At 34.7% G+C, this 144,179-nt stretch overlaps 13 protein-coding genes across 27 annotated transcripts; 7 read left to right on the top strand and 6 right to left on the bottom strand.

Annotated features, from left to right (window-relative positions):
- Positions 1-10,848: 10,848 nt before the first annotated feature.
- LOC105215709 (protein hunchback) lies at positions 10,849-19,594 on the bottom strand. Of its 2 annotated transcripts, none has more exons than XM_011189760.3 (2): positions 18,998-19,594; positions 10,849-13,555 (listed from the first exon to the last, which is right to left on the bottom strand). In XM_011189760.3, the coding sequence occupies exon 2, from the start codon at positions 13,498-13,500 to the stop codon at positions 11,038-11,040; it is 2,463 nt and encodes an 820-aa protein (XP_011188062.2). In that variant the 5' UTR covers positions 13,501-13,555; positions 18,998-19,594; the 3' UTR covers positions 10,849-11,037. The 2 variants fall into 2 exon arrangements, with proteins under 2 accessions (XP_011188062.2, XP_054091721.1); XM_054235746.1 differs by lacking the exon at positions 18,998-19,594 and adding an exon at positions 14,464-14,583.
- Positions 19,595-40,144: 20,550 nt separating this feature from the next.
- LOC105215708 (protocadherin Fat 1) lies at positions 40,145-51,542 on the top strand. Of its 4 annotated transcripts, none has more exons than XM_011189757.3 (5): positions 40,145-41,446; positions 44,130-44,431; positions 46,684-47,727; positions 49,205-49,922; positions 49,974-51,542. In XM_011189757.3, exons 1-5 carry the CDS (start codon positions 41,380-41,382, stop codon positions 50,237-50,239), a joined length of 2,397 nt encoding a protein of 798 aa, XP_011188059.1. In that variant the 5' UTR covers positions 40,145-41,379; the 3' UTR covers positions 50,240-51,542. The 4 variants fall into 4 exon arrangements, with proteins under 4 accessions (XP_011188059.1, XP_011188058.1, XP_011188061.1 ...); XM_011189756.3 differs by having other exon boundaries at positions 49,202-49,922; XM_011189759.3 differs by having other exon boundaries at positions 40,146-41,446; positions 49,986-51,542.
- Positions 51,543-51,622: 80 nt separating this feature from the next.
- Positions 51,623-53,688, bottom strand: LOC105215707 (alpha-1,2-mannosyltransferase ALG9). The gene is made up of 4 exons (XM_011189755.3): positions 53,527-53,688; positions 53,095-53,466; positions 52,552-53,029; positions 51,623-52,493 (listed from the first exon to the last, which is right to left on the bottom strand). The coding sequence occupies exons 1-4, from the start codon at positions 53,640-53,642 to the stop codon at positions 51,624-51,626; spliced, it is 1,836 nt and encodes a 611-aa protein (XP_011188057.2). The 5' UTR covers positions 53,643-53,688; the 3' UTR covers position 51,623.
- Positions 53,689-55,141: 1,453 nt separating this feature from the next.
- Positions 55,142-56,280, top strand: LOC105215706 (general transcription factor IIF subunit 2). Its single transcript, XM_011189754.3, has 2 exons — positions 55,142-55,831; positions 55,898-56,280. Exons 1-2 carry the CDS (start codon positions 55,307-55,309, stop codon positions 56,192-56,194), a joined length of 822 nt encoding a protein of 273 aa, XP_011188056.1. The 5' UTR covers positions 55,142-55,306; the 3' UTR covers positions 56,195-56,280.
- A 393-nt stretch (positions 56,281-56,673) lies between these two features.
- LOC105215705 (LIM domain-containing protein A) lies at positions 56,674-65,133 on the bottom strand. Of its 2 annotated transcripts, none has more exons than XM_011189752.3 (9): positions 64,974-65,133; positions 64,609-64,793; positions 64,353-64,528; positions 62,949-64,084; positions 62,533-62,840; positions 62,358-62,472; positions 61,784-62,289; positions 61,509-61,727; positions 56,674-57,808 (listed from the first exon to the last, which is right to left on the bottom strand). In XM_011189752.3, the coding sequence occupies exons 1-9, from the start codon at positions 64,984-64,986 to the stop codon at positions 57,443-57,445; spliced, it is 3,024 nt and encodes a 1,007-aa protein (XP_011188054.1). In that variant the 5' UTR covers positions 64,987-65,133; the 3' UTR covers positions 56,674-57,442. The 2 variants fall into 2 exon arrangements, with proteins under 2 accessions (XP_011188054.1, XP_011188053.1); XM_011189751.3 differs by having other exon boundaries at positions 56,675-57,808; positions 62,533-62,891.
- An 814-nt stretch (positions 65,134-65,947) lies between these two features.
- Positions 65,948-67,090, top strand: LOC105215704 (mediator of RNA polymerase II transcription subunit 7). Its single transcript, XM_029042582.2, has 2 exons — positions 65,948-66,418; positions 66,475-67,090. The coding sequence occupies exons 1-2, from the start codon at positions 66,095-66,097 to the stop codon at positions 66,796-66,798; spliced, it is 648 nt and encodes a 215-aa protein (XP_028898415.1). The 5' UTR covers positions 65,948-66,094; the 3' UTR covers positions 66,799-67,090.
- A 14,210-nt stretch (positions 67,091-81,300) lies between these two features.
- Positions 81,301-88,991, top strand: LOC105215703 (synaptic vesicle glycoprotein 2B). 3 transcript variants are annotated; one of them, XR_008471696.1, is made up of 11 exons: positions 81,301-81,691; positions 84,867-85,230; positions 85,292-85,473; positions 85,534-85,715; positions 85,778-85,998; positions 86,064-86,226; positions 86,309-86,426; positions 86,483-86,642; positions 86,704-86,831; positions 88,751-88,885; positions 88,951-88,991. XR_008471696.1 is itself a non-coding variant. In XM_054233058.1 (10 exons), the coding sequence occupies exons 1-10, from the start codon at positions 81,643-81,645 to the stop codon at positions 88,756-88,758; spliced, it is 1,575 nt and encodes a 524-aa protein (XP_054089033.1). In that variant the 5' UTR covers positions 81,301-81,642; the 3' UTR covers positions 88,759-88,991. The 3 variants fall into 3 exon arrangements, 2 of the variants coding, with proteins under 2 accessions (XP_054089033.1, XP_011188051.1); XM_054233058.1 differs by having other exon boundaries at positions 88,751-88,991; XM_011189749.3 differs by lacking the exons at positions 88,751-88,885; positions 88,951-88,991 and adding an exon at positions 87,010-87,449.
- A 1,782-nt stretch (positions 88,992-90,773) lies between these two features.
- LOC105215701 (tachykinin-like peptides receptor 86C) lies at positions 90,774-103,549 on the bottom strand. Of its 2 annotated transcripts, none has more exons than XM_011189748.3 (10): positions 103,044-103,549; positions 100,904-101,326; positions 97,127-97,272; positions 96,818-97,031; positions 95,550-95,684; positions 95,109-95,189; positions 94,963-95,049; positions 94,641-94,901; positions 94,466-94,581; positions 90,774-92,388 (listed from the first exon to the last, which is right to left on the bottom strand). In XM_011189748.3, exons 2-10 carry the CDS (start codon positions 101,083-101,085, stop codon positions 92,117-92,119), a joined length of 1,494 nt encoding a protein of 497 aa, XP_011188050.2. In that variant the 5' UTR covers positions 101,086-101,326; positions 103,044-103,549; the 3' UTR covers positions 90,774-92,116. The 2 variants fall into 2 exon arrangements, with proteins under 2 accessions (XP_011188050.2, XP_011188049.2); XM_011189747.3 differs by having other exon boundaries at positions 90,775-92,391; positions 103,044-103,538.
- A 5,739-nt stretch (positions 103,550-109,288) lies between these two features.
- Positions 109,289-110,907, top strand: LOC128924138 (uncharacterized). 2 transcript variants are annotated; one of them, XM_054235994.1, is made up of 4 exons: positions 109,289-109,912; positions 109,968-110,212; positions 110,415-110,586; positions 110,649-110,907. In XM_054235994.1, exons 2-4 carry the CDS (start codon positions 110,058-110,060, stop codon positions 110,721-110,723), a joined length of 402 nt encoding a protein of 133 aa, XP_054091969.1. In that variant the 5' UTR covers positions 109,289-109,912; positions 109,968-110,057; the 3' UTR covers positions 110,724-110,907. The 2 variants fall into 2 exon arrangements, with proteins under 2 accessions (XP_054091969.1, XP_054091968.1); XM_054235993.1 differs by having other exon boundaries at positions 109,289-110,212.
- Positions 110,908-111,463: 556 nt separating this feature from the next.
- LOC105215697 (peptide deformylase, mitochondrial) lies at positions 111,464-112,507 on the top strand. 2 transcript variants are annotated; one of them, XM_054226140.1, is made up of 2 exons: positions 111,464-111,981; positions 112,037-112,178. In XM_054226140.1, the coding sequence occupies exons 1-2, from the start codon at positions 111,574-111,576 to the stop codon at positions 112,037-112,039; spliced, it is 411 nt and encodes a 136-aa protein (XP_054082115.1). In that variant the 5' UTR covers positions 111,464-111,573; the 3' UTR covers positions 112,040-112,178. The 2 variants fall into 2 exon arrangements, with proteins under 2 accessions (XP_054082115.1, XP_011188045.1); XM_011189743.3 differs by having other exon boundaries at positions 111,467-111,981; positions 112,040-112,507.
- A 146-nt stretch (positions 112,508-112,653) lies between these two features.
- On the top strand, positions 112,654-125,037 carry LOC105215795 (cadherin-23). Of its 3 annotated transcripts, none has more exons than XM_054226137.1 (31): positions 112,654-113,224; positions 114,135-114,217; positions 114,283-114,374; positions 114,455-114,602; positions 114,710-114,788; positions 114,850-114,944; positions 115,005-115,184; positions 115,421-115,588; positions 115,735-115,928; positions 116,004-116,232; positions 116,334-116,503; positions 116,572-116,741; positions 117,134-117,247; positions 117,327-117,387; positions 117,454-117,610; positions 117,673-117,808; positions 118,041-118,232; positions 119,618-119,733; positions 119,870-119,966; positions 120,136-120,379; positions 120,553-120,680; positions 120,753-120,841; positions 122,192-122,318; positions 122,386-122,484; positions 122,547-122,734; positions 122,954-123,055; positions 123,109-123,423; positions 123,511-123,701; positions 123,756-124,139; positions 124,209-124,284; positions 124,354-125,037. In XM_054226137.1, the coding sequence occupies exons 1-31, from the start codon at positions 113,152-113,154 to the stop codon at positions 124,441-124,443; spliced, it is 4,587 nt and encodes a 1,528-aa protein (XP_054082112.1). In that variant the 5' UTR covers positions 112,654-113,151; the 3' UTR covers positions 124,444-125,037. The 3 variants fall into 3 exon arrangements, with proteins under 3 accessions (XP_054082112.1, XP_011188220.2, XP_054082113.1); XM_011189918.3 differs by having other exon boundaries at positions 122,374-122,484; XM_054226138.1 differs by lacking the exon at positions 119,618-119,733 and having other exon boundaries at positions 119,850-119,966; positions 122,374-122,484.
- Positions 124,804-139,301, bottom strand: LOC105215698 (C-1-tetrahydrofolate synthase, cytoplasmic). 3 transcript variants are annotated; one of them, XM_029042599.2, is made up of 10 exons: positions 139,087-139,262; positions 128,989-129,060; positions 128,710-128,920; positions 128,168-128,527; positions 127,763-127,874; positions 127,050-127,275; positions 126,804-126,977; positions 125,591-126,742; positions 125,239-125,524; positions 124,804-125,172 (listed from the first exon to the last, which is right to left on the bottom strand). In XM_029042599.2, exons 1-10 carry the CDS (start codon positions 139,155-139,157, stop codon positions 124,930-124,932), a joined length of 2,907 nt encoding a protein of 968 aa, XP_028898432.2. In that variant the 5' UTR covers positions 139,158-139,262; the 3' UTR covers positions 124,804-124,929. The 3 variants fall into 3 exon arrangements, with proteins under 3 accessions (XP_028898432.2, XP_011188046.2, XP_054082114.1); XM_011189744.3 differs by lacking the exon at positions 139,087-139,262 and adding an exon at positions 138,658-138,819; XM_054226139.1 differs by lacking the exons at positions 124,804-125,172; positions 125,239-125,524; positions 125,591-126,742; ... (4 more) ...; positions 128,710-128,920; positions 128,989-129,060 and adding an exon at positions 137,567-137,955 and having other exon boundaries at positions 139,087-139,301.
- On the bottom strand, positions 136,379-137,606 carry LOC105215700 (probable methyltransferase-like protein 15 homolog). The gene has a single exon (XM_011189746.3). The coding sequence runs from the start codon at positions 137,604-137,606 to the stop codon at positions 136,533-136,535; it is 1,074 nt and encodes a 357-aa protein (XP_011188048.2). The 3' UTR covers positions 136,379-136,532.
- Positions 139,302-144,179: the final 4,878 nt, after the last annotated feature.

The following is a 144,179-nucleotide window of genomic DNA, read 5'->3' as shown; positions in this document are numbered from 1 at the left end:
GCCATTCACTTGGGAGTGGCCAGAAACGATTCTTTTGCATATGACTCAAGCAGCTCACGACTTCCGGTTTTAGACCAAGTATCCCCTGGGTAGCTAACAGACATCCGTTTGGAGGCGAGCTAAAGTGAGAAGGCGAAGCCCGCTTCTGCGGTTGTGCGTAGGGCTTGGGACCCACCACATAAAAAAATCTCCCCAATGAAAACAAACACAGAGCCTCGGATGAGACACCGCCCTTTTGATGACGACCCTTGCAAACGTTTTAAGGATAAAGATTTAAGGGCATGCACCTGGAATGTCCGGACCCTTAATTGGGAAGGTGCCTCTGCCCAGCTGGTTGATGTCCTCATACAACTAAAGGCTGGCATCACCGCCGTCCAAGAAGTGCGATGGACGGGACAAGGACGGAATAAGGTGGGTCCTTGTGACATCTACTACAGCGGCCATATAAAGGAGCGCAAATTTGGTGTTGGATTTGTGGTGGGAGAGAGACTCCGTCGCCGAGTCCTGGTATTCACCCCGGTGGATGAACGTCTAGCCACAATCCGCATCAAAGCGAGGTTCTTCAACATATCGCTGATTTGCGCCCATGCCCCAACGGAAGAAAAGGACGATGTGACCAAAGACGCTTTATATGAGCGCCTAGAACGCACCTATGAGCGCTGCCCCCGCCACGATGTCAAAATCGTGCTTGGCGATTTTAACGCCAGGGTGGGTAAAGAAGGTGTCTTTGGCACAACAGTCGGAAAATTCAGCCTCCATGGCGAAACATCGCCAAACGGCCTGAGGCTGATCGACTTCGCTGGGGCCCGAAATATGGTTGTCTGTAGTACCAGATTCCAGCATAAAAAAATTCATCAAGCAACGTGGCTGTCCCCTGATCGAAACACGCGCAATCAAATCGATCACGTTGTGATAGACGGAAGACATGTCTCCAGTGTTTTAGACGTGCGTACGCTCCGAGGACCAAACATTGACTCGGACCATTATCTAGTAGCAGCAAAGATACGCCCTCGCCTCTGTGCAGCAAAGAACGGCCGTCAACAAACACAAGGAAGGTTCGACGTCGAAAAGCTGCAATCACAACCGACAGCCGAACGATTTTCTTCTCGACTTGCACTCCTGCTCTCTGAGAGCACTCATCAGCATCTCGATATAAGGGAGCTGTGGAACGACATCTCAAACTCATTGCATACCGCTGCAGCCGAAACAATTGGTCTCCGGCAACGCCAAAAAACCAGTTGGTATGATGAGAATTGTCGTTCCGCAGTGGAGAGAAAACAGACTGCCTACCTCGCAACGTTGCGATCGACCACAACACGTTCGGGGTGGGATAGATATCGAGAACTGAAGAGGGAAGCGAGACGCATTTGCAGACGTAAAAAGAAAGAGGCCGAAATGCGTGAGTATGAAAAGCTTGAAAAGCTGGCCGACATGGGTAATGCTCGAAAATTTTATGAAAAGATGAGGCGATTCACAGAAGGTTTCAAGACCGGAGCATTATCATGTAGGGACCGAGGAGGTAATCTGGTAACGGATGTCCAGAGCATACTGGGATTATGGAGGGAACACTTCTCCGACCTGCTCAATGGCAGTGAAAGTACAACACCAGGAGATGGCGAACCCGATTCCCCAATCGATGACGATGGAATAGATGTTCCATTACCCGACCATGAAGAAATTCGAATAGCAATTACCCGCTTGAAGAACAACAAAGCGGCGGGGGCCGATGGATTACCGGCCGAGCTATTCAAATACGGCGGCGAAGAACTGATAAGGTGCATGCATCAGCTTCTTTGTAGAATATGGTCGGAAGAAAGCATGCCTGACGATTGGAATCTTAGTGTGCTCTGCCCAATCCATAAGAAGGGAGACCCCACAATCTGCGCCAACTATCGTGGTATAAGTCTCCTCAATATCGCATATAAGGTTTTGTCGAGCGTATTGTGTGAAAGACTAAAGCCCACCGTCAACGAACTGATTGGACCTTATCAGTGTGGCTTTAGACCTGGAAAATCTACAATGGACCAGATATTCACCATGCGCCAAATCTTGGAAAAGACCCGAGAGAGAAGAATCGATACTCACCATCTTTTTATCGATTTTAAAGCTGCCTTCAATAGCTCGAAAAGGAGCTGCCTTTATGCCGCGATGTCTGAATTTGGTATCCCTGCAAAACTAATACGGCTATGTAAGCTGACGTTGAGCAACACCAAAAGCTCCGTCAGGATCGGGAAGGGCCTCTCCGAGCCGTTCGATACCAAACGAGGCTTCAGACAGGGTGACCCACTATCGTGCGACTTCTTCAATCTATTGCTGGAAAAAATAATACGAGCTGCAGAACTAAATAGGGACAATCAATAGACAATAGACAATAGAGACTAAATAGGTACAATCTTCTACAAGAGTATGCCGATGACATTGATATCATCGGTAGCAACAACCGCGCCGTTTGTTCTGCGTTTTCCAGACTAGATAAAGAAGCGAAGCGTATGGGTCTGGTGGTGAATGAGGACAAGACGAAATATCTCCTGTCATCAAACAAACAGTCAGCGCACTCGCGTCTTGGCTCCCACGTCACTGTTGACAGTCATAACTTTGAAGTTGTAGATAATTTCGTTTATCTGGGAACCAGCATTAACAACACCAACAATGTCAGCCAAATTCAACGCAGAATCACTCTTGCCAACAGGTGCTACTTTGGACTGAGTAGGCAATTGAAAAGTAAATTCCTCTCTCGACGAACCAATATCAAACTCTACAAGTCGCTCATTATTCCCGTCCTGATGTATGGCGCTGAAGCGTGGACGATGACAATATCCGATGAGACGACTCTTGGGGTTTTCGAGAGAAAGGTTTTGCGCAAGATTTATGGTCCTCTAAACATTGGCAACGGCGAATACCGCAGACGATGGAACGATGAGCTGTACGATTTATACGACGACATAGACATAGTTCAGCGAATAAAAAGACAGCGGCTACGCTGGCTAGGTCATGTTGTTCGGATGGAAGAAAACACTCCAGCTCTGAAAGTATTCGATGCAGTCCCCGCTGGAGGAAGCCGCGGAAGAGGACGACCTCCACTCCGGTGGAAAGACCAAGTGCAAAGTGACCTGGCTTTACTTGGTGTTTCCAGTTGGCGCCAAAAAGCAAAAAGGAGGAATGAGTGGCGCGCTCTGGTGGAATCGGCTATAATCGCTTAAAGCGGTTCCTACGCCAAATATATATATATATATACTCTGAGCTTAATTAAACCCATTCATACTTCTACTAGACTACTCAAACATTTGAATTATTTTATATTTTTATACTCTCGCAACAAAAGTTGCTAAGAGAGTATTATAGTTTTGTTCAGATAACGCTTGTTTGTAAGTCATAAAACTAAACGAGTTAGATATAGGGTTATGTATATCAAAATGATCAGGGTGACGAGACGAGTCAAAATCCGAATGTCTATCGGACCACTGCCACGCCCACGAAATCGCGAAAACCGAAAACACATAAAGTGTCATAAACGTCTGAAACACTATGGGCAAAACCCATATCTCAGGAACTACTCGACCGATTAGAATGAAATTCGGTATATAATATTTTCTTGACATCCTGATGACGTGGAAAATGGTTGAAATCGGCTCACAACCACGACAACTTCCCATGTAACTCAATTTTGAGCTCCATCTTATTCCTTCACTTTATAATACATACAAATATACATAAGGAAACAATAAAGATAGCGAAATAAAACTTTACACAAATACTGTATATGATCTGTGGCATCACTTGTGAAAAAATTGTCGAAATCGGATTATAACTTTTCAAAGCACCGAATATCGAATATGAAGAATTCAGTGCCCCATGGTAATTTTTCACCGAAAATTTCGGTAAAACTCTCAGTTATCTTAATTTAATTCATAGGAAATATTTTTCTTCTAATAGTGTGTCTCTGTACCAGAGAGCAGCTTCGGGTATGTTCGAGTGTGTTCAATCACACTAGCTTAAATTCGGTACGAGTGTGTCGTAACACTCTTCAAACACGTGTTCGATCGAGTTTAGAACCCGAAGCGAAAATAACGCAAACGAACAATCAAGACGGTCCTATCTTCGAGTGCAAGCAGCAAACTCGGATTTTATGTATATTATATTTTCGGGTGTGTCGTGCACGTGTTGATTGTGATCGACACACTCGAGTGGCACTCGAAGACCAAAAAATAATAGATAAACATACGTACACACATATGTATGTATGTTGGCGTCGGGATGACGCGTTCTGTCTTAGCTTTTTTGGTTGAATAATTTGAATATTAGACGTACATAGTACATATTATAAAAGAATAATTCAATTTAAGAATAGAATTCACTCAAAACTTATTTTATTTATTAATTCATAAATCATAAATAAAAAACATTTCATTGCACTTAAATATTTTAATTTTTTTTTAAATCACAAATTTCAGGTGTAGACCAGATAAGGTGTTTGTGCCATTGGAAATGTTCTCACAACCCGAATTTTCTATCGTTGTCATTATGAATTATAAAAAGTAAACAAAACAAACAAAACCAATAATCGTTGACAATCACTACGCAATAATAGCATGACTGCCAATTACATACATACATATTCTGAAATTTTGTGCACACTCGTGTGTGACTCGATCACATTCAATACGATCGGGTTAGAGTGCCAGCTCGTTCACAAACGAGTGTCAACTCGGCACTCTGTTAAAACAAGCATATATGCTTGTGTTTCGAGTGTCGCGAAAGGCTCGTTCGTTTTGAACATGTCTCCAAGCGATCAATACGTGTATTCATACCGAAAAGTTTGATCAAACAAAATCAGAGTGGACATTCGAGTGTGCACGAAAATGATATATCCGTTGCAGCTCTCTGCTCTGTACCAGAAATGGTTAAAATCGGGTCATAACTTCCCCTAGCTCTCATATACCTCATTATAGGATTTTCAAATTGGGTGAAATTGTGTGTTATCTTAATAAAAATATATCAATAAATTGAGAATATCGAGAGTATAAAATGTTCGGTTGCACCCGAGCTAAGCCTTTCCTTACTTGTTTTATGAATATATTTCTTAAGGATCTTACGAGTCTATATGTCATAAATACACATGCAGGTATGATATAAAAGTAACTTCTTCAAACTTGACTTTTTCAGGGAAATTGCCACAAATAAGTATAAGCAAATATATGCATTGAACAGTGAAAATTTGTAACTTATTTGAAATTGAAATAATTTAATTAATAACAGTTTTCTGTTAAATACATGCGAAATATATAATTATATAGATACTCATGGATCTCCTGCATTTTTCATGCATATAACCAAAAAATGTGTCTTGAGTCGCCATTGACCGCATAATAACGTTGTTAACGTTAACCATAAATTATAAAGCAGCTGAGACAAGCCGATGTTTTCTCCAACACAAAGTACCCAGATACCATAGAGACTGCGAAATTATAAATAGACCATAAATGCGCAAGTAACAAAACCAAAATTACACCTTTTCATATTATCCAACTACATTTTTGTCGATTTCTTTGTTATGCTTACGTTTCCGATATGTATGTGTTGTTGTTGCGACTATTGGATTTTTTTAAATGAATACAAAAAATTGGCTATTTTTATCTTACCTATTACGAGTGTGAACAATGAAAAGTAAGAAAATCCCTCAGAAACAATCCACAATCGGAGATAAACGAAGAAAACAAACCGAAACTGCAAAAGACGCAAATAAAAACTGTGTCCATCTCCGCAATCAACTTTTCTACGATTTTTCTTCCGCTGGCTCCCTGAGGTCGCAAGCTGGTGGTTGACTCCTTTGTTGTTATATTTGTTGTATGCATACAGTTAACATGCATATGTATGTGTGTGTGTGTGATTGTGTGCGAGAGTCTTATGGTCATAAGTATGTGCGTTGGCAGTGTGTCCCTATCATCTATTCGTATTTATTGCAGTTTCTTTTTGTTGTTTGGCAGTTTGTTAATGTAAAGTAGGGGTCAGGGAATTCGGTCATTCTGTTGAATGAAGGAGCACTTCAGGCGCACTTCAGCCACATGCCAACTGCCAGCTAGCTAAATGAGCCTATTGTACCGAGCCAATGACTGAGCAGATGGGTGATTGTGGAGTTAACAGATTTTTTTTCGTTTACTTGACATAACGGAACGTTTTACAAATTTACCTGTGGTGGTCAATGGTATGAGTATGGTTATTTTTAATAAAATATCACACAACCAAATGTATTTATATATATATATGTATATATATATTATATATATTTCTAGTTCGTGACTTCAATTAAATATGAATTAATTCATGCATTTGCCTGAACTTTTTTTAGCTGCATTTATACAAATCGTAAAGTAGCTAGAAACAATCAGCAAGAAAATAGATTTTCTGATTTTCCAAGCCAACTGATGTGGCGGACGCCAACTGTCAAAGCAAAAAGCGCGCCATCTAATGAATGGCGTGTCCGGGTGTGTGTGTATGTAGTGTCTCATGCACACGTAAGAGCATTAAGTATTCATTTCAAATATGAAAATAATATAAAGAAGCTTTAAAAACGGATTTGATAATAGTAATATGCAACATCATTTGCTAATTGTGCGTGATGAATCGGTCTTTTAGACAACTCAGTGAAGCGATTGTTCATTGCGAGAAGAATGTAGTTGAACACACATGCACATCCATAAGTTCAGTGAAATATACAAATTATGGGCAAACATGAAGACAATGAATTCGTCAATGCACATACATACATATGTACATATTTATATGTACTTTCTAAGAGCGCATGCGCAACCGCAAATCCATTGCCGTTTTTTCAAAGGTAAAGAATTCTACAAAATAAACATTTTCAATAAACAGAAATAGTAACACCCCGATATGCGCAAATGAATGAATGTCTTGACATCAGCACACAAACGATTTCATATTTCAGTGCCACACATACTCGTATCTATCATCTTTCGTTGGCAATACAATTAAAGTGACGCTAAAGAAAGCAGTTCCATCATAGGTGACATTTGTGCATAAAGAAAACTCCTATAGTTCTAAATATACATATATAAGTATTTATTTAAGGAGCATGGAGAACGTTCAATGAAATTGTAAAACAATAAGTTATGACGTGCATGACTCTGCAAATATCAACAGCACATTGCAGACAAGCACACATACATACATATGTATGTATTGCTGATTAAAAGCTACTATATTCGAATTTTAACTAAATTGATCAATAATATTAATTAGAAATTGTGCAGTTCAAAAAAAAGCAAAATTTGACCGAAGCTCTTATTCGCACTGCCCCCACACCATTAGGAAGGTATTCTGTATGTAGTAAAAAGGCTTACACTGTCACAAATTTGTGGCCTGAATAGGGTGCAAAATGACTATCTGACCTCAAGCACGAGCCTGAAATTTATCAGGAGGCTACTGGTACTAAATGTGTCTTTATGAACAGCGGAGGGCACATTAATCCTTAATCTTAACAATTTTATGTGTTTAGACCTTGATTAATTTTTGAATAATTGGCAACACAACTCAAATGTGTACAAGAATACGTAGCCAAGTTCTTAATTATACACCTGAATATTGTAAACATACGAAAGCTTCTTAACAACGAATTCTTAAGGGGTTAGGAGTAGTCAGGATAAAAATAAATAATTTTTTCATTTTCGTTTAGTGTTATATCTTAAAAATATTCTCTAAAAATTTGAAGTTTATCCGATAATTACTTTTCGAGTTATTCGAGAAATAACAAAGAGCCCCCGGGCACTCCAAAACGCTAGTGTGAAACTTTAAACTATGTTTTTTGTACTGGTGACAACTGTAACTCGAAAACCGATCGGAAGATTTTAATGAAATTTATATACCTTTTATAATACATAATAATCCTGGGCCTGATCGAAGCTTTTTTTATTTAAAAAATTTCGATTTTTTAAGACCAATTTTTTCACGAAAATTTTGAAAAAAATTTCCTCAGGCCTCCATTTTTTTAATTTAAAAAAACAAAAAAGCTTCGATTAGGTCCAGCATTATCTATTTAACATTTTCTATTTTAGATGAAAGATTGTCAACGCGAGGACCTTTTTTTTTGGAACTGGTCAACAGAAACAGCTACAACTTTGAAAATTATATTTTTTTTTCAAATTTTCATGACTTCAAGTCAAAACATTGTGTAATAATGCCATATTATTACTTTTGTAAAATAACATAATTTAATAGCAAAAGAAGTAAGGAAAGGTTAAGTTTGGGTGCAACCGAACATTTTACACTCTCGCAATTTATTGATGTAATTTTATTAAGATAACACACAATTCGACCCATATATTTGGTATAAAGTTCAATAGAATAACGAAAATCGTCATAAATAGTATATGGGGACTGAGGTAATTCCTGAAGCGATTTCACTCGTTTTCACAACCAAGATATAATATATCGAAAACTATACGCTCACTTAATTTTATATTACCCATAATTAGGTATATGGGATCTGGGGGAAGTTATGACCCGATTTCACCATTTTTGGTACAGAGACAAACTGTTATAAGAAAAAAATGCAGAAGGAATGAATGACATTAAAATATCTGAGAGATTTACCTATATTTTCGGTGAAAAATTACCCTTAGGTAATTCTTAGGCACTGAGTTCTTAATGTTCGATATCAGTGGCTTGAAAAGTCATGGCCCGATTTTGACAATTTTTCCTCAATTGATGTCACAGCTCAAATATAATATTTCTAATTTTTGTTCAAAATTGAGTTATATGGGAAGTAGGCGTGGTTGTGAACCGATTTCGCCCATATTTCACCCGTATCATGAGGGTGTCAAGAAAGTGTTAGATACCGAATTTCATTGAAATCGGTCGAGTAGTTCTTGAGATATGGTTTCTGACCCATAAGTGGGCGACGCCACTCCCATTTTCCATTTTGTAAAAAACTGCAGCTTCTTTCTGATATTTCTTCTGTAAAATTTAGTGTTTCTGACGTTTTTCGTTAGTGAGTTAACGCACTTTTAGTCATTTTCAACATAACCTTTGAATGGAAGGTGGTCGTGGTTATTATCCGATTTCTTTCATTTATGGACTGTATAAGGAAATGGCTAAAAGAAACGACTGCAGAAAGTTGGTTTATATAGCTTTATTGGTTTGCGAGTTATATAAAAAAACTATTTGGGGCGGGGCCACTTTTCAAAAAAAATTGCATGCAAATATGTCCTTAATGCGATCCTGTGTTCCAAATTTTATTTTCATAATTTTATTTATATCTTAGTTATGACACTGTATACGTTATCGGTTTTCGCTATTTTGTGGGCGTGGCAGTGAACCGATTTTGCCCATCTAAAGCAACCTCCTCAGGGTGCCAAGGAATAAGTGTTCCAAGTTTCATTGAAATATATTAATTTTTACTCAAGTTATCGCTTGCACGGACAGACGGACAGACAACCGGATTTCAACTCCACTCGTCATCCTGATCATTTATATATATATATATAACCGCTTATCTAACATTTTTAATTTTTGGTGACACAAACAACCGTTATGTGAACAAAACTATAATACTCTGTGCAACATATTGCGCGAGTATAAAACTGACTGAAAATTCTAATTTTTTCGTGTCTCTGACTACGCCTAATCCCTTAAATTTAAATTAAATTAAAGAAACGAAATAAAACAAAGAATTGAATTTGTAAAAAGAACTAACTCCTTTTTATTGAGACTCAATATTGTGTTTCACGACAACTGATTAATATGGTCCAAAATTTCTTCCTTCCTCTCAGCACATCAGTTTTGCACCAACATTTTAATATTTATTCACCCTTTATAACGCATTAATTATCTCTTAAATCTTCACTTGTTTGGGTTAAATATTAATTATTTATAATTCGTAATACCAAAAAAGAGTTCAGTTGTTCTGCATACAGTTGTTCTTACATACTTTAATATTAATTCAACTAAGTCGAGTTGTAACCGAAATAGTGGTATTAAATATTTCGAACTTTCTTCACGACTGATATATGTACGTACATTGAAGCACAAATTTACGATAATCATTCGTAAACTGTAATACTACTACGATAACCACTAAATTGTCAACGAATTACAGAATTTCAACGGATATAGAGTTAAGTTGTAAGATATTCATTATCAACAACTTCCATATTCCATACATAAATCGGAACATAAAATCATGAATAAACGTAAAAATATATAAACAAGTTAATTACGACTCGCTCAATTTTAGAAGTGTAGAAAAAGTGAGTGGTGAATTAAGACTATGTTCTGCTGAACTGATGTCCGACTGGTAACAGTAATGCCAGATATACATATCTGTAATCCAAAATTGGAAAATAAATAAATTCCAGCAAATGAAAACCATATACAGTTTCTCCAATATTATAAAATGGATATTGTTAAGTAAAACCAAAGTATTAATTTCAAGTAAATTAATGATTTTTATTAAGAAAAGTTTTTTATGCTTTTGTTACAAACATTTCTTGTTCATACAAACATGTATATATTTGTCTGTATCTTATGCCTAAATAATATACATAAAGTATATGCATAATTTTGAACTTAGATCATAATTAGAAAGCAAATAAAATAAAATTAGTTGAATTAAATAATTTCGATTGTTACACATAAATATATACATACAAATAAATACATATAATTAATTTTTGGACAACACACTATATTTGGTTTCGAGGACTAATTGAGGACATACATAAATACTTAGGAACGCAACCATTTTCTATGATTTACCGTATTTGTTTTGAATTGAATTTGAAAAATTATTTTATAATTTATTTTTATTTCTTAGACATTTAACACAATTGGTTTAAATAAATTATATTTGAGCAAACTACTACACGCTAAATTAGTTAAGTGGAATAGTTTCCTTATAATTACTTAATTCTTTACATTTTACTAACTGATATCTATAATTACAATATTATTTACAATTTTACGCCAGCGCTGCAAGTTCCATCCAACAAAGTATTTACTGAGGTGAACACAGGATCTGACTTATGAATGTGCGTTTCGCGCCATATGAACGAAGAGACCGACAGGACCGTCACACTTCTCGCCGCACATGTTGCATTTGAAAACATCGTCGCAGCTATGATAGCCCATGTGAATGGTATATAGCACAGTATCTTTGAAGAAAATATCACAATATTTGCACTCATACATAGTGCCCATACCAGCTGGTCCATTATTGGTTGCGGTTGAAGAAGTGCTGGAACTATTTGAGCTGTTTCCTGACGACGAGGCGGTCGAACTGGCGGCGATTTCTTTAACGATAGGCACCATGTTATCCACATTCGCTTCAGAATCTTTGGATATACCTTCCACTAAAGCAGTCGTTGGTGCGGATGGGATCGGCATTGGCGATAGGGTTGCAGATACAGTTTCATCGTTCTTTGTTTGATTGAATGTATTCTGTATTTGTTCTTCAGGTGATTGCTGTGTCGACTTTACTTGCAAAATGGCATCAAGCTTGAGCACTCGACCTTTCCGTCTCGCAGCACCATTAGTGCTAACGATCGGCGTTTCGTTAGATTCGTCTTGAAGTCTTAAATTAGCGGCGATTAAGGGAGTTTTTTGGTTATCCAGGTCTTCTTTAACAGGAGAACCTTGTGAGAGATCCATTGCTGAGTCTGTTGATCTGCGGTCAACTTCATCCTCTATATCGTCTTCTTCCTCTTCGTCTTGAGTCGAGTCGTACGTATCTTTATTGGAATGAGCATTTTGTAGTTGCTGCAGTGCTTTCTCTCGCCGAGTGGGTGACATTTGCGCTAGTACCGCGGCTTGCTGTTGGGCAGCTAACATTTGTAGGTTTAAGTTCCAGTAGGGAAAGAATGCCATATTGGGATTCTGTTGGAGCAATGTAGCAAGTGGCGGTAGTAGACTTGTCATTGATGCACTCGGATCTGCAATAGCGGACATGGCAGGGGATGTTGGGGTATTTTCGTTCGGCAGGTTCTGATTTTGCTGTTGAAGCGTTGTTTGCATGCGTTGCATATTCTGAGACAACTGCTGCGCTTGTTGTTGTTGCTGTTGAGACAAACCCTGTGAATGTGAAGACAGCTCTGATATTGAGCTCGGACTCTTTGCTGGTGACACAGGCATCTGATGGTGTTGCGTTGGTAACGAGAAAGATTGTAATGCAGTCGAAAGCTGCGCTGCGCTCAGTTTAAAATCTGTACTATTTTTTTGATTTTGTAGGGATTTTACTGTCAAGCGATCATTAGCGTTGCTACTGTTAGCATTGTTGTTTCGTTTGCTGGTCGTTGATGTGGACTTTGATTTAGGGCCACGCCGTGTGCCATACACATCAATAACTACCGATGGATTTGGGATACCCTCCTCATCCAGCACTAAACCTGGCTTGTGCTCATATTTGCGGAGATGTAATTTGAAAGAATGACAATATTTGGTAGCGTAATCGCAATCGGCGCAACGGTACTGATATACGGAAGAGTGCGACTTGCGATGCGAATTCAACATCGATTTGTTAACGCAGGTATACGAGCATTTATCGCATTGAAAGGGTTTCAGATTTTTGTGTTTGCGTATATGATATTCGAGGTGATGCTTCAACTCCGTCACAAAGGGGCATTTGGGACATTGCAGAATCTTCTCGGGTTTCATATGCGTACGCGCATGATCCCAAAATTGAATCTTTGTTACCCACACTGCACTGCATGTCTTGCACTTGTAGTTTTTCATTTTACCATGCGAATTGTAAAGTGGGAACCGAATGGATTCATCGTCCCCCGATTCGCCTGCATACTTCATATCATCACTAGAATTCGATTGCACATCCTGCTCCTTTTCGGAGCAAACAGCACTTTGCGCTTTTGGCGATTTCGGCGGCGTAATATCCATTGGTGGTGTATTGCGTGGTGTTAACGCGGTTTGTAGTTTCTCACTTGAGTCCATTGGCGTTGCCATATGGGGCTGATGCGGTAAAGGACTGGGGGTTTGTGGTTCCGTACGCATATTACTTTGCGGCAGATGATGATAATATTGGGATATGGAAGGTATAACCGCTGATGGTAATCCGGGCGGTGTGAGTGGATTGAAACCAAGTGGTAAATTCGAGGACGTAACTTGATTGTGTGCGGCTGCTTGCTGCGCTTGTTGGAAATGCTGTTGATAATGCTTCTGCTGCAACAACTGTTGCTGCAGACTGCCATCATATAAATGTTGCATTGTTTCTGTGTTGCTGGGCGACGGCGTCAGCGCTGACAGCGTGTCCATGTTGGATATTTGATGTGAATTTTGCGGATGTTGTTTTAAATAATTTTCCAAACGTGAAATGACATCCACACCGGATTCTGGCGACTTCAAATCTTCTTCCAATGATGGACTTGTAGTGCCTGGCTCTGTTTTAATATTTGCATTGGCAAACATATTGCTGTACCATGTGTTGTGCTGTTCGTAGTTGGCCGATGTAGCCTGTATGGTGTCCCAATTCTGCATATTGTCGCCAAAATATCACTGCGTGTATTCAATCTTACTGTATGAGATATGCAGCCTGTAATAGAGAACAGAAGAAAATGTTATTAGTAATCGGAAAGCAATGTAAGGCAATTGTATTAAGCAAAACTCCGCAAAGCAGCAGAAAATTAATAATTCAGCTTTGACACGCGTATTGCGCGTGCGCTGATTTTTCATTTTTATTCTTTTTATCATAATTTTTTTTCATTTCTCTTTTTTTCCATATTTGCCACCCTTAAATAAAGCCTGCAAGTAGAAAGCAATTTAAATCTTTTTGTTCTCTTTTGTTGAGGGCCAGGAGGGTGGAATACCGTCCTCAACGCCATTATGCCACTGATGTTTATGTAAGCCCTCGCGTCCCTTGCTGCCATATGTGGCGTCTGACAGAGACTTTGTCATCGTCAACAGCATCCAAGTTTTGCACCCATTCGCTTCGACTCGCATGGGAAGGAGTTCGCGCAAAAAGTGGGAAATGGTAATACAAAAAAGGCAATAAAAATCGAAATTTACTGCCATTTTTAGCACGCGTGCACAAGCGCAAGGGGAGGATTTTTTCCTAGTCAGCCACAATGGGGTGTAGTCGGGGGTTAATAGTATATGCTGCTTATGTTTGTAATCGTTTGCACCACTATATTTATGCACACACATACATGTATGTATGTATGTATGAGCCTACAAAGTAGTTAAATACATAAGCGCTTTATTTATGCTTGATGTGTTACAGCGTTGATTAAAACAATTGTTCAGGGGTTGCACTTATGTATGTTTGTATATTTATGATCTTTTATTTGACAGTAAAAAAACAGTTTTTTTATTTTTTTTTAGCGTATTCCCATTAGAGCTAACGATTTGGTTGGCTTTTTAAATGTGCTGCTTTGCGATTGGTGACTCAGGTTGTTGCGTTAAAAAATGGAGGCTTATTCGCTGATTTTGATATTTACGTACGTTTAAAATCTATGCGTTTTTCTCGCTGTTTTCTAATATACACTACGTTGTTTGCCTCTCCGGCGGCGATCTGCACTATGGTAAGAACTCATTAACACTGAATGTGAAAATCTTTCTCCGCCGCTTATATGCAAATAACTTAAAGCGTTGCATTCGGTGCAGTTGAGTGTAGGTAAAATGCAGAATATGCATACACGCGTTCCTAAATGAATAGGCATCCTTACACATCACATTCTAGTGCTCTATTTGCATCAGGAGTTCAATAGAAAATAATGCATTTTCGGTATTACAGGTAGCACTGAGGCAATTTCGGTAATGCGGGTTTTATTAAAGCATTCAAACTGTTAATCTGTCTAAGTCCGCCAAAAGATTTGCATGTGACCTTAGAAAACTCGAAAAATCGTAGAATATGCTTGCTCAAAGGTTAATGTTTCAGCGAACTAATGCACGACATACTAGTGTTTTGTAGGTAGATATAATTAACTTTTTGTCTGCAAATCTTTATAGTTCACTAACAATTATACGGGTTACACAAAATAGTACAATATCCTTAGTTTAGGTAGGAAACAGCGTGTAAAATGTACAGCTAAAGCCGTTAACTACATTGTTTTACGCAAAGTTGACTTTAAACGTTAAACAAAGCTGCAAGTTCAGAAGTTAGCAGAAGTCACTATTTCGCTATTCATCCAAACACACATATATGCATATCATTTGAATACATACATACATTCATACGTACATATGTATACATGTGCGTAACATTTGTGTAAACATAAACAGGCGAACATGACTTTTTGACAATGACAGTCATACCCACAATAGTGTGAGTCTATAGTGCGCACAATAGAAAGCTACCGATTTCATAACATTTTTTTTTTGGCGAGTGATCTAAATTACTTGATTCCTTTAACGCGATATGTGTACCATATGTACATATGTATATGAGTACTCTATTGTTTATGTCCCGAAATTATTTTAAATATTCAAAGTAAAAGCAATTGATGTTTACTGGTCAACTAGCCACTACTTTGTCTCAAACTGTATTATTACATACACACATATATTGTCTTTGTTATTTTAAATACTTGATTTTGGAAGCAAAGCTAAAACTAAATAATTAATTTTAATAATTTTGTACACCGCAGTTTGAAATATTCAAGTTTCGCCGTGTGTATACATATGAACAATAAAACATTGAATTGCGGAAATTTGCAATAAGCGAAACATAATTAATCGCTATTTACTACAGAACGGTAAAAATTTCGTACAAGTGTATCGCCATTTGTGTTGCCGACTGAATTTTGCCGACAAGAAAACTTAGACACCTCCAACAATTAGAGAATAATGAAATAATTGTCAAGTAATGCTTGCACTCCTTTATTGAAAAGTGTGCGTGTGATTGCTTTAAAAATCAAATAAAAATTATATTTAAATTTAAGCTTAATATTTGACTTCTGCAAAATACACCGAAGTAAATAAATAGGAATATTTGTACGCAAGTACAATATATTATGTAGACAAGCACATATTAGATATATTCGCTGTACAAATTAGTATACACCGACATATGCACGATTACACGTATGCATTGTACGTGCGCCCTCTTTCACAGCCCCAGTATTCGTCCGCTTCGCCGGTGCAACACACAAAAATTTGCATGCTTCGTCTTCGCATTTTTAAAGGCCAAGTGTAAAATTAATATTTGCACTTGCTGCTCTTGTAGCCTGCTGGTCGGTTAAGCTGCTGCGAATATGTTTATATTGAAACACATACATACTTAGCTGCATTTGCATGCACTTGCACTCACATGCATATATAAGTAATAAAATAGCGTATATGTGCATGTGTAAGAGAATAAAAACATGTGCCGCTAATTTTTAGACATTTCAGACGTTAGAGCAGGAACGGTTGCCAACAACTAAAAATGGGAAATGGAAAATTTTTATGGATGCATTTTTTGCAAGCTTTATTGCTTAGGAGCAACAACACTCTGCAACTGACGTCGGCGGCTGACAGCGATAATGATAGCCAAAGTTCTGTCGACGATGAAACCGAACAAAAAGCAGCACAAGAGACTTTGGATACGATTGCAGTTCTACTTTCCCCTCCACCATCAAATACCATTATCGCATGCGCAGAAAAATGCAATGTGAAAAATAAAACTAAAAAAACTGAAAAGGAAATTTTCATATATTTGCCTTTGTTGCAGTCGCCGTTTGTGTAAAATTTGGAAAGAGCAACTTGTTGTTTATACTAATCGGCAGCAACAAAGACAACAACATAAACGGCAGCGGCAACGACAACCCAATAGTAGCGGCATCACCGTTTATTTTTAAAAGGAACAAAAAATGGTCAAAAGGAAGACATATGCAGGCGGCGCAAATATGATGATTAAGCGAACGGGAGGCACTGGGCGGTAGGCAATGTGGCAGTTTATGAAAATCGGCGATATCGATTGTTTTTGGCTTCTATTTTAGTTTGTCTAAATTATATAAGTATGTATGTATGTGGATATAAAAAATTTAACAAAAATTATAATACGAACGGTTATAACGGAACGGTGTAGCGCAGGAGGAGGTAGCGTATAATAGATGCGCCCGACACAGGTTTGGATATTATGCCGATGTGCAGCGGGCGTTAGTTGAATGGGGAACGATAGGTTTTCGGTTCGGTTTTTAGCAAATGCGCAACAGTGAGTTGCAACGCAAAAAATATATTGAAATAAATTGTTGAAAATGTATGCACTGAGGCATGAAGAGGTCGCCATCGCACACTTCGAACCCCTCCCGACACAAAAAAGATGTATTTGTAGTAATTGTGCAGAATGCACCTATGTTTGTATGTAAGCACTTATTTATATAATGTATGTATATTTGGTGCTTTTAGCAAGATTAAAAAATTAAATTTTTCTTTCTTGTTTATAATGTGGCAAGCGCCGGTTTTGGGGAGACATTGAAAGGAAATGCCTAGTGAATTTTCTATAATTAAATTGTTTGCATAAAAATAAGCAATTTTCGTATTGTTTATTGACCGCTGCTCTAATCCAAAGTCCACTTATATTTTCAATAGTATGTATTCAAGTATTGCGAATTAACGCCTACGCCATTCATATATATGCATTTATATTTGTTACGAAAAATTGCACGTTTTGACTTTTGACTTCCGCCACTTTCCCAAAAGTTAAATCAAGGTTTACGCAACAAAACATGAAAACATAAATAATAAACAGTTCAACAGAAAACAATTTAAACTAGGTTGGATTACCGCCTACTTAAAAGCCTTTGCCTATGACTTTTGGAAGTCAAGGTCGAGACATTTAACTTTTCATTCGGTAGTTGCGCAGGTAAATAAAAACATAACAATGTTAGTACATGTATATATGTATGTATGTATGTTGGCATATATATCGGCAGTATACATGAAGCGAGGAGGAGGATGTGTAGAAAATATAAATGTACATAAAGAAGCATGTCTAGATAAATATTTAACATAATCAAGGTCAACTGATAATTTCTTATGATTTATAAAGTCATTATCACAACTTTATTAAAGTCTCGAGAACCCGTGAAACCCTTACATCTGACACACTCATAATTTGTGACACAATATCTTATTTTTTATATCAAGAAACAAAAAATGAATCACGATACATACATATATACATATGAAATACATATATATATTTATATATAATAGCTAAATGCACATTTGTCAACAAAATAAGAACCTACATACTATTAGCACACTACATGCATGCACTTGACATTCATTTAGCAAAATAGATTTTTTGTGAAATAGTATTTTTTGTCAAACTGCTTAAATAAAAAACCAAAAAAACAAAAACAAGCAAAAGTTGCTGAAAATTTAAAACTGACAAATTGAAAAGACAAACTATTAAAAACAACAAAGCATATGGTGCGTAGCGGAGAAGAACACAGAAATTAAATGTACATATATACTAAGTGCTGTTATACAAAAAAAGCCTTTGACGTTTATTTTGGCATATTTCAAATGAGAGAGGCAATGGAAAGGCTGTGATATTGTATGCGGCTTGATTATATCAACGATTGTTAAAACTGTTTAAAGACAACATGATTACAATTATCATCATAACAATATTTGTGGCCATCTTAATAACGATTACTCTGATTGTAATAATGAGCATTATGATATTTCTAATCACTGCATCAGTTTTCCGCTAATTTTGTCGTGTCAGTTGAATCAAAAATCGTGTGCTTAAATACTTTTTTCGCTACAAAGATCTTTACATTCATCGGCTTGCTATAAGCTATAAGCTTGTATATTCTTACTTAATATATAGCAATACATTTTCTGCTATATATGTATATATATATTGCAAAAATACCTAATAGTTATTATATGTAATCAATAATCAATATAACATTATAAAATACGCATTTGACGTACTTCGCCTTCGGTTAATATCGCCTTCGAAATATATCTTGACTGCATGTTACTACTAACTATACTTATGCCTATGATTAATTGGAGGATAATAAAAATGTATATTTACCTGTAAAACTCTACGGCTGGCGGTGGCTTCTATTTGTATACTCCCAGAAAGTGATACTTATGCATTCAACACTATTTTTATTTTTATAATTGTAAAAGTTTAGTTGAAATTAATATTTATTTTTTTTTCGGAGAACAGCGTGATGTGGGGCTTTTGCAACAACCAATTCACCCCGCATCAATACGATTTTTACACCACGTATGGCACGCGCCACTTTTTAGCCTCTATACAATATCTGTTTCGGAAATTACGCATGAGCACAAATTGAAAGCACGTTCTTATTTGTTGCAGTTTTCCAATAGTTCGAATAAATTTTTACGAAAACTATATTCATCAACAATTAATAACACGCACAGCATTAGTTTTCGTCACATACACTGAAAATATCATTGTTTTTTATTTTTTATTTAACATTGGTTTCAGCTTCAATTCGTATTTCGTCGCGTATTGGTAATTTGTATTAATAATAGTTTTGATTTTGTTATGTTTCTTGCGCTTATAAAATTTTAAACAATTTGAAAATTTGCGGACGACCCGAATCCTTATTGCATCGAGGCGCTGAGCACAACTAACTGATTAGGTGCTGCAAGTTGTAGACATGAAAATAATTTCAGAAATCTGTTTTGAAAAGTATGAATGCGTAAATTTCAAATGTATACTCACACATATGCAGACTCACAACACGACACTCGTCTGCACAGATGCTGCATTGGAACATTTGGGAGAGGATTTTCAGGTAGGTTTCTAGTTTGGCAACCCATTGCATGCCGAATGCATTTCCATTCTATATTGAGCACAGTGTAACAAGGAATAATAACACCGCATGAAAATGAGACGTGTCTTATTATTGTATGAGTTAAACGAAAGTAGATTAAATTAGCCCAAGATATATAAAAATAAGCTTCAAGCGCAAGAAAACCTTCAGTAAAGTGTACATGAACTCTTGATGAAAACTCGATTAAATACAAAGCAATATAAAATACTATATTAGTAAGATAACTCAATTTTTAATAAGCTTCACAAATATCTATATTATATTTGTTTTATTATTTAAATAAAATAGTTATTTAATATATAGTTTTAACAATAACTTTTCCAATCAATTTTTCCAAAGACGTATTATACCCACAACAACTAATACAATTTAATTTTATTTAAAACTATGTTTAGCCAAGGCAAGAACGTCATTAACTCTTTAATATTTTCTTAAAAAGAGGTTAAAAACAAGGGTATTTTTACAATTTTTTTTTAAATATATATGATCAAATATTTCTTTTAAACAATTCAACATATCAAAGATACATATTTACACAGTATTTTGCGTAATTTTCATTTAAAAATCACGAAAACTCAGCCCTTGGCACTTCATCGTCTATGACGGGTACAAAAAAAGGTCTTGTTGCCGTGGACATCATAACTCATTATTGGTTTATCTAAAAACAATAATTAGTTTATTTTTCATATTTTGGTAGTACATGGATAAATTTAGTTAATGAATGAAGGAAAAAGAAAATACTAAAATTATTGACAGAATTTTAACCAAAAAACTCACTTTCTTTTTGTCACATTTTCGACATATTTTGGCACTAAAAAATGTTTGTAATAATAAATAAAAAAATTCTTTGTTCATTATCTAGATAATGTGATTCCAAAGATGTGATCAAAATTTTAACAAAATCGCTTAATAACTTTTCGGGAAATCGTGTACACCGACTTCAAAAATTGAGTTTTTAGAAGAAGTTTTACATTCATCTCTTAGAATATACTCGAATTGATTAGGTTTTCAACCCCCCCCCATAAGGACTATTCCCTCATAACCAAGCGATATTTTTGTGTAATTCTATATTATTCAAAAATATAAAAAGTGAGGATTCTCTCCAATATTTGTTGGAAAAATGTCGGTTTAATCACGAAACTATTACACTGTACTCTCTTCTGCACTATATGAGTATATTAACTATCCCTATTCCTTTCTCAATTCCTATTCGTTGTACAGAAATCGTTTTTTTTTTTCCTGTTTACCACTAGTATTCGTGTGTCGTGTATCATTCGGCTCTCCTTTGCAGAAATACGTCCAGTTAGAAGTGTGTTCAGTATACTTTCGCTCTCTCGCACTTTCCCTCCCTCTTTTTTTACTCGCTCATATGTTTTGATTATTTACATCTTTATAGTTGTATATATGTATATGTACATATAAAATGACTATTTGCTTTTTATGCATATTATTTAGATAAGTGCAATTATTATCTATATGTCTCTGACAACATAAACATACATAAATGCTACCAAGTACCGATTCAATATTTTCTTTTGCATTTTTTTTTTTTTTCAAATATATGCATAATCGTACATATTTATATTGCAAATTTTACTTTATGAAACTTTTACTCTCCGATTAGACTGTTTCTTTGTGCTCTGATGAGTGAGCGAGTGATCCGATGAAAGAGTATTGATAAACTTAAATCCCATTTCATTTATGTTTTTTGTTATTGTGTGAGCGCTAAGCACGAAGGTTCCTACCTCGATTTACTCCTAAGTTCTAAATGTAAATTAAATTATGCTTAAAATATTTCATTTCAGCCCGGCACCTATAATACTTTTGTTTAACTGCATACGAATTATATTTCTATCAATGAAATTTAATTTTTCCTTGGAAAAAAAAAAACAAAATTGAGCGTACTTGCTATGGTAGGTCCGTTAATAGCGAAAGGGTTAAAACCAGTTTGGTTTAGTTCAACCGCGTTAGAAAATGGCATATAAAGCCACAAAGGAACCATTGAATAGAGAAAATGTTTACGGACAGACACCACTTAATGGCTTTTGGCAACAGTGCAGGGTCATCTTTTGTTTACCGACCTTTTTGCTGAACGCCGGAAAGGGTTAAAATGGAAAAACCTTAGCATGCTTTTTCGTAAGGGCATGTAAGACAAATGTCTTTGTTAAAAAATAGCAATGTAATTCAGAGAAACAGTTATCCAAGGATAGTTAAAAAACGATCTGCATATGATTATGGAGCACACCGAACAATATATAAGTGCTTAAGAGACATTTACATAAATACTCACCGACGCACAAACATACATAGAACTGAATGTGTTGCTAATATGCTAGCAATAAGCAAATAAACACCGTAAACCTCTAAAACCATTGTATGCCTACTTGTTGCCTTTAAAGTAAGAATAACTAGTAATGGTATATTCATTTAAAATATAGAGCGTGTCCTTTGAGGGTCTTCCAGTCATTTATGCGTATGTGTGTGTGCTATTGTCGCGCGTGTGTTGTCGCTTTATATCGCTAGTCGAGGAAGTAGCAAACAATATACCAAAGAATGCAGATTATATTGCATGACAATAATAGTCGGCTTATTTTGGCCCGCGAGTGCATATGAAAGTAAGTGCACTTATTTGCTAACTGCGCTTTCTGCAGGTACACATATACACAAATGCATGCATGAGAAGCATGGCTATCGCTTAAAGTCGCCATAAACATACCTGATGACAATATAGAGATTATAGTGTGAAATTCTGCGCAAAAACCATCCTTCGTTGTTAGAAACTGTTCTGGTTTAACTTCACTTTGCCAAGCCCGCCCAAAATATTTACAAGACATTTTCCCAATGCAATAATGTACTCTAATAATAGTTGCACGGCGGCGAGCGGCCAACAGTTGGTGGTTTGTTTGTGTGTCAATGGCTCACACATATTCATAACTATAACTAACTATATATGTATGTATGTGCATAATATGATATGGAAATTGTTTCGTCAGGCTCTTTTCTTATAGTTAGCATTATGTACATATGTATGTATGTATGTCCGGTGTTACCTGTCGCATTATGCTTATCCGCTTCGGTCAAATCTGCCAACATGTCGCCGCTTGACGCACGCCGAACGCTAAGCGAAACTTTCGATCTCGTAACAAACACACAAAACTCGACCTTCACGCTATCATTGCACACTCCGTGCCCCCGATCATTAAGGAGACAATGAAAAGTAGAGCAATGATCCGACGCGGAAATGCATTTCACTTGAACCTTTCGTCATTCTTCGTCATTCAATGTGGGAAAAACAATGCATTGAACGCTCTAGTTTCGAGTTTTTTCGTGCATTATTTTTGTTGCCATGACGCTGCCCTTAATCCCTTACAGTGTTTCCTGGAATGCCTTTCGACACGAAAAAGGATATTTTTATTTGTTTTCGCACTTTTAAAATACTAGCTTGGACTAAATTTTCTTGAACTAGGATTAGTTTTTACAATACTCCTTAGTTGTTTGGTATCCTTGCTTTAAATTAGTGCAACGCATTCTACTTTAGCCAAGTAAAAGACATTATTATACAAACATACATACATTCACGCACACATGAGATAGTTTGTTAGCGCTGATTTGGGTAAATATGTATGTATGTTTAAATGTATTTGTATATTTGTAGCATTTCTTTAGTTGAATGTGTATTCAAACATATCTTATTGAGGATTCTATTAAACTTAAAGATAAATAATTTTTAAACAGCTACAATTTTTCAATGTCTTGAAGTATTTTGCACAAAAATAAATATTTTTCTCCTCTTACGGTTCACAACTCAACTCCACTCTTTTTGAAGTTCTGATATACAGTATAACTAAAACTCAATCTGTCATCACTGTTTACAACTTTTTACTAACAGTTGTAATCAGATGCAAGGTATTCTTACAGTTGTTTATTTCCAAAATATGGAAATATGTTAAACTCTTTTAAATAGTTTTAATAAATTTTTAATCATTAAAAAAAATCCCAGCACCAGATCAGTAGTAAAAATAAAGCTGTGGGATGGTGGGAAATGTTGTGAATATTATATATTTTTGAATATTTGATCCATATTTGTACATCTTCTGTCATTGCAGATGTAATTGATTTCGCGCAAATAAGCGACAGACATCGTCGGATACATTTAATACTCTCGCAATATCCTATACCAAAGTAATGAATGAGGTGCGATTGAATTCCAGAACTACTATGTCAGTGAAATTACAACTTTTCTTCATAACAATATGTCCTTGTGCTAAAGGAATGCTGATAAAATTTCACAAAATTACGCATTGACCTAAGCACCAGTAAAAAGGGCGCAACATCGAGTGGTCAGATGGATCCAAACTTGTTCTGTTTGGTGGAAAAAGTCCTCGATGATATCTAAGAAGACTACACAAAACCGAATTTAATCCATACCATTGCATAAAGACAGTTAAACATGATGGGACAACCATAATGGACCTGATTATGTCATAATTATGAAGAAATTCATGATTCCCTGATAGATAACTGATAGATAATGAACCGAACCATACAAACAGCCATATGATTGTTTGAATGTTTCACTCAGTCTGTTGATCTCAATCCGGTTCCCACAAAAATTACGTAGATTTGGGAGACGGTAAAATCATTTTGGAGCCGTATCCCCACAAAGGTGCCAAAAATTGATGGAATCAATGGAACTGTGCTGCAGTTTTATGAATAATTTTTAATTTCTTCTTATTAATTTGTTTTTTTTCCTAAAACTGTTATATTTTTTTTAATTACATCGTTAAATTTGTTAATTGTTAAGTTTTGGATGAATTATCTGTGCTCTCCTATTATTTTGAGAAAGCCAATTCTGTTATACTTTCATTATAACTTTTTTTAAGAATTCACATAACTTATCATCTAACATTACATTAGTTTTTTCTTCAATATTTTGAGCTGTATATTCTAAATTTTTGTCCAGATAATGAGTGTAATCGCTCCATTGTTTATTTATCCCAGCCAATTTATTTTAGTGCACTTTATGTCAAATATTTAGCTCAATAGGTTAGTTACCTTAATCAAATAGCATACAAACGTATTGCCAAGCATAACTTAGTTGAATTTTAAAGGTAAATACATTCGGTCCAGTCAGCACCAATAAACACTATATATTGATATATTAATTTTCGAACTTTCCAGTCGACTTTTCTCATTCTGGATTAATTGCTATCAAATGACCTATACTATCCATCTGTTGACAATTTCGTCGAATAACGAATATTGAATTCAACATCTGAAATATTTTCTTGCCTTTGATACTTGCGAATTGCGAGAATATAAAAGAATGGGCTACACCGAAACGTAGTAATTTCTTTATGGTAGGTTTTGGTACTCTAGATTTTCGTAAGTAGTCTTAATAATAATTTGATTCGTTTTCGGAAGCTTCTTTAATTTTGCTAGTTGCTGGAGTCTCAGGATTTAAGAGACAATTGTTCTTTGAAACCTCCTAAAACTAAATTAATGATTTGAACATTAAAAAATCTGAAAATGCAGTGAATAAAAATGAAAATTAAATGAAATTTCTAAAAGTGAAAAAAAAGATGTGTCGATCCTATATTTTTGGGGCAATAAAAATTGAAAAAAAAATATATTCTTTTGTACTCGTTGGCAAAATATCTAAACGGTTAAATACATATTAGCTCAAAGCTGATTTAAAGTATTTGTAAAGTGAGTGAAGTATATTTACACTATATTGGCTAAATGCAAACATCATTATGCGTTTATTATTTGTACGCCTTCAGAAAGGAAACATAATGTTGGTACGTAAACCACAAACAAATAAAAAACAGACTGCATACAACATCTTTTTATACGCAAGCTAAACCTAAGAGCCGGAAAATCGCTTAAAATTATATCTCCAGAATACGTATGTGTATATAAGTACGTACATATGTATTGATATGAATGAAATTTAAATATGTTTATTTCAGAAGTCATAAATATGACCTCATGTTGAACCGCAGGCAAACATCAATTATATGCGTATAATTGTAAGAGTCTTATCTGTAAAATCAGCTTACTTCAATGGTTCAATTTCCACTCAAGCGTAAAAGCGTGTGCCAAAACGAGAGTGTGTATGTATGTACGACTGAAGAAAATATCGGCACAATTGCGAAGATATATTTGGGAGGTAATATATTTGTTATTTTTTATAAGATTTAAACGAGAATAAAGATATGCCACATAAATATATAATAAAGATATACCACATCTGCGGATTAATCTCTTGAAAAGAAAATGAGATTGTGGTTTAGTTCTATAAAAAAAAAAATGCACTGCATATTTGGTCATCTCTTAATTATATGCATGCATATGGGACAGTGAAGCGATTATAGAGCCTCTCCTGTTCAACTATCAACCTCACCTACATGTCGTCGCATACTGTCGATAATGAAAGAGGCTCCGATGACCGAGTATAGGCGGTATATCCTTAACAACCAATTCCCAAAAGAGTAAAGAGGCGATTCGCAGTCTGGAGAATATCAGGACTATCAGGGACTGTAGGAAAAACCAGTTTATAGGACGTTAACTTGTCATGAAAGCAAAACACAAATCTAGGGCTCAGGCCAAAACTCAAAAACTACTGTAGAGCCAAATGATGATATATTTATTTGTTTTACATTGGCAGTAGCCACAAATATATACATATTTAAATGTCCTAAAAAGGAAGACGCGTTGATTTTACTTTATGCTTTTAAATTTAAAATTAAAGCCGGTTTGGAGAGTCCAATAGTTATTTTTATACTCTCGCAACATGTTGCACAGAGTATCATAGTTTTGTTCACATAACGGTTGTTTGTGTCATCAAGAAATAAAAGACCTAGATATGGGGTTATATATATATAAATGATCAGGATGACGAGTGGATTTGAAATCCGGATGTCTGTCCGTCCATCTGTCTGTCTGTCCGTCTGTCCGTGCAAGCGATAACTTGAGTAAAAATTAAGATATCTCAATGAAACTTGGAACACATATTCCTTGGCACCCTGACGAGGTTGCTTTCGAAAATGGGCTAAGGTAAAACGTCAGAAACACTAAATTTCACATAAGCAATGGCAGATAGAAACTGCACTCAGATTTTTTTACAAAATGGAAAATCGGCGTGGCATCACCCACTTATGGGTCAAAAACTATATCTCAGGAACTACTCGACCGATTTCAATGAAACTTGGTTTGTAATAGTTTCCTTACATCCCGATGATATGTTGTGAAAATAGGTTCACAACCACGCCTACTTCCTATATACCAGGACTTTGAAGACGATCTGAATCGTTTACTTTACAATATATAAATTAAGCACTAGTGAAGATATCGGTGCAGGACTTTGCACAAATAATACGTTTATAGTGTGGCCCCCCAGGCTGTCGTTTTACAAGCATACGAGAAATCGCTGAAAGAGCCAAATGTTATCCCGAAAATCGAGTTTGAGATGTTATTCGACGACAGGAAGAAGTGCAGGCATAAGTTCATAATATCGTATGGGGAATATTTTAAAAGCGACAACATTAATGTAAACAAATTAATAAATATTTATAAAAAAAAAATTATAAAAGTTCCTCATAAAATCCAGAAGTGATGCTGGACATATTGTTATTTATGTATATGGAGATACTCATTTACACTCTTTAGCATTAAATGCTAGAGAAAATTCTCTATACTAAGGTTGGCTGATGTAATAGCTTTAGTAGTTTACAAGATATGTAAATAAGACCTGTTAGGGTGCGATCTCATACCTCTTTTTAACTTTTTTTAACACAAATGTCGCTCTCTAATAGGATAGGATTATTTTATATATTTATTTATTTGTAACCACGTAAATTTTAACATTTAATATTTTTTCGATTAACGGTATCTGCATACCAACCTCCCCAAGTGCTAAAGCTAAATTTTGGATACGAACAGATTTACATGAACTTGTATGCGAATATGGGACAACAAAAATATTAGCTCGAAATGAAATTAGTCTAGGAAGAATATGTTTCAAATGAATGTAATATAGAAGGTGTCAAAAGATAATTTTAAGATACAGTGGAACTTCTGTAACTCGAATCACCATAATCCACAAAAAAAAAGCTTCGAGTTAGAGAGACTTCGAGCTATAGAATTTTCATTAAAACATAAAAATTTTCAAGCTGTAAAATATAGATTACATATGTACATTAAAAGATGTTTTTTGTAATTTTTTTGTTGCATTTTGCTATCGTTTGGCTATTGACGTCTATATCCCATGCCTTTGTTAGATGATTAGAAATATCATAATTTTTATTCTACTCCATACGATATAGGGACTCTTTTAAAATTCTGCCTCGATAGTAAAATTTTAAAATTTGTATTATGCCCTGATTAAAAAGTTCGATTTATGGAAGGAAATTTGGATGAAAGTTGCCTTCTATAGCCACTTCAAGAGTTCGAGTTACGGAGACCTTCAAGTTAGGGAAATAAATTTGTATGAAATTTGGCTTCTAAACGCTATTGCCAAGTGTTCGAGTTATGGAGATCTTCGAGTTATAGAAGTTCGAGTTATGGAAGTTACACTCTATATTTTAATTGTTAAGTTTCTTGTAATATGTAAGTATTTTACAACTACATACGCTCAAATATGCTTATATGAATAAACTTGCATACATATGTATGTACATATATTTCGGAACTTTATTTAAAGGATGAAATAGTAAAAATAGTAATTGTCCACATTAAATATTTCTCTGAATAAAACAACATTGGACACAATCAAAATTATAACGGTCAGCTATTCGCAAACAAATGAGTATTTCAATACAAAAAAAGGTAAGAAATAATCAATTGTAATATTTGTTATTTTCGCAGAGGTCACGGTTGATAATTGGGCGAATGTGTGACCCGACGCAATTTCTACAGTTTTGCAAAACCCATTCAATAAGATCCCTCTAATTTACATACATATGCATCTGTATGTGTATATGACCATGTTTTATGTATGACCTTTCACATATATGTATATATAAGTATGTATGTGTGTATTCCGGGATGAAAAACGTTAATGTATCAAAAAAAAATAGATTGCACGCGGCAAACATTTTTGATACCGTTAAAATTGTTGGTAATAGCGCTGGAGTTTTCACTGCTCCTACAACTGCCATCAGCATAACAAAGGTATCGTAACTGCATACATTTATAAGTAGACACAATAAAATCAGCAAAAGGTAATAAATTTAAAATCGAGCGCCAGCCAACCGGGACATCTCCACCAGATATGGCACAACAATTGTGGCTATGGCAGTTGCGTTACGTTATGATCATCCGTTAAATTCCACCCTTAAATTGCTGATTTTCTTCAGCAGCTTCTTATGGGTGACCCCTGAGAATGTGTAGGGTCATATGCATACAACACACCCATAGACATAAAGTAAAATAAATGTTGTAAATTTAGTGAAAGGATCATTTGGATTTTTGTCAAATGTTTAATTTCTCTCTTTGTGTTTAATCTCGCCACGGCTGACCCCGATTTCGCAGCAATTTGGTGCGAAGTTGCGGAAATTTATAAGGTCACATTATTTCTGCTATTATTGTTACTTCGTTGACAAGGGGTCATGCACTCGTGCACTCGCAAACCCATTCGCTGGCGGTTGACCATTGCGTTCTGCATATGCAGTTGACCGTTAGCTGAACCCTAAGTGTGTCCACTCGGCTTACGGCGTTGCTCTGCAAAATGTTGGCCGTGCAAAATGTTTTCAATAATTCTGATTTTTAAACATAATCAAAGTGCTCACTTTAACGCAGACGCTCTCGATACATACATACATACATGCATACACATAAATAAATACATATGTATGTATCTACTATGTTGACCTTTTTTGAATAATTTTTTTGTAATTCCTCACCAAAATCCACGCCACAGGGGTTACTAAAGTGTGAAGTTTGTGTTTTGTTTCAAGCCGAGATTATCGTTGGAATACAAAAGCAACAAACAACTATTAAGAAAAGGATCGAATCGGACAGATCTAAGCTTCAGTTATGTAATATCACGTTATAATGGTTTGGCGCGCAAAATACACATTTTTCATTTGGTTCGATTACATATGTATAAGTAAATGTGCTAAATGCTATTGGCTTAGATACTTTTATTCTTATGAATGTACATTTGTATGAACATATATTCAGACATACACGCAATAATTTAAATTTATAAACATACATACATATATAATATAAACTATGTTTATGTACATATATATATACGAATATGTAAACTTGCGTCAATAAAACATTTAGCATGTTTTGCTAGATCTTGAAAATCTTATTTTACAATCTTAAGTATATTTTTACTTACTTGATATCAGAATATCAGTACTTGGATAAATAATTTAGCAAAATTATAACATTTTCTTTTTAACAAATTTTATCTGAGTTCAGCTGTACAAAATATAAATTGACGGAAAGTTCAAAATAAAGGCAAACCTTCCGGAAAACCTTCTTTTAGAATATTTAATATATTAAAGAATATGACTTAATATTGTTTCCTCCGCTAGCCGAATAGATGAACTCTTCTCTTTCCCTCGCTATTCGGTTGGAGATCCCAAGTGTAACCAGGTCGCTCTCCACCTGGTCCCTCCAACGGAGTGGAGGCCTTCCCCTTCCTCGGCTTCCTCCGGCGGGTACTGCCATTCAGAGCTGGAGTGTTTTCGTCCATTCGGACAACAAGACCTAGCCAGCGTAGCCGCTGTCTTTTTATTCGCTGAACTATGTCAATGTCGTCGTAACTCGTACAGCTCATCGTTCCATCGTCTGCGGTATTCGCCGTTGCCAATGTTCTAAGGACCATAAATCTTGCGCAAAATTTTCCTCTCGAAAACTCCTGGTGTCGTCTAATCTGATGTTGACATCGTTCTGCACCACAAATCAGGACGGGAATGATAAGCGACTTGTAGAATTTGATTTTGGTTCGTCGAGAGAGGACTTTACTTTTCAATTGCCTATTTAGTCCAAAGTAGCACCTGTTGGCAAGAGTGATTCTGCGCTGGATTTCGAGGCTGAAATTGTTGGTGTTGTTGATGTTGGTTCCCGGTATACGAAATTATCTACGACTTCGAAATTATGACTATCAACAGTGACGTGTGAGCCAAGACGCGAATGCGCTGACTGTTTGTTTGATGACAGATATCCATATCATCGGCGTACGCCAAGATTGTACCTTCCCTATTTAGCTCTGCAGCTCGTATAATTTTTTCCAGCATCAAGTTAAAGAAGTCACACCATAGTGAGTCGCCTTGTCTGAAACCTCGTTTGGTATCGAACAGCTCGGAGAGGTCTTTCCCAATCATGACGGAGCTTTTGGTGTTGCTCAACGTTCAATTCAGACATCGCGGGTCTTCTCCAAGATTTTCGGCCTTAGCATCGGCATCGGTCAGTACAGGCCAAAAAAATCAGCAGAAGAAAAATTAAAAGATGCTCATCATACATGTACAAGAATATATAGTAACCATGCGTGCCAGGTCCGGACTATAAGCTGGAAGTAAAAGAACCTTCTAATCAAGTTCCCGGAGCTTCTGGTGAGTCTTAAACCTTGCGAACTCCTCTTCTATTGTCCAAAGCTGACATCTTCTGGTTAAAAACAAAAATTTGTTTCATTATATATTCAGCAGCAGCATCGACAGATTCTTTGTCAACTTCTCAACTAATCGACATCGAACTGAACTATGTATCCCATCCCCAAATATTTTATACCCACTGGCCTACTGTCGATGAAATAACATCTCAGTTGAGAATTTTATTAAAAAATGTATTTATAAAATTTATATTGGGATTTAGAAATACGAAAATATTTAGTACTTGCCTTACCTTTTATACTGATTCTGAAAGCAGAGCTTTTGACTATAAAAATACTTACCCTAAATGAATTCTTATGCACTAAATCAAAGCTAAGCTATGGGTAGTTTACCTACATACATACATACATATATATATTGTATATAACCTCGAACAGTTTACATAAAGACAAATTTCATATTTAGTATTAAGTATTAGTATTTTCGATTCCTATATGTATACGTACATAGATAATCGTTATTAAAGCCTGAGGCCGAGCCATACAACTCATATATACATACATACATACTTATGTATATATGCATATATTTATTTTTATAACGTTGAATGGAAAACTTTCGCTTTATTTATTATTTATCTTACAACAAATAAAGAATAATATATGGAATTATTGCGGAAATAACAAAACCAAAATATGGTTCCACTAAAAATATGCGTCATAAAACATTAAACCAAAAATATGATACTAAAATTCTTCAGATCATTGTATGTTAGTCTTCATACATACATATACTCGTATGCCACCCTCATATCTGGATTAGGGGTGGCATAAGCGTTAGTGGCTTACAATTGCTGATAAAAGAAACCATAAAAAGGAATGTTTATGAGCGCAAAAAAGGAGAATTGCGAAAAATAAAACGCATTGCAATATGAACAAAGGCACATGACTATGAATCATGTACGTAGATACATAAATATAATCATGTCCTCGTATGTACATATAATTGTATACATACATATATGTATGTATTCGCATAATGTTTGTAATAGTCAGATTTGTAGAAATGAAGTCAGAATTCAACCTTATGCCTAGTCCTCGTAAGAATTTATTTAATCGTCCTATAGTTTGTTTTGAGCTTACTTTGAATTGTTTCATACAAAAAACAAAAAAAAAGTAATATTGGTCTACTGGTATATACATATAGATCATGAATTTCGATTTCACTTCTAGAGCACAATTTCCTTATCAACCGATTATCCGTCATTTAATCTGAAACTTACGTGTCATCTGAATTAAACGCATCCATATGTATTTTAATCTGGATGTATTGTACTTTCGATATCAATAGAGATATCTAAGTGTAGACGAGAACAAAATATGAAGTACAAATAGGAGTGTATCATTCATATTAAAATTATAGAACTTTACGAAATTTATCGAATTCATAGAAAAGCGAAATTAATACTAATATTTTACTAATATAAATTTCCTTCTTTCTTTAAAAACACGATGTCTATTGTAAGTATTTTTTTAATGAAAATGTAGATGTATTATATTTGTGTAACGGGGTTTTCAACAAACATAGGCGTTTTATTTCTTCTTTTGAGTGAACTCTTTCCATTTTTATACTCTCGAACATGTTGCACAAAGTATAATAGTTGTGTTCAAATAACGGTGTCTATTGTAAGTATTTTTTAATGAAAATGTAGATGTATTATATTTGTGTAACGGGTTTTTCAACAAACATAGGCGTTTTATTTCTTCTTTTGAGTGAACTCTTTCCATTTTTATACTCTCGAACATGTTGCACAAAGTATAATAGTTTTGTTCAAATAACGGTGTTATATATACCATGAGAGGTTTGGTATTGCAGATGAAATCGGACCGTTGCCACTCCCAAAAATAAACCCATAAAAGTAAAAAAAATGGTTGAAATCGTTCCATAACTTCTCATGTCCCCAGATTTCGACAATGAGGATAACAGTGGTAGTCTTCTTCCAAAAATGGGTAAAATAGGATAATTACTTCCACAAACTCCCATATGTTTACCAAAAAATAAATTTTAAAAACTTCTGTTGGGTCTTATACCGTATATATCAGTTAACATATGAGATATCTTAAGATAAATGTCCATAAATAATCTTGTATATGTATATTATAGCTTGATTGTCGGTCAAGAATATATACCAGCCCCAATATACTTATTTATTGTGTGTTATCTTAACCAAAATTATTAAAAACAGGGTTTTCGGTATAGAACTTCCCCTCGCCAATATATTCAACAAAGTTATGAAACCGGTGTAAACCTTGGTTTGATTCCCATACAACTATTATAATATAATTCTTTTAAAACCTAAAAGTAATTTTTTGAAAAATGGTTTATGAAATTATAATGGAAATACAGTACATTTATAAATTCAAAAATATTTCTATGGCTCATTTTTTATAAGTATTTTGTTATTAAAGCCCGGCATCCCGAAAATCAGTGAAATAAACCAAAGAATAATATTAATATTTCTATCACGCTTGTGTGTATTTAAATATATACATATATGTATATGTATGTATGTATGTACGTGAAATCGAATAATCACATCGCAAAGCCGCTTGGCTATTTGGCACACATACAACAATGTAAATACCATAAATATTGATAACTCATGATCTTGAACGGAACTAAAACACATACATGTGTACATGTGTACATACTCATGTACATGTACGTGTAATAATACTACCATCTATCTTATTTTCACATTTCCACGATGAAAGTGTTAAAATTGTGCATTTTTTGAAATCGAAAAGGGTTAAACAACGACCTTGAGTGCTTTTGTCTACAAGAATTGTAGTTTTTATTTTCATTGTATCAATATTTAGCCAGGTATATGCATAGATAATGAGCCCATGCTGGCAACCAGCTAATGATAACGAAGTACAACTGCATAAAAAAAGAAACTCATTAAAATGCTCTTTCTTTTCACCAGAAGCAAATAAACACATTTAAAATACATACATATGTATGTAGAAGTGAGTTTAAATGGAACCCACTTTTTTGATTGGTTTAGGAAAACTAAGCAAGTGCGAGTAAATATTTGCATGCAATAAATAGCAGCTCCGCAATTTCTATATGTATGTGTGTGTATGGGTGTAAGGTCAACAAATGCTCAAATCTATTTACGCTTTAACTGATAGCACCGAATCAGGAGCATTTAGTAGCTACCATAGTTACAAACTTAAATTACAATTCTTTTTATTATTGATCTGAGTACTTGTATGGAAAACAATGTTGGACCGCACATATGTATGTATGTACATACGTAAATATGTTTAAAAAAAATTCCATTGTTTACCATTTTAAAAAGTATCAACAACTGATTATCTGGCAAATAATGAGCGTGGTCGAATTAAGCGAAATGCATTCTGCGAAAGCGAACAAAGAGAAGTGCTACATACATATGTACATACATAGTATATATTTATATGTAAATGTGTTCATAGTAACAAATATATAGGCACATTTGATATTTAAAATGCAGATCGTTTTAGAGTTCCCATATGACTGTTTCCATCTTAACTGTGATTAGTTAATTTTTAGTGGCGTGTGTATGTATGTACACGCATCGGGAGATTATATATGTACATACTTACATATCGCTCATTTACTTGAATAGTGTCACAACTAAAAACAGTCGATTTTCAGGAAAGCGAGTTAAAGTTTTCAATTGTCTCTTATTTAGCTAATATAGAAAAATTCTATCAGTTTATTGACAAATCTAGTGGCCTGTGATATATTAAATACAATGTTGAGCATAAATGGACCAAATAGAGTGTACTAATGCTTTTTCTTGGGCATAAATGTGATCCACTTTGAATTATGTCGTTATTTGTGAAAAATATAAATCAATTTCGCCGTCATAAGTCAAATGTGTCGTGTTTGCTGAAAAAAGCAATTTGAAAAATTTAGTTAAATTTTCACCAATATCGTTGTAATACAAAATGTGTCGTTCTTTCTGAAAAGAAAATCAAATTCACCTTTTCACAATATGTGTTGGAACACAAAATATGTTGTTATTTCGTAAAAAAAATGATAGCTAATTCTGGCACAACTGAGAAGTGTCGTTATTGTGGTTAAAAACTAATGCAACATAACAAACTTAATAACGGCACATTCTTATTTCACGGTTTATTTTTCTACGCATCCGAATGAAATTTGTATACAATATGGACGATGAAATTGCGCACATTTCTGCATACTCAACTCAAAAATCGTGTTTTTTGAGTTATGACACTATTCAAGTAAATAAGCGATATGTAGTTAGAACATAATCAAACGTTTCATCTTCATAACTATGGATTAAAACAACAGTAATTCAGCAGCTTCGATATGCGGGCGATAGAAGTGCGAACATCAGTATATCCATACCGGATATTCAAATTTTTATAAAATGTCCCATAGTTTGTGGGATATAAAACTGATCATATGTAAAGTTTAATATATATATTTCTGTCTTCTGTTTAGATATTAGAACAACGCGGTTATGGGGGAGTTGGAGGAATATTATATGTATTTATATTTAATTGGGATTGCTGTCGCAAATTTGTCAAAAACGTTCAGAAACAATATCAACATGGCTAACTATGTACATAATTCCTGGATCGATTGCAACTATTTTTACCTCGAAGTTACGTTATATTCAAATGTTAACCGATATATACGGTATATTAGATATATAGGTGCCATTTGTGGCACAGAGGCACACTGTTATAAGAAACACATCTGTTTTGAATTTCCTTAGAAAAACTGAGAGATTTACCGATATTTTCGATAAAAAAATAGCCATAGACTTTGAGGTCCCCATGTTTGATATCCTTGAAAAGTAATAGTCCGATTTCGAATGCAGTATTTGTGAAATTTTTTGTACTTAACTGGTACTTAATTTATAAATTGTAAAGTGAACGAATCAGATGGACTTCACAATTGTCGTATAAGGAAAGTAGGCGTGATTGTGAGCCGATTATATAATATATTATACCATTGGGGTGCCAAAACAATTTTATGGACCGAATTTTATTGAAATTTGTCGAGTAATTCCTGAAATATAAATTTTGACCCATAAGCCACGCGCAGCGTCCATTTTTGAAACCAATCTTAGCGTAGCATTTCTGTACCATCTCTACCATGAAATTTAGGGTTTCTGGTGTTTTACGTTATTGAATTAAAGCTCTTTTAGTAGTTTTCAACAAACCTTTCCCCACTTTCCATTTTCCAAAAAAATTTCATTCAAATATGCTAGTTGGTGTGATCTTTTCAAATCATATCCGACAAATCAAAATTCTTTCTTGTGGAAGAACATCTTTTCTGTTCCCAGAGTAAAGTGGTGAAAATTTACCTGTTTTTTCTTAAATGTGGTGAATTTCATAAAAACCCTTAAAGCTTCAAATAATTAGTACATTTTATTATTGATATTCTCATGTGACTGCGCCATCTGTCCGTTAAGTTTGCAATGGCATGTGACTGCGTTAAGCGTATTATAGCGCCATCTACATTCTAATAATCATAATGCTAAATTTGCAATAATAATACTGTGAAACCTGACTAAGTCTAGCAAAAAAGATTGTTATCTATATAAAAACAATGTGTGTGTTAACTTAATTTTAAATATCAAGTAAGTATTAAAAATATCAACATAAGAAGTGAGGGCGAGATACGAACTATTGATAATCTAGCCACTCCTTACAATTAAAAGATGTGGAGTATTTCGTGTTGCCGGTAAAAAGATTTTATGAAAACATAACAAACAGTTTCTAGTTGATTGGATCACTGAAGATAACGATCTAAAAAAGCATTTACCGTTATTTTAGTTCGATGTAAGCGATTCACTTAGCATTTACTTTGTTTGCTGATTGATTAGTTGAACTGATTATATTGGATCCATAATTATGCTAATGAGTTCCCATGCAAGAGGATGGCAAGCATTATACCAAGAATGTGTAACTTTCAGTTGAAAAAATTATAAAATTTCAGTTCGAAAGTTTATAAAACTCCAACCATATTTGGTATCTTTCGCTGTTTGCATAATTGTTTTAAACTTATATATTAATTTTCGGTTGGTCTGGTACCTAAACTGACTCTATCTAGTATTTGATGTAGACGCCTTACCTCATATCATTTTAATAATTTTCACCTCCACTTGTTGATAGTTACTTCTAATACCCAATATATAATTGTCAAAATTTCATAAATTAAATTAAAATGAATTAATTTCATTTGCAACATTATTATATTCTCGTAATATGTTGCACAGAATATAATAGTTTTGTTAACGCAACGGTTGTTTGTAACACCTAAAGCTAAACGATTTAGATATAGGGTTATATATACCAAATTGACCCGGATGACGAGTAGAGTTGAAATGGTGTCCGTCCGTCCGTCCGTACAAACGATAAGTTGAATAAAACATGAGATATCTTGATGAAACTTGATACAGACATTTCTTGGCATAATAAGAAGGTGGGTATTGTAGATGTGCGAAATCGGACTACTAGCTCTCCCACAAAATGGCATTTACGAAAAACCTATAGTGCTATAATTGAACCATAAATAAAGTTATGAAAGTAAAAATTGGTAGAGAAGAAACATTTTTTGGGAAAGTGGGCGTGTCCCTACCCATCTTTAGTTTCTTGCATATATCACCTCAGCACGACATCGGACTATAAGTTTTCGAAGCCTCAGACACCGAGCAAGAGCACAGTGCTTGTGACCAATTTTTTACCGAAAGCCCAAAATGGGCAAAAGAGGGTAAATATAGCCCCCATATACGTGATTTTCAAACATCCAAATGACTTTATATCTAATATATGGTCAAATTGTGTGTTATCTTATAAAATGGAATAATTAAATTGCGAGAGTATGAAATGCTCGGTTACACTCGAACTGAACCTTACCTCTTGCATAATTTTGATGATCATTGTTTATATACAATATAAAGTAAATCAAAAGAACGTAAATAATATATACATATGTGTATATATGTATTTCGCGTTGGGGTCTGAAAGAGTTTTTGAGAGAAATCCCTTAAGACCGATTTCACACAGGCAATTCCTGTTGCGGTAATTCTTAGTTTTATAGAAAAGGGGGCGACGAAGAGAGGAGAATTTTAGTTTAGTCAAGTAAGAATTGCCGCAACAGGAATTGCCTGTGTGAAATCGGTAGAATTTGTGGTAAGCATTGACGCTATACATAAGTAGATAGTCGTATATACTCGAATTAAGGGGCTATACCAGTGCAACCCATGAAAAATTAGGAGATTTTCGTGAATTTTTTTAAAAGAAAGTACTCGATCGATTGTTTCGAAGTTTTTTACACATAAAAAGGTATATTTTAAGCTACATTTCAATTTTTTTTGCAGGAATATTGAAAAATAACGGAGTTATATGCTGTCTTCGGAGGTGAAAAAATAAATTCCCTAACTGCTGACATGATTCCGGCCGAATGAGTTGCTGAAACAAAAAAAAAAAATCAAAAAGGCTATGAAAGTTAAATATATTTCCTATACAATGACCTAAGATTTTTGAAAAATATCAAAAATTAACAAAATGGCGTAGTTCTGAAAAAAAATTATTTTTTTAGGTAAAAAATGGTATTTTTTAAATGCCAAATTGACAATTTTCAACCAATCAAAAAGATCGTAGGCCATTGTATGGTAAATATATTCAAGAATACTCAGTTTAAATTTGAGAAATGTCGTTTCGATAAAAACGCGTTGAAAGTTTCGGCTATAGCTGCTAATACCAGCGGTCGCTCTTTTCAATGCTGGCATTCATAAACTATTCAAGATACAATCTTACCACTTGCACAGGATATTTTTGAAAGTGTAAACTATCGAATAAGCAAAAAATAAAAAAAAAATCGATATTTTGAAAATGTCACACTGGTATAGCTCCTGAAGGAAAACCGATGTGCCGGCATCTTCGTTCGAATAAATTCAAATAATTTAATATTGGAATACATTTTCGTTTCGAAACAGTATTTACATTTTTATTTTTATACCCTGTGTCTTTCTTTCTGCTCTTTGATTGAATGCTCGCTATGACAAGTTGCGCCGCCGCAATGGCTATCGGCATAGACATATGTATGTACGTGCATGTGTATGTAAATGAATCATTTGCGCGTGTGTCGTTGCAAAACTACACACTCACATGTATAATTGTATTCTTACATCTTTGGCAACCGACTTCAAAACACAAGTAAATAAAATATTGAAACGCTTGAGGAGTGATGTGGAAACATTTCCAGCACAAAATTACATACGAAAGCACAACAGCAACAACGATTGCAACCTAAAGCAAACATTTTCTCGCTTAGAAAGATTTTGGTTTGGCCAAGCCAAACATAGTTCACAACAACCCACTTGGAAAATAGTACCAACTGAGTATAAACATACATAAACAACAATTTCGACTTTTAAAGTTGAGGGTCGTCGTTTCTACTATATCTGCCTACATTAGGTGGTGCAAAGTTGATCTTTACTGAGTGGTTCTGACGAACTAGAAGCAAAGCAATGTTTATTCAGTTTACTATTCTCGAACAATATGCGAATTTGCAATGAATATCTCAACATTTCACGTTGGGTACAATAAGTTGGTAAAAAATTCAACTAGTTGTTGTTAATGTATAACATGTATGTACGCCATGTGTAGATACTTATGCAGCGCATTCTCTACTGGTAACTAAACTGCCGCATTGAGCCGTAACGTCAAGTTTCGAAGCAAGAGGGTATTTCTTGTTTAGTTACAATACTGATATTTAGTCTAAGTATTCCGAGCAACGGTGGAACAACGGTTTAGAAAGTGCGCTAACAAACTTTTGGAACTTTTTTCCAACTAGAAGTGTTTATTTAAGGTTTGGAAACAAAATAGCTTTCTAAATATAAAGAATAGTTGAGACCAGAGTTTGCAGCACAAAAATTCCATTTGCAGTATAACACCAGTGGTTGCTTCTACCGAAATGTATGCGGGCGATATGAGGGTGCATTTTCCGTGACACATTATTCAAAATTACAAATATACAACTTGAAGGCACGTTTGCTTGCCGCGCTTGGTCAGCGTTTCCGAGACTCCACTAAATGTTAAAAGTGTTCCAGGTGAATGACTCTTTTGAATGCTATCGGCTTCCGGTCAAGCCACCCTTTGACTTTCGTCACGACAACGTTGCCGTGTGCATGTGTAAACATTGTGTGATATATGTACACACAAAAGTACATATGAGCTTGCTTACAAACATAGTTACCGCAAATGACGGAGCCATGAACTGAGGTGGTGTTGCTCAAGTTTCGGACCATTCAAGTAAACACAATTGTTATTATTTCTGATGAATTATAGTGCATAACGCCTCATATTGAGGCACATGATGGTTGAGCTAACAAATCTTACATTTTAATTGTGTGTGTACCTATTTGTGAACTGATGTGCGTGGTGAGAGTAACGATGTTTCGTGTTTTAACTAATTTAGAGGATCTTAGAAAGCATACTCGTAACATTTGCTTACTGTGACACTGCTTAAATTTGTGTTGTTTCAACGATAGACGTGTCTCTATTTAAATTATAATATTTGTATGTATGTATGTGTAAAAATTAAAATAATATAAAATAAAAAAAAATTAAATTAACAAATATATAAAATTCGAAAGTGAAAATTCTTTGTGTAGTGAAATTATAGTTGTCTATATTCGAAAGCAAAAAATGTATTTAATGATACGTGCAGTCAAATACCACATAAAAACGTCATAGCTTTGTACTACATGGATCATGGAGAGTAACTTGACTTACTCGCAACGAAATTACAAGCCGCAACAAATATGCGCCACCAAAAGAAATGCTTGGATTATGCAAATTACAACTCAACTGCCATTAAAATTACCAGCTTTCATCGACATAGTAAAAAACAACAACAGCCTAAAGAGTTTCTCATATTTTCAAGAGATCCATGACTATATTTACACCGCACAACGATCTTGAATTTAATGCGATTTGAAAATGAGGATTATGTATCGACGCACAATTCATTTATTTTCCGTATTTCTGATGTTTCTCAAACCAAACGGTGAGTCCTTCGCGATTTCCACAAGAATATTATTTTTACAACAGCACAATTGAACCAGCTTTCAAAAAAACACGAAAGGAATTATGAATATTAGTTTTAAGAGACGGCATTCTTCTAGAAGGTACAAGATTCTTCTAGTTGGTAGTGGTAGCTCACACTTTCGTATCACTACAACATTGATTAAGTCTCCTTACTTTATAATGAAAACATAGGGATATTTATAAATACCATGGACATTTTAGAATTGGCGAAAGTTAGAACGTCTCCATTGCGAACAGGATAGTGTCGAAAGATTACTATTATACACTCATTTCAACATTATCTTAACTGAATAAACATATGTATCTCTCTTAACTTAAATCTTCAATACATGCATATACTTAAAGTTTCATTAACATATATAATTCTAATAAAAGTATCAAAGTATTGCACACTATTAGTGAGACAATTCTATGTCTAAAAACATATTTAAAAGTCAACGTATTGTATATATGGAGCATAAGATTTAATTAATAATAGAGAATTGCTACATTTCTACGGAATCCATAAAATGTTTAGAGTCATACTAATGTGCAGTTATATACGGACATTTCTACCAAAAGAAATGTGTGTGCATTTAACTTTATTACCAAACGTTTACTACTCTTTGTCAACAGTTTTATTTCACAAAACTAAAAGGTAGGAAGATCAGTGATAGTGAACTAATTCACAGTCATGAAAACCGGGTTAGTAAATTTCCCCAGTTGGAAAACTTACATTACTTGGTAATGCATTGAGTCATCTACTTTTTCACTATGCACACATTAAACCAATTTGATATCAGAATCAAGTACTTTAGATACTGTCAATGTCGATTTCTGACAAGTATGACCGTTAATTTCTCGGTGTGGATATACAAATATCAGTTCAGCCATTTGTTAACATTCAATGAACTTCCAAAAAACTTCCATTAAAACTGTTACTTCATAAAGGAAAAATTTTGAAATTGTTCCCAAACTTTTAAAACACACTTTTATTTTACTTCACTTCGCTTCAATGGCCTCGTATTCTTGTCTAATTCATTTAAACATTCTTGCTCTGTCCTCACACTTTTACAAAATAAAATTGCATTACTTTTAAATATAAATAACAAAAAAATATGCACTTACGGTGGAAAAGAAATAATTATTGACAACCCTCATGAGAAAAGCAAATATACCACATCATGTTTTTGAGCAATTCAAATAGCAAAGTGAATTTGTAAGGTAAAATGCTGATACACTTTCCAACTGGGTTAAAACAAATGAAATATGTGTGTATATGATGAATGTATAACTAAATTTCAGACAGGTACATTTGGCTGACAAACATACATAAAATTCACATGTATTGGCATAACAGTTTTCCGGTCATTTGTATAGGTTCATTTAGCTACAATTACCACCATGTACATTCATTCATCATTTAAATTGCCATATACATACATACATACTTATGAAGTAAGTACAGCTTTATATTGCATTTTCTTTCATTTAGGTATCTTTTATCTGTTTTAAAAATAAACTTCTTATAAATATTTTAAGCTTTATGCGTATACTTATCTCTTCTATAAGTATATAAATATAGACATTCATAGGTCTTACAATTGTACAAATCTACTGACTATCTCCTTATGTAGAACATATGAATTCCATTTTACATTTTACAAGATATTACAAATTTATGTGAAATTAGATATTACTCACTTAACATCAAAAACATAAAAAAATTGTATAATTATAATGCAGAAATTGCAATAAACTTTAAGATCACTATCTTTAAGACCTATCAGCTAGAACTGATTTGATGGATCTGATTGACGTAAATTTAAACCAGCATGAGCTACTTTTCCCTACGAACACAGTATACACACTTACGTATGTATATTCAAAATTATTGAAAGTACATCCATCAGACCATCATTGTGGTCTGACTAAACTTGCATCGTTGATCAGCACACGTTCAAAGAAAATTCGAGAGCGCAATGAAGTTTCATAAGGCTTTAAGTAAGTACGCATGCTTAGTAGAGCGAATCGGAGGCGAGTTTCGAATCAGTGCATTCGCAATTGGCCAGATGCAAGCCTATCTCACTCTCTCCAGATGTCATTAGTTTCTAAAATACATTTATATATGAAGCCATGCTTTCAATTAAACACGATAGCGAAAGGTGAGCCCGATTCTTCGGACTAGATCTATTATATACCGACAGCACTATTTGAGTTAACTTGTATTTCGATATCTTCGTTATCTGATCTATCGATTAAAGGCAGTGAAATTAATTTAAATATATCTGAATATTAACATTTCATGTGAAGTGTGTCTGTTTATGAAGCTAGTTCACAAATTTTTGTATGAGGTACATATTGAAATACTATATTTTCAGATGTGGCTAACATAACTAGAATTCTTCCTGGAAATAAATTTGTCTCGAAAAAAAAAATTTAATAGTAATTCTTACCAAGTTGAGAAATAGAGATGCTTTAGAAAGTCCATTGATTAAACAATATAAACAATTTTGTCAAATATAAAATTGTGATTTCATTTGAGTTCTTTAGTTCTATTTATTGAACAAATTTAACATGACTCCAATAATTAGGGGCTAAAACATTAAATATACATATGTATTTATATCTCAAGTAATGCTGTTACTTTTAATTTCTTTCAGACACAATTGGTGCTATCTTGGATTCACGTTGTTATCTTGAAGGTGGAGGTTCAGCAGAGAGCTTTCTTGCCAATGAAGATCTCGAAGTGGGAGCTATTATTGGAAAGTTACGAATAAATGGAAATCCTGAGTTAGAAGAAGGGGATATTGATTTATCTCTACGCGAAAAGGACGCACCAATCGAGATAATATCAGGAACCAAGAATTTATCATTAGCTGTGGAATTGGACAAGGAAGGAGTTCTAGGACCCTCTTCAATTTATGTAAATGTAATTTGTAGTCGACGTCGGTCTACCGATCCGGTAAGTGCTAGTCAACGAGTTCGAGAATTTATGGAATTAAAACTGACGTCACCATGTGGGAGACTAGGTTACGGACTGATATCAATTATGTACTGATAGTATAATATATGATTTTTCGTTTGGTCAAGGGGTTTATGAGGCATTAATTTTGTGACAAAAGAGGTAATATGAATGCTATTGCATAATATATTGGAAAGTGCGTATAATTGAATAATATAGGGTCGAGAGCTGGTATAATAGTGCAACTCTCTCATTGCATCGTGCAATAACTGCTGAACTAACTAACTTCTGAAGTCAATCCAAAGGCAAACTCAGCGCAAACTCGACTTTTTGTATTTTATGTAGATATTCAGTATACATTAATTTTCAAACCATCGACTCTTCATTGATCTTTCTTGCACAATACTGTTATAATTTGATAATCTTGATTTTACCACAATGTGCTTAATAGTTTAAAACTAACAACACAAATACAAGACTAGCCCGACCAAACATCTAACAAAGGAAAAAGCGGCAAAGTGTGTATGTTTCTATTTTCATATAAAATTCGAAGTTGGCCTAAAGTGGCTAACCACGGGGAAGCGCTATTATTTTTTTTTATTATTTCATTTACTCATTGCTTACACAAACACCTGAACGTCGTGTCGTTAACTTACATAAACACTTAAACTAAACCAACTTGAGCAATTTAATCGTCATATGCTTCGGAAGTTGTTTCAAAAACAAAACAATGCGGTGAAAGCTTAAATTTTTCAGAAAGTTAATTTAGTAGAACACTTTTGAATAACAACATGTAAAGGAGCGCTAAGATCGACTGTAACCAACATTTTACATGCTCTCAACATGAAAATCTCAAATGCGGGTAAAGCTTTTCAGGTTTAAGAGAGCTTTATAATAAACAATGAACATGAATTCAGCATTCGTTATTCGACGGATTTATGAATGGAGTATCCCATTTCCAAGGGTCTTGAACTTATCACAAACTCCTGAAAACATAATATAAAACATTCACTTGAATTATTTGTTTATGTGTATTACCAACAAAGCGTAAAAGTTTGGAAATGTGTTGAGTCCAGTTGTTTTTTATATATGTATGTATTTATTCAAGACTTTTAAAAACAAAAACAAATGTATATATGTTTTATATCGCCTTTTCCAACTATTAAGTTTTTATAAAGGTTGACAAGGGAAAGTACTTTTTCAACTGCTTTTCTGGTCATAATAGTTACATTCCTGTTTGATTTTCCGAATATAGTTTCGAAAAGAAATTTGCATATTTTCGCTAATTAGATTCAAAAAGAAAACATGCATAGTATAACTAATGCATTGGAAGTACAAACCACCATTCGAATGTACCTTCCGATTCAAAACATTTACGTAAGTCCAATAAGAATAAGGATTTGCAACAACCAAGGTAGTCATTCTGTAATATATTTAGGGACGTGTGCAACGACGTCCACTTTGCCAATTCTTATTTAAATATTTGTCAATTGCTATCAGATATTCTAGTTTTGTGGATATAAACCCCCTTAAATTTTTGTTTTGGCAATAATAAATTTTGCATTATCTTTCACTTTAACATACTCATTTATTAAATAGTATTCACAATTAAGTCGAATCATATTAACTTGTACTACATATTAGACATAGACACGGTGTCCAGTATTTTTCGATATATGTATGTACATATACATTTATTAATTTTTTTCGACGATCTACATATCTTTGACCGTTCATATCATCTGTTATAAAAGCCAGAGCTTGAAAAAAATTTAGATTATATTCATATTTTGAATTCTTTAGTAACTAAAGTTTTAACTAGATATCTCAATTTTTATTCAAATAGACGAAGATAGGCGAAAGCATTATATTAAATAATGAAAATCGTTATATGTACGTATATAGGATATTGGTGCTGGAGTAAAATCTGTACCGATGATTTTCGTTAAGAGAGATTGGGAGAGATTTACAGATATTTGTTGGTAAAACATCAGCCATAGGTACAACATATTCGATATCTGAGGCCTTGAGAATTTATCAAAAATTTTCTTGAAATTCGTTATTCGTTAATTGAAATATGACGTTAGATCCAAAAGTTGGCTGTGGGCCATTCCATTTTTTATACCGTTTCACATGTACATACCTATGTTTAGAGTATGTTTGAAATGCCCACTTTTCGATTCTATATTAAAACACCTAATAGTTTTTCCCAATATGTAATTCGATGTAACTTAACGGTATCTACTTTACAGAGTTTTGTAATTCCCGTAAACGTACGCGTAATCGATGTCAACGACAACGCCCCGATTTGGGTGGGTGCACCATACACTTTAACGCTCAGTGAAGTCACTGTATCCGGTACAAGAATACTCCAAGGTGCACATGCCGAAGACGCAGATCAGCCGGGTCCATTTTCCACTGTTGAATACCAAATATTACCTGGCCCGTATTCGGGTTATGTACAGTTTTTGAACCCTCTCGAAGGTACATTAGTGCTGAAAAAGACGTTGGACTACGAAACTATGCAAAATTTTACTGTGAAACTTAGAGCTCAAGATCAGGGCAGTCCACCCAAATATACGGACACAACACTAAAGGTAGTAATTACAGATGCAGATGATCAAAATCCTAAATTTCAATATGAATCCTACACTGGAGAGCTTCCAAACGATGGGCGACCCAGTGAATTGAGATTACGTCCAGAACCAATTAAAGCCGTTGACCAAGATGAAGGCATTTGTGCGCCAATTCAGTATACAATTGTGCAATCACAAGATACGAAGTACTTCCGAATTCATCCGCACAGCGGCGTTATTACATTACTAACACCCATTGGCTATGCGGATTTAGTTAATGGCGCTACACTGGTGGTGAAGGCGACACAGATAGACAATGCTGATCGCTATGCCTTGACAACAGTTATGTTAACACGCCAAGGAACGCGTGTTGATATAACACCGTTGTCATTTGTACAGCAAAAGTTTTTCATGCGCATACGCGAGGATACGGCTGTGGGAAACCGTATTCTAGCATTACCCTCTAACAAACCGGGTAAACATTTGAAATATACAATACTGGACCCAGAGAATTCGCAATTTTTTAGTGTGGGGTCATTAGGCGAAGTAATCTTAGTTAAACCTCTGGACTATGAGAAGATGACAAAACATGATTTTCAAGTAATGGCAACGGATGGCTTGACAAATATTACGGCAGCTATAACGATGGAAGTGATCGACGTAAACGACTGGGAACCTAGATTCCGAGAGACACATTATGAATTTGTGGTCCCAAAAAGCGTAAGTGCATATATTTGTTTGTGTCACCAAGAAATATAAGAGTTAGATATGGGGTTATATATACATAAATGATCAGGATGACGAGTGGATTTGAAATCCGGATGTCTGTCCGTCCGTCTGTCCGTGCAAGCGATAACTTGAGTAAAAATTAAGATATCTTAATGAAACTTGGAACACATGTTCCTTGGCACCCTGAGGAGGTTGCTTTCGAAAATGGGCAAAATCGGTCCACTGCCACGCCCACAAAATGGAGGAAACCGAAAACCTATACAGTGTCATAACTAAGCCATAAATAAAGTTATGAAAATGAAATTTGGAACATAGGATCCCATTAGGGAGGGGCACATTTGGATGTAATTTTTTTGGAAAAGTGGGCGTGACCCCGCCCTCAAATAAGTTTTTTTGTATATAACTCGCAAACCAATAAAGCTATATAAGCCAAACTTTCTGCAGTCGTTTCTTTTAGCCATTTCCTTATACAGTCCAAAAATGAAAGAAATCGGATAATAACCACGCCGACCTCCCATACAAAGGTTAGGTTGAAAATTACGAAAAGTGGGTTAACTCCCTAACGAAAAACGTCAGAAACACCAAATTTTACATAAGAAATGACAGAAGAAAGCTGCACTGAGATTTTTTTACAAAATGGAAAATGGGCGTGGCGTCGCCCACTTATGGGTCAAAAACCATATCTCAAGAACTATTCGACCGATTTCAATAAAATTCGGTATATAACACTTTCTTGACACCCTGATGACACGGGTGGAATATGGGCGAAATCGGTTCACAACTACGTCTACTTCCCATATAACCCAATTTTGAATTCCATCTGATTCGTTCACTTTATAATGTATTCATAAGGAACCAATGAAGCTAGCGGAATAAAACTTTACACAAATACTGTATTTGAGCTGTGACATCACTTGTGGAAAAATTGTCAAAATCGGACCATGACTTTTCAAGGCCCCTGATATCAAACATGAAGAACTCAGTGCCTAAGGTTAATTTTTCACCGAAAATATAGGTAAATCCCTCAGATATTTTAATGTAATTCATTCCCTCTGAATTTTTTTCTTATAACAGTTTCTCTCTGTACCTGAAATGGTAAAAATCGGGTCATAACTTCCCCCAGATCCTATATACCTAATTATAAGTAATATTAAATTAAGTGATCGTATAGTGTTCGATACATTGTATCTTGGTGGTGAAAACGAGTGAAATCGGTTTAGGAATTACCTCAGTCCCCATATACTATTTATGATGATTTTCGTTATTCTATTGAACTTTATGCCGAATATATGGGTCGAATTGTGTTGTCTTTATAAAATTACATCAATAAATTGCGAGAGTATAAAATGTTCGGTTACACCCGAACTTAGCCCTTCCTTACTTGTTTTATTTTATTTTTTTCATTTTCAATTTAATATATTGTTTGCAGCAATCTCTAATTTTATTTGTTTTAAATACAATTCAGCAGGCTCTTCACGCGTCACCTGAATCATTTGAAGGCGTAATGATTGGAAAAGTTGAAGCCGCTGATGGGGATCGTAACGACAAACTTGAGTTGTCGTTAAGAGGACAACATGCTGGGCTTTTCGAAATAGATTCTAAGGGATGTATTTACATGCGACCAGAGCAATTACAAGGATTTAATGAATCCACTGTTCATTTGGTAGCCACAGCAACTGATTCTGGTGTTCCGCCACGCAGTACTTCTGTGCCAGTCACAGTGACCATGGAAAGGCTCACTCTTGCACAAACAACATGGGGTTCCAATTTCATAGGAATGTTAGGCATGATCATAAGTGTATTTATTATTGTTATTATTATTCTGACATGCTACATCATCCACTCGAAGAGCAAACGGCGAAAGGGCACACCTCCTTTAGGACGGAATCGAGTTCACAGCCATGCACACAGCACAATGTCTTCCGCCAACTTAGTCACTCACGAGAAAATTTCCAATAGTGCTAATGGAACTGTGGTCACGAGCGGCAATAGTGGAGTGTCCGTGCTGCATATGAAGCATGACGGAAATATGTCAATGTCAAACCCAATTAGTAGTGGTCTTAATCATTCTGGAGTTGGCAAGGTATGTTCCACCGTTCTGGCTACAAATTTGGAACGTGAGGCTAAACGTGATCAAGAGCGTGATCGGGAAAAGCAGCGTGAAAGTTATGCCGCAACAGTGAGAAGTAAGTTCAAGTTTTGTACTATTATATAATTATTGCCAAGAGCATCATTAGTCATTCTTCCAGGTATAGTGTCACGGGCCTCTGCCAACGGACAGTTGTACGAAGAAGATGAAATCGAAAATGACTCCATTTCAAACCAGAATAACAGGGTATTAGATAACAACAATAAAAAGGCTGCATGGGAAGAGTCAACTAGTTTACAAAGAGGATCAACGGCGACAACAAATTTAGACTGTAACGCTGTTAGAGCTTCGAACCTTCTGGCAGCAGCAGAAACAATGGGTTCCTCGGAAAATAATTTAACTGTATATTTTTAAATATTCTGTAATGTAAACAAAAGCTTCCCCATAAACACAATACCGGCTAAGAGGTAGTAGTAGGTAATTAATTTTTGATTAGTTTAGTGCTAGTTTAAGTATAAGAATAGAGTCATTTGAATAATTATCATTCCACTTATTATCGTATTATTAAAGTTATTATTTATTTACCCTATATATTTCCAAACTAAAATTTCTAAATATAATAATTAAAAACTTTAAATACTCGATGTACGATCATTTCCCGGTATTATTATTCAGATACATGCATACATATGTATGCACATACATATATGGATATCCATATTCTGTAAAACTTATTCGAGTCTTGATGTTCTAATTTATATTCAACAATAACATAAAATTAGAAGCTTCATAGTATGATATATTTAAAAAATGGTACGTTTTCAAATATGTATACTAAAATATTAATATCAAATTTGATGCTTTAAACTCTTAAGCTTTTTGTGTAAGCAACTTTGCAAAAGTCAACTGAAAGTCGATAAACTTTTACCACACCTATTTATGTGTAATATTTTCTAATAATATACATACATATGTATGGTCATTAAAATAATTTCTGTATGTAGTTGAAAGTCCAAAGCATATTAATTAATTCTACCGTTAGTCATACATTACCCATGGTGCACCTTTCTTAGTTTAAGATACTATTGTATGATTATATAGATAATATAATATCTGTAGTAGCATTAATACATATATGCTACAATAATATAGTTCGAACATGGTCAAACATAATTACTAATTGATTAGAGCAAAGAGCTTACAACCAAGCTACAGATATTATCAAAACGCAGCAAGTCAATCGTCTAACTATTAAACCCTACTATAGATTTACATTTGTATGTATGTTAATGTTTACATGAGTTTGTTAAGATCAAGTTTACAAAACTACCAGAAACTCTTGTACTCTTATATTCATAATGTTAATGACTTGCATTCCAAATTTCCATAATAATTCTTTCATTGGATTGTAGTTTCGTATATACGCACCTTATTGTAGAGGTTAGATATTCAATATTCATTGTCCACTAATTTTTGCCCATTCCAGCATGATCTTAACATAGGTACAATATTGTGTGACGCTTGATTCCTTATCAGACCATCGCAGTATCGACTTGATAAAACAACGTCGTGTATATTTCCAAAATCCCTCAATCATAACGATGCTATATATGACTTCATATGGAAATAATATTTGTCCTATTTAGTAAATTATTACCTCTGTTTTAAGTACCCTTTTGTCTAAAGCGAATTTTTAATGTCTTACTCTTACACCCAATGGTTTCATCGCAGATAAAATCTGCAATTCATTTATTCAAAAGTGTTTCCGCTTTGATATAATAAATAAGTAGACAATCCTTTACTTTTGTCTTTTTCGCTTTAATAATTTAAAATCTCCGTAAGTCGTATAGCTATCTGTAAGGAATGGTATATAAAATGCTCTAAAAAGTTTATGTGAATTTTCTTGTATTAGAAAAGGTAAAGTTTTGTATGCCGTCCAATCTTTGGTGAATCTGGAATAATTTGGTTCCAGGTCTGTATATTTTCCTTCATCAAAATATATTAGAAAGTCGCAGCTATTGTAATTGAAATAAGTCCTTTCGTCTTCCTTATTCATGTCATTAAAATATGGATGCAGTACTTGTGTAGCATTTTCACCATCAGCATAGTAAACAGGTAACATGCCTCGAAACTCTGATTTTAAAAAGCGTAAACGGAAATTATTGGGTGGCAAAAAGAAGCTTCCCGGATAACGATGCCAATCCTTTCCAATGCATACATTATATATTCGATCATCTTGATATTCTTGTGAAGTCGCAAACTGATTTAATTCCATGAAGATATCCATCGGTGCGTGATAATTTCGATACAAAGAAAATACTCTTGATAAACCAAATAATGTACTTAAAATCATTACAGAAATTGCTATGAACATAGTGTGGTCCAAATAATGGGAACCCACTGCTATTTTGCTCTTCAGGATCAAAGATTTTATCCGAAAGAAAAGGCGCTGAAGCACATCAACAGTGATTGCGCCACATAATGATATCATTGGATAAATTGGAAAAAGAAAACGTTCTTCTTTATGAGGTTGTGGGAAAAACACCAACAGCCAGAGATAAAGTGGAGCCAAAGACAAGTAACGTGGGAAGTTAAGTGTTGATTTGTGTTTTGCTGGCACTACGAAGTGATCGATTACCAGTGCAATCGGTGTAACAAGACAAAGCAGCTGAAATACAGATCAATTACATATTCATACTTCGCAGTTAATTTTTCAAACTACTCACCCAAATGATGTTAAAGTTCAAAAACCCATTAATTAAATAATATTTCAACGGTTCCGTTCCAAAAATGTTCGGACCATGGCTGGTAAAAACGTTATAAAACACTAGGTTTATAGGAGCTATTACTAATTTCCCGTAATAGGTGCTGTCAATAACAACCATGGGTATGCCGATGGTTATTGCAGAAATGACACTCCAGATCAAAAACGTTTTCCACAATCGTTTTTTCAAAAGTATATCTATAGCTATAGGTAAGCCAATCAAACCTCCAAAGGGCCAGCCAAGAAGTGTGGAAATGGCAACGAAAAATATTGCAAGACTATATTTCAATTGCCACCACGCAGCAAGAGCTGCACATCCAAAGTACATCGAGAAAGAAGACGGCAGTAACGCTGTGCTAGATACAAACATTCCCACACTAAAAAGTTGAAATATTAGCCATAATCGTCCTATATGTATTCCGAATTCTTGACAAATGGACCTACATTGATAGTTATAGATATAATTTAAAAAATCAATACCTGAATATTAACAAATTAATCTTACTTGTACATAAAGCGTTCCATAACAGCGCAACCAAATCCTAACATACATCGTATCATGTAAAATATAAGTATTGGACTAGGGTTAAATAGTTTTTGATATAACCACCCTGGTACTCCTTGCACTAGTAGATATGTATAAGACCGTAAAGCAAACTCTGGACTATATTCCCATGTTTGCATTCCATGCCCGTTAATGATGTAATGCAGTGGCTCCCAATAATTGAACGTCTCGTCGCAATCAGCTATATATGCCCAAATGGCACTACATAATCTTGCGCTAATTAACGTCTTAAAAGCAGTTTCTACACTCGGTATCAGAGAAGCAGCCTTTGCATCTGCAACCACAGGAGTCCCTGTTTTTAATCCATTGTCTCTGTAAATAAAATATAAGTTACACAAAATGTTGTTTGTTTTCCAAAATATATGTATGTACTTCTTTTTGATATCTTTTCTTTGGTTGTGATCAATCCTTTTAGGTTTTTTTGTAAAAATAACTCCATTATCTGATTTATTTGCATTATATCGCTGCCGTGCAGCCGGTGGAGCCATGACTAGTTGTATACGATCGAAACTTCGCAGACAAAATCACAGGGTATTCTTTTTTTTTTGAAATGACATATCTGTTTTTTATATGAAAGGGGTAGTAACATAAAAATCGACAAGGAATAAAATATCATTTACTGTATATTATATGTATATAATAAAATTTTAACTTATTATTACATAAATATTTAAAAACTTTTATTATTATATTAATATATATTTTGTTTTAATAAAATAATTTTTACAATAAATTATATATTAGCAATTATGTAGACAACTGGTAAACTAGTAAAATATCTAATTTCCAAACCAATCTCTACAACCTTTTTTATAAACTTATAAATTAAGTTTTCGGGGAAACTTTAGTATAGTATCCCCCGATATCAGGGTTAAAATGGGTATGGTTGGAAAGAGGACGATCTCCAGATTACGAATATATATAATAGTTGCCGCAGGAGACTTATAGTTTTCGAGATATTCGCATTCAAAGTTGAAAATTTCACAAATTTTATGTGGCGATATTTCGATTATTAGTTAACTTTTAATTTATATAATGCGCTTATTACACACTAACACTTCACTAAATTGTTTCCACATACTTATTTTATATCAATTGGTTTAATATTTGCTTTAAATAGGCATTTTAATTTTTGCACAATTTTGTTTATATGCACAATAACCAGGTTGACAGATATCATGTGTTGCCATAACCAAACAAATGAAAATAAAAATAATAATCTTTCGCATATTGCTTTTTTCTGTAATTGCGGCCTTCGGCCGCGCTTTTGGAAAATAACTCTGGTCCACCCAATATCATTGTTTTTCAAGAAACAGGAACAAATGTACTATAAATCATGTAATTTTTTTATTAACTTTTATTCGTTTGTAAAATATGTAGATTTGGCAACACTTGATATCTGTCAACATGGTTATTGTGCATATAAACAAAATTGTTTAAAAATTAAAATGCTTATTTAAAGCAAATATTAAACCAATTGATATAAAATAAGTATGTGGAAACAATTTAGTGAAGTGTTAGTGTATAATAAGCGCATTATATAAATTAAAAGTGATGTAATAATCGAAATATCGCCACATAAAATTTGTGAAATTTTCAACTTTAAATGCGAATATCTCGAAAACTATAAGTCTCCTGCGGCAACTATTATATATATTCGTAATCTGGAGATCGTCCTCTTTCCAACCATACCCATTTTAACTCTGAAATCGGGGGATACTATACTAAAGCCGACCCAAGTTTTCTTATCATATTTAAAAACTTTTTAATGTTAATTATTCATATCGAATGTTTAAGTATCTATTTGCTATGCTCTTTTGTCATTTATTGTATTAGGTTAAACGCCTACGCAGCCTAAATTGCGTTTTCCCAGTATTCTACGTAGATCGAACATACTGTCGAGTCTTGTTTAACCAAGCCATAAGTAATAAATGTAAAGTTTAACATTTTTCAGGTTGCATTAAATGCAAGCCTGTGAACAGCTGATTGTTTAGTTTTCGTATGCAATTTTTGTTTTCACTCAAAAACCACATTAAACGACATCCATAAAATTATCAATTTATTATTATTAATAGAAATATAATTGCGCATATCTATATAGATTTAATATTAAACAAAGTAATTTTTAACAATATAAGAGAATCTAATCAAAATGTCTAAAGATGATAGAGAATTGGATTTGTCAAATGCTGGACGTGGTGTATGGTTAGTTAAAGTGCCGAAATACATAGCACAAAAATGGTCAAAAGCACCATCAAATATGGATGTAGGAAAATTGCGAATTACTAAAACACCGGGACAAAAAGCTCAAGTTTCTTTGTCGCTAACTCAAGCAGTTGTAAATTTGGATCCCGAGGAAAAAATTCCCACAGAGCATATATTAGATGTGTCCGTTGTTACCAAACAAACATTAGGAGTATTTTCACATGTTATGCCGCCTGAATCAAATAATGCGAGTAATGGAAAGGATAAAGAGGCACAATCTGTTAGTGAAGCGGAAAAGCTATACATGGAAGGACGTATTGTGCAGAAATTGGAATGTCGCCCAATCGCTGACAATTGTTATATGCAACTGAAACTTGAATCTATACGGAAAGCGTCGGTACCACAACGCAAGGTTCAACCAATAGATAAAATAGTGCAGAACTTCAAACCAGTTAAAGACCATGCCCATAATGTACGCAAACTGATTTTTAACATATTAAGCAGAATTTTAATTAGTTCTATATTCTTCATATTACAGATTGAGTATCGTGAAAGAAAGAAGGCGGAAGGTAAAAAAGCACGCGATGACAAAAATTCAGTTATGGATATGCTTTTCAATGCTTTTGAAAAACATCAATACTATAATATTAAAGATTTGGTAAAAATTACAAAGCAACCTATTGGTTATCTGAAAGAAATCCTTAAAGAGGTATGTGATTACAACATGAAAAATCCACATAAAAATATGTGGGAATTGAAGAAAGAGTACCGCCACTATAAGACTGAAGATAAAAAGGATGATGACAAAGTCGCAACTGACAGTGATTCGGAATAGTATAAAAATAAATTAATATAAAGTGTAAAGATTTAATACCCAATTTTTAATAAAAAGAGATTTCCAATATTTAACAATTATACAAATGTACGTGTTTAATCAAATGCTTCATTTACACGCACCACAACGTATATTTTATACTATTTTACAACATTCAGGACATCAGAACGACATTGAACAAACCAGTTAAAACCCAGTAGCATACAATTATATTGTTTATGTAATTATTTCTGATACAACACTTAGTTGCAAGGACGCTGCCACTAGAATGTTTAATATTTAATACATACAAAGGGGTTTTCACGATAGTCGATCTTTCAAGAGGACGGATTTATATCTGGTTAATCACTACCGTTTTCTTAACGGCTGCACCAGAACTGAACTTCCAACCATTCCGTTCATGAAAGGTGCTGACTTTGGAGAAATTTCAGTTGTGGACATTATTAAATAAAACGCTATTTTTTGTGAAAATCTATTTTTTATTTGTTCGTGCAAATATGTTTTTATCAATTCAATAGCACTACTTTAAAACTATTTTGTGTATATAAAAAACTTAATTATATATGTATATTCTATATATATATATTTGAAGTTCTACGTGTGGATAAACAATATTTATAAGATTGTATCCTACAGCTTCGTTCATTATTTATTAAAATTATACAGTTATCAATTGAAGTGCAATTTTGTCTGATGTAATATAATCAATATTTAGTTGGTCACTTTTTATAAAAATAATTTGCCTTATTACTAACCCTACCTCCTCCAATTCACATTAAGGATTCAGGTACAATGTTTTTAATGCATACATATATTATATGCATTTGTCAAATTTAAAGTAGAAAAACAAAAAAGTGAAATACGCAAGTAAAAAAGGTACTTTTGAAGTTGACGTGGGGAATCCAAAAGTAAAAAACAAAACAAATTAAGACATTTCAAATAAAGATAATTAGTGAATTAATTTAAAAAAAATATGTTTTAAACAATTTAAATTATACAATTCTTTTTTTACTCATAATGTATTATTCGTCAAAATTCAAATGTATTGCACGTTTGTACTGCAGAAAGTAGTGTACAAATGCTCATGGCCAATGTAAGAACTATCTAAGACAAATATTAAAAAAAAAATATTTTTTTTAAGTATGAATAAGAACCCAACACTTTATGTTATTCAAATTAACCTAAAGAACAGTAACTTTATCACTACACAGTAGCCAGTAACGGTGAACCAGAGTCATTATTATTATGTCACGACGAACACTCTTCATTTGAAAAAATACCAGAATCGTAATCGTCATTGATATTTGGAAGCTTTTCAATTTGTTTCAAGGGACGAACAACATTTAAATCAACTTTCACTCGCTCATTACTAAGAGTTACGTTTCCAGCCGTTTCTGTATTGTATCTCCATCCAGATGTAACAGACGATTCGTTTAAATTATTGCACATCGTGTTACTTCTACTTGGTTTTTTCGAGTGAACTATTCCAATGTTATCTTCAATAGCCACAGTATGGCGTTTGGTATCTAACAGATTCAATTGTATATTGTTCCATGCTGAGGGCTTTTCAGAACTTTTCTCGAACACATCGATTTGTATATTGTTTTGATTTGCCTGCAATATAAAATAGAATAAAGAAGGATAAATAGCAATAAATAATATATCAAAGAAGATTTAGTTAAAATTTGAGATCGTTCGGTTGAGCCATTTCTGAGAAATCATGCTCACCGACACTGAAAATGCAGTTTTTGAGAAAAACTCGTTTTAAATAAGTGCTAAAAATAGTTCGATGACGATAGAACAGATTTTCCATTACCCGATCCTGAAGAAATTCGAATAGCAATTACCCGCTTGAAGAACAACAAAGCAGCGGGGACCGATAGATTACCGGCAGAGCTATTCAAATACGGCGGCGAAGAACTGATAAGGTGCATGCATCAGCTTCTTTGCAGAATATGGTCGGAAGAAAGCATGCCTGACGATTGGAATCTCAGTGTGCTCTGCCCAATCCATTAAAAGGGAGATCCCACAATCTGCGCCAACTACCGTGGGATAAGCCTCCTAAATATCGCATACAAGGTTCTATCGAGCGTACTGTGTGAAAGACTAAAGCCCACCGTCAACAAACTGATTGGACCTTATCAGTGTGGCTTTAGACCTGGAAAATCGACAACTGACCAGATATTCACCATGTGCCAAAACTTGGAGAAGACCCGTGAAAAGAGGATCGACACACACCACCTTTTTGTCGATTTTAAAGCTGCTTTCGACATCACGAAAAGGAGCTGCCTTTATGCCGCGATGTCTGAATTTGGTATCCCCGCAAAACTAATACGGCTGTGTAAATTGATGTTGAGCAACACCAAAAGCTCCGTCATGATTGGGAAGGACCTCTCCGAGCCGTTCGATACCAAACGAGGTTTCAGACAAGGCGACTCACTATCGGGTGACTTCTTTAACTTGATTCTGGAAAAAATTATAAGAGCTGCAGAGCTAAATAGAGAAGGTACAATCTTCTACAAGGTGTACAGCTCTTGGTGTACGCCGATGAAATTGGTATCATCGGAAGCAACAACCGCGCTGTTAATTCTGCTTTTTCCCGCATGGATAAGGAGGCGAAGCGAATGGGTCTGGAGATGAATGAGGATAAGACGAAATATCTCCTGTCATCAAACAAACAGTCAGCGCACTCACGTCTTGGCTCCCACATCACTGTTGACAACCATAACTTTGAAGTAGTAGATAGTTTCGTATATCTGGGAACCAGCATCAACAACACGAAAAATGTCAGCCTCGAAATCCAGCGCAACAACAGGTGCTACTTTGGACTGAGTAGGCAATTGAAAAGTAAAGTCCTCTTTCCTGCTTTATGGTGCAGAAGCTTGAAAGATGTCAACATCAGATTAGACGACACTAGGAGTTTTCGAGAGGGAAATTTTGCGCAAGATTTATGGTCCTCAGAAATTGGCAACGGCGAATACCGCAGACGATGGAACGATGAGCTGTACGAGTTATACGACGACATTGACATAGTTCAGCGAATAAAGACAGCGGCTACGCTGGCTAGGTCATGTTGGAGGGACCAGGTGGAGAGCGACCTGGTTACACTTGGGATCTCCAACTGGCGCCGAACTGCGATGGAGAGCGAGAAGTGGCGCACTATCGTGGATTCGGCTATAACCGGCTAAACGGTTGCAACGCCAATAACATACATACAAAAATAGTTCTTAGTTCCTTAGTTATATTGGATATAATGTAACTGGGTAGCACATTAATTGAACATACAGACAAATTATGTGTTATCTTAATAATACTAAATAAATAAATTGTGAAAGTATAAAAGGTCCGGTTGCACCCGAATTTTGTCCTCCTTACTTGTTTAATTTTTATTCTAAGCTACTTGTTTAAAAAATATATATTTCGTCAACGGTCGAATTTTAATTCTGATTAGCCTAATCAGACATCAGCTAACTGGATATCTTTTAAAGTAGATATATCAGAAATAATTTTGTCTAATAGGAATACTGAATTCCGATACATCTTTTATACACTCACGACTTGTTGCACAGTGTATAACCGTTTAAGTTGCACTTAAAACTAAACTAGTTGGATATGGTTGTATACTTTTTACATCTTTTACATATTTTTCTTTTAATAATAATGGAAACAAGTAAGGAAAGGCTAAGTTCGGGTGCAACCGAACATTTTATACTCTCGCAATTTATTGAAGAAATTTAACCAATACATATATGCGGAATAAAGCTCACCGTATTTTTGAAAAACCTATAATTAGGTATATGGGAGCTAGGAGAAGATACTTTTGAAAAACCTACAATGAGGTATATGGAAATGTTATGACCCGATTTTAATAATTTTTGGAACAGAGACACACTATTAGAAGAAAACAATTTCCTCTGAATTAAATTGAGATATCTGAGAGATTTACCCATATTTTCGGTTAAAATTTATCCTTAGGCGCTGAGTTCAACATGTTCGATATCTGGGGCCTTGAAAAGTTATGGTCCGTTTTCGACAATTTTTTCACAAGTGAAGTCAGAGATAATATGCATTAATTGTGTAAAGTTTTATTCCGTTATCTTCATTGGTTCCTTATGTTTACATTATAAAGTGAAGGATTAAGATGGATATCAAAATTGAGTTATAAGGAAAGGATTAGTGGTTATGAACCGATTTCGCCCCTTTTTTGTCCGTGTTATCAGGGTGTCAAGAAAATATAATATACCGAATTTCATTCGAATCGGTCGAGTAGTTCCTGAGATATGGTTTTTGACCCATAAGTGGGCGATGCCATGCCAATTTTCTCTTTCGTAAAAAAATCTGAGTACAGCTCCCTTCTGCTATTTCTTCTGCAAAATTTAGTGTTTCTGACGTTTTTCGTTAGTGAATTAACCCACTTTTAGTAATTTTCAACCTAACCTTTGTATGGGAGGTGGGCGTGGTTATTATCCGATTTCTTTCATTTTTGGACTGTATTAAGAAGTGGCTAAAAAAACGACTGCAGAAAGTTTGGTTTATATAGCTTCATTGGTTTGCGAGTTAAATACAAATAACCGATTTGTGGGCGGGGCCACGCCCACATCCCCAAAAAAATTACATCCAAATATGCCCCCTCATAGTGCGATCCTTTATTCCAAACTTTATGTGTTTTTGGTTTTCGCCATTTGGTGGGCGTGGCAATGGTCCGATTCTGCCCATTTTCGAGCTTGATCTTCTTATGGTGCCAAGGAATATTTGTGCCAAGTTTCGTCAAGATATCTTAATTTTTACTCAAGTTACAGCTTGCACAGACAGACGGACGGACGGACAGACATCCGGATTTCAAATCTACTCGTCACCCTGATCACTTTGGTATATATGACTCTATATCTAACTCTTTTAGTTTTAGGTGTTACAAACAACCGTTATGTGAACAAAACTATAATACTCTCGTAGCAACTTTTGTTGCGAGAGTACAAAAATGGTAGATGGTAGATTGGTGGCGAAAATTAGTGAAATCGGTCCAAGACTTATCCCAGCCCTCATATTCAATAAATAATAATTTTCGTTATTCCAATGGACTTTATGCCGAATATATAGTTTCATACCGGCAAGATATAGCACTATCCGCCAATTCAATAATATTATTTTTTATTAATGATTTCTCTATGCTGTATAATAATTGAAAGTATTTCTTTTTCTCCACATTTTGTATAACAAAATATCATCGGCCTCTAACAGATAAACCAATCCTCTTTATAATTTGACACCAAAAAATATATAATAAATACTAATAGAACAATAAAAAAATACTCACCAATAACAACGTCGATAGAAAGTAGCGCGATACATAACTTTCATCCTTATTGATCATTACATCTTGGAATGTTGTAGATGAAGATTTTATATGATTTTCTGGTACTGCAGGATTTTGCAATTCGTTCATAATTTCCGTCCCTAATTGAAAAACGTCGAAATGATGACGATCTCGTGCTTTTGATAAAATGGGTTGCAAATACTCGTGCCATTTTTGTATCTAGTATTGAAAAGAGAAATTAGCTTAACATACTTGACTTAATTTTATAAAAGTACCTTCGTTTTGCTATTTTCAACCTCCAGAACGTTTTCCGTGTCTAAAATAACATCATCTATCAATGAAGGCAAATTCGAAGAAGTATCATTTTCTGGTTCATTATCATTTTGGAAAGCATTGTTCGCGGAAATATCAATATCGGAAGTTATTTCATTGGTCGAATTTTCACATTCTGTTGATATTTTCGCTTGACATGTGATATCTTCCTTTAAATCATTTTCACTATTTGTGGTCGATGTCAAATTTTCTTTAAATTCCTTTTTTGAACTTTCACACTTTTCATTCTCAACTGTTTCTTCAATTATAGATATTGGTCCTTCAAGCTGTGAGTTGTTATTTAGACTTTTACTAAGAGTCTCCACATCAGACACGTTTGTTGTTAAGGGCACGTCTGCGTCAACACCTGAATCCCTACTCAAGCGATGAAACATTTTACATGACTGTTCCTCCTCCGTAAATCCAAGGAATTCCTCCATATCTTCACCATCGCTAAGTATGTTATTGTCTAAAATAGTGGAAATGATTTGAAAAATATTAAACAAGAGCTTTATTAATAAAATATCTGTAGTGTACCAGTTTCGTTAGTTGATTGATCAAAATTGCCTTCATGAGATTCATTGAATAATTTCATCGGTCGGTATTGCCTTTGTTCATTTACATCCGTGCAATTAGATTTTTTCATTGAACGCTAAAAAAATGAATAATGCATTACATTACAAATTCGTAGTGTTTGAGGCAATGTTCTTACCGATTGAAGGAAAAGCTCCATTTCGGGCCCAAGCTTAAACAATAGTCGGCGTCTAAGTAGTTTTTCATGAAATTTAAATATATTTAGATCTATTGGAGGTGTAGAAGGTCGTACTTGAATAGGCATTGTATATGAAGGAGGTGGCTCATCGTCTGCTATATTTAAAAGACTTCTTATTTCATCATCGATGATAATAGTTATGTTTTTCTTGTTTGGTATACAAGGGAAAACATCAGTAGTAACTACTCTCGGCGATAGCATACGGTGTTCCTGATCATCCAAATCCGAAAAATAAACGCCCTCATCGTCTAGGTGTGGAAGGTAAACACGTATTTTATTCAGGTTGATTTCGTTTTCGTCTAAGAAATGTTAAAAATGGTGATCTGTTTACAAATTAAAGAATAAACACTTCTTACCATTTCCAATTATATTTCCAGTTACGGACTCATCATTCTTTGAATTCGATTGGGAATTATTTACAGCCAAATTATTGGTGTTATTATTTTCATTACTGCAATCGTTCTCCCTCTGGCTTTGATCCGTTATGCTTTCACCTAAACCAGTGTCATTTTCAGTTCTCACTGCTAAGATTGCTTTACCTGAATAAATTTCATTCGTTTGATTTTGTGTAGTAATAGTTGAAGCCTCAATTGTGTTTTCACACTCGATACTGGATTCTAAAAGTGATTTTTCAGTCGAGTTCAAATTTTGGCCTTGCTGAAAGCATGAGCTTTCATCTGTTAAGTTTGGGTCACTCATATCATTTTCACTGTCTATGGTAACTTCACTTTGTTCATTAGCAGTAGTTTCATTTGAATTTGTACTTATATCAACGTTTAACGTATTAATGCTATCACCAACTCCTGATTCACTTTGCATGGAATTAGAGTTATACTCTTCGGTGTTTGCTGTTTGATTGAGCAATTTGTTAGTTTCACTGGAAAGTTTCTGATTTTGTACTGGTTCAGGAAAAATCACTATATTCTGGTCTTCATTAGAATTATCTATTCTAAGCTTTTTACAATTATTAAAAACTTCACCAATCGCTAAAGCTTTATTTTCTAAGTCTAAATATTTTTTTACATATTCCTCCGAAAGAGGTGGCCAATCATTTAGAATATTTGTAGAACTGTTATTGGAATCGTCATTTCTTTCAAGTCGTTCTTCCTCTTCGTCTATATAATCCTTTACTTTGAAGTGCATTCTAAAATTAATATCTGACACCAACGTATTATAACGGTGCTCTACATGATATGTGTAGAGCTTATAATTTCGTTTCGAATCAATATCTTCTTCATTTTCAAGATCGACAATAGTAGCATGCATCCAAGCAGCAGGATGTATATATTGTTCAGAGTCTATTTTATAGAATCTTGATGTGAGCATCTTTTGTTTTTCTTGACCCCATCCACCAACAAATCGTTTTTCGTCGGTTAATTTGCGAAATTTTCTTGGAACTAATTCCACTTCAAAGGGGTCCTCTATCGCTGCCACGAGGCGTTTGCGTGTACGTTTAGCTTTTCCCTCCAATTTTTTATCCCCATCTTCACCACTAAAAATATTTAATAATATGATTTTTATTTGATTAAATTTATTATTTTAAAACTTCTAGAATTAAATTTGCATATTTGTGCTGTTGTGAATACGTTATTTTAATTCAATAATATTTGATGTATCAATAGATGAATATGATGCTTCAAAAAACATCATATATGTATGTGGTACACGCAAATTCAATTATTTTTATTTCATTTTTGATTTGTTGAATCATACTAAAATAAAATACTCTCTAATTTTTACCTTAAATTATTTACACTTACCGGTTTTCCACAATTTCCTTGTCCGCATTGGATAAGGTCAGTATTTGCCGCTCCACTAACTCTTGTACAAAATCGACTCGCCTCGCATAAACTTTTGACGAATTCAATAGTAATAAGCCTGCTTCGTTCAAAACAATTTCACGTCCAATACCTAATTGCTCGAATAAATCTAAATACTGTTTTGAAAAAAGAAATATTGTTAATAAACATGTTCGGAAGCACAGATATATTTGAGAAACAGAAATCGTTAACTCACATATTTTAGAGATATACTGAAATCAGTGGCATACTCCGCGTGTTCAGCCAACTCAATAAGCAAAAGAACAATGTTTTTTTGAGAGCGTTCCTCCTCCACGCTGTGTATAAGTTTTGAAACACGTGAATTAGGATGCTTGCTTGCTGCTTGCAAAATATTATCAAGAGCTTTGTTGTGGTCAACACCTAAAACCATTTTATATCATTAGAATTAGAGAAAAAAATTTTATTTCGCTTTAATGGATACATATTGTTATGATGCACAACTTCACAAACACAAGCACACATACAACACTAACTCTCACTAATATACAGCTTCTCTTTGCACGTTTGTAATTAGGAATTCATACTAATAACACATCTTACCTAATTCAATCATTTTGATACCAGAATGCTTTTCATTTATTATAATATTTAAAAATTTTATAAACTCTCATATTACACACTTATTTTGGTTCTTATCTTCAATCTTATTTTGGTCTTCTCTTTCACAAAATTTTATTTTTCTCCCACATGCATTATGCTCCTTTATTAAGGGTTGTTGTGTTAATTAAAACTACTTTTTGATTGTGTAGTTCAAAGGTGTAGTTCACCATATATGCGAATGTGTAACGAGTGAAAATGATGTATTACAGAAAATTTTCTCTTGAATAGTTTTGTTTTTTTAATAACTTACATTACATTCAAAATAAATATGTTACAATTAATAATAATAAATTCAAGCACAATATTATGGACATTCACCACCTTCGTTCAGTTATTTATCGAACATTATCGACTGTACGGTGTGCTTTTTCTCGTCAGACGTCATCGAAGTCAACATTTTTGTGATTTTAAGAATTAACCCTTGAAATGTTTTTGAGTTGAAAAAATTACGTGAATTTGGTTGCAGTAAACTAATTGTTCACAGTTCAGTAACCAATAAAAGAAGATTTTCTAGAACAAATATATAATTTAGAAAACAACGAAAGATTAATATCGCCACCCATTTTTTTTTAATTTCAGAATGTTTAATTTACATATTGCAAAATGAATGAAATTTTACAAATTTTTGGAAAATTGCACTCTAAGTTTCGTTCTATCACAGGACAATGAGATTTATAAATATTTTCATGAAAATAAATGATATCTGAGAAAGAGTCGCACGAAGCTAAATATAAAGACATAAGTATGTATACATACTTAATGGAAGTATGATTGAATTTCATCTTTAAAACTTTGAATATATACCTCAGTTCAACATAGTGCAAAAATGTACCAGTTGGCTCACAACCTAAGGTCTATAATAATTGAACGTCGGAATGAGGGGTAATACAAATTCGGTACAAAATCTTTGTGAAATGTCAATTTCCTGAACATACCAATTGTTGACAACTTTAATTTTATATTTTCATTAGACATTGTGAAGAAATTAAATCCTTTTACGTGTTTGATTAATAGATATATATATATTTTAATTTATTTATAGTAAAAAAATATACTTAAAAATGGCCAATCAAGAATCACAGGTCATGAGTTTACCGTTGCCACCAACGCAGTACATCAACCTGTTTTCCGAAGAAAACATACGGCGGAATCGTACTCCTCGCCCTCCTCCCCCAATACAAGATACCTATAGTATGTTTGGTATACAGTATAACAATGAAGAAATGATTCGATCTTTGGAGTCTCAAAATATAAAACGTCTCATACCGATACATTTCGACCGTCGGAAAGAGTTGAAAAAACTCAATCATTCATTATTTGTAAATTTCTTAGATCTTATTGATCTTTTGATTCAATACCCTGACAGTCCTCGAAGAACAGAAAAGGTAAGAACACTTTATTAATAGTGGATGCAGTACTAATTTTTATTTTATGACTAAAGATCGATGACTTGAGCCTCCTGTTTGTACATATGCATCATCTGCTAAATGAATTTCGACCACATCAGGCACGCGAAACGCTGCGTGTAATGATGGAAATGCAAAAGCGTCAGCGTGTAGAGACTACAACAAGGTTCCAAAAGCATTTGGAGCGAGTAAGAGATATTGTTAACACAGCATTTGCGGCGTTGCCCGAGATACGTAACGACGACTTTGATAACGACGAGAAAGTTAAAATGGAAATTGATGCACAAGACAGTAATGCCAATAATCGAAGTGATCAGTTGGATCGAATAATGTGTAAACTTGTTGACGGGATGGATTAGCCATTACAATTATTCTATATAATTAATTTCTTAAATAATATTTTATTATAAAAACACAAATGGCACGCGTAATCGAAATTATGTTAGATTTTAAGGGTAATGGGACAAAGTTCTTCCATATTATTTTTCGGATGTAAGGTACATTTTGTGTGTATGTCAATGAATTAAATATTTAGACTTGAACATTGTTTGGATTAAATAATTACAGTTGTTATGAAGGTATTAATGAGTCTGCTCTTAAAGCTCTCCTGAAGGCTTGCCGATAAAACGATTTGTGACATTGACAAAATAATTACTTGGTTTATGTTGTTGTTGTAGTAGCGGCATAAAACATTCCCCAAATAATTTTAAGGAAAGCTGCTGATTTGACAGTCCTTGGCCGGCTGACGTGGGGTACGGTACTTGGTTTATAATTGTAATCGGTTTACGTTGGCAGCAACAATATCTTGTATATCAATTAATACTGCTGAAGATGAAATTGAAACAACAATTTTGGTTGGAAAGATTAAAGAAAACTCTGATCTGGTTGTCACGTATTCCAATGATACCGATGATGAATCTACGAAGGCCACAATTTCCAAATCGTTGAGCCTTCGTCCATGTTTTTGTCATGGGCAACTATTTTTTGCATGCTCATGTGTGGGAAAACCATTAAATATATTTGTGTTAGTTAGAGACAGGTAATAAATAAGTGCTGGTTTAAAAATGTTTCTAATTTAAAATATTAAATATTATTTAAAATTATTATTATCTAACCCACCTATCTCATTTTGAAAATTAAATGTTAGATGTTATCAACTAATAACGGTATAAGTAATTCTTACAAACTTTTGATTTTGATTTTTGATTAATATCAGCTCCACGGAATTTATATACTATCGCAACATGTTGCAGAGAGAGAGAGTACGAGTATAATAAGTTTGTTCACATGACGGTTGTTTGTAAGTCATAAAACTATACGAGTTAGATATAGGGTTATATATCAAAAAGATCAGTATGAGAATGAAACTGGGAGAGACATATGTCATTTTTTTCGAAAAGTGGGTCTGACCTCGCCCCAAAATATGTTTTTTACACATATGTATGTATCTCGCAAACTACTAAAGCCATACATTTCCCTATAGTACCCCATTATACACCTTAAAAATGGGTGAAATCGGATAATAATCACGCCCACCCCATAAGTGAGATATCTTAGCAAAATGAAGTGAATGTAAAATCTTGGATATAATGTAACTGGATGACAAAAATAATTGAAAACGGTTCAGGAATTATCCCAGAACCCATATACTATATACTGAGCCATATACTATACAAAGTGATTCTCGTTATTCTTGTGGAATTTATGCAGAGCATACGGGTCGAATTGTATGTGATCTTAATAACAGTATATAAATAAATTGCTACAGTATAAAATGTTCAGTTACACCCGAACTTAACTATTCCTTACATGTTGACCAATAATTTTGATGACATCAAGTGAAAAGCCTTAACTTTTTGATCTATATTTTTATAAAATAAGAAGACCTTAATTAATAATTAATTAATTAATTTAAATAATTTCAATATACCAAATAGTTTGCTAGAATATATGTAAGTTAACGAACCCTATCAACCCACAGCAATGCGGTACCGAGTCAAAAATTTCTTTGTGACATTTGAAGAATTCATAATGTATGACAGTCCTTGACTGGATAAATATACTGGTCTATTATTTGTACTTCATTCAAGTAACGGGTGATTTTTTTGAGGTTAGGATTTTCATGCATTAGTATTTGACAGATCACGTGGGATTTCAGACATGGTGTCAAAGAGAAAGATGCTCAGTATGCTTTGACATTTCATCATGAATAGACTTACTAACGAGCAACGCTTGCAAATCATTGAATTTTATTACCAAAATCAGTGTTCGGTTCGAAATGTTTTTATCGACAAATTTTGTTCAGCGATGAGGCTCATTTCTGGTTGAATGGCTACGTAAATAAGCAAAATTGCCGCATTTGGGGTGAAGAGCAACCAGAAGCCGTTCAAGAACTGCCCATGCATCCCGAAAAATGCACTGTTTGGTGTGGTTTGTACGCTGGTGGAATCATTGGACCGTATTTTTTCAAAGATGCTGTTGGACGCAACGTTACGGTGAATGGCGATCGCTATCGTTCGATGCTAACAAACTTTTTGTTGCCAAAAATGGAAGAACTGAACTTGGTTGACATGTGGTTTCAACAAGATGGCGCTACATGCCACACAGCTCGCGATTCTATGGCCATTTTGAGGGAAAACTTCGGAGAACAATTCATCTCAAGAAATGGACCCGTAAGTTGGCCACCAAGATCATGCGATTTAACGCCTTTAGACTATTTTTTGTGGGGCTACGTCAAGTCTAAAGTCTACAGAAATAAGCCAGCAACTATTCCAGCTTTGGAAGACAACATTTCCGAAGAAATTCGGGCTATTCCGGCCGAAATGCTCGAAAAAGTTGCCCAAAATTGGACTTTCCGAATGGACCACCTAAGACGCAGCCGCGGTCAACATTTAAATGAAATTATCTTCAAAAAGTAAATGTCATGAACCAATCTAACGTTTCAAATAAAGAACCGATGAGATTTTGCAAATTTTATGCGTTTTTTTTTTTTAAAAAGTTATCAAGCTCTTAAAAAATGACCCTTTACATGAATTACGACGTGTCTTAGAGAAAAAAACCACAAACTTAAAGAAATGTTTCAAATTCAATGAAGTATTCTGCTGAGTTCTGTTAGCCAAATGAAGGAAACTGAATGCAAAAACGAGTAAGTTAGCATAAGTCAAAAATAAAACAAACTATATATACAAAGTTCTTAGGTTAGGTTAGGTTAGGTTGAGTGGCTGCCAAACGACGCACCTAGGCCTTTGGGAGGCCCATTGTGATGCCACTGGGACTGAGATCCCTCACACTATCGAGTCATCATTAAACCACCCTGTGGTCCTAATGAAGTAAAAAAGGTCACACAATTTGGCATTAGCAACTTCGCTACATCCTCGAGAAAACCGCGTCCAATAGTTGCGATTCTTTTTCTGTACAGAGCCTTGCATCCACAAAGAAGGTGTGTAATCGTTTCTTCTTATTCTTCTTCTTGGCAGCTCCTGCAGTAATCATTGAAAGGTAGGCCTAGTCTGCTGGCGTGTCTCCCAATCAGACAGTGTCCCGTTAACACCCCTACAAGGGTTCTTGTTTCATTTCTCTTAAATTTCAATAAGCGGCAAGTACGGCTCTTATTCCACTCTGGCCACGTTTGTCTACTTACGGAGCAAGTCGTTACTTTTCCCCATTGTGATTCAGCCGTATCTACTGCATGTTTATCGATTAAGTATTTGCAGGTTGCCAGAAGTATATAGATTGCCTCTTTATCGGCCTCCAACAGCAGTGTGGTGCCTAGTCTGGCTAATTCATCTGCTACACAGTTCCCAGGGATGTCACTATGTCCTGGGACCCATTGTAGGTGTATCGAGAAATATGACGTCATTGTCAATAATAAATCCAAGCATTCTTTCACTATCTTAGAAGATATTCTATGAGACTTCTAGAGGGGAGTGATATATGTAGTTCAGATTTTAGATTCATTTCAATAGGATTGCGAAAATCCGTCCTATTTGTTAGAAATGGGAACTTGCCGAGTATACTAGAATGTCTTCTGTTGCAGGTTTGCAGTAGTGAAGATTCTCTCAGTCTAAGTGCCGATTTCGCCGCCTGTTGCTTACAGAATATGTCTATAGGCAGTAAGTGCAGAATAGCCTCTAACGCCTGGCTCGGCGTTGTTCTGAGAGCTACGCTGATACATATACATGCCGCTCTTTGTAGACTACCCATGCTCTTTACTGCGTACTTCTTGTCGATTATTGGGCACCAGACCAATATACCGTATGTCATAATCGGCCTTACCACAGCTGTGTAGAGCCAATGCGATATGCGGGGTGTTAGTCCCCATTTTGGTCCGACCATCCTTTTACAGGTGTATAAGGCCAAAGCTGCCTTCCTTACCCTAGCTTCCAAGTTTGGTTTCCACCATAGCTTCCTGTCTAAAATTAGTCCCAGATAGCTTGCTTTCTCACTTATTGTTAGTGATGTGTCATTTATTGAGGGTGGTGTGAACTCTGGAATCTTGTGTTTCTTAGTAAACAGCACTATCTCAGTTTTACTTGCGTTCAGGCTTAATCCAGTTGATTTAGCGATCGATTTAACTCATTTAACCTTGTTTGCATAAGGTCCGCGAGGATACTTGGGAATTTTCCTCAAATTGAAACCGCCACATCATCAGCGTAGGCCACACCATGTACTCCCCCCTTCTCTAGATGTAACAACATACTCTTCATTGTTAAGATCCATAGAAGGGGGGATAGCACGCCTCCTTGAGGTGTACCCCTTTGGACAGATCTGCACATTGTTGAACCCCCCAGTGTTGAAGTTATGAACCTGCATAGAAGCATCTGTTCTATAAGTTTCGTGAGTGATTCCGACACTTGCAGATCTTTAAGCGCGCTGATAATGGCCTTAGGCTGGATGTTGTTAAAAGCTCCCTCTATATCCAGGAGTGTAATGAGAGCGTATTCCTTTACCTCCAGGGCCCTTTCAATCTCTGTCACCACAGAATTTAAAGCTGTTTTCGTGGATTTTCCTTTGGAGTACGCGTGTTGCGAAACTGCTAACCTTTCTGGAGGTAGTCTGCTTCTTATGTTAATTTCTATTAGTCTTTCCAACGTTTTCAGTAGAAATGAGGAAAGACTGATTGGTCTAAAGTCCTTTGGACTGCTGTGAGATCTTTTGCCCGCTTTATGTATGTATATTACCTTCACTTTCCTCCATAGAGAAGGAATAAAGTTCAATCGGAGAGTCCCTTCGAGAATGGTTGTTAACCAACCCATTACGTAACTTATCGATTTTTGTAGTTGAGCCGGGAATATGCCGTCGGGTCCCGGTGATTTAAAAGGCTTGAAGCTGTTAACAGCCCATCTTATCTTGTCTTCTGATATTAAGTCGGCCATATTAGGATTTGACTCAATTTCAGTATCAAATGTATATTCCGCGGTGAAGCTTTCTGAGCTGCCCGGGGAGTGAGTATCCATCAGTAATTTTAGGGTTTCCTCACTGGAATCCGTCTAGCTTTGGTCCGGCTTCTGAAGGTACCCAATATTATGTGCAGATTTCGCTATTACTTTGCTTAACCGAGACGCTTCTGCCGTGGTCTCGATTTCTTCACAGAAGGATTTCCACGAATTACGTTTAGATTTCCTGATTTCCTTTTTGTATGACCTCAGAAGGCTGTGGTAGCGGTCCCATTCCTGTTCTTCTTGGGATAATTTTGCTACATTGAATTGCTTTCTGAGATCCTTCTGAGATTTCTTAAGCTCGGGAGACCACCATTGGGGCCTAATTCTTCCCTTACTGCGAGTAAGAGGACATGACATTGCCAAAGCTTGCTGATAAGATTCCGTGAATCGTTCAACTAAAGTGTCTAAGTCCTCTTTGTACCTAGGTTGGAATAGAAGAAACGTAGGAATATTCTTTTTTAGCTCTTGCATGTGCACTAGCCAGTTTGTTTTCCTAAGATTCCTGTATTTTTTCTCACGGTCTACTTTTTCACTAAGTACAAAATCAATATACCGATGATCGGAAAAGGAGTGTTCTTCTAGAACCCTCCATCGTATTACCCTATCTATCAGCTCTTCCGATACAAGTGTTATATCTAATACTTCTTGTCGGTTTCTAGTGATGAAGGTTGGCGCGTTGCTTCTATTGCTCAACAAGAGTTTCGTACTTACTAAATAATTAAAGAGCAACTCACCTCTTACGTTGGTATCAGAACTGCCCCACAGTGAATGATGGGCGTTTGAGTCACATCCAAGTATTAATGGCCTCTTGGACGCTTCGCTATCGTGTACCAACCTTTTTATAAGCAGCGATGACACCTGGTCCTCGTCGTACGGCATGTAGCAAGAGACTAGCCGGTAACTACCTCTGCCCGTCTCCCAGCTCACTGCCATGGTGTCCTTGTCACTATATTCGTATAATATAAAAACATTAAGATCCTTCCTAGCCAATATACATGTCCTGTTCTTACCTTCGCAGTGTGACACGTATAACTTGTAATTCGGCGTCCTCAGACCGCAACTCCGCCCTCCATTAACCCATGGCTCCTGAATGAGGACAAAGTCAGGCTGATCTGTTGCCATGCGGTTAATTAAAGCTACTGATGCTAGTTTGCTATGGTGAAGATTTATTTGAAAGAGATGCATTAGTTATGGTTACATCTACATCATCTAGAGAATCGCTTAAAAGCTCTTTCTCGGCCTGCCCGCTAGTTCAGAGGAGGCGCGCTCTCCTTATTCGAGGCTATCGATATCGCTCGAGGACTCCATTGGTTATTTCTCTACCTCACCCATCTCGTTATCCGAGGTAAGATGGTCGATGGCGCCGGCATCTGCTTTGTAAGTCTTCACTTTGACTTTAGTGAAGCCATAATTAATTTCGCCGCCACTTTTGTTCAGCGGTTCAATTGAGTCGTTAGTTAGCAACAACAGAATCTGCATCGTGGCCCTTTTGGTCTCCACGCCTTATTCGGTTGTCGCTTCTTCGAATGATTTTACATGTCCAACCCTCCGTTGGTAGGTTTGGGTTGCAAGCTTTGATCAGCTGCATGATCTGTTCCGGCTGGGATGGTGTAGCCGGTATCCAAACTCTTGCCCTCGGCTTGGACGGAATGTCTTTTTTGTCAACGGCTATTAGCTTGGCTCCGGGATACACCTCTCCCACCTTCGCTATAGCGGCTTTATATAGCTGGACCGATCTTTCGTCATCACCAGCTACTAGCTTGATCTGGCCCTGGTACCATCCAGCATCTGTGCATGACGGTGGAGCCACGTTAGCCAGCGCAGCCTGTACCCATTTCCATTGGGTTCTGGGAATTTTTCCTTCGGGGTCTCCCTCATCCAGAAAACCAATGATGATGCGGTTCCGGGAAAAAGGGCCTTCCGCAAAGGATCTGTTGGGCAACTCACCCCTTGTTTTAGGCCGCTTAGCTGACGGCTTAACCTCTTCAGCTGACCTTTGCCTTTTAGTAGCGACAACAGCCGGTTCCAAGCTAAAGTTGGGTAACACCGCTTTAGCACACTCCAGGGTTTCCTGAAGCTCTTTTGTGAGCTCCTTCTTTGTTGGTGGGTACCGGTGCGCTCTTCGTAAGATATATGCAGCGCGTTTCCTCTCCGCATACTTCGCTTTTGATGGCTCTTCCACCTTAAAGGTAGGCCATTCTCTGGTTTATACACCAGCAACTACACACTTGGCATCTTCCTTTGCCTTCTGCCTCCGGTTGGTAGGCCTGGCTCCGGCTGCCTTTGTTGTTGTTGTTTTGCTGGAACTTGGCTTAGCTGAAGTTCCTGCACTGGTGTCAACCTTAGCATTCAGGCCAGGCTTAGCCACTGTCTTCGTACTAATTGTTCTAGAGCTCGTTGCATACGCTGCTCTCTTTTCGGAACAATCTGTTCCTACCGGCTTTATTGAGGGAGGACCGGACTCCCTTGGTTTTTCCGGCTATACAAAGTTCTTAACAATAATAAATTATTGAACCCAAGTACATACACACAACTGTTGACAGCTAATTTGGAACGCTCGCTTTTGGTAAACGCTTAATGCGTATATTATTAAAATGTTTCAATTTATTGGCATTTTTTTTTAAGCTTTGCAATGCTTTTGTTACTCCATTTACAACTCAATGTGCTCAATGTGTGTTCTGTGATTGAATTACTATTAATATTTTCCGAAACAGTACATGCGTTACTTAGTGTAAGGTAAATTAAGTGAAACAGCTAATTAGAAACAGTTGTTAAATGATACAAAATTCGACACGTTGTGATATATGAGTAATAATTTTTAATGTTTTGTATAAAATGTTTTTCTTCAAGATGTGTAATCGGAATTAGCGTACATTTGCTCTAATCAGTTTTTTGTTTTGATCCTTGTGAAAGTCGTACAGTGAACTTGTGAAACAGATCGAATGTACAAAAAACAAGTAAGGAAGGGCTAAGTTCGGGTGTAACCGAACATTTTATTCTCTCGCAATTTATTTATTTAACTTTATTTATATTATATAATACACAATTTGACCCACATATTCGTCATATATATTGTATAAAGGCGTGGTTGTGAGGCGATTTGGCCTATTTTCACAAAATATCTTTGGGATGTAAGGAAAATATTACAAACCAAGTTTCATTGAAATCGGTCGAGTAGTTTCTGAGATATGGTTTTTGATCCATAAGTGGGCGACGCCACGCCCATTTTGCATTTTGTAAAAAAATCTGAGTGCAGCTTTCATCTGCCACTTCTTATGTGAAATTTAGTGTTTCTGACGTTTTTCGTTATTGAGTTAACCCACTTTTAGTAATTTTCAACCTAACTTTTGTATGGGAGGTGGGCGTGGTTATTATCCGATTTCTTTCATTTTTGGACTGCATTAGGGAGTAAAAAAAAACGGCAGAAAGTTTGGTTTATATAGCTCTATTGGTTTGCGAGATATGTACAAAAAACTTAGTAGGTGGCGGGACCACGCCCACTTCCCCAAAAAAATTACATCCAAATATGCCCCTTCATAGTGCGATCCTTCATACCAAATTTTATTTCCATAGCTTTATTTATGGCTTAGTTATGGCACTTTATGTGTTTTCGGTTTTCGCCATTTTGTGGGCGTGGTCCGATTTTGCTCATTTTCGAAAGCACCCTTCCTATGGTGCCAAGAAATAAGTGTGCCAAGTTTCATCAAGATATCTTAATTTTTACTCAAGTTACAGAAGCTGTAACTGTGCAAGGCTCAAACGGACGGACAGACACTTTTCACCCTGATCACTTTGGTATATATAACCCTATATCTAACTCGTTTAGTTTTGGGTGTTACAAACAACCGTTATGTGAACAAAACTATAATACTCTCTTTAGCAACATTTGTTGCGAGAGTGTAATAATAGTTCATGCCTCAAGGAATATCCAAAATTGAATAGTTTTGCTACTGTAGCCGTATGTACTGTATGACGTCTTGATGAACCTGGAAGGAACGACAGCAACCGTTATTAAATTTTAGTCTTAGATTGCGATTAATAATTTAAAATGTAGAGTGGAGTTTCTATAACTCGAAGATCTCCATAATTCGAACTTTCAATTTGAATTTTTGAATTGGCAATAGCGTTTATAAATCAAATGTATGCTAATTAAACTTTATGCGAAGTATATAAATTAAACTGGTTATACATCTATATTTTACAGCTTATTGAAAAATTATATGTTGGAATAAAAATTCTGTAACTCTGTAAGTTTCTTTGTGGATTATGGGGATTCGAGTTAGGCAAGTTCCACTGTATTTAAAACATTATTATAAACGACGACGCCTTTTGAGAGCAGAACCAGTCACAATCAAATCCTATTTCACATATTACAGTATTCTACTTAGCTAAATCAGGAATGCCTTTGATATAATTTTACTGGTATAATACCGCTTTTATATATTATATTTACTCAGGTTTGATACTAAACTTAAACAAGTAAGGAAGGGCTAAGTTCGGGTGTAACCGAATATTTTATACTCTCGCAATTTAATGATGTAATTTTATAAAGATAACACAAGTTGACCCATATATTTGGTATAAAGTTCAATAGAATAACGAAAATCATCATAAATAGTATATGGGGACTGAGGTAATTCCTAAGCCGATTTCACTTGTTTTCACCACCAAGATACAATGTATCGAAGACTATACGCTCACTTAATTTAATATTACTTATAATTAGGTATATAGGGTCTGGGGGAAGTTATGACCCGATTTTTACCATTTCAGGTACAGAGAGAAACTGTTATAAGAAAAAAATTCAGAGGGAATGAATTACATTAAAATATCTGAGGGATTTACCTATATTTTCGGTGAAAAATTAACCTTAGGCACTGAGTTCTTCATGTTCGATATCAGGGCCCTTGAAAAGTCATGGTCCGATTTTGACAATTTTTCCACAAGTGATGTCACAGCTCAAATACAGTATTTGTGTAAAGTTTTATTCCGCTAGCTTCATTGGTTCCTTATGAATACATTATAAAAAAACAAGTAAGGAAGGGCTAAGTTCGGGTGTAACCGAACATTTTATACTCTCGCAATTTATTGATGTAATTTTATAAAGACAACACAATTCGACCCATATATTCGGCATAAAGTTCAATAGAATAACGAAAATCATCATAAATAGTATATGGGGACTGAGGTAATTCCTAAACCGATTTCACTCGTTTTCACCACCAAGATACAACGTATCGAAGACTATACGCTCACTTAATTTAATATTACTTATAATTAGGTATATGGGATCTGGGGGAAGTTATGACCCAATTTTTACCATTTCAGGTACAGAGAGAAACTGTTATAAGAAAACAATTCAGAGGGAATGAATTACATTAAAATATCTGAGGGATTTACCTATATTTTCGGTGAAAAATTAACCTTAGGCACTGAGTTCCTCATGTTTGATATCAGGGGCCTTGAAAAGTCATGGTTCGATTTTGACAATTTTTCCACAAGTGATGTCACAGCTCAAATACAGTATTTGTGTAAAGTTTTATTCCGCTAGCTTCATTGGTTCCTTATGAATACATTATAAAGTGAACGAATCAGATGGAATTCAAAATTGAGTTATATGGGAAGTAGACGCAGTTGTGAACCGATTTCGCCCATATTCCACCCGTGCCATCAGGGTGTAAAGAAAGTGTTATATACCGAATTTCATTGAAATCGATCGAATAGTTCTTGAGATATGGTTTTTGATCCATAAGTGGGCGACGCCACGCCCATTTTGCATTTTGTAAAAAAAATCTGAGTGCAGCTTTCATCTGCCACTTCTTATGTGAAATTTAGTGTTTCTGACGTTTTTGTTTAGGGAGTTAACCCACTTTTAGTAATTTTCAACCTAACCTTTGTATGGGAGGTGGGCGTGGTTATTATCCGATTTCTTTCATTTTTGGACTGTATAAGGAAATGGCTAAAAGAAACGACTGCAGAAAGATTGACTTATATAGCTTTATTGGTTTGCGAGTTATATACAAAAAACCTATTTGGGGGCGGGGTCACGCCCACTTTTCCAAAAAAATTACATCCAAATGTGCCCCTCCCTAATGGGATCCTATGTTCCAAATTTCATTTTCATAACTTTATTTATGGCTTAGTTATGACACTGTATAGATTTTCGGTTTCCACCATTTTGTGGGCGTGGCAGTGGACCGATTTTGCCCATTTTCGAAAGCAACCTCCTCAGGGTGCCAAGGAACATGTGTTCCAAGTTTCATTAAGATATCTTAATTTTTACTCAAGTTATCGCTTGCACGGACAGACGGACAGACGGACGGACAGACATCCGGATTTCAAATCTACTCGTCATCCTGATCATTTATGTATATATAACCCCATATCTAACTCTTATATTTCTTGGTGACACAAACCACCGTTATGTGAACAAAACTATTATACTCTGTGCAACAGGTTGCGAGAGTATAAAAATGTAAATTCTGAACGGTAGTATATTTTACACCAATAGAAAACTTTTAATAAGTGTTTTTTTAATAAATGTCATCAACTAGTGTGTGGCTTTATGTTATCACACATCAGTTATTATATATAACAGTACTTTAAGATATTTTAACTCGCGTGTTGCTAAGAAAATAAGTTGCTTAGTTTTGTTTGCTTTGGGCTTTAGAATTTGCACGTAGTGAAAATAATCAGCTCACTGTTTGTGATACGATTGTGATGTTTTTTGAAAATCATTGTTTGCTGGGTAATCTATTGACGATCATTAATTAGTTAATACATACTATGTATTTCAGTTCTTCTTCTGGCATTGTTTCTTGTATTATACAAAAGGAATCGAAGAAGAACTTACAAACATATGTACGATATGTACTTGAGTATTTCGTAATTTATGCCGTTAGAGTGACTTTGCAACTTTGTAAACTAACGTCTGTAATAACAATTAAGGAAGTACTAAGTTTGAGTGTAACCGAATATTTAATACTCATGCAATTTGTAAGGAACGAAGTTGTGGTAATATTTTCGAATATTCGGAAAATTTGTATAAAACATTTTGAAAGTAGTTCAATAATCAGAATTTGACGAACCGTGAATGGATTTCACTCATCAATTTTGGTCCATGTTCGAGAAACATATATACATACAGTTGAACTTCCATAACTCAAACTTCTTCAACTCGAAATTCTCCATAACTCGAACTCTTGAATTGGCAATTGAAGTAAAATTTCATAGAATTACCTTCTGTAACTCAGGAAGTCTCTCTAACTCGAAGTTTTTTTGTGGATTATAGTGATTCGAGTTAGGGCAGTTTAATTGCATTTTAATCCTAAAAGCCTTATAACTCCGATTCATTCAAAATTTTGATATGTATTATAATTATCGGTTACAAACAACATTTGATTTTCTGAAAAGTATTATTTTAGATTTTAAAGGGTATTTTATTGGTTGGTCCTTTGAGGAACAACTAAGTGCTAATTGGAGAAATCCCGCCAGGCGTCAAAATAAATCCAACCAACACAAATCACTTTATTATATTAATCATATCAGTGCAGTGTTAAGGTACATACCAAGACCATAATTTTTATGAAATGTTCTCACATAATTATATTGCGACATCTTATATGGGATATAACCCCAATCAAAGGGACAAAAAAATATTTGGTTTATAAGAAAAAAGTGAATCAGATTGGCAAATATAATTATAATAAGCGTATGCGGTTATCAATATATTGGATTCTAGTAGACCACTCCGGCTTCGAGAGCGAGTTTGTATATTTCTAATATTTTGTTCTTCAAGCCGCTGCACACGCCCCGTACTCGACTCTCAAGCGCGTACTTGGGAGGTTTTGAAATTTTGTTAAGCAAGCAGCTGCGAGCATTCGTTACTGGGACACGATTGCGATGTGAAGAGAATACTTGAAGGACGAATTTCAGTTTCAGACTAAGATTCTCCATCGCGGAGTCTTTTTGATACCCTCACCTGGAAACTATTTCCAGAAAGTTGAGAATCTAGCAATAAATATAGCCTATGTTACTCGGAGTGAATGTAGCTTTCCATTGATGAATGAATTTTTGAAATCGGCACAGTAGTTTTCGAGTTTATTCAACACAAACATACATACAAATCTTTTCTCTTTATAATAGTAGTATAGATAGTTATTGGTTATTCTAGTGGACTTTATGCCGAATATATTGCCCAAATTTTGAGTTATCATATTGTATTAAAAGTTTGTGAAAACATGTTTTTTGCACTCACAAACAGAACGGTATCCGGATTTCAACGAGTATCTTCATTCTTATTACTTTTATATACATATATAATTCTATATTTAACTCGTTTAGCTTTAGTTACAAGTTTAGTGGACAAAACTATTATACTCTGTGTAACATTTTGCTATAGTATTAAAATCAGTATATGTATTTGATTTCTGACGTGTCAAAAGCTCTCGCATAACGTTGACATGCTCTTTTCTTCCACCTTGAATTCAGATAAAAGTTATATCAGTGACTTTGTATTTTTATTTACATTTAATATTTGCATTTAAGAGTATATAGAGTATATCTTTATATAAATATAAATGTAGGAGCTAGTTGTTCAGAAAGCATTTCACAATTTTGTTATATGTACAGAGATTCTTATAAAGATTTTAATATATCCTAATTTTTCAAAACTATGATGCAAACTATGATGTGTTCAATTTGAATTCTATTAACTTAGGAAAAACAATCAATTCCTGACCATTTTCATATATTACATGGGCTGAACCGACAGATGCTTGACAATGTACGACAGGAGTCGACATACTTATACAAATGCAGTTCATGTTTTGACATGGCTGAGTGAAAGCTAAATGTGCTCCTGTCTTAAAACCAACTTTTCACAAGAAGATAATGTCCAAATACTGGAATTTTCGAACCTTTTATATATTAATCTGTTTAAAAAAAATCTAAAGCATCGTTTCTCGCATTTCATGTTCCTGAGCAAATATATTAGCCAAACTATGTTGCAATATAGAAAAGGAACATATTGGTTTTCATTAAGACTGAAAAGTTTTGAAATATTTAGTCAATGAGTTTAATTCGAGTGGGTGATTAAAAACCATTACGGAGCAGTTTCCAAAAGCTTATATACATATATATGTGTGAATATGTATTAATTTTTCAGTAATCTTTCAGGTAGTAAATGTTTCTAAATATCTTTATGGCGTCGACAAAGTCTTATTTAAATATGAAGATTCATATGGAAGCTACAAAAATGTGATAACATGTTCTATGATCGTAATGAACCTTTGAGTGGATTTCTAAGGCTTACAACTTAACAGAATACTCACATCTATATAGATATGTATGTATGTGATTATCACTACATGTGTATATTGGGAAAATTAGCAGATGAGTATCTCGTTCGTAATTTTAAGGCATTCATGTTTTGTCCGTTAACGCGAGCGGTTGGTGATCTAGATAGAGGGTTTGGAGTTAAACGTAAAAATTGTAGTGCAAAAATACATATGTATATACATACGTAAATATACACATATACAATATACATATATCATACATATACGATATTAAGAAAGATTTATGACAATACAAGAATATTGCGAATTGCATAAAAAATTGCTATCGAGATCAAATGAATGAAAAAGTCGGGGACTTTTAATTATTTCAATTCGAAACAATTAACGGAATTTGAAGTGCACCTACCATTCATTTGTATTTTGTGTTATTTGTGAATCAAGGAATTATAACTGTGTATGCACAATGGAAGAAAATGTTGGGTCCACAACACCAACAAGTGATAACCGAAAAGGTATAACTACATAAATTACAATTCCGTTATTAAATTACTTACATTCAAAAAAAAAAAAATCAATAACATGTGTGTATGTACATATGTGCAATCCAATATAGTACGTATGTCCTTGTTGAATTTAAAATCTGATTGCGGAGTTTTCAATAGATCACGCCCATCAAATTGAATATTTAACTCTCTAACTGTACAAAACACCAAATTGTCGCATTAAAGAAACCCTTTTTCTTTTTTTCGGTATTATTGACCCAGATGTACGAGGACAATGCAAATACAAATAATTGATCGTGCTTTACTCAAAAATAGTTACTGTGGTTATTGTGTGGTAATGTCGTGTTTCTTTCACGTAGAGAAAAATAGTCAAGGTTTATAAGGTAGCACTTGGAGCTGCAATAAAGTCTAAAATCAATCTATTTGTAAAGAAGAATGAAATAATGTATTCGGATAAAAATGAATATATGCCTCTAAAGCTCTTAGCATGTTTCTTGAGTTTTTTTGAACGTAACAAAAATTTCCGTTGTATTAAAGTTTAGCGCGGTTATGGCTTTTTAGTGACACCTAATCAGCGATCAATCCATATGAATTCTTTCGGCTCATATACATAGTTATTATGTGAACTTCATTTAGTGCTCCAAAAACCTATGCTTCATTCATTCATAATTTGGGATAATGTTCAGTTTATTTCTAAAGGGTCTTCGCGTATGCTTCAGTTGTTTTTATGAGATTATAAATGCGGCAGCAAGCCGTGACGGAGCACTTTATAATGAAGTGTTTTGCCTAAACAATTTATTCATGTGATGCAAATCTCTTAATTTACCCTGATTTATTTCGAATGATTCATGAAATTTTGAAATTGGAGCTTTTGTAATTTCGCAGCCGTTGAGATCCAATGTATCTACTGAAATATAGTCACCATAACTGGTTGAAGTTGTGCTATCTAATCCTTGGGCGTAGCCGCCATTTCTGTCTTAATTAATACTTATTATATATTTGAGAAAGACTTTTAAGTTGTTATCTGATTCTGTCCGTCCGTTCAAGCGATAACTTTAGTAAAAATGTACATATGTAGATATCATAATTAAACTTGGTGCACATGTGTCTCTGTACAAATAGAAGGTTGATATTGAAGATGAATGAAATCGGATGATTGTCAATGTATAATTTGGTACAGGGGATACCATCCTGCAAGTGTCTAGTGACATTTTTGTACATATACATTTTTTTGGGAACGTGGGCGTGGCATTGTATTTATTTCTCATTATATAGCACTAATGTAATTAGATAATTAGTACAAGATGTGTTCAAAAAATAACGGAAATTTTTAAATTTCCAATTAACAAAATTTATTTTTATCCTCTCGCAACAAATGTTGCTAAAGAGAGTATTATAGATTTGTTCACATAACGGTTGTTTGTAACACCCAAAACTAAACGAGTTGGATATAGGGTTATATATACCAAAGTGATCAGGGTGAAGAGTGGAGTTCAAATCCGAATGTCTGTCTGACCGTCCGTCCGTCTGTGCAAGCTGTAACTTGAGTAAAAATTAAGATATGTTGATGAAACTTGGCACACTTATTTCTAGTCACCTTAGGAAGGTTGCTTTCGAAAATGAGCAAAATCGGACCACTGCCACGCCCACAAAATGGCGAAAACCGAAAACATATAAAGTGCCATAACTAAGCCATAAATAAAGCTATGGAAATAAAATTTGGTATGAAGGATCGCACTATGAAGGGGCATATTTGGATGTAATTTTTTTGGGGAAGTGGGCGTGGCCCCGCCCCCTACTAAGTTTTTTATACATATCTCGGAAACCAATAGAGCTATATAACCCAAACTTTCTGCAGTCGTTTTTTTAGTCACTTCCTAATACAGTTCAAAAATGAAAAAAAAAATCGGATCATAACCACGCCCGCCTCCCATACAAAAGTTAGGTTGAAAATTACAAAAAGTGGGTTAACTCTCTAACTAAAAACGTCAGAAACATTAAATTTCACATAGGAAATGGCAGATGGAATCTACACTCAGATTTTTTTACAAAATGGAAAATGGGCGTGGCGTCGCCCACTTATGGGTCAAAAACCATATCTCAGGAACTACTCGACCGATTTCAATGAAACTTGGTATGTAATAGTTTCCTTACATCCCAATGATATGTTGTAAAAATAGGCCAAATCGCTTCACAACCACGCCTACTTCCTATATACCAGAACTTTGAAGACAATCCGAATTGTTTACTTTACAATATATAAAGTAAGTACTAGTGAAGATATCGGTGCAGAACTTTGCACAAATACTATGTTAATAGTGTGGCAGCCCCATTCTAAAAATCGCCGAAATCGGACCATAGGTTTTTAAGGCCCCATATATCGAACACGAGGACCTCGGTGCTTCTAACCTAATATTATGCTTTCCAACTTTCAATGGACTTTATACCATATATATGAAGAATATGTGGGTCAAATTGTGTATTATATAATATAAATAAAGTTAAATAAATAAATTGCGAGAGTATAAAATGTTCGGTTACACCCGAACTTAGCCCTTCCTTACTTGTTATATTTTATTATGTTGATGCAGTACGATGAAATATTAAAGATTTATTCGCTAAGATTAGACGTGTTTTTAAGAGCTTGGCTTCGTTTGTTAAAAGCTTATATTTCGTTGCTTATTCGTGTTATTGGCCAAAAACAATACGTAACTATGCCCCAGCCTCCATATTCGCCAGATATGGCTCCATGTGGATTTTTCCTATTTCCAAAAATGTAGAGAACCTTAAAGGGCCGAATAAGAGCGGAAGAAGCGCCGGAATAAGAGCATACAATTAAATGGGGACTATTTTGAAGGCGACAATGTAGAGGAATAAATAAATACATATAAGAAAAACGAAAATACTCGTTTGAACATAATTCGTCAAGCGATTAAAATCCCAAATTTTTAATATCTCGGTCATGGATCGAAATTTAGTAACTAGTGAGTGTTGTGTGCCTTTACCTTCCTTACTAGTTCGATATAGTTTAAGTTAATCTTTTATAGACGCATTTAGGATGATATTCGTATAGAATAGAGGTGCACTGATATGGGTTACTTTTCATTCAGATATCATAATTGTATTTTTGCTACATTCACCAAATTATTTTTATTTTGTTTACTATTCGTATATATTTGAAAAGATGAACCAGCCGACTTTGAGCACGCCATGAATGCAACAGGTTTCGGGCTATTCCACTTAGTTTTGCTTATAGTTGGTATATTTGCCGCCTGCGCTGCTGTGTTTGAAACAACCACAATGTCATACATACTACCAATTGCTGAGTGTGATCTCAAAATGACTCTTTTTGACAAAGGAATTTTAAATGGAGCTACATATGCCGGTATGATAACTTCCGCAGTTATTTGGGGCTATCTCGCAGATACTGTTGGGAGGAGAAAAGTTCTGATTTACGGTTATTTAATTGACGCTGTTTGCGTACTCTGCAGCTCCTTGACGCAGAATTTTGAAATGCTTGTAGCATTTAAATTTTTGGGCGGCTTCATGTAAGACTGTTTTTAATTGTTTTTTCAAATTGTCTACAATTTATGAAACTTTTTATTACAGCGTTAATGGTCCTGGTGCAGTACTGCTAACATATTTAACTGAGATGCACGGCTCCGAGCATCGACCACGAGTTCTTATGGTTTACGGAATGGTTATGTCTTTGGCCACACTTATAATGCCACTGTTAGCATGGGGAATATTCCCACGTGATTGGAAATTCGTATTGTTCAATTATTTAATAAGTATAATATTAATATTGACGTCTTATTTAAATTATTTATTTTGTCCAATAACCCTTTTAGTACATCCTTGGCAAATATTTTTGGCAGTATGCAGTATACCAAGTGTAATCGGTGGATTAGGACTAATTGCTTTACCTGAGAGCCCGAAATTTCTCATGTCTCAAGGCAGAAATGCTGAGGCCCTTCTAGCATTCCAAAAGATTTATGCTGTTAATAACAGAACAAGCATGAGCGCTTATCCAGTACGTGTTATCTATATTACAGTCATTATATATTTTATAATTTGAATATGTATGTTTCCCAGATCAAAGAGCTGGTTGAGGAAGTTCCGAATCGTACCTCGAATGTTAATGAGCATGTTTTTACCATAGAAAACAAACCAATTAAGCCGAAATACAAACGTGAACCCAGAACATTCTCACAAGCTTTTAAGGAAGGTATCGAACAGATTAAGCCCATGTTCAGAAAGCCTCTATTGGGTCACTCTCTTCATGCGTATGCAATGCAATTCTTTATTTTACTTGGGTATGGTTACGTTTATTTCCCTGTATGATTGCAATTCAATGTAATTAATTAATCCCCTCTTAAAGTTTAAATACCATTCGACTGTGGCTGCCTCAACTTTTCGCATCCATCGCTGAATACGAAGCTCTAGACGGCGCTGATTCTGGCTCAGCGAACTTATGTGCTATTCTCGAGTACAGCGTAAATAGAACATCGCTCATTTCAGATTTTCAGGACTCATGCGCACAAGTAATTTTAAAATTTGTTGCATTACTTAATTTGTTTATATTTATTGATTTCACCACTAATAATATTATTATTTAATTAACAGCTGCCAAAAGTGTCAATAGATCTGTACACGAATAATATTATCGTCGCCTTGGTCGGTTTGGTGGCGTACTCTTTTGCTGGTATAATTGTGCGGGCTGTAGGAGCGAAGCGTTTACTGAGTACATTAAAAACTATTATTTATTGAAATGTTTGATAAAACGTACCTATCATTTAGTTTATGGGCTCTTAATATCTGGAGTCCTCGGCATAGCACTCTATTGGTCAGTAAATGGGCTTTCTACTCTGATTATATCATCTGTGTTTTTAGCAGTGTCGGCCGTATCAACATCATCTCTATTAGGAGTGGTACTTTCCCTTTTCCCAACCTCTTTACGGCAAGTTTCTAAATGTTTCTATATTTGATATATAATTATTAATTATTAATTATCTTTCCAGATCGCTGGTAGTTGCAATAGCAATGATGTTTGGCCGGTTAGGCGCTTTGTCTGGAAACATGTTATTCCCTGTTTTTATGGAAATGGGATGCATACAACCTTTCCTAATGGTCGGTGGTGTATTGCTTGGTAAGACGCTTATTAGACATTAATTGCACTGGTTAGCTTTATTTGTCACATGAAAACTCAAAACTTTAATTTAATAGGAACACTAAGCAATAATTTATATGTGAATGCAAAAATTTTCTTAAAAAGAATGTCTTACTAACCGCATACATTTAAACATTTCATACTTTTTCTCACGCAGCTGCTGGTGCTTTAGCTTGCATTTTACCAAACTCCGACGAAATTACCTTAAAGTGAAATGGTTAGAACGATGAAAGTGTTGGAGTGATGGCTATTTTTTTACATATATACATACATATGTTTTTAGAATATTACAAATTGCACTCGTATGATTAAACTGAATTATGGAAAAGTTTAGTTGAAAACAATCAGATTTCCTTTAATTCTATGTAAACTAATTTTATTTACGTATATGCGTGTAAATATCTAAATCCGTATTGATTTATAATTGTGTATTTGACTTAACGTAGTAAATATAATAATGTTTTGGTTTTAAGTTCATAGATTAGGTTTTAGCTATACAAATGGTATAGCACACGCACATGGTTTGGATTATTTTTATAGAAAATATTTTTTTTTGAAATATGTATATAAGTAAATATAAGCAATTAATTTAATATATCTATACTATTTTTTTACTGCGGTTAGTCTTGCCTGGTTTTCAAATAGATAATTCGCAATGTATTCATACATGTGACAGTGCAGCAACACCCGCATCGCCGGGAATTAACGCTTTTAGTTTACTATGAACGATCACCCCTCCTGGAACAATCAACGTTGGAGTTTTTTTAGCAACTTCCATAGTTCTTTATTTCACTGAATAGATGACCACTGAAAACCCAAATATATTTTATAGAAGTTGTTAACTTGAAATGACCTCAAGTGTCTCGAGGGACGTGGCTGTGCTGTGTGATTCACCATGTAAAGTACGACGTAACTCGTGAAGGGAGGTTTCATAAAATCTTAATTAGTTGTATTCAATACAAAATGTACAATTCATCTCAGTCATGTTAAATAGTGAGCAGTGAGTGAAGAATACATAGTTACACTTGCTAAATAGCTTGACCATATTAAACAATCGTTTCAACTCCGAATTTAGGTAACGCTACGGTCTACAACAATATACCCAAACTCCATTAATTCAGTTAACTGTTTAATAAAATTATATTATTTAGGGAGTCATTAATTACTTGAAAATATAATCAATATCAATATTTTTAGGAAAAGTTTGTAGGAAATCACCCCTTTCGAAAAGCTTATCGTTGCAAAAATGGCAGAAATTAGAGTTATATTATATTGGAAGGTGTAGTCGACTTCGTCCATCGTAAAAATCTCTTTTGGGTTGTGACATCGCCAATTTACCTAGCAATTAACCACAGATGCTCATTCCGTACCGTGATCAAGTATTCCATATTTTATAGCTTAATATGAAACATTGCTATATTCCATTTTTGTTTAACCTCATTTTTTAGTCGTTGCAGTAGTCCGATTTTAATCAGCTACAATACCAACTTTCTCATAGTGGCAAGGGTTAAGTGTGTCAAGTTATATTAGGATATCCAGAATAAGTTATCGCTTGACCAATTGGCCGACGGATGGATGGACATTGCGACTAAAATTTGAAATATAAGCTATTCTATCTTTTAAGTTAGACCAAACTGTAGACATGTCCGAAATTTCAATTTCGGCGTCAATCCCGGAAAAAGCATGTGACATGATATATTTATATCTTCTTAATATATAAAAATACAGTGTCCGTGTGTATGTTCCGAATGAACTCAAAAACGAATCAACTGATATTCATGAAAGTTGGCATATATGTACATGTAATTTCGTCCAACTTAGATTATAGGATAGTTATTATTCAAATTAATCGTCTCCACAATTAATAATTAACATTTTGTTTTACTTCTAATTTACAGTTACTTAAATACAGCCAAATATAATATAAAAATTAATTGCTGTTCTTTAGTCTCGCAAAAAGTCGAGAACGGCCAAACCGATCTGGCTAATTTTAGTCTTGAAATATTCGTGGAAAGCCAACAAAAGATTAGAAAGTGAGTAAATATGGAAAAATTGCGAGGAAGATAATAATTAGAGATTTTTATTATTTTATTTTTAGTTGACAAGAAAAATATAAAAAGAGAAAACAAAAAAATAATATTTTGAAGGTTTTCATTGTTGCTTTGTTAAAATATTTTTGTTATTGTTTAATTATATAAGGTTGTGTCGATAGCCCAAAACAATTTATAACAATTAAGGAAAGGCTAAGTTCGGGTCCAACCGAACATTTTATACTCTCGCAATTTATTGATGTAATTTTTTTAAGATAACACACAATTTGACCTATATATTCGGCATAAAGTCCAATAGAAAATCATCATATATAGTATATGAGGGCTGATGTAATTCCAGAATCAATTTCAATCATTTTCACCACTAAGGTTAACGGGAATAGGGGCAACTCGGCACCTGTTAGTAGGCAAACAAACGGCAACTTCGGCCTTGAAATTACTCCTAAATTGCAAATGAACGAAACACCAGTCGGCAAAATCGCCAAAAATATCGCTATAACGAAGATTTTCCAAATATTCAAGAAGTCGCTGGATCTTGATTGTCGATGAACGATTTTGGTGGAGCTAGGATTCTGTTAGCAGGTGATTTACGCCAGACTCTTCCAATTATTCCTGGATCAACTGTTACAGACGGGCTAATCGCATGCCTAAAGTCATTTAATTTGTGGCGACACATAAAGAATCGCCAATTAACAACTAACATATGAGTGTTTTTGCAACAATATCAAATTGCGATTGTAGAAGCAGTTGGAAATTGTAGGGTCACAGTTGACACCTAGTTGGATTAATAACATTTCCAACAGATTTCTGTCACTTCATTGACTCGAAAGAGAAGTTTTCCTGACATGAAACCTCAATATGATCACCCTAAATGACTGATTGAATGACCTATATTGGTGGTAAAAAAACAAAGATATCGATGATGTTAATGCGACAATTTAGAATTTCGGTGCAGGAGAGTTGACACAGCTACAAATCAGGATGACGTAGTCAATTATCCCAAACTATTTAAAATTACCTGTACTATGACCACTCACTTTGCAATAAAAAGTAGTGTCAGTTGTCATCATATTGCGTAATATAAATCAACCTCGAGTAATCAATATCGTCGCCGAAGCCAAGATTGGACCAATTTAATTTAATGTATACCTTAGCCACAAAAACGTGTGGCCGGGTCTCCTAGTATAGTTATACAAAATTTGGTTGAAATTGTCCGAGTAGTTCCTGAGATACAGATACAGACAGACATTCGGATTTCAACTTGTCTTACCGTCCTGATAATTTTTATATACCGTTGAACTTCCCTAATTCGAATCACCACAATCCACAAAAAAACTTTAAGTTAGAGAGACTTCCGCGTTATGGAAGGTAATTTGTATGAAAATTTATTTATATTGGCAATTTAAGAGTTCGAGTTATGGAGAACATCCAGTTATAGAAGTTTTGTGGAAGTTCCACTGTATATAACTCTATATCTAACTCGTTTAGTCATGTGATGTATATGTACATATATTGATATATACACTTTCAGAGAGCAATCATATCATGACTTATTTGGGTTATTTAAGTTATTGGCCAAACAAACTGGCAATGTGATTAACGTATTCAAAAATGTAAAGCAACACATTTTTGTGACTAAGAGGCATATAATCCCGCTTAAATCTCAAGAAATTGGTGAGTTTTTTTCACATAATACAATCAATAAGAGCTTGTATGCAATAGTTAGTAAACAGTATTGTTTATGGGATATGAAAATCTAGTTTTTGTAATTTTAGAAGAACGAACAATTGTTTATGGACCTATCAAAATGACACACGTGAGGTTATGAAAGTTGGTAAAATATTCAATAGTTTTTTAGGAGAAACTAATGAATGATATATAAAGAAAATAATTCCATTAGATTCAGTAAAATCTTTAATAAAAATAATTTAAAATTATTTGTGTATTACATACATACATGACTAGTTACAGTTACTGTACTATACTTTTTTTTTGTATTTACAAATTTCGTTTAATATATTTTGATTTTGAGCAGTACGGGACCAAAGTATAATCGCCCACATATATACATACATACTTATATTCTTAGTTATTTATTTATCTTCTTATGATTATTTGAATCTTCTAAATATATGTACAACTTATATGCAACTTTGCCATTTTGGAGCCGTAAGTAAATACAATACTTTTAACAAATTTCATTTATTCTATACACTTGCTTTCATTTTATGTGTACAGTTTCGTTGTTATCGTTCCATAATATAAAAAAAGCAAAAACCTTTATTCATTTGAATATTATAATAAATGTACTGATAACGCCAACTGAAGTCAACGCTCACAAGTAATAAACCTATTTATTCATTGATTGTTTCAAAGAAACCATAATGAACCATTATTCTCAAAGGATAAATATGTATATGTAGACATTTTTATAAAGATAAATGTATGCCATAGTGCGAGATTAGAAACATAAATGGCAACTTCAGACAACTGAGGCACACCAATTGTCAATAATTTATTTATTAACGCATTATTCATCGCGCTAATTAGTTTCTGTTGAACCATAACCATGATATAGACTTTAAATTTTTCACACCTACTTTAATTTTTTTATTTTTGCAGTTCTATAATAATTATGTATATTATAAATATTTACAAATTCAAAATTGTTATTTCTTTCGAGAAATTATTAGAAATTTTTTTTTTTAATTGGAACTATTCTGTTTACCGAAATCAATTGAAATACTTTTCTGCAAAATACATACTTTATATCAGAAATAAGAATTTACTTTGTCTTTGGATTGATCTTAAAAATATTTTATTTTAATATTTACATACATATTTATATACTTTTGATAAATTGTATATAGTATTCGATTTAATTGATAAAATGTGTACCATAATATCCAAATGGTTGTGGTTCAAAATAATACAAAAATGTTATGCGAATTACTTAAAAATTGAGTTGTCAATTTGTTATGTTATTTAATTACATTTAATAATTTCTGAAAATATATATACTTTTAAAGCTCAATAATTTACAGCTATTTACATACTAAGTCAAATTACATATGTACTTCTGTAGATGCAGTTTAAATATACCTGCATGTGTAATATTTAATAACTTTATTTAAGAAATTTACAAAATTTAGAGAGTCACATACTTGTACACATACAAACGTATGTAAAAATATTTAATGCTCCGATTTACAATCAGAGTGTGTCCTTTTTATCCTTTTCCTGAATATCTTTACCTTGTTTATTGTCCTCGTCACAGGAAATACATTTAATTATAATTTGCTGTTGTTCAGCCACGCTTTTTGTGGACATATATATTGGAGAACTGTCATCTTTGGCTTTCTCTTGTATACAATCCACAACGATTTTATTCGGAGTTCTATCCGTGGTGATTCTTTCGCGAAGTGAGGTCTGTGCCACCTGAATTTGTGTTTCCATTGTGCTCCGCTTCCAAATGTTTTTGCCCTCTACTAAAGTAAAAGAGTTACTTGTAGTATAGCGATATGTAATATTGTGTAAATTTTTAATATAATAGCTGTAAAATGTGTAAGGCTATTACGCATGCTTAAGAGGACATTTTAGCATAGGGTTGTTTTTTGTTTGAACTTCTGGATATTGTGTTCAATTGGTTTCTCCCCAACGATTGGTGAAAACTATTTGTTTTGAATCACAAATGCGAAAAAATTTAAAGTTAATATTTACAGTAATAATCAATAATAAGCGGGAATATAGTTTTCGAGAGGTGATCAGTTATTTAGTGTAATGAATTTTATGGTTGTACAGTGAACGAAATGACCAATCCAGCAGGGCTCAATTCAATTTATCAAATTTTAAATTGCTTTGAAATCTTTTATTTTTAGTTTGGCACAATGAAAAAGTATTAAAAAAAGTAAGTAAAAGTCTTATTGATGTTGGTTATTCCAAAAGTACATATCAATTGATGCAACGCGGTACGAGGGCTGCTATATATATTTCTGGCCTAGGCAACACTAAGTGTTGCCAGGTGCAATCTGACATTTCCACTGGAAAGTTTGACATTTTTTAGCATAACATCACTCAGAACGTTTTGTCATGTAATCGTGAATTGTTTTATTTACAGGGAATTAAAAAATTCATCTCGGCCAAAAAATGGAATTAACTCGTGAACATTTTCGTGCGATTATTTTTCACAACTTTCGACGTGGATTATCGCGACAAGAGTGCATCGATGAACTAAAATCGTTGTTTCATAGCCATACAAAGATTTTAGTTCATCGATCATCCATCCTATAACAATGTGAAAAACTGGTACAACGAATTCAATCGTGGCCGACGCTCGCTCAAAGACGAATTCCGTGAAGGTCGTCCAAAAGAAAAACATCGATGCCGTACGTGACCTGATAATGCAAGACCGTCATGTAACATACCTTTAGATAGAGGCATGCCTATGCATTTCTTCCACCAGCATACATTCGATATTGCATGAGCACCTGGCCGTAAAAAAGGTTTGTTCTCATTGGATCAAGCACAATTTGACAATCGCTCAAAAAAAGTACTTCGAAAATTGGTTTGTGCGCATGCAAAAGTGTATAAATCTTGATGGAGAATATTTTGAAAAACAATAAAACCATTTTCGTTGATAAATATTCCTATTTTCATTATTAGGCCAGAAATATATATAGCAGCCCTCGTACAAAGGCGAGCAAATGCGAATAATTATCGGAGCAAGAAGCAAAAAAGCGATACTACCTGAATATGATGAATATTTCTGAGTGGAATGCTGAGATATATAATAGATACAATAGCAAATTTAGCACTTCAAATTGGGATGAAGTTAGGGTGGGAGCTAGAGGCGAGCACAAACGATTTTCATTATTTCCGGCAGCGTTACACCCAAAAAATTTCTAGATTGACTACAATGGAAGATCTTTTGTACTCATTATTGGTTTCTTCAGATCCACTAATCTCATCGAAATCCACAACATAAAAATTGCTAAAGGAACTATTAAATTATACGAAGAGGACAAACTGTTACTTTCAACTGAAAATAGTCTTTCGTGCAAATGTCTTTCCAATACTTCTGACATCGAATAAGTTGCTTTTAATGTCGTGAGCGGAAATTAAAAAATATATATATTTAGTTTATTTAAAATGGTTAACCAAGATTTGTGTTTACTTTTTTTACTATTAAAAAGAAAAACCCGAACAGATATTGTTATTTTCGTTTTGAGGTTATTAATTAATCTGTCATTTCGTCCACTACAATATAATACCCTTTTCTGTTCAATAAATATAATCAGAGAGTTTTCGATGCTATCGGATATCGTTTAGATAAATCTTTATATTTTGCATTATCTCGATGCTTAATTACTACTGCGTATCTCAAAAACTCTGTCTTAAGTGCGCATGTGCAGTCTATAGTTGATATTTGTGAAGGAGTTAGGATATATGAAAAATTTAAATTTTTAGGAAGCACTATTCCAATAATCCGTGGAACAAATTGTTGCCGATTATAAAATAGGTATATTAATTGAAAATTATAAACCCAAAAATTGTATTATGTACCTTTAATTGTTTTCTGGAAACTGTTTTTATTAGCGATTAAATTCGGAGAATCCGTTTTGCGATTAACTGCGCCATAACAGCAACAACATATGATCCTTTGGAAGTACAACCGAAATCTAAAAACAACAAAAAATATTTTTTAATAAATTTCGGGTTCAGAGTGAATTCTTCTTACCTTTTGTTCATCCAATAATATATTATTGGATTTACCATGGCATTTGACATAGCTAACCAGTAGAAGCCCAGATACATATGTTGCACATATTTGGCCGATGTGATGTCGTTGTTGTGATAAGCATAGATGAAGAACAAATGGTATGGCAACCAACAAATCGCGAAAATTAAAACGATTGCGATAAACATTCGCACCACCTTTCTCTTCGACTTCATCGACTCCATTTGACGATCAATGTTCTCCCCAATAGATCGGCTACCCCTGAAAAAAAATACGGTTAAAAATTATCCAATTATCATAAAGATATAGAATGTTTTTATACCAGAGGACACGACCCATCAAGGTGTAGCATATTAGCATGACAACCATTGGAATTCCATATGTTAGTATAAGGATTATAATGTTGTAGCTGATGAAATATAATGGTTCATAAAAAATATATACAAATAAGTCAATTTCAATACATACGCGTAATCTGATATCGATGTTGGATAGCGTCCATCTGGCCACATCATAAAGCACACAGTTCTCGATTTCCCATTGTAATATCTGAAAAAAAAACGATACCACACGGGTTTTCAAAATATTCGTCTAAATTTCTCCTTTGTTAGCAAAGAAACCAATTTTGGAAACATTAACTCACTATGTGATGAATCTCAAAAGTATCTTTGTTTCTGAGATTTCGAAATACCCCTTAAAATTTTCAAAAAAAACTTTAACGCTATCCTTAACTAAATTGAACAAGGTTTACGATAGGTTTGTTCCAAGTTTCCGATCAATATAAAAGTCTTGAATAATATAAAGATTGTTCAGATGAATCCAATTTAATCACGGATACAAACGACAATTTAGGCAATGTTTGTATATTTACTTATTTCAAGCTATAGTAGATATATATTTTAATACTACCTTTTTGTCATTGTGCTGGAGTACAGTAAACAGGGAGCTGCTAGGATGCAACTAATAACCCATATTAGGGCCAGAATGATCCGTACTTTTCGTCTTGAAGTTCTTCTCTTCAAAGGATGAACAATTGCAAAATATCTGCAAGAAAATTCAATAATGTTAATAAAATATTATTGCATCAATAAATAAGTAATGAAGGGCTAAGTTCGGGTGTAACCGAACATTTTATACTCTCGAATTTTGCAAGGGGCAAATTTAAGGAAACATATTCAGGTATTGGTAGAACTTTATTATAATAGGGTTATGGAAACCATTGCGTATATTCAGGCGAGGGGATGGTCTAGCTTGAGTAACCAGTTTTAAATCTACATATTAATACATATAACACACAATTTGACATTGTAATAACGAAAATTATATGTACATACATATATAGTAAACGAGTAAATGGTTGGGGCAATACTTGCACCGATTTCGCAATCAAGCTACGTTATATCCAAGATTATTTGTTCACATATTACCGGTATAAAGTCTCCGGAAGTTTGCTAATCTTTATATAGGGTATTTGGGAGCTAGGAGAAGTAATGATCCGAGTATTTTTGGCACCTAGGTACATCATTATAAGGAAAAGATTCCCTCTAAATTTATAAAAATTAGCCTCAAACATTGTTGGATATAAGGGGCCTAGAAAAATGAGTGTCCTATTTGGACAATTTTTATATAAGCCTTGCCACACCATTAATAGCATTTTTGCGACGTCGTATCTGTTGCAACCGATACATTCACTGATGTTTAAGTTATATATGGTAATCGGAAAGAATCAGATGGAAATCAAAATCATGTTATATATAAGAAGTAGTAGTGGTTGTGAACAGACCGAAGCAAACCTGTTTGAAATTGGTCGAGTGGTTTCTATGATAAGACTTTTGATACAAAGGTGGGCCACACAACGTACCATCTTTATAGTCAAAATGCTTAATACGTTTAATGCTTATAACGTTTTTCATTAGTGAATTAACGCAGTTTTAGTAGTTTTCAACCTAACCTTTGTATGAAGCTGAGCGTGGTTATTATCCCATTTCTACCATTTTCTATCCATCTATCTCCCGTTTCTATATCACGAGATGGTCACTTTAGCGGGAAAGGCACTTAAACGGGGTGGCACTTAAGCGGGGATCACTGTATATGTATACTTACATATACAATACGTAATACGTATTATTCTTTCCTGTTATTTAAGCATATTTCCTATAATTTAAGCATTTCCTTACCTATCCAGTGATATTGCCACAAGAGTAAACACCGATGTCGAGACGGTCACATTCGCCATGAAATTATTTATTGTGCAGTAAATAGCACCAAAGGGCCAATCCGAATTTAGCATAAAGATGAAATTGAAAACGCAGTTCAGCGAGGACATCAGCAAATCGGCAATACTCAAATTCAGCAAAAAGTAGTTTGTAACAGTTCGCATACTTCGATGACCTTTATAAAGGATAAAATAAAAATTTTAGTTCACATAGAATCCTTAGTTTTAAATCAAAAGTGTTGAAATATAAGAATATATAATTATGTTTTACCCGCAACAATCCACAAGACAATGCAGTTTCCGGCAATTGCAACAAACAGCATCATACCGAAGATAATTGCCCAAATAGTTTTTTGTTCCCATGGCAATTCGTATGGTCTTGTCGGTGACGGGAATAAGCATTCGGTTAAAAAGTCCCTGTGAAAAAAAATTTGTAATTCATACAATTTATGTACATATTAGAGCTCTTATTATTACAGTATTCGACTAATCGACTAACCGAATTAACCGAATAGGGCATTATTCGAATAATAATATTCGGTTTGCACTATTCGGATAGTCATCAGTCATCGACTATTCGATTAACCGCTCATTTTCGACTATTCGGTTAACCGTTCGTTGTCGACTATTCGAATAGTGCAAGTTCATTAATTTTCTAATTTTTATTGAAAAAAGTGAAACATTCAAACTAACAAAAAACTCACTATTCTTTATGACTGTCATACCAACACTGTTGTTGTTTCACATGCAAAATTAAAATATGACTGATACAACACTGCGTAGTATGTTTCTTGAGTTCGCTATTCTATACCCCTACCCACTTGCTGCCGATTTTTTTCGGTTTTTTGCGGCATATGCCTAGTACTGCAGTAACCGGTTACTTTTTGGAACCGGTTTTTTGGGACACACTCGTGGCAGTGTGGGCGGTCGGTGGGTGGGGCTTTGGGGCGTTTTGGGGCAAAACTTCGACGAGTGGGTAGTCGGTTTTCTGTGAAGAACCGGTTTTTTTGGGTCGGTCAGTGGTCGGTTTTGCTCGTGCCCTTTTGTCCGAACTCTTCTCAACTGATTTATACCGCATATTGTATATATCTGGAAAATACGGACATATATCTGGTTTTGGCCTTAGCAAAACTCGCTGTTTTTTTCATTTATTCGAATAGTGACAGTATAACTATTCGAATAACCGCAGTAGAACGACTAATCGAATAGTCGGAACATTGCGACTAACCGAATAGTGCTAACCGGTTAATATTCGTACGAACGGTTACAAACCGGATATTCGAATAATCGGTTTTCAGGTTAATCGAATAATTTTAAGAGCCCTAGTACATATATTCAGCACGAGAAAGTATTATATAATATGATGACACATTTTAATGTTGTTAGCATAATATATTTGTGTTAAAAACAATTTTACTTGTTTCAATTGTCTATTGTACTATTGGTCAATTCCTGACATTACACATATGTTTTTAATTTTTCCCAAAGGTTCTAGGTGGAACGGAGGTAATCAATGTATGTATATACATATGTACAGTGCTGGGCACAAAAAATCGGTTAAGTGGTTGCAACTACTTTAAGTTTTAGAAAGTCCGCTTTGTAATGGCAATCATTTCTTTCTCGTATGTATAGTGCTATAAAGAGTTGATTTGCATAAGCAAAATATCAGTGTGTTTGTAAAAAGTCTGTGAAAGTGCAGTTATATACAATACGACAAATGACTGATGTTATTAAAGTAGCCTTATCGCAGCAGAATCAAGGCTCCAGACAAATATCGGGCTTTGTGGGATTCAGCCAGGCTACTGTAGTAGATTTCAACAACAAATTTCGGGAGACGAGATCTTTTGACCGAGGAATGGGGTTGGAAGGTCCGAAAGAAAGTTCCAGTCAGATATAGAAAAATACCTTTATAATTCGACAGTAGTGACAGTGGATGCAGCTACGATTCGCTTTTTGTTGGTAAGGTTTGTTTCTTCGAAAAAAGACATTTTTCATGAATTTTTTAGAAAAAATTATTGCTGTAGGTTTATTTTACTTATTATTATATGAAAGTACAACATTTGAAGGATACTTAAAAAAAGTTTTATCGAAAACTGGCGAGGAATAACGGATTTATCGTCGATCTCTGCAGGCACCTGGAAAAAAAGTTGTTGTGCAGTGACCAGCCTACAGCATCACTGGATCATCCGAAACCAAAAAATCAAAATGCTTTCTTTAGTTTATCTTTCAATTGACGTCGAGTTTTTTTTTTAATTTTTCAATTTTTCAATTTTTGGTACCATTTTCAAGTCAAAATGACGATTTTAGACGAAAAAATCGACCTATTTGTTATTGTAAAATTGTTAGTAATTAAAATTTTTGGAAAAACTCGACGTCATTCGAGAGCTATATATATGTAGAATATTTGTTCAAAATTTTAAAACGATCGATGCAGTAGTTTTTTCTGTAGGCTGGTCACCGACTTTAAAAATGACATATTTGGGAAAATCGATTCAAAGTTTTCTACACTCAGCGCAGGTAGCCTGCTGTAACTTCGTTAGTTTTTCTCCGAATGATCTAAAACTTTCACACAATATTCTTAAAATGCCCTTAATCCCTTAATTGAAGGAAAAGTCAACGGTGATACATATACAAAAATACTGGACGCCTGGGAACAGCCACGATTTAAACCCGATCGCAAACTTGTGGGCGATTATGAGGAAACACATAGCCGCACAGAACTTGAAAAATCGAAAGAACTTGATTCCTTTCTCTTTCTTTTGAAGACGTGGTATGATGACATCCGACCTGCCATAGGCGGATTACTGTAAAAGCTTATTTCGTCAATACCAGCAAGGATTAGGGCGGTAAATAGATATAAACAAATTATGAAATAAAAAACAAACAATCATTGTGATCTTACTACATATTTTAATGTATTTTAATTGAAGCATATTCCTTATTGTAATATTTTGAAAAAATTTTAAACAAAAACATTCTGAAAAATTTAACACACATATTTTTTGACTAATAATTTATTTTATCACTTATTGCAAATCTCATTTTCGCTTTTTCTAGGGTGAATATTTTAACTCATTCATGCCCAGTACTGTATATAGAAAAGCCTGAACAATTCTCGCATTCTGTGAAAATCATTTTACATTGTGTTTCAAAAACGAAATATTGTTGTCCGCTCAAGCTATATGGCTGTCTCTAAACGAAAATCGCGCAACCAAATCGATAATTTTGTGATAGACGGATGATCTGTTTCCAGTGTGTTAGACGCTAGTACGCTCCGAGGACCAATTATTGCCACGCACCAGGAAGGGAAGGTTCGATGTCGAAAAGCTGCAATCGTAACAGACAGCCGAGCAGTTTTCTACTCGATTTGCATTCCTGCTTTCTGAGAGCACTCATCAGCATAAATAAAATTATTAAACGATATCTGGTCTGGTACCGTTGTCGTATTATCCGTAGAGTGCTAAATTCGTCCCCCTAAATGTTATTATCCGATTTGGACGAGAGATGTCTCACTTCGAATGTACTATTTCTTTAAGTGTAATTCTACATTCATTGTTGATTTATATATTGTAAAGTGAACGAAAGTTGTAAACGAACACCAAATAACCGATCAGTTAAATTATTCAGCAAAATGTATTTTTATTAGAATTTTGGCGAAACCTATGTTGGAATATGATTCAGTGGTTTAATGAGTGGAATTAGAGTAAACATTGGACAAAATAACATTCCGAGGGCAATACATTTCAAATATATACTTTATATATATTCTTGCTCTGTATACCTTTCTTACTGAAATTGGTAAAATATGATGATTAAAATTTTTAAGTAGCAAACTATGTATTGCGTTTATGGGGTGATTTCTAATATCTTTCTTGCTTACGGATAAAATCGTAATGGATCCAAAATTGTGGAATCGTAAACACTTGTCTACAGAATAGCTGCTAGACTTGATAACCTAGGTCAAACAATATTAAATAAAATAATGTAAAAATTGGGACTTTCCCGAAAATAATATAATAATAGGACTTTTAATAATAAGTAAACTTACTTTGCATCATTAATATTGTCTAAGTTTTCCTTATTCTCTATTATTCCAGAAAGTAGATTGATAACTTCTGAACGATTCAGGGTATTCAATAAAGATGAATTTACAATCGTGTTGAGTCCGAAACGTCTCACGGCAAGTATTGTGCAATTCACTAGCAATTCCGTATCCACGATGTCCGACATTTTTAACACTAACCTTTTACCGCACTATCAAATAATTAGCTTCTTAACTATTTACACCGATGTATATTATTTAGGTACATATGTTTGGACTCGTGCACATAACAAAACACATCCTCCATCTACAATATTCTTTTACAATCATGTATTTCTGATTAAAACTAGTCTCTTGTTTGTTTTTATTCGATTCAATTATAAAACGTTTAAATAAAGTCGTTTAGCATATTTGTCAATAGTACTTCAGCTAAAATAATCCCAACGATATACAAATAAAATTACAAATATCAAATACCAAATATTTTGTATAAATGAAGAATTATTATAGAATAAATTATTATAAAATGTAGACCTATTGCTGATAGGATTGCATAAATAGAGTTAATTAGTGAGGAAAATATGGGCTTAGTGGTAACTAATCACTATTTTACAATAAGCCCAACTGTATTTTATATATCCTATATTAATCTATCAAAGTTCACTGACATTAGCATCAGAGTTCATTATAAATATATGTAATCAGTACTGATTATGTATTGTACATTTACTATGTGCAAATGAACACATTTTATTCTCCTCGAGAAATCTACAGGTTACTGTTGCACAGAGTATAAAAATTTTGTTTTAATCTAAGAAAAATGTTCATAAATTTTGTGTTTCTAAGTTTACTATTTTCGAAATTTTTAGTATAAATTTAAAAAAGAATCGAATAGTAAGTATTTTAGAAATGTACATCGGCGGTCAGTCTGATCTGGAGGGACGCGATCGTACAGAACCTGCTGTCAAAAATGTCAACTTTTGTTAACTGTGATGAAAATTAGTTAACTGTCATGCCTACTACGGAAACTGTAAGGAGCGGTAATTTTCATTAAATTGATCAATTCTAGTCATACATACATACATATGTACATATATATATATTTTTTAAAAAAATCAAAGTCGTCTAATTTTTATCAGAAACTCTCAAGGCACCTTAGCACCATTGTTAAAATTCTAAAAATTCCTTCGATGTCATCGAAAGTGTGCAATAACTTATTTTTTTCATACATTCAAAATATAAAAATAATCGAACTTTGTAATTTCTCTTGTAATTTTTGCCGAACTCACGCGACAATGTGATTATTATGACGTCGTTAGAAATAATTGTTGTTTTGAAAAAAAAGGTATTTCATGTATATAAAATGTTCTATGATTTCACCAATATTTTTTTAACTATACAGAAAATTGTACTTCAACATAATTGTATACATACATATGTATGTATTTGGCCATTATATTAAAAATTTCTGATTGATATTGAACAAACTTTTAACCAATTTAATAACTTTTTTGGCGTTTATTTTTATTTCGATTACTACGGTTATCACTCAAATCTATGAACTAATTTTAATCATAATATTATTAAATTTAATAATACTGTAGCTATATTTAATTTAATTGTTGTTTTTTTTGTATTATACATCAATTAATTCACAGCACATCTTTTTGAGCGACAGCAAGTCTTTATAAGATTTTTGACACTTCTTACGTTAGTCGTTTCTTTACGGGTTTGACAATATCGTATTTAAAATCGTGGTTTTTCATTGTTGATAAAATGATGGTACCAAAGTAGATGGCTTGCTGATAAAAAGTAGTGAGAGCAGAGCTTGCTCATAGGAATGAACTGCTCCAGAGTACCATTTTCTTAGGAATATGTACGCACAGACATATTTGTATTAATGTATACATACATGTAATATATACATATGTATATAGATATGTACTTAAATAATTATTGTGGTATATGTGGTAGTCTGCAAGGTGCGTTGGCGTAAATTATTAAAGATTTGCACATTACGATTTTAAACTTAAATTTCGTTAAGATACTATAATTAAGTATTAAAATTTATTTAAGACAGACTCCCTTATTTATGAGCTTTATTATTATTTTCGATTTTGTAAAACTTTTTAATAATGTTCTTTACTCATATATCAGTACACATTTGTGAATACATCACACACTGCACGTCGTAGATTGTGTTATTGAATTCATTCGAGTACACACAGCAATTTTGCACAACTTATTCTCGAGCAATTAACTTTTTGCTTAACGGAAATTAAACATTTGATGTATTGTATGTATTTTGTGGATACGCACGAACGAGTGGTCCATGTCAAACTTTCATTGTCTACTGAATTTCGCAAATTCGTATTCGTGAGTTCTGCCTCTGCTAAAACCTATGCACACGCTAATAATGTTGGGGCTGTTTGAGAGCAACCACTGCATCCTTAGCTTATTTTGTGCTTTTGCACAAACATACATTCATTGAATGTGGTGTAAGTGGTGTTGTTTGGTTGTGTTTTGTTCTCCAAAATGGGATTTGGCTCGTAATTATTTGCGATTGCTTCAGAAATACCACATAACATTATAACTTTATAACTTTAGTATTCTTGTGCGCACACAACCTGTTGAGAGAATGCTCAACTACTCGTTGGAAATTTGATTTTGATTTTCGTGTGCTTTTTATGGGAAAAGCTTTACTTGCACCAGAGTCCTACAAAACATGCGTACAGTATGTACATATATTTAAATGTGGGTATGTTTTGCATTCTCTGCACTGGTTGTTTTCTGCTTTTACCAGAGTTTGTATGCATGTAGGAGTATTTATTTATGTATATGTATATTTTCAGATACATAGCTGTATATATTTTAGTTGGAAATAAAAACGTGTGAATATATTTACTTTTATATTTATATGTGCAATGAATGTTTCTATTTCAAACAGGAGTAGGTTTTATCTTGGAGTAGAGTACACGACCTTGGCTATGTATGAGTATATTTACGCATAAATACGCATATGTATGTATAAGTTGTGTGCTGTCTGAAATGATGAATGACCTGTAGATGATGGCAAAGGGCACAGAATATTTACATAGAAACATTGACGTATATATTTTAAATTTTTTCTGCAACAACAGGTGCCCAAAATACATATATAAATTTTATTGTAGAACAAATAAATATTACTATTTGTAGCTACAGCTTAACCTATTCATATCAGAGTGTAAAGTGCTAGGTTTGTTTTAGACATGTTTGTAAATTACCATTTCTTCTTCTTCTTGACTGGCGTAGACACCGCTTACGCGGTTATAGCCGAGTCCATAACAGCGCGCCACGCATCCGTCCTTTTGGTAGTTTGGCGCCAATTGGTAATACCAAGTGAAAACAGGTCCTTCTCCACCTGGTCCTTCCATCGGAGTGGAGGTCTCCCTCTTCCTCGGCTTCCACCAGCGGGTACTGCCTCGAAAACTTTCAGAGCTGGGGCACTTTCATCCATTCGAACAACATTATCCAGCCAGCGTCGCCGCTGTCTTTTTATTCGCTGGACTATGTCTATGTCGTCGAACATAGACATGTCGTCTGCGGTATTCGCCGTTGCCAATGTTTAAGGGACCATAAATCTTCCGCAAAACCTTTCTCTCGAAAACTCCTAGTGCCGTCTCATCGGATGTCGACACCGTCCACGCTTCTGCACCATAAAGTAGGAAGGGAATGATGAGGGACTTGTAGAGTTTAGTTTTTGTTCGTCGAAAGAGGACTTTTCTTTTCAATTGCTTACTCAGTCCATAGTAGCACCTGTTGGCAAGAGTGATTCTGCGCTGGATTTCAAGGCTGACATTATTATCGGTGTTGATGCTGGTGGCCAGGTATACGAAATTATCTACAACTTCAAAGTTATGACTGTCAACAGTGACGTGGGAGCCAAGACGACTGCTTGTTTGATGACAGGAGATATGTCTTGTCCTCGTTCACCACCGGACCCATTCGCTTCGCTTCTTTATCCAGGCGGGAAAAAGCAGAACTAACGGAGCGGGTGTTGTTTCCAATGATGTCGATATCATCGGCGTATGCCAGTAGCTGTACACTCTTATAAAAAATTGTACCTTCTTAGTTTAGCTCTGCGGCTCGAACTATTTTTTCCAGCATCAGGTTAAAGAAGTCACACGATAGCGAGTCACCTTCCTGATCCTGACGGAGCTTTTGGTGTTGCTCAACGTCAGCATACACAGCCGTATTAGTTTTGCGCGGATACCAAATTCAGACATCGCGGCATAAAGTCAGCTCCTTTTCGTGCTGTCAAAAGCAGCTTTACAGTCGACAAATATATGGTGTGTGTCGATCATCTTTTCACGGGTCTTCTCCAATATTTAGCGCATGGTGAATATATGGTCAGTTGTTGATTTTCCAGGTCTAAAGCCACACTGATCAGTTCCACTCAATTTGTTGACGGTGGGCTTTAGTCTTTCACACAGTACGCTCGATAGAACCTTATAATAAGGCTTATCCCACGATAGTTGGCGCAGATTGTGGAGTCTCCCTTTTGGTGGATTGGGCAGAGTACACTTAGATTCCAATCGTCAGGTATGATTTCTTCCAACCATATTCCGCAAAGAAGCTGATGCATGCACTTTATCAGCACTTCGCAGCCGTATTTGAATAGCTCGGCCGGCAATCCATCGGCCCCGCCGCCTTGTTGTTCTTCAAGCGGGTAATTGCTATTCTAATTTCTTCACGGTCCGTCGATTGGGGAATCGGGTTCGCCATCTCCTGGTGTTGTACTTTCACTGCCATTCAGCAGGCTGGAGAAGTGTTCCCTCCACAAACACAGTATACTCTGGTCATCAACAACTAGATCACCTATGGGGTTCTACGTGTTCGTGGGTTCGTGAAATTTTCGAGCATTACCCCTGTCGGCCAGCTTGTCAAGCTCTTCATACTCATACGTCTCGCTTCTCTCTTCAGCTCTCGGTATCTTTCCCATCCCGCTCGTGTTGCGGTCGATCGCAACATTGCGAGGTAGGCAGTCTGTTTTCTCTCCAATCCTCATCATACCAGCTGTTTTTTGACTTTTTCGAAAGCCAATTGTTTCGGTTGCAGCTGTACGTAAGGAGTTTGATATGCCATCCCACAGTTCTCTTATACCGAGATGCTGATGAGTACTCTCAGAGAGCAGGAGTGCAAGTCGAGTAGAAAATCGTTCGGCTGTCGGTTGTGATTGCAGCTTCTCGATGTCGAACCTTCCTTGTGTTTGTTGACGTGTGCGCTTTTCTACACAGAGGCGTGTGCGTATCTTAGCTGCTACAAGATAATGGTCCGAGTCAATGTTGGGACCACGAAGCGTACGCACATCAGAAACACTGGAGACTGGAGTAGAAAATCGTTCGGCTGTCGGTTGTGATTGCAGCTTCTCGATGTCGAACCTTCCTTGTGTTTGTGACGTGTGCGCTTTTCTACACAGAGGCGTGTGCGTATCTTAGCTGCTACAAGATAGTGGTCCGAGTCGATGTTGGGACCACGAAGCGTACGCACATCAGAAACACTGGAGACATGTCGTCCATCTATCACAACATGATCGAGTGCGAGTGATTCGATCCGGGGACAGCCAAGTTGCTTGATGGATTTTTTTATGCTGGAAACTAGTACTACAGACGACCATATTTCGGGCCCCGGCGAATTCGATCAGCCTCAGGCCGTTTGGCGATGTTTCGTTATGAAGGCTGAATTTTCCGACTGTTGTGCCAAAGACACCTTCCTTACCCACCCTAGCGTTGAAATCGCCAAGCATGATTTTGACATCGTGGCGGGGGCAGCGCTCATAGAAGGTATCTCCTTCTCTTCCGTCGGGGCGTGGGCGCAAATAAGCGATATGATGAAGAACCTCGCTTTGATGCGGATTGTGGCTAGACGTTCATCCACCGAAGTGAATGCCAGGACTCAACGACGGAGTCTCTCTCCCACCACGAATCCCACACCGAATTTGCCGCTGTAGTAGATGTCTCAAGGACCCACCTTCTTCCGTTCTTGTCCCGTCCATCGCATTTCTTGGATTGTGGTGATGTCAGCCTTTACTCTTACGAGGACATCAACCAGCTGGGCAGAGGCACCTTCCCAATTAAGGGTACGGACATTCCAGGTGCATGACCTTAAATCATAGTCCTTTATACGTTTGCTGTGGTCGTCATCAAAAGGGGGGTGTCTCATCTGAAGCTGTTGCTTCCTATTCATTGGTTATTCGTTTTTATGTGGTGGGTTCCAAACCCTACGCACAACCGCATAAGCGGGATTCGCCTTCTCACTTTAGCTCGCCTCCAAGCGGGTGTCTGTTGGCTACCCAGAGGATACTTTGTCTAAGACAGGAAGTTGTGAACTGCTTGAGCCACATGCAAAAGAATCGTTCCTGGCCACTCCCAAGTGAATGGCAGTCAGAAACTTTCCTCACTTGCGTGAACTTCTACATATGACTCCATCCTCCACCTTTTATCCATATATTTTGTCACAGTGCATGTTAGTAAAAAGATATTCATGCCTTCTGTTGACTTAAGTGCATTAGAACAACGAAAATCATTATATATAGTATATGGAAGCTGGAATGATTTCTGGACCGATTTCTACTATTTTTGCTACCAAGCTTCGTTGTATCAAAGATTTTACGTTCCGTTAATTTGACTAAGAGATCTCACATATTAACCGATATATACGGTAGAAAGTCTACCGGAAGTTTGAAAAGCCGTATATGAGGTATATGGGAGCTACAGGATGTATACATCTGATTTTGATAATTTTTGGCACAGAGGCTCCTTTGAATTTCTTTGGAATATCTGAGAGATTTACCGATATTTTCGGCCGGACAGACACCATGATGTCAACTCTACTCGTCACTTTGGTATATATAACTCCATATCTAACTCTTTTCATTCTGGGTGACACAAACAACCGTTAGGTGAACAAAACTATATTACTCTCTTTGAAACATGTTGCTAGAGTATAACTAGAGCAGAAAACCATATGCATCATTTGATTTTAAAAACGCTGAGACGAAGTAGTTTTTATTCTAAACTAGAAGATTTGATAAAAGCTAAAACTAAGGAATAAATTAACATTTTTTTAATATATTCAATTTGGGAAAATGTCACTGTAAATGAATTCTCTAAATTATACATCGCGCCATACAATTGGATTTAAATTAACTGGTAAAATAACCGACGAGCTAAAATTTGATGAATAAAAACTTAAACAGCATAATGTAACGAAAAGTTGTAACAGTTAGAAAAGTACGAGGAGATTTTGTTAACACATTTGGAAGCGAATGAGACGTGTATGTCAAGACCTTTGGAAGCGCATGGAAAGATTTTGTTATCACAATTGGAAGTGAATGGGGTGTCGTCACAGTTGAAAGAGGAGGAGGAGAGTGTATACCATCACAGGTTTCGGCACAGGTGTTGACACAGTTGAAGAAACAGGAGGTGCATAAATCGACGCAGGTGATCCCAGAGGAGACAGTGGTGTCATGGACAAAAGATTGTGATCTGAAGGAAGAAGACTCTCAACAACATGAGCCTCCAGGTGTGAAACATCCAAAGAAAGAAGAAATAGCTGCAGAACGTCCAATCGCAAAGGCACAGTGCAAAAGTTTCAAGTTAGTGGCTGGTTGCTTATATCGGGTTGGGAAAAGTAAAGAAGGACAAATCTCCCGATCTTTCATGGTTGGTCGGAATGAGAGATTACCTAAAGTTCGCTACGAGATGCACAAAGGTCCAAGTGAAGAGCACATAAGAATCACGGAAACCTTGGGAAAATTAAAGCAAATTTTTTATTGGTTGTCGTCAATCAGTCATTTCGTGGATGGCTAATGTTGCTATGCATTGAAGCTAAGGGGACGAGACTCAGGAGTCATAGCGAGATGAAGCAATACAGTTCGGAAGCACCATTTGAGCGATTTGCCATGGTTGTAGATGGTCCATTACCTACCACCAAATCAGGAAACAGGAGTGTTTTGATGGCTAGGACGGAGAAATACCCAATTTTAGAAAATTGGTGGATAGGTACCACCACAGGTACAGAAGATATCCATATATCCATGTTCCTGGCTTATCAGTCTGCTGTCCAGAAAACAACGACGACTGCGAGTATAATTTTGGGCTACTGATTGATTTAAACTTTAGGTTTAATGCTAAGGAGGACAACAGTGTCTTAGAAGACGAAATTAAAGGAAGAGATGCTAAGCGTTTGGTTCTGGAAGTAAGTCTAATCGGGACGATCAGACTTAAGTGGAGGGTAGTGTAACGAAAATAGCACCAGAACAAACTAGAATCGACAATCGAAATTGATAACTTGCTAGATGTATCTAGACATCGATATTCGTAGTTGCCAGAATGTTCGAGTGCCGAAGTGTCGCTTACAATCGACTATATAAGAGCTGCCGGACTGGCAGCAAGACACAGTTCTGATAAGAGAGTTGTCGAGTGAGGACAATTCTAAAGAGACAGTTGTCGAGCAAAGTGTAATCAAGTTATAAGTTAGAGTTGTAAAGTAGAGTATTGAGTACTAACGTGTTAAGTTATAAGGAATTAGAAATAAAGATTACCCAGCAAGTCATGGGTACTGAAACTCCAATACATTCAAAGAAATTTTAATAAAACCACTACATATGCACATATGCAACAAAGGGCGAAATGTGCATAAACATTTACCTCAACTCTTCTTTCGTACAGCACCCTGAATGATAGAAAGAAACAACCAAAGTCCTCGTGTTTAAACAAGTTTTGTTTTGAGCTATATCATGGCTGCTTGTGAAGTATTATTTTGCGTGTTTTTTAAATCAGTGATCTGTAGCCTAATTAAAGTTTAAATTATTGAAGCACGCATTTTAAAAACGTAAAATAAAAGTTTTCTAAAGCCAAAATATGGAATTGAAGAGCTGATACATTAATACTTCATTGCATTGTCAATTCGAAGCACGCAATAGAAGCTACGCCAACAATGGTCAACATCAAGGGCGAAACCATTGAATATGTAAATAATTGTTGAATGAATTATCTTGCCTTAAATTCTAAAATTTTCGATACAGATATTTCAAACCTCATACTGCGCGTTAAAGGTACGCAACCTAATTGGTGCCACTTATAGTAGCAGCGTAGAACTTTCGAAGCGATGAAATATGTGCTGCAAGCAAATTCAGAACTATGGATGCAAACGCAGCTACATGGAACATACATCATTGACACACCAGATATTAGGTTTAATGTCACTTTTTTACGTGCAATTAAACCTTTTGGTCAACACAAGCACGAGATTTGGAACGATATGGTTTAGGTGAGTTTGAAACCGTTTATTATCGCGACGTGTGTCAACTGGCTATTGCCAATGAGCTAGAGGGCAAAGCATATGCAGAATTTTTGCACTTACCGGCACCTCAGTTGGCCATACCAGCAACTGAAACATAGAAATCAGAGGGTATATTTAAGTGAATGTTTGTGATCATGAAAATTTAAAAACTTCTTATATGTTTAATTAGGAGGACGTTTTTGATTCATTTTCACCTTGTATTGAGAAATCATAACGTTGTTATATCGCTTTACAAGGACATGGATTCACCGAAATTAGTTCAATGGAAATACTACAGCAAGAGCTTGGATGTTAAGACTAGCACGTTGCCAGTGTTAGATTTAGAATTCCTGAAACATAAGGTAATTATTACCAACTTTTATGTTGTAAAAATTCTAATTTTACTTTATATTTCTCCTCCCAGAAAATGGACGAATCTAGTACTAATGAAATTAATGAAAGAACAGATCTTCCAAATCACCTAAGGAAACCAAAATAGTCCTCACATAATGTGCGCAGCTTACACTTCCAGGCCGCTCGGGGTATTTGACATTTGCCACTCTTCCTCCAGCCTTTGTCAGATAGCAAAAATTGTTCAAATATTCAATACGTTTACATATGTATATAGTGAAGTACGATAATACATTTATAAAGTAAATATAATAATAAACACCTAAATGGCATGATATTTTAAATAAATATGAAATATAATTAATGATTTTGTTATTAAATTCTCATTTGAGATTTTGGTAGAACTAACCGAAAATAGCGGGTATAGTTTCTGGCCTTTTGTGGGTCGCAGTACTGAAAGTGCACGTGGAGTTTTGGTTCGCAGTATTGGGTCTTTCATCCGTGATTGTACCAATACCATTCCCCAAATTGTGCAAGAGGTATATAGACATTGCTAAATGATGAATGTAATGTGCAAGAAAGGGATGAACGATCACACGTATACAATAGTTTCGGGTACTTTTGTCAATTCGCCCTTAAGAATGGCATAGAAACTTTCATTGAAACTGCGGGTACCGCTCCCTGGCATTTCACCGGAGAATTCGCCGGTACCTGTCTTGCAGGGTAGTGTATAGCCATTAAAGTGTGACTTTTATTTGACAATCCAGTGATCGAACTCAGGTTAGAGTTTTAGAGTAAACGACAGATTTTGGAAATCCGTTACAATAATTTTCTAAAAGTACAGTACTAAAAGGAAATCTGATTACAATTTTTATCTATGTGGCAACTTTATAAACAGCTGATAAATAGATAAGACTGAAATGTTCACATAATACATAATAACGAGTTTTAAATTTGTTGAGGGATTTGCTATTGATATTGATAATTAGCCGGTAACAATGCAATTGCAAAAAACGCAGTTATTAGCATGGAAAATTCTCAACCATGGCAAACGATTTGTAAATACAAGTATGACAAGAGAGAAGAGTTTTCGAAAAGCTTACCAAGAGTTTTGGTCCCCAAAGCCTATGAATAAGCCTCCTTATGAGCATTTCACCCAAATTGGAGATCCAGTTTTACGTACAAAAGCAGCAGAAGTGCCTGAAGAACTAATAGGCAGTAAAGAAGTGGAACATATTGTTGAAAAGATGATAAAAGTCTTACGAAAATTCGATTGCGTTGGTGTTGCCGCACCACAGATTGGAATTTCGCTTCGTATAATTGTAATGGAGTTTCGCGAAGGCTTAAAAGACATATTACCAAAACCTATTTACGATGCTAGGAAAATGTCTACACTGCCATTAACAGTAATATTTGATAGAATGATAAATTAAGTATTCCAATTAGTAATTTATTTATTAGTAGGTTGTAATTAATCCAACTTTGACTGTTACTAACTATGAAAAGCATAAACATCCGGAAGGTTGCATGAGTGTACGAGGTTATTCTGCAGAAGTGGAACGCTTTAATTCGGTTCTGTTTAAAGGAAAAAATCTCAACTGCATAGAAAATGAAGTAGAATTAAGCGGCTGGAACGCAAGAATAGCGCAGCATGAAATGGACCATTTGGACGGAAAACTTTACATCGACCGGATGGATAGTTCAACTTTTATTTGTACATGTTGGGAAACAGTTAATGCTAAAAGTGGACGAGTGGAGATACCATTCTACAAATAAGTTTCCATATCTACAACAGTCGAGTCAATGTAACCGGAACAGACTGCTTTATATGCTGCAAAGAAAAATAAAAGCTTTGTGTTATAAAGTTGTTATAGTTAGCAAAAAAAGATACGCCTTTAATATTGTACAGAATAAAGTTTGAAAAACATGGAAGAGATTTAGTATTTAGTACATACCGAGCAGTTTAAAGTAAATACAAATTCATACAAAATATATATATTTTTTTTCAAAATTGGAATAACTCTTAATTATTTGCCGTTTCTAAATTGGCATTTAGTACATACCTAGCAGTTTATAGTAAATACAAATTCATACACAATATTATTTTTTTGTTTTCAAAATGTGGAATAACACACTTAATTATTGCGGTTTCTAAATTGTTTTTACTTAAACATAGTAGAGAAATCCAATTGGTGCATTATGTTTTCTTATAAATATATTCAGAACGTCCTTGGGGAACATGTGCCATGGCACCTTATTCGTAAGCTCCAGGTATGTCAGGCAAATAGGATTTATGATTATAAATTAAATTATTTTAGTTGAAAAAAAAAACAATTTGATATATGTTAGAGTCTTTTTATCTATTGAAAAGATGCTTTCTACATGATACACGATTTCTAACTGATAAGTGCATGAAATTTTACCATATATTTGATAACATTAGTTAATTGGAAACTTTTGTATCGAGGTTGGTAGTTATTTGCGAAGATAGTAGTGAAAAGATCACTTTCATGTGAGACACAAACTACGGTGAAACACGAAAACATTGCGGCACATTTCGCAAAAATCTTCAAACAATGGTAGTTTTAATGTCATTAAAGCAGTTGCTTTTGGCAATACAAATACTGCATATACAATTGGAAATAGAAGGTAATTTACAATTTTTAAATCAATTTGCATTTATACGTTTTCAAAAGAACTATTAGGACTTATTATACCGAAGAAGTGAACTTAAAACATTTTAATTTTGCAAATATTTTGAAAATTATTCTTGAAGATGTTGCATTTAAGACATGGGTTTGGTTTGTCTGGGTTTAGTGTGGATAAGAACTTTGGTCTGTTGCAATATCCGATGCGATAGGTGGTGGTTTGACTCCAAGGACTCCGTTCACTGGGAGGGAGTCGAAGAAGCATGTCTGTAACTTTCTATGTTCAAAATCTGGCCGACGTATTGTTCGATGTCGTCGGCATACTGTAGTAGTGATCTCTTGATAACTTGATAAAGGGTGTTATGAAATATGAAGACTGGGATGCCACCACTATCTCTCTCGTGATCTTTACTAACATAACGTTGAAATCTGCACACCTCAGGAGTTCTAAGTGGCTGTTTAACTTGGTTTCTCGAACCGTAGGTATTGATATATAATATCAATGCAATGTTCGTCAGGGGGCATCAAGAGACATCTAATAATTGCCTTGAGTACGGTGTTCTGACAAGTCTGAATTTCGAAACATAGTGGGAGGAGAACGTTTTTTCCCTGCTTCCTCTCTGCCCGAAGCCTGGTGAAATTCCAATTCCGACCGTAAACAATCCCAAAATTTTTGGTGTTACATTTGATTGTCAGTGTTTTTCCCCTCCACATACCGCTACCCGAAGTAGAACCGCTTTCTACAGTACGACGAAGGCAGCATTGACCAATGCAACAAACTTTCTAAGCATAGGTTAAATGATATTTTCTAGGGATTCTTCCTATTACTTATATGAGGAGAAAAAATTGTCTAATTGTATAGAACATTAGTTTTTGTCTAACTAACTATTTTATTAATTCCACCATCACAGGATTGCAAATAGCAACACTCAGTAATGAAGCTAACAAGTCCGCAATCGTTGAAAGCTTGTACAAGGAACTACGACAGAAAGAGGTAAAGTTTACGCTGGTTATTTTGTATCAATCACATGTGTAAATTTATAAGTAATATCTTTACAGGAATGGAAATCAAGCTACTTTCTCAATAATGATTGGCTACACAACAGGGATGTTTTAATTAAAGCCAATGGAGATATTTTCGCTTTCTGCAGGTTAAAAAAATATATTACTTCCAAACCTATTCGCTTTAAAATTATATCATGTATCTAATTATATATATAATATTTTTTAGAATCCTAAAACATTTTGACAACAATAAACAGTTAAATATGACCGATTCGACTAACCAAAGTATAGCACGATATGGAAGAGCAGAGAAAGGTGCTCCAGTATGGATTACACCGTTATTATTTGCCATTTTTAATGAGAAGGAAGAACAAGTAAACACACATTCACAAATATATTCATAACTACGTTACTCACTCGAATTTAGACTTATTTATATAAACTCTACCGAATAACTAAGTAATCGACAATATTTTTACAGTACTTTTCCTTGATGGCTATTGACGTAGATACTTCCCTTAATGCATCTGTCTGCTATCGTCTAGAGTTCCAAGAGGACTGTGTGTTTGTATAAATTAATGGCATAAACGATTGTCTTGATAAATATTATTTTATTTTCAGATTCTAATTTAATGAATATCGATTCTAAGAATGGAAGTTTACATGTTTCGCCCATAGATAGGGACCTGTTAAATAAAGAAATCTTTACATTTTACGTAGGTTTTTCTTATAAAAATAAATAATTTAAAACTTGTAAAAAATCATTCCCATCCCAGTCGTGTGCGTACAAATGCAACGATGACAGCTCGGCTATTCGAAGTTTAACTACATTCGTAATTCAAGATCTCAACGATCATATCCCGGAAATAGTTATAAATCCAAACACCATTCAATTGGTGGAGTCAAAATATGATGTTATACAATTGCAGCAGTTCTATATTGTGGATAAAGACTTGGTAAGATAAGAGCGTGTTATATACAGTACTTATTGCATACATATAAGAAAGTTAGAAAATGCGCAGAAATTCGTTTATATTTGCATTCTTTCTTTAATTAAAAAAACTTATAAAATAAACATCATTTCTTATATGGATAATGATACCGTATAATTTAAAAATAAATTTGATAAAATATAATAAGAAATTATATAACACTTTTTAGCTTCCTTACTTACTTTTTAATTATGTTTTAGGGCGAAAATGGAACTTTCAACGCGTGGTTGTCAGTGGATGTCAAATATTCGAAAGCTTTTTCATTAATGCCATCACAAGGTTATCAACTAACTAATTTCTCCATATCTGTTGCACGTGCGGAGCTTTTGGATTATGAGAACGAGGATTGGCGACATTTTGATTTGGTGGTAAGTATGAATTTTATTTTAATTTAAATATTTAGTAAATTCCATAAAAAAATGTGTGTTAGTCAAAGATCATTAACCTATTATAAATAGATAATTTTACGAAATGAACTTTTGAAACAAACAATAATGAGTTTCAATGTTTGTAGATTGTCTCCCAAGAAGTAGGAAATACCTCGCATAGTAGTTCTACCATATTACAAGTTCAGCTTGTTAATTGGAACGATGAATGGCCCACATTTGAGAAAGAAGTGTATGATATTAATGTTTTCGAAAACATCAGCGGTGGTACATATTTAGCTAGGTTATTTGCCATTGATTTAGATGTTGATGACGTTGTAATGTAAGTATATTGTAAATGATATTAATATACAAAATATTTTGACTAAGACACACACATCGTTTTCCTATTACGAAGTCATTCTATTGTTGGCAATGTTTCGGGTTTTCAAATCAATGCCATCACAGGGGAAATTACCGTAAGTGGAGATGATGTTTTTGACTTTGAACGTCAAAGCACAGTAATGGTACAAGTGAAAGCTATGGATTCCTTAGTGACATCATATTCCAATAAGCTGCATAGCACACAAGCGCAATTAAACATTAATGTTTTGGATATTAATGACGAGACTCCAATTTTGAGAGTGGTAATTATATAGTTTAAAAATCTAGTCGTTTCTATTTATAAAATATTTGTTAATGTTATAAAACTCGTTTAATTTATTTATTTTTTATTTGAATTTGTCAGCCAGAGTCATCGATTTATGTTATGGAAAATGTAGAAAACCTTACTATTCTCACGGACAAAATTATGGCCTACGATCCTGACACTACAGCTAAATTGAATCTTAAAATTAACTGGGGAAAATCCAATGCCACCAAAAGCGGAAAGTCAGTTTCCAAAGAACTATATATGGGGTATCTACACGATTAAGTCAATATATTGTTTAACTTTTCTTATCCTTAAATTACATTTTGTTTCACAGATGTTTTATAATTGATTCTGAATTAATCGCTAATAACCATACAATTCATGGTTATTTACGTGTTAATTCGCAATTTAATAGACCAATAGATTATGAGGAATATGATACTATCATTCTTGTGATTGAAGTTATAGATATCCATCAAGAAATCAATGATGATTCAGCAGCAGGTTTGTTAAAAATTATTAAATAATATTAATGACAGGGTGAGATAACATATGAAATCGGGCAAAAATGTTGAGATCAAAAGTTGTAAGGATTCCAAAACCTACACATTAATAGTAAAAGGAGTATCTATAATATTTCTGTTCATATTGTGAGGCCTTTTGAAATAAAATATATATACTATTAATGGGTTAAATTATAACTTTTTATGTTTTGTATCTAATTTGTATGTATGTAATTAAATTTGCAAAACACTTAAAATCGTTTATATAAAATAGAAATATTAAAAAAAACGAAAGATTCACTATAAAGCAATATAGATATATATTCGTATATACCTCTAAGTCAAAGCACAAAGTGACGGTGTCAATATTGATTACAATATTAATTACTTAAGCTATATTGGTGGTGCGAATAGAAGACGCCAATGACAACGCGCCTCAATTCCAAGTTGGTTCTCTAGAAGGCTTCAAAAGTATACCAGAAATGGAAGCTATCAATACTGTTATAGGTAATTTTAGAAATATTCTCGTTAATTTTACATATGTATGTATCTTATCTGTAGAATTTATGGAAATTTAAAATCACAGGTACAATTGCGGCATTCGATATCGATGGTCCTGGCAATAATAATATTAATTTTGCCATACGGTAATTGATTATTTGAAATAATGCAATAATTCATCTCATATGCCACAAAATAAATTTCAATTGCAGTTCATTGGATAATTTTACTGAAGATGGTTTAATTAGTATAAACAGTGAGAGCGGAGTTTTATACATCAGCGGTAACATACAGTGTGACATACCGCAAATTTATAACCTAAACTATGATATTATTTTAACGGACGGACAGCATATAACAACTGAAAAGGTATATAAGTATGAATATGTATTGACACAGATATGTATATATTTATATGTATATAATTTCAGATTGCCTTACAAATAACAGATATTAACAACCAGATTCCGAAGTTGGATAATTTTGAACAAAATATTTCTGTTTACGAAAATGCCAGCACTGGATTTTATATAACTCAAATAAGAGCGCATGACGATGACAGAGACGGTAATAGGAATATTAGAATCAATGTTTATATTGGAAGAGAGTGAAATTAAAAATGTGTGTCAGTTTTGTCAATTGTTAAATTATGCATAAATGATTTAGTTGTTATCTATTAAAAATTTTCTATGTTAAAAATTTACTTGATATTCCCTAATAAGGTGTGACAATATTCATGTTCTGTCTTAACTAACTAATCAATACTCAAATTCAAATGAATTACTTTGTCTAATTCCAGCACCACATAATATAGTGGAATACAATATCGTGAATGGGGGTTCTAGTGAGATCAATAAGCTTTTCTATTTAAATAAACTGGATGGGGTGCTATCAGTACGGTTACTAAATAATACAGTTTTAGACAGAGACAATGGTGTAACGTTTTATTTGATTGAAATTGAGATTAAAGACCACAGCTCTGAAAATGGACGTAAGTACGAATATAAAAAAGTAGACATACATATTAGAGCTCTTGGTATTCGACTAATCGACTAGCCGAATTCACAGGTTAGGGCATTATTCGAATAATAATATTCGGTTTGCAGTATCCGGATAGTCATAAGTCGTCGACTATTCGATTAACAACTAATTTCCGACTATCCGGTAATCCGTTCGCTGCCGACTATTGGAATAGTACAAGTTCATTAATTTTACTCAAAAATTAAAAACAAACAAACATCAAAAGCCGCTTGGATTTCAAGCAATTTTCATATATTCAAATACTCGCAGCAGAGCTACGTCGCAGTAGAACGACTATTCAAACTAGAGCTCTTGGTATTCGACTAACCGAATTAACCGAATAGGGCATTATTCGAATAATAATATTCGATTTGCACTATTCGGATAGTCGTCAGTCATCGACTATTCGATTAACCGCTCATTTTCAACTATTCGGTTAACCATTCGTTATCGACTATTCGAATAGTGCAAGTTCATTAATTTTCTTATTTTTATTGAAAAAAGTGAAACATTAAAACTAACAAAAAACTCGCTTTAAAATACAAAAAATAACAATGAGTTCACGGGAACCAATAAGTAATGACAAACTAATTTTTAACCATTTCAACTGGGTGAATGTATTAAATCACTATTTGTCATAAAACGTCTATTTTGATATAGGAATGTTAAAAGGTTAACATTTGTTGCAAGCAGCTTCTACGTGGTGTCACAATGTTTCCAGCAATGGAGAACGTCCTCTCTGATTCTGATAAAGTGGCTGGAATACGGAAAATCAAAGGCTTTTAGACTGCAAACAATTTTCATTTATTCGAATAGTGACAGTATAACTATTCGAATAACCGCAGTAGAACGACTATTCGAATAGTCGGAACATTGCGACTAACCGAATAGTGCTAACCGGTTAATATTCGTACGAACGGTTACAAACCGGATATTCAAATAATCGGTTTTCAGGTTAATCGAATAATTTTAAGAGCCCTAATTCAAATAGTCATAACATTAATCGGTTAATATTCGTACGAACGGTTACAAACCGGATATTAAAATAATCGGTTTTCAGGTTATTCGAATAATTTTAAGAGCCCTAATACTTATATAAGCTTTTTACACTCACATAATAAATAATATGAAGAACTATTTTTAACTTTTGTAATTTGAAATAAGTTTCGTTCACTTAACCGTTAATTGAGATGGACATGTATTGGAACATAGAACATAATTATGATATTTAACTGTATTTGCATAAGTGCAAGGTATATTCGAAAAGTTTATATCTAACAAAAATTGTATATAAGTCTTAAATATTTATTCATGTACATTTTAAAATAAGTTTAGAATATCTGAGTTAATTTTCAGCTGTAAATCAAATATCTACTTTTGTAAATGTAACGCTGTTGGATGTCAATGACAATGCACCAGCAATGCCACCTACCTCAATGTTCTCACCGGAGTTCTCAGAAACTGACTTGATGGTAATCGTCCAATGAATTTATAATAACACCAATAGAAATTATTTATAAATACTAATAATAAAGAAATTAATTATAAATAATTTCTAATAGTAGAGTCCTATTTACCTTCTTTTAAGTAATACTACTATCATTGAAGGAAACCTACAGCAAGATCGCGCTAAATGTTGAAGACATCGATGAAGCGAATACACCCAACTCACAGATTACATTTGTCATCTTAAATATTTCACCAGGTAAATGTTTCATCACACTAACTTTTATTATAAAACCAGAGTTGCTCTTAAGAAATTAATAAATTTAATTGTAAGTCAGGAGACAAGTTTAAACTTTTGCAAGGCTTTTAATATTCTTCAAAATTTTTCTACCTATGTATTACCAAAACGTTAAATTATTTTCTTTCAGCCCAAAGTAATGCAATTCATGTAAAAAATTACAACGACTTATTCCGAATGGACAACAATGGATATTTAATTACCAATAGAGATTTAAAGGGTTATTACGGACTTTGGAATATTGAAATTGCTGCATCTGATAATGGCACACCCTCTCTGACTAATACTTCTAGTTATCGGTTATATGTACACGCATATAACTTTCATGCGCCCAAAATAATTTTTCCTAAACCTAATAAAGCGATACGACTTTGGTAAATATGTATATAATAAAATATGTATACAATTTTAAAAGAAGACACTATTCCGTTAAACAATTTTTTTTACAAAAACATATTATGAAATCGTACAAGAATTAATACTAATTATCTATTATATAATTAGAATCCAATACCATAAACACATACCAAAACTAATACATATGTAGTTATACTTTACAGGACCCAAGTGAGTCATTGTATCAAGCAGATTGTCTAACACGGCTTCCCTTATTTCAAGCCTACGACCCCGATGGTGGAGAATATGGTGACATAACATTCAACATTAGTAGCAAAGGTATACTAAATTAACACCTGATAAAACAGAGAAAACAGACACTGTATGTATTTTTCATTATTTTCTTCACAGATGCACACCAGTATTTTAAAATTGTTAAAGAAAATCGGAAGCAATCTAGTCTTTATATAAACCATAAACTTCTTGCCGGTATTTATTATGTAAGAATGAGATAATAAGTAATAAAAGAAGATTATATTGTGTCCTTCTGAACTAACAGTTCTTGGCTAGCTATAAATTAGGATTCGTTCTGTTTTCTTTAACCCAAGCCATTATAATCCGCACTAACTGTGATAACTGTAAGTGCAGAGTTAAAATATATTTTGCCTTCTTGGGATGAAGAAATCTTAACGATAGCATTCAGAAAGCTATTATTATTTAAGAAATCTTGATGAAACTTGTTACACGTGTTCCCTAGGGTGGCCCTTATTTTCCAAAGTATTCCGATTCTCGATCGCACCCCCTAGAAATATGCGAATAGCCCAAAAACTAGTATATACAAAGTTTTGGGTCAATCAAAAAAGGTTTAGAGGTTTTGCAAGGAGCTTGAAATCCTGAAAAATTAAGAATTTTTGCCATTTTTATGTCTCCATATTTCAAAGCCACACCATCTGGTTTTCATACCGTAATAAGATCTGCATTTTATTACCTTTCCAAAATTACCACAATCTTAAAAATCGGTCGATTGATGATAGAGTTACAGAAATACAAATATGAAAGTAAATTTAATGTGGTGCATTCTCAAGCGTCGCATGCTTGTGATATACCGTTATAACGGTTCTAATGTTATTCTTATTATCTTATTACGGTATGGAAAAGCAGAAAGGGATAGTGTGACTTTGAAATATGGAAGTCTGAGACATAAAAATGGCAAAAATTCTTATTTTTTCAGGATTTCAAGCTCCTTGCGCAACCTCTAAATCTTTTTTGATTGACCCAAAACTTTGTATATACTAGTTTTTGGGCTATTCGCATATTTCTAGGGGGTGCGATCGAGAATCCAGAAACTTTTTTATCCTCTATACAACTAAGGGCCACCCTAGTGTTCCCTGGTATCATGGGGAGGCTCATATTGCAGAAATCGTATATTAATGAAATCGTGTGTATATATCTCGTAAAATGCTAAAGTTTCCCTAAAAATGGTTGAAGTCGGTCTATAACTTTTGAAGGCCACAGATACCGAACATGACGACCTCGGTGCCTCTAGCCCCCAAAACTTTTGGTAAAACTCACAAATCTTCTAAATAAATTCAGAGGAAATGTTTTCTTTTTAATAGTGCCTCTGTGTCAAAAATGTGTAAAGTCGGGTCAAGATTTTCAAAATTCCCTATATACCCTATATATCGGCTAATATGTCACCCAGCCCTCAAATACTAAATAAAAGGTATAAAATATTCGGTTACACCCGGACTTAGCCCTTCCTTACTTTAAATGCATACACTAATTTGTAAGTAGCTTCTATTATGAGGACCTGAATAAAATTTAAATAACTTTGTTACATTTTAAACCAGTTAAATGTTCGTGCAGTGGATGGTGGTGGTAGTTCTTCTACTGAAATTCAAAATCTTAAAATCGTTTGTGTAGACAAATCAGAAAATCCGGTGTTTCTCAACCAGGTCTTTTACACCAACTTCACAGGTGTGTATAGAATTACAAATATATGAATGTTATATTTTAGAATGCATTTGCTTAGAAAACGAATTAGGTTTAGAAGAAGAGCGTTTTATACCTGAAGCTTATGATCCAAAAAATGAAGGCCTGGAGCAAAATGAGGACCTTTTTAAATTGTACTATTTCATTTTAGGTATGATTAGTTATCTTTATAGACCTAGAAATACTATACTAATAAAAAATTTTGCATTTTAGATGATGTCTTTATGGAACATGCGAAGTATTTTCAATTGAACAAAAATACGCGTTCACTGCGGCTGCTTACACCATTAGATCGGGAATTTGAACCTAAACTCAGAATTCGCATTAAGGTGTCAAATGATAGGAATGGGAACGTCACAGGCTCGAAAAATGAAAATTTCATGCTTGACGTAATTATAGGGGTGAGTAACAAAAGGCGGGAGTTTCAATTTAAGATTTTAGCTAGACACGATCGTATGAAAAATTAACAATTAATAACATAATAATTATAATTATTATTATTTTTTAATTAGTACAACAATTTTGATTAATTGTTCGGGTTTGTTTTTTTTCATTTTAAGAGATAATTGTCGTTTTATATATATTAAAGAAGTAATCGATTGATGGATATTCACTTATAGGTTAACGATGTGAATGACAATGCGCCGATATTTTCTCAAGTATTGTACTCAGGGGGAGTCTCTGTAAATGATGCAATTGGAAAGGAGATATTAGTCGTAAAGGCAATGTATTGTTTGCATTTGCAACACACAGAGAGATAATTTTTAATTTTTAGGCGAAAGATGTTGATCTGAATGATACAGTATTCTATAATATGGACGAATCATCCATCGAAGCTGTCGGTGTTGGTATTGACGACCATAAAACAAAGCTGTTTACTATGAATTATACGACTGGAGTTTTGGCATTGGGGAACTACATCTCTAAGGATATGCATGGATTTTTTGAAGCAAAAGTGGTTGCTAAGGACACATTTGACCCTCCCCATAGAACAATTGCATCCATAAAGATTTATATTGTGTCTGAGAAAAATCGAGTTAAGTTTGTGTTCTTGAGCTCGATTGTGGCTATCCGCAACAACGTAGGATTTGTATGTTCCATTCTTTCAAAGTTATCATATCGATCTTCTTATTAATGTACTAATAAAATAAATAAATTAAATATTTGGGATTGTTAGATTCGCGAAATATTCCAAGAAGCGTACGGTTATGACACGTGCAACGTTGACTTCATCGTAGACATTACCAACCAGGTACATTCTAGTATTCGTAGACTCGATAACAGCGGTTTTGGTTTGGTTTTCATAACAAATGTAATTGCGCATTTCATCAATAATAACGATCCAGTAGATGGATTGGAGATACAAAGGTAATCATTTAAAATAATAGTTCAGTTCTTTTGTAACTTATATAAACACCACAGGCATGCTACCGATTTGGCTTTTGTTTCAAAATTGCAAAATATATTGCAAAAACGGCAACTAATACTGAACGACGTACCACACTTGGTCTCGGAAAAAGTTTCGGCTCCAACTGTTGATAATTGGGTGCTGATCGTTTTAATAGCTGCATGCACAATTTTAGCGTTAATTACACTTGCGTTGATCCTAGTTTTCCTGTTGAAAATACGCGCATTGAAGCGACAAATAAAAGCATTCGAAGCCCCTGAGTTCGGGTCAACAGCATCGGCTTTGAACCGCCATAATATCCCGAATACGAACTTTTTTTCGGTTGAAGGTTCAAATCCGGTGATTAATCCGGATAACCGTGAATTACCACTGAGGGGTGTTTACGACCAGTCAAGCAGGTGTCTTTTATTTTCCTAGAAAATATGTTTATTCATATACTAACGAATTATATACAATTTCAATTGCAGTTCAGACGAAAATGACGATTTATATGATTTACATGATGATCCAACATTCGAAATGAGAAGTTTTGAGAAAAAGTTGGTACGTATGTACATATATATATTGTTCAATAAAATATTTAACGAAATTCATACATTACAATATGTTTAGGATAACACATATGAGCGCAGAAGTTTCAATGTTACCTCTGTTAAGGAAGAAATGAAGAAAAACTCACATGGTGACATTGAGCGGTTTTAAATTTTCGAAAATATTTATTTATGGTTTACTCGTATAAAGTAAGAAAAACCTATGTAATTATCATAATTGTATTACAATAGTGAAAAATATGCAATTATCATTTGTCATAAAACAAAAAATTAAATAATTTAAGTATTTTAATTGTTTTTATGAACAGAATTACACGGAAATTCTTTGAATATCATTATACGAATTTATTCGAAAATATATGAAGAATATATACTGAAGCCATGGTCTTTTGAATCTCGTATAAAACCTACAGTACGAATTCTATTTAAATAATCTTGTCTTGTTGAGTATTACTAGCTAGCTAGGTCATATAGCAAACCCACAATCCCAAATTGAGAAATTAAGTCAAAATTGAAAAAAAATGCTTTGATTATATTTTATGTATCTACATGTATACATTTAATTATTACATATTATTTATTATAGTATGGTAAAAAAGTGGTAATTTCATCGACAAGTTAATAAGAAATTTAGGCATTAGAACAATCCTTCAATTTCTCCAGTTTCAGTGTTCAAATCAATGTCGTATATCGCGGGACGAGTTGAAAGACCAGGCATTTTAGTAATTTCTCCACACATAGCAACGACAAAACCAGCACCAGCTGAAACGTAGACATCTTGCACAGTTAGAGTAAATCCTTTGGGTGCTCCTTTAATGGCGGCATCTCCAGTTAGCGAGCCAGATGTTTTAGACATGCAAACCGGTAATGTGGCGAAACCCTTAAACACAAATCGTATTTATTGAAAAATATTAGATATTTCTATTAATAATACAATAATACTTACAGCTGCATTCAGTTTTTTCAAAGATTCCACAGCTTTTGGAGTTAGTTCAACTTTCGCTGCACCGTACATATTTTGTGCAATTATATTCATTTTATCCTCTATAGGTAAATTAACGTCATATAATAATTTAAATCCGCTGGGATCTTCGCACGCTCTTATCACCGCATCGGCCAGCTCAGAAGCACCTTCACCGCCATCGCTCCAATGTGTACATAGAACAGCTGCAAAGGCACCAGCTTTCAATGCGGCTTGCTTGATGAGATTATGCTCAGCATCAGTGTCGGACCTAACGATACGCATAAACATTTTATGTAAGTTTTGTAAGTCTTTTAAGTCGGAGATTATATCTTACGTGTGGCGATTAATTGCTACTATAACAGGAAATCCGAATTTCTGACCATTGGAAATGTGTTGAAGCAGGTTAGGTAATCCCTTCTCTAGCAATTCCAAATTCTCTTCGGTGTATTGTTTGTTCAGTGGAGCTCCTGGGGTTACTGCAGCACCACCACCGTGCATTTTCAAAGCACGAACTGTAGCTACTAACACCATAGCATTCGGTTTGAGACCGGAAGAACGACATTTCACATTGCAGAATTTCTCCATGCCGATATCCGAACCGAAACCAGCTTCTGTGCATACGAAACCCTTTCCACCCACCAATTTTAGTCCGATTCTGTCAGCAACAATTGAGGAACAACCATGCGCTATATTTGCAAATGGGCCAGTGTGCACCAGAACAGGTGTGCCTTCTAATGTTTGCATTAAAGTTGGTTCCAAAGCATCCTTCAGCAGAACAGTCAAAGCACCGGTAACACCTAAATCATCGGCAGTCACAGGTCTGCCACTGCGATCAAATGCTACTACCATATTTGCCAGGCGCTGCTTCATATCCTCCATGTCTGTAGCAAGTGCTAACACAGCCATTATTTCGCTAGCCACCGAGATGGCAAACGACGTTTTACGAGTGAAATTCTTTTCGGTCGGCGATTGACCAATTGTTACTTCACGTAAATAACGATCGTTAATATCAATAACGCGTTCCCACATTATTGTGTCGGGATCGATATCCAAACGTGCAAACCGGCTTTGTTCTTCTGGCGTTAATGAATCGGGATCGGTTTTGGAAATACCTAACCGTTCTAAACGGCGTAGTTGGATTTTCGAAAATTTGCGCTGACCTTTAATACGTGGCACTTGCCGATCGTATAGTGATTGATCTTTTTGAGTATTTTCATGGAAAATACGGGTATCCAATTGCGCGGCAAGCAAATTATTGGCTGCGGAAACCGCATGGATATCGCCAGTTAAATGCAAATTAAATTCATCCATGGGAATGACTTGTGCGTAACCACCGCCAGCAGCTCCGCCTTTGATTCCAAAGGTGGGACCTTGTGATGGTTGTCTCATGCAAGCAATTGCATTACGTCCCTTATGGGCACAGAGTGCCTGAACAAGACCAATCAGTGTTGTACTTTTACCTTCACCCAAGGGAGTTGGTGTAATACTAATAAAAATAAAAATGTATAACAAAAATGCAAATCTGTACAGAGATAAAGGATACTAACCCAGCTACCACTATGTAGGAACCATCGGAACGACTCTTCAAACGGTCTACCGTACTTAAAGCGATTTTAGCTTTTTTGTCTCCATAAAGTGATACTTCCCTATCTATCAAGCCAATTTCTCTAGCCAAATTAGAAATATGTTTGGGCTTTTGGGAACGTGCAATAATGATATCTCTGCAAATACAATTATTTGTGGATTTAATAACTAATAAAACACAAAAAAGAAACAAAACAAAAAACACTTACGATGGCACAGGTCGAACTTTAGCCAAGGTAAGCGGTGCCAAATCCCAAGTGATTTGTACTAATTTTTCAGCAGCAGACAAAGCCGAACGAACCGTGTTTTTCATCAGCATGGCTACAGTCATGGGTCCCACGCCGCCAGGTACTGGAGTTATAAATGAAGCAACTTGTTTTGCCTCGTCAAATAGTACATCACCGACCAGTCGAGAACCTCCTTGCTTTGCAGAGTCTAAAACATGTACAATATTACTTCGCTTGACTAGAGCAGATGCATTTTTTGTTATTTAAAAATTAATAGCTTTGGCTGTGAAGATATGACATCGCGCGCTGTTTTGATGCTCCTACTGAAATCACGAGAACTTGTTTACGTAAGTGCTGACCTGAGGGCCAAACAACAAAAACTGATAACAACTTAAATACAATGAATAATCTGTCGAACTACTTAGTGACCATCTCTGTGGTATTCTTATCTCAATCTACACTTTTAAACAATCACGTACACCAGCTTACTCCGGGAGAAGCATACCGTACAAACAATACACGAATTATGAAAGAATTTTTTTTTAATATAGATCTAATGCTATGAATGAAATAACTGTATTATCGAAAATATTTTAAAATAAGAAATAAAACTGGAATCGCAGTTAACTCGTAACAATAACATAAATATATGTATGGTTTTACATATACTCATATATGTACATTGAATATATTACCTGGTTTCACGTTAATGCCACAGTCAATAACAACAGCGCCTGGTTTAATCCAGCTTCCCTTTACCAGTTCTGGTACACCAATGGCAACAACAAGAATGTCGGCGTTTCGGCACTGGAAATAAATATTTCATGACGATAAAAATAAACAGAGATATATCGTAAACAAAATTTGAAGAACCAGAATTATCCAAAATACCAAATGTTTTTTTTAATAATTTATTAAATTTTGAAATTATTCTAAACATTGATTTTGAACTTTGAAAGTGTCTCTTCATTCTTTTGTTCGTTTTTTAATATGGAAAATATTATATAATAAAGCTAATATTTTGTCTGCAAAATGTGTAATAATAAATTAATTTTAGAAAAGTAATGATCAGTAATGATCATATTCTACTGTTTACTTACAATTTGTTCCAGGTTTTTGGTTTTGGAGTGGCAAACGGTTACAGTGGCGTGCTCCCACTTCAATAGCTGTGATACAGGAGTACCAACAATTTTACTTCTACCCAGAACCACAGCTTGAGCGCCTGCGATTTGAACACCCGTGCGTTTAATCAGCTCAATGCAGCCCCATGGTGTACAAGGCAAAAATCCATTTAAATCTCCGATAGAGACACGTCCTTCATTAACGGTATGAAGCCCATCGACATCCTTATCTGGGCAAACAGCATCGGTTATCTTATGAGAATCGATTTTAGTCTCAGAATCAAGTGGCATTTGCACTATAATGCCATGTACATTGGGGTCCAAATTAAGTTCCGTTATCTAGAATAGATAATTTTTCGATGTACAAGTATACATGTGTGATAATATTTATACGTATGCAAAAAAACTTTGCGTACAACAGTTTCTGATTATCACTGTTAATTTATCTGAGGACTAGTTGATGATTGATTTATTATTGATAAACTTTTTAAAATAAACACTTCACTGTCCGCATAACTCACCTTCTCAAGTAGCGCGACTTCGGCCACAGTGCGTGGAAGTTTAATGTGCTCCACGGTAATACCAATTTCTGTGGCAGCCTTTATCTTCATGCGAATGTAAACGTTTGAATCTTCACGGCCACCAACTTGTAGAATTCGCAGGCCAGGGGCAAAACTGGGAAGCTTAGCTTTTACATCTTCAATTTGTTGTCTTAAAGACGCACGAATTTCACTTAAGAACGAATGAAAAATGTTAAGTCTGACCCGCTCATTTAAATTCCGTATCACAATAACACTTACTTGGCCACTTCGGTGCCTGAAATCAGTTTGGCGGTTCCTGACATCCTATTTGTTAAAGTTTCTCGAAAGGATCTAAAGCACAAAAAAGTCCGTTTAAAAATATGTGACACTTTCAAGAGTGCTCTCGTTCTCAAAACTTAGTCTCAACCGTTCAATTCAAATGTTAAAAGCGAAATGCACTTTTATGGCTAGTGTTTAACGAATTTGTAGTCCGATCTGATTAGCAACAGAAACTAAATTCGGTTTGTACTGGAATATCGAAGTGATCTTCGGGTCAGGCAAGAAAATGATTTGTTATTCCACAACTGATTGCACATGCTATCACCTAAACGTTTTGATAATATTTGTATGAGCGTAAAATGGGCGTGATGAAACGGGCTGACAGTTTGTTACTTTTAAATATTATGTATATTGTATATATGTATTATATCTGATCTGCAAAGTGGCAATGGCAAAGAAGCCTTACAAATTATCTTTTTGAATTCTTCGTGGTTCTCTTATATTTTTGAGTGTAAATGATAACTGGTCGGACAAATTTACGTACAGGTGTACAGTAAATAATTTTTGTTATTTAACAATTAGAGATATGTAATGTTTGCAAACTGCTGAAGTACACTGAATTTAAGTGAATTAAATAGAGTTAAAATATTTTTGATACGCGGTGGAGCACTAGGTAGAGAGCAAAAGTAAAATAGTTGAAGTACAGAAGAGTCTTGGATCCATATTACGTTTTAAATGTCATTATCAGCGCAGACAAACATATTCAAGAAAAATCCGAATTTAATCGCTTAAATATGCTTTAAAAGGGCGAAAATATGCTCTCAATATAGGCATTTTTGAGATAGTTATTACGGATGATTTATTTTGTTTGTAATTATACAAAAATTAATGTAGTAACTTAATATTAAAAAAAAATATGTTCAAATTAATAAAACAAATCTACAAGTACTGATACATTGGCCACAAACCAATTCAAGTAATTACTGAAGTATACCAATATTATAGTTATAATATTTAAGATTTTCAACTGAAAATTAGTAAGTATATTTCCATAAATAGAAAGCGATCTTTCACATCTGCACACGTGCAAAGTATAAATTCTATGTGTGGAATTTCGCTCGGCAGCATTTTCGTCACTTATTGGCGCATTGTAGAAAATTGCTTTATTTATTTCCACTAATTTATTATACCAAACTTTCCTTTTGAAGACCGAATTGTACAGTGTTACCGAATTTTCTTAACTTATTTGTCAAAATACTTAGAATTGTCAACGGATTGTATAAAATATGCAAAATAAGCATTTTCAAGCAAATGCATATTTTTGTCTGCCCTGCCAATTATCATATTATTATATCGCTCATTTACATGAATAGTGTCACAACTCAAAAGAGTCGATTTTTCACGAGAGCGGTTAGAAGTTTTCAATTGTTTCTTATTTAGTGAATATAGAAAAACCCGATAAGTTTATTGGCTAAACTAGTGTGGTGTAATATGTTAAATACAATGCTGAGCATAAGTGGACTAAATAGAGCGTTCTAAGGCTTTTTCTTAGGCATAAACTATGTCGTCATTTGTGAAAAATATAAATCAATTTCGCCGTCATAAGTTAAATGTGTCGTTTTTGCCGAAAAATGCAACATGAAAAATGTAATCACTTTTTCACCAATATCGCTGTAATACAAAATATTTCGTTCTTTCTGAAAACAAAATCAAATTCACCTTGGAACATAAACTATGTTGTTATTTTGTAAAAAAAAAATTGTATCTAATTCTGGCACAACTGAGATGTGTCGTTGTTGTGGTTAAAAATGCAACGTAATGCAATGTAACAAGCTTAATAACGGCACATTCTTATTTCACGGTTTATTTTCCTACGCATCGGAATGAAATTTGTATATAATATGAACGATGAAATTGCGCACGTTTCTGCATATTCAACTCAAAAATCGTGTTTTTTTGAGTTATGACACTATTCATGTAAATGAGCAATATGGAAACGTCCCATCTTTGCCTATAAAAATTATTTTTTTTTTTATTTGGAGGGTATTCGGATAAGATATATATATAAGATATAGAACACGTATTTGACGCTCAAAACGTATTCAGACTCAAAATGTTTCATGACATGTTTAAAACCGATTTTATACAATTATTACTATCAAGACGCAGCATAAATCGAGGGAGAAGTGCTATCGGTATACATATAACAAAGTAATAAACACTAATTTGGTGTGTTCGGTTTCATCGGTATGTTGTACCTTGTAATTTTCATTGATATTTATAAAAATGTACACTTACAATATTTGGTGTTTTGGAATTGTCACTATAAAGTTGATTCTGATATATCAACGTACAATGGATACGCTGAGAACTCTACTATTTCTCTTATAACAACAAATAATCGTATTAGCCACAACTATTATGTATGAGAGTCTTCACGTACGCGTGCACACTTATTAGGACACTCCAAAAACACATCGAAGCGATTAATAATGAACTCAATAAATTATTTATATATTTCATTTGTTTTAATTATAATAAAGACTCATACCTTCCTACATAGGTTCGGTAATTATTTCAAATGGACTCAGTACTGACCTGTTCTAACAGAACAAATTCCGAAAATAGGAAAAGTTCAGAAATGTATGAACTTTCTTTGTAAATCAACTCTACCCTAATGCAAACATTATATACAAACTTTTTTACTATATACACAAACTTTTGTTTATAAGTTGTGTTATATAATCTTCCCGGTGTTTTAGAAGATAAGGCGATATAATTCGCAAATATATTTATTTTACTTATATATGTTATATACTAACATACGTATATACATATTTGCATATTTTCTTACATATAACAGTTCGAGTTATCTTTCTAATTCTTCGAGAGATAAGGTATAATACCAAATAAAAAACGTGTATAAATAGAAAGAATGTTTTGCACTCGTACACGCGCAATAACAAACGCTCAAAAAAAGCAAAAAATATTTAATAAGGTGATATTATATAGTCATAATTGGTAGAGAGATATTTACAAACTTAAGAGAATTAAAATTTTCAAGTTTGTAAAAACTTTTCTAATAAGCATTTGAAATCGTTATCAAAAATATTGTTATTAAATTGAAAGAAAACAGCAGGAGACTAAGCGTATTATGTTTTTATGTGTGTTAGTAAAATGATTTAAAATATAGATACAACTACCACGAGCAATCTAAAGATTATCATTATATCATCGTTTAAAAATGGGCGAAATCGACGACAACTTTCCACTTGACATCATCGAAATCCATTGAGACCATACATTTTCACGGTTTTCATTTAAATTGTTATGCATTCATATGTATACATATATAAAAAATTGTTATGATCACATTTGTTTGAGCTAAAATTGTAGACTAATGGAATTATCATCTACATATCGCTCATTTACTTGAATAGTGTCACAACTCAAAAAAGTCGATTTTTGAGTTGAGTATGCAGAAATGTGTGCAATTTCACTTTTTTGAGTTGTGACACTATTCAAGTAAATGAGCGATATGTACATACCAGTATGTGTCGGGTAGGACATTTGTAAATATGATTTACCGACTTATGTTATAAGAATTTTAAATAACTTTAACTTTACGTGGGAGGTTTTGAAATTTTTTTCAGCAAGCAGCTCGCTCGTTATTAAAAGAAGGTATGACTTGCAAAACGATTTTCAGATTAAGACTCTCCATCAAATAGTCTTTTTGATACCCTCACATGGGAACTATTTCCAGAAAGTTAAGATTCTAGCAATAAATATAGCCTATGTTACTCGGGGTGAATGTAGCTTTCCACTGGCGAAATAATTTTTGAAATCGGCACAGTAGTTTTCGAGTTTATTCAACACAAACATACATACAAATATTTTCTTAGTATAATAGTAGTATAGATAAATATCTTGATTTTGAAAAAAAAAACTGGGAGAAGAAATGCAAATATAGTGGAACTTCCATAACTCGAACTTCTATAACTCGAAGATCTCCATAACTCGAACTTTTGAATTGGCAATAGCGTTTAGAAATCAAATTTCCTTCCATAACTTGAACTTCTATAACTCGAAATCGAACTTTTCGACCAGGCCATAATGTAAGGAGGTGAACGAGATAAATGATATTACACTTATAGATTTCATAAATCGTGTAACAAAGGCGTGATATACAGATGTCAAGAGCCAAACAATAGCTAAGTGCAACAAACAAAATTATAGAAAACATGTGTTAATGTATTTAAATAAAACTTTATGCGAAGTAAATAACTTAAACTGTGTATAAATCTATATTTTACAGCTTTTTGAAAAACTCATGTTTTAAAGAACATTTCTATAACTCGAAGTCTCTCTAACTCGAGGGTTTTTGTGGATTATGGTGATTCGAGTTAGAGAAGTTCCACTGTAAATATGAATTAAATCAGACACTCGAAAAAGGAAATACGTTATGTAAAAAAAATGTATTATGAGAAACACACAGTGTCGGACGAGAAAATAAGTACCCTTAACCTGGTAATATTCGATTGAAATTTTATTTGTTAACGGTATCCTACACAAAAAAATATGTGTGACAACTCCGCAGATAAATCGTTTTTTGGGAATTCCCCGATTATTGTCAATGTGAAGTATGTGAAGGTGGACAATAAAATAAGAACAGAATATCCAATCGGCTGGAGTATAGTACGACTAAATTCATTTGTCATTTGAATTGGTTAGCGTTAATAGAGATAAGCGAATTTAATAGATAAACTGCAAATAATTTCACTATTTAGGAAAAAAATGGGTTGGACGTTGCGTTGCTTCACGGAATAGCGGAAAATAGAATAGAAAAAAATAAAAATTTGGTCGGTTGTGAGATGTCTGGTAATAAATAAACATTATGGATACAGAGACGAAATGTCGAATAGAAGACTCAATAAAAGCAAAATAATTTTGTTAGTAGTTAAAATAAAAGGTGTACCAATTTTTTACATCCACATACTCAAGTTCGGAAGTTATGTTCACTTTTACAGAACACTTGCTAACAGAAAACATTCTAAATACATATACTTCTCACAATTAATTATACAACTGTTGGTAAGAAGTTTTCAGTTTTTACTGTTGGAGACAACCCCACTAGCAGAGTTGTCAACGATAATACTAAAAAAGTTAAAATATAATAATAATTCAATTGATTTTTGTCGACTTCATTAATACGGAATTTCCAAACTTCAACTGTAGAGAGGTTGAATTATAAGCCGTAATAGGAGCATTTAATTGGCAGATACTGTTAAACATCAGTACAATAGATTTTGAACGAGTAATTACTTTAGGGAAAACATTTGATATTCTATCAATTAGCCTTCAACAAGTAAGGAAGGGTTCGAGTGTAACCGAACATTTTATACTCTCGCAGTTTGAAAGTCTCTAAGGCGGGCAAATAATTTCGGGTCGGTTTAGTTTATGTTATTATACTAATTTTTATACTCTCGCAGTTGCTAGCAACAAAGTTGCTAAGAGAGTATAATAGTTATGTTCACATAACGGTTGTATGTAACACCCAAAACTAAACGAGTTAGATATAGGGTTATATATGCCAAAGTGATCAGGGTGAAGAGTGGAGTTCAAATACGGATGTCCGTCTGTCCGCTCGTCTGTGCAAGCTGTAACTTAAGATTTTTAACAATTTGGTACACGTGTTTCTTGGCACCATACGAAGATGGGCGAAATCGGACCACTGCCACGCGCACAAAACGGCGAAAACCGAAAACACATAATGTACCATAACTAAGTTATAAATAAAGCTATGATCGTAATTTTTGGTACAAAGGATCACACTATGAACTATGAAGGGGCATATTTGAAATCGGTTCACAACCACGACTACTTCCCATATACCAAAACTTTGCAGTCGATCTAAATAGTTTACTTTACAATATACAAAGTAAGCACTAGTGAAGATATCGGAACAAAACTTTGCACAAATACTGCATTGATAGTGTGGTAGACCCTTTCTAAAAATCGCCGAAATCGGAACATAAGTTTTCAAGGCCCGATATGGAACATGAGGACCTCAGTGCTTTTAAAAAATTGTTTACCGAAAATATAGGTAAGTCTCACATATATTTTGAAAAAATACAAAGGGAAAATCTTTTTTTTCCAATAATATATCTCCGTGCCAAAAATCAATGAAATCGGGTCTCAACTTCTCCTAGCTCCCGCATATCTAATATTAGGGTTTCCAGCTTTCAATGGACTTTATAACATATATTTGCCGAATATGTGGGTCAAATAGTGTGTTATATTAATTAAATTATATCAATAAATTGCGTGAGAGTAAAATGTTCGATGACACCCGAACTTAGCCCTTCCTTACTTGTTTAAATTGTAAATTCAAATGTTGAATATGAAATTAGTAGTGTCCGACCGATTCAAACTTATTAAGTAAACTAACAATAACAAATAACATCGCAAAATAAGTAAAAAAAGCTCAGTTCATATATACGAAGGTGCGTGTCACTATGTACATTTGTTTGAATTTAATTAGTATTCAAAATTATATAGCTTATTATTTAAATATATATGTATGTAGGTAGAAAAAAAGTTATTCGCGTTCTCTTCAAGCTTGTTGCTACGTCAGCTTATTTTCTTTAAGGACAAATAGAAGCTCAGAGACCAATATTCGAAAATATTCGAAATTTATATCTCGAAGCATCTGCAAAAAGCAATTGCTTAGAAAGAGCCAGCTTTGAACAATAAGTTGTTGAACAAAACTGTGCATTTTGACATAAATCGGATCATTATACCTGTGTTAAATAATATCGTACATTTAATGGAAAAGTAATAATTTTCTTTATAATAGACTTTATATTATTATCGTGAGGAATGATTGGTTTAGTCAAATATAAATCAAACTGTGTTTTAAAAAGTGAACAGAAGAATTCATATTTTGAGCCTTAAAATATCAAAAAAGTAAAAGAACGAAACATTGATTTGAGTGACATTCGAAAGAAGTAAAAGGAATAAGCTAAGGATCGGTCAAATATGGCTTAGTTCGGCTTAGATAAACTTCCGAACCACTGCAGTATCTTTCAAGCGGAGGTGTTTGCTATTGGGAAAGCCGCACAGCTAGCTCTCAATACAGCAGCCGGCTACTCCAAAGTAAATATCTACGTCGACTGTCAAGCAGCAATCAAGGCAACAACCTACATTTGCATTTCGGCCAAAAGTGTGTTGGATACCAGGGTGGCAGTGGAGAGAGTTGCTAGGAACATGTGTCTTCACTTCTACTGGGTGCCTGGACATAAAGGCATTGAAGGCAAAGAGATAATTTATTAAATTCTATTAACTAAAATGGATGGTGTTTACATGTAAAAAGATTCTGAAGTATATTAAATTATTCGTTTTAAAAATGTATTTATTTTTTCTTCCTTTCTACAATGTGTTGTAATTTATATTAATTTTCAGTGACATTCTTAAAAATGTACCTAATTACTTATATAAACATTTGTATATTTATTTTAAACATTATTACGATCATTTCAACCGTGTCATTTTACTTTAATTGCGGCTCGCAGCTTGGCAGATCTACTTCGGCTGTTTTTCGTCACTTCTTCTTCGTTAGGAAGAACTACATGTTTATGAAGCTGTTTCCAATTTGATCTTACAAACATTTCTATTAATTCCTTATCGTGTGATATATCATGACCACAATATTTCAAAGGCACCGGATTTGCAAGTCCCTCGATAACATTCCCATTTATATGACGCTTTACTATTGTGTCCTCAAGTGAATGAAACGTTATAGCAACAAGTCGGCCTTCTTGTCTCAAATAATCGTTAGCTAAAATCATTCCGTAATTGATTTCATTTAATTCATTATTAATAAATATACGCAATGCCTGGAACGTCTTTGTGGCTACGTGGGTGGGCCGTTGAATTTTGTCCAATCGATATGTATCTTGAAGACACGAGGCAACCAAATCAGAAAGCTGTTTGGTTGTTTCAATCTTATAAAAAGAGCGAGCCTCTATAATCGCACGTGCTATTTTTTTAGCACCTTTTTCTTCACCGTACATTCGCAATATTTTCACTAGGTCACCCTCCTCTGCACGAGCAAGAACATCTGCGGCTGTAACTTGTTCACTATTCCGTCCTCGATCCATGCGCATGTCCAAAGGGCCATTTTTAGAAATAGAAAACCCACGCTCTGCTTCGTCAAATTGCATCGACGAGCAACCGAAATCGAACAGTATTCCATCAATAGAATGTTTCTTTATTTTATGCTCTTTTAAAAGTTTTGGTAAATCAGAGAATTTTCCCAATAGTGGTATAAGTCTATTTGGATATTCTTCACTTAAAGAAATGGCGAGTTCATTAGCTACCGGATCCCGATCAAGAGCGAATACTTTTATATCGTTATGTTTTTCTAAAAGTTGTTTAGTGTGACCTCCGGCACCGAAAGTCATGTCAATGAAAACTTTTCCAGGACCAGGGTTAAGATAGTTAATCGCTTGCTCACAGAGCACAGGTACATGTCTAACTAAATTTTCAACAGAGCTATTCGACACAGTGTTGTAGTTAGACCTCATATAAATTAAGGCTTGGTTGACGCGATGAAACATTATCAATAATAAGATATTTGGCGTCACTTGTTATTATAAACTATTGTTTTTTTTTTTTATTTTTATTACAGTTATTCTTATAGTATATTAATCGGTTTTAACCGTTTCACTTGATTTTTCATCATTGAGGTACTGTAAAAATTCAGACGACAACACTTGACTGCATTGTTCCGCTGTCAATCCTGTTGCTGTAGAAGTGTACCTCCGCTGATATTTCTTTGCGTAAATGTTACTAGCTAATCTTTCTAAAGAATCAATTTGTTCATTTAATTTGACATTGGCCTCAGCAGTTAGGCCAGCTGGATTAGAGAGAATTTGTACTTGCTTTCGTATCTGCTCCCCCAAGTCCCTATTAGAGTTCGATAAATATATATTAGAAATAATAGAAACATCAAAATAGCGATTATAATATTAATAACGAGGAGTATGTGTAACTGTAGCAGTAAACACGCTTTCAAATGTACGATACAGATCTATTTAATAAAATATATGTGCAGAAATTATATTTTATGTTTATACGAAACTTTAAGATTTTGTAACAATTACTCAGTTCAAGTAAAAAAATGTGTAGACTAATTTTTTTTTGTTTCAATTAACAAATAGTAAGTGAAAATAATTACAATCTTGCATTTGTATATTTGTACTTATGGTACAGAAAGTACAAACACATGTCAGTAAAGCATGAGAAATAAAAGCAAACGGCTACAGATTACAGCTCGTTTCCTGTGCCTGCCGTTAGATGCCTTCGATGACAATTAATTTATGCTTGCCGGTTCAAGCAGGTTTGGGTAACCGCTACAACAACAACAAATCAATTTGCCACAAAGATGAGAATCTTGTCTTCGGAATGCTGAGAGTTCTGCGGAATTGCGGTGAGGCACCTGAGCTTCTTCTTATTGATTTCCTTACAATTGCTAATATTGATTTTTGTGAACATTAAAAATGTTGAATTTCATCATATAAATACCGAGTAACATAAAAGAGAAATATGAATAAACCAATCGCCTTACAAATTCGTTTTACACTTACACGTTCTAAGTATTTAACTTACTCAGACACCCCAAGAATATATTCTTCAGAAATTTTTTGATATGCGTATTTGGAGCACATTTTTAATAGTACCACTAAACACACTGTATAAAACTTTTGACTTATTGGGAGACTAAATAACAATGACACAAAAATGAATATTGCGTCAATTTAACTAACTTTTAACTACACCACCTCTATATGTATAATAAATAGTATTGTAATTATAGTAGTACAATACCAATACAAATCAAGTAAGTCCATAATCAAACGAAAAGCCAAATAAGCTATACTCAAGATGCACTACTAAACTATTAAACAAAAATCGAGTACCTTGAGTAATAAACAATAGTCTTGACTAGTAGAATTTAGTTTATCGTAAGTACATTAGATAACGTGCTGCTACAATGTGAGAATGGATTGATGAAAACTTATGATGTGGGTTGCATACCTGCCTACTTTCGTTTTGTCCGTCGGCCACTTCTCCAGAACTTTAAGAAATCTTTTGTATTGAGCTGACATAACTTATTTTGATAAACAATTTTATTCCAAAGCTTAATGATATTGGAAATCCACTAGCATTTTTAACATCACACAATGCGATTTCATAAGACCAAGTGGACTACGATACAGCTGATAACACAGTTTGAGAGCTTATTCTAACAATTTCCATGTGAATTAATTTATCGATAATTAATATACGAATTCGATTAGAGTGTAGTTAGTTGGTACAATATCTATCGATTTTCACATATATATCGTCAAAATTTATAAAATCTATGTAATCCGTGCAACCCCGTTAAGTAAGATTCCATTTAAACGGACTTTTTTAGAAGAAATCGAATAAAAATTTTAATAGTTTTGTAAAAGTGTTCTTTTGATTTTTCAACAAGTTATTCAATGCCTTAATATTTTAAGAACCATTTGCGGCAACGGCGGACAAGTTTAAATTTCATGCTGAAGCTGAATATTTTCTGAACTCCATCAAAATGTATGATCCGTTCGCACGCAAAACAACAAAAACTTTTAGTTTTATAAAATGTTGGCTTCTAAATACAAGTAGTTTTTGTTATATTAGGGATAATAATATAATAATAATAATAGGTGTATTTTAATATGTACAGTCTAATTACATGGATATTAAGTATAGGGCGAAATTTGTATTGAATATGTATAGTGAAATAACATACATTACTCTTATAATTATTGGACTTTAAATAAAATATGTCTGAAACTATAAATCATCGGCGAGTATATATATTATTTAACTGGATCCTCTCCTAATTCAGCTTTTAATAATTTTAATCGTAATCGAAGTTCAATCGTCTAATGCTCAAGCATTCACTATGACTAATCGTTCAAATTTACCCTGCAAGACAGGTACCGGCGAATTCTCCGGTGAAATGCCAGGGAGCGGTACCCGCAGTTTCAATGAAAGTTTCTATGCCATTCTTAAGGGCGAATTGACAAAAGTACCCGAAACTATTGTGTACGTGTGATCGTTCATCCCTTTCTTGCACATTACATTCATCATTTAGCAATGTATATATACCTCTTGCACAATATACCTCTTGTACAATCACGGATGAAAGACCCAATACTGTGAACGAAAACTCCACGTGTACTTTCAGTACTGCGACCCACAAAAACCCAGAAACTATACCCTGTTTTCGGTTAGTTCTACCAAAATCCCAAATGAGAATTTAATAACAAAATCATTAATTATATTACATATTTATTTAAAATATCATGGCATTTAGTTGTTTATTATTATATTTACTTTATAAATATATTATCGTACTACACTATATATATATGTATAAAGTAGGTGAAAATGAATATTTGAACAATTTTTGCTATCGGACAAAGGCTGGAGGAAGAGTGGAAAATGTCAAATACCCCGTGCGGTCTGGAAGTGTAAGCTGCGCACATTATGTGAGGACTCTTTTGGTTTCTTTCGGAGTTTTTATAAGATCTGTTCTTCCATTAATTTCACTAGTACTAGATTCATATGGGAGGAGGGTTTCTATAAAATATAAAGTAAAATTAGAATTTTTATAAAGTTTGTAATAAAAGTTGGTAATAATTACCCTATGTTTCAGGAATTCTAAATCTAACACGGCACGACAGTCTAAACATCCATGCTCTTGCTGTAGTATTTCCATTGAACTAATTTCGGTGAATTTATGTCCTTGTAAAGCGATACAACAACGTTATGGTTCCTCAATAGAAGGTGAAAATGAATCAAAAAAGTCCTCCTAATTAAACATACAAAAAGTTTTTAAATTTCTATGAGCACAAACATTCACTTAAATTTACCCTTTAATTTCTGTGTTTTAGCTGCTAATGGCACGGCCAAGTGCCGGTAAGCTCAAAGATACTGAAACTGCTTTGCCCTCTAGCTCATTGGCAAAACCCAGTTGAAACACGCCATGTCGTTCCAATTCTCGTGCTTGTGTTGACCAAAAGGTTTAATTGCACGCAAAAAAGTGACATTAAACGTAATATCTGGTGTGTGAATGATTTGTGTTCCATGTAACAGCGTTTGCGTCCATAGTTTTGGATTTGCTTGCAGCACATATTCCATCGCTTCGAAAGTTCTACGCTGCTACAATAAGTGACACCAATAAATTTGCGTACCTTTAACGCGCCATATGAGGTTTGAAATATCTGTGTGGAAAATTAATTAGAATTTAAGGCAAGATAATATTATTATATTCAACAATTATTTACGTATTCAATGGTTTCGCCATTGATGTTGACCATTGTTGGCGTAGCTTCTATTGCGTGCTTCGAATTGACAGTGCAATGAACTATTTCTGTATCACCCTCTCCAATTTCATATTTTGGCTTTAGAAAACCTTTATTTTACGTTTTACTTATTTAAATATGCGTTCTTCAAAAATTTAAACTTTAATTAGGCTGCAGATCTTCTTCTTAACTGGCGTAGAAACCGCTTACGCGGTTATAGCCGAGTCCACAACAGTGCGCCACGCATCTCTCCTTTTGGCGGTTTGGCGCCAATTGGTAATACCAAGTGAAGACAGGTCCTTCTCCACCTGGTCCTTCCATCGGAGTGGAGGTCTCCCTCTTCCTCGGCTTCCACCAGCGGGTACTGCATCGAAAACTTTCAGAGCTGGGGCACTTTCATCCATTCGAACAACATGACCCAGCCAGCGTAGCCGCTGTCTTTTTATTCGCTGGACTATGTCTATGTCGTCGAACAACACATACAGCTCATCATTCCATCTTCTGCGGTATTCGCCGTTGCCAATGTTTAAGGGACCGTAAATCTTCCGCAAAACCTTTCTCTCGAAAACTCCTAGTGCCGTCTCATCGGATGTTGACACCGTCCACGCTTCTGCACCATAAAGTAGGACGGGAATGATGAGGGACTTGTAGAGTTTAGTTTTTGTTCGTCGAGAGAGGACTTTACTTTTCAATTGCCTACTCAGTCCATAGTAGCACCTGTTGGCAAGAGTGATTCTGCGTTGGATTTCAAGGCTGACATTATTATCGGTGTTAATGTTGGTTCCTAGGTATACGAAATTATCTACAACTTCAAAGTTATGACTGTCAACAGTGACGTGGGAGCCAAGACGCGAATGCGCTGACTGTTTGTTTGATGACAGGAGATATTTCGTCTTGTCCTCGTTCACCACCAGACCCATTCGCTTCGCTTCCTTATCCAGGCGGGAAAAAGCAGAACTAACGGCGCGGGTGTTGTTTCCGATGATATCAATATCATCGGCGTACGCCAGGAGCTGTACACTCTTGTAGAAGATTGTACCTTCTCTATTTAGCTCTGCAGCTCTTATAATTTTCTCCAGCATCAAGTTAAAGAAGTCGCACGATAGCGAGTCACCTTGTCTGAAACCTCGTTTGGTATCGAACGGCTCGGAGAGGTCCTTCCCGATCCTGACGGAGCTTTTGGTGTTGCTCAACGTCAACTTACACAGCCGTATTAGTTTTGCGGGGATACCAAATTCAGACATCGCGGCATAAAGGCAGCTCCTTTTCGTGCTGTCGAAAGCAGCTTTAAAGTCGACAAATAGATGGTGTGTGTCGATCCTTTTTTCACGGGTCTTCTCCAAGATTTGGCGCATGGTGAATATCTGGTCAGTTGTTGATTTTCCAGGTCTAAAGCCACACTGATAAGGTCCAATCAGTTTGTTGACGGTGGGCTTTAGTCTTTCACACAGTACGCTCGATAGAACCTTATAAGCGATGTTAAGGAGGCTTATCCCACGATAGTTGGCGCAGATTGTGGGGTCTCCCTTTTTGTGGATTGGGCAGAGTACACTGAGATTCCAATCGTCGGGCATGCTTTCTTCCGACCATATTTCGCAAAGAAGCTGATGCATGCACCTTATCAGCTCTTCGCCGCCGTATTTGAATAGCTCGGCCGGCAATCCATCGGCCCCCGCCGCCTTGTTGTTCTTCAAGCGGGTAATTGCTATTCTAATTTCTTCACGGTCGGGCAATGGAACATCTGTTCCATCGTCGTCGATTGGGGAATCGGGTTCGCCATCTCCTGGTGTTGTACTTTCACTGCCATTCAGCAGGCTGGAGAAGTGTTCCCTCCACAAACACAGTATACTCTGGTCATCAACCACTAGATCACCGCTGGGGGTCCTACAGGAGTGTGCTCCGGTCTTGAAACCTTCAGTTAGTCGCCGGATCTTTTCGTAAAATTTTCGAGCATTACCCCTGTCGGCCAGCTTGTCAAGCTCTTCATACTCACGCATTTCTGCCTCTTTCTTTCTTTTTCTGCAAATGCGTCTCGCTTCCCTCTTCAGCTCTCGGTATCTTTCCCATCCCGCTCGTGTTGCGGTCGATCGCAACATTGCGAGGTAGGCAGTCTGTTTTCTCTCCACTGCGAGACGACAATCCTCATCATACCAGCTGTTTTTTTGGCTTTTCCGAAAGCCAATGGTTTCGGTTGCAGCTGTACGTAAGGAGTTTGATATGCCGTCCCACAGCTCCCTTATACCGAGATGCTGATGAGTGCTCTCAGAGAGCAGGAGTGCAAGTCGAGTAGAAAATCGTTCGGCTGTCGGTTGTGATTGCAGCTTCTCGATGTCGAACCTTCCTTGTGTTTGTTGACGTGTGCGCTTTTCTACACAGAGGCGGGTGCGTATCTTAGCTGCTACAAGATAGTGGTCCGAGTCGATGTTGGTACCGCGAAGCGTACGCACATCAAAAACACTGGAGACATGTCGTCCATCTATCACAACATGATCGATCTGGTTGCGAGTGATTCGATCCGGGGACAGCCAAGTAGCTTGATGGATTTTCTTATGCTGAAATCTAGTGCTACAGATGACCATATTTCGGGCCCCGGCGAAGTCGATCAGCCTCAGACCGTTTGGTGATGTTTCGTCATGGAGGCTGAATTTTCCGACTGTTGTGCCAAAGACACCTTCTTTACCCACCCTAGCGTTGAAATCGCCAAGCACGATTTTGACATCGTGGCGGGGGCAGCGCTCATAGGTACGTTCTAGGCGCTCATAGAAGGTATCTTTGGTCACATCGTCCTTCTCT

The sequence above is a fragment of the Zeugodacus cucurbitae genome, chromosome 2, assembly GCF_028554725.1.
Source record: "Zeugodacus cucurbitae isolate PBARC_wt_2022May chromosome 2, idZeuCucr1.2, whole genome shotgun sequence".
Taxonomy (NCBI): domain Eukaryota; kingdom Metazoa; phylum Arthropoda; class Insecta; order Diptera; family Tephritidae; genus Zeugodacus; species Zeugodacus cucurbitae.
The sequence above is the reverse complement of the archived record's forward strand: the minus strand, read 5'-3'. Positions and strand labels throughout refer to the sequence as shown.

Coding starts and splice junctions, on each gene's coding strand:
- LOC105215709 (XM_011189760.3), bottom strand. CDS start 13,500: ATGCAGAATTGGGACACCATACAGGCTACATCGGCCAACTACGAACAG.
- LOC105215708 (XM_011189756.3), top strand. CDS start 41,380: ATGAGGATTATGTATCGACGCACAATTCATTTATTTTCCGTATTTCTG. Junction 41,447..44,129: donor GATGTTTCTCAAACCAAACG/GTGAGTCCTTCG, acceptor AATTTCTTTCAG/ACACAATTGGTGCTATCTTG. Junction 47,728..49,201: donor AATTTGTGGTCCCAAAAAGC/GTAAGTGCATAT, acceptor AATACAATTCAG/CAGGCTCTTCACGCGTCACC.
- LOC105215707 (XM_011189755.3), bottom strand. CDS start 53,642: ATGGCTCCACCGGCTGCACGGCAGCGATATAATGCAAATAAATCAGAT. Junction 53,467..53,526: donor AGAAAAGATATCAAAAAGAA/GTACATACATAT, acceptor TTTTATTTACAG/AGACAATGGATTAAAAACAG. Junction 53,030..53,094: donor ATGGAACGCTTTATGTACAA/GTAAGATTAATT, acceptor CTATCAATGTAG/GTCCATTTGTCAAGAATTCG.
- LOC105215706 (XM_011189754.3), top strand. CDS start 55,307: ATGTCTAAAGATGATAGAGAATTGGATTTGTCAAATGCTGGACGTGGT. Junction 55,832..55,897: donor TTAAAGACCATGCCCATAAT/GTACGCAAACTG, acceptor TTCATATTACAG/ATTGAGTATCGTGAAAGAAA.
- LOC105215705 (XM_011189751.3), bottom strand. Junction 62,290..62,357: donor TCAATCAACTAACGAAACTG/GTACACTACAGA, acceptor CCACTATTTTAG/ACAATAACATACTTAGCGAT. Junction 57,809..61,508: donor TTCTATCGACGTTGTTATTG/GTGAGTATTTTT, acceptor TTTATATTGCAG/GCAAATCAAAACAATATACA.
- LOC105215704 (XM_029042582.2), top strand. CDS start 66,095: ATGGCCAATCAAGAATCACAGGTCATGAGTTTACCGTTGCCACCAACG. Junction 66,419..66,474: donor GTCCTCGAAGAACAGAAAAG/GTAAGAACACTT, acceptor TTATGACTAAAG/ATCGATGACTTGAGCCTCCT.
- LOC105215703 (XM_011189749.3), top strand. CDS start 81,643: ATGGAAGAAAATGTTGGGTCCACAACACCAACAAGTGATAACCGAAAA. Junction 85,231..85,291: donor AAATTTTTGGGCGGCTTCAT/GTAAGACTGTTT, acceptor TTTTTATTACAG/CGTTAATGGTCCTGGTGCAG. Junction 86,643..86,703: donor CTTTTCCCAACCTCTTTACG/GCAAGTTTCTAA, acceptor TTATCTTTCCAG/ATCGCTGGTAGTTGCAATAG.
- LOC105215701 (XM_011189747.3), bottom strand. CDS start 101,085: ATGTCGGACATCGTGGATACGGAATTGCTAGTGAATTGCACAATACTT. Junction 95,050..95,108: donor ACATCGATATCAGATTACGC/GTATGTATTGAA, acceptor ATATTTCATCAG/CTACAACATTATAATCCTTA. Junction 94,902..94,962: donor TTGATGGGTCGTGTCCTCTG/GTATAAAAACAT, acceptor ATTTTTTTTCAG/GGGTAGCCGATCTATTGGGG.
- LOC128924138 (XM_054235994.1), top strand. CDS start 110,058: ATGTGCTGCAAGCAAATTCAGAACTATGGATGCAAACGCAGCTACATG. Junction 110,213..110,414: donor TTTGGAACGATATGGTTTAG/GTGAGTTTGAAA, acceptor ATGTTTAATTAG/GAGGACGTTTTTGATTCATT. Junction 110,587..110,648: donor TAGAATTCCTGAAACATAAG/GTAATTATTACC, acceptor TTCTCCTCCCAG/AAAATGGACGAATCTAGTAC.
- LOC105215697 (XM_011189743.3), top strand. CDS start 111,574: ATGCAATTGCAAAAAACGCAGTTATTAGCATGGAAAATTCTCAACCAT. Junction 111,982..112,039: donor TGTCTACACTGCCATTAACA/GTAATATTTGAT, acceptor ATTTATTAGTAG/GTTGTAATTAATCCAACTTT.
- LOC105215795 (XM_011189918.3), top strand. CDS start 113,152: ATGGTAGTTTTAATGTCATTAAAGCAGTTGCTTTTGGCAATACAAATA. Junction 119,734..119,869: donor TCTCAGAAACTGACTTGATG/GTAATCGTCCAA, acceptor CTATCATTGAAG/GAAACCTACAGCAAGATCGC. Junction 120,681..120,752: donor ATTCAACATTAGTAGCAAAG/GTATACTAAATT, acceptor TTTTCTTCACAG/ATGCACACCAGTATTTTAAA.
- LOC105215700 (XM_011189746.3), bottom strand. CDS start 137,606: ATGTTTCATCGCGTCAACCAAGCCTTAATTTATATGAGGTCTAACTAC.
- LOC105215698 (XM_029042599.2), bottom strand. CDS start 139,157: ATGTCAGCTCAATACAAAAGATTTCTTAAAGTTCTGGAGAAGTGGCCG. Junction 126,743..126,803: donor TCCTACATAGTGGTAGCTGG/GTTAGTATCCTT, acceptor TATTTTTATTAG/TATTACACCAACTCCCTTGG. Junction 125,525..125,590: donor GTAGCAATTAATCGCCACAC/GTAAGATATAAT, acceptor GCGTATCGTTAG/GTCCGACACTGATGCTGAGC.